Source organism: Salvelinus namaycush, chromosome 19, assembly GCF_016432855.1.
Source record: "Salvelinus namaycush isolate Seneca chromosome 19, SaNama_1.0, whole genome shotgun sequence".
Classification (NCBI taxonomy): Eukaryota; Metazoa; Chordata; class Actinopteri; order Salmoniformes; family Salmonidae; genus Salvelinus; species Salvelinus namaycush.
The window spans coordinates 1-144,179 of NC_052325.1; the positions used below are offsets into that span (position 1 = coordinate 1).

At 45.1% G+C, this 144,179-nt stretch overlaps 2 protein-coding genes across 5 annotated transcripts in view; both read right to left on the reverse strand.

Moving 5' to 3' along the window:
* Positions 1–5,931: 5,931 nt before the first annotated feature.
* On the reverse strand, positions 5,932–68,888 carry LOC120064502 (speckle-type POZ protein-like A; the record flags this gene model as incomplete). Its single annotated transcript, XM_039015119.1, has 6 exons — positions 68,604–68,888; positions 45,976–46,096; positions 28,938–29,059; positions 28,595–28,746; positions 28,324–28,451; positions 5,932–6,109 (listed from the first exon to the last, which is right to left on the reverse strand). Coding segments are annotated over exons 2-6 (658 nt in total), but the record flags the coding sequence as incomplete, so codon positions are not given.
* A 71,591-nt stretch (positions 68,889–140,479) lies between these two features.
* LOC120064048 (histamine N-methyltransferase-like) overlaps positions 140,480–144,179 on the reverse strand; it is a 14,791-nt gene continuing 11,091 nt past the window's right edge. For all 4 annotated transcript variants that reach the window (XM_039014362.1, XM_039014360.1, XM_039014361.1 and 1 more), the window contains exon 7: positions 140,480–141,070. In XM_039014362.1, coding sequence (XP_038870290.1) covers positions 140,718–141,070 — 353 coding nt within the window. In that variant the 3' untranslated portion in view covers positions 140,480–140,717. The remainder of the gene's footprint in view (positions 141,071–144,179) is intronic.

Consider the following 144,179-nt stretch of genomic DNA (forward strand, 5'->3'; position numbering starts at 1 on the left):
TTGTATTAGTAGTGGTGGTGTAGTAGTGGTGGTGTAGTAGTAGTGGTGGTGTAGTAATAGCGGTGGTGTAGTAGTAGTAGTGTAGTAGTAGTAGTGGTGTAGTAGTAATGGTGACGTAGTAGTGGTGGTGGTGTAGTAGTAGTGGCGGTGGTGTATTAGTGGTGGTGTAGCGGTGGGGTAGTAGTAGTGGTGGTGTCGTAGTAGTGGTGGTGTAGTAATACTGGTGTAGTAGTAATGGTGGTTGTAGCAGTAGTGTAGTAATAGCGGTGGGATAGTAGTAGTGGTGGTGTTGTATTAGTGGTGGTGTAGTAGTAGTGGTGGTGTAGTAGTGGTGGTGTTGTATTAGTGGTGGTGTAGCGGTGGGGTAGTAGTAATGGTGGTGTCGTAGTAGTGGTGGTGTAGTAATACTGGTGTAGTAGTAATGGTGGTTGTAGCAGTAGTGTAGTAATAGCGGTGGGATAGTAGTAGTGGTGGTGTTGTATTAGTGGTGGTGTAGCGGTGGGGTAGTAGTAGTGGTGGTGTAGTAGTAGTGGTGTTGTTGTATTAGTGGTGGTGTAGCGGTGGGGTAGTAGTAATGGTGGGGTAGTAGTAGTGGTGGTGTTGTATTAGTGGTGGTGTAGCGGTGGGGTAGTAGTAGTGGTGGTGTCGTATTAGTGGTGGGGTAGTAGTAGTAGTGGTGGTGTAGTAGTAGTGGTGTTGTATTAGTGGTGGTGTTGTATTAGTGGTGGGGTAGTAGTAGTAGTAGTGGTGTAGTAGTAGTGGTGTTGTATTAGTGGTGTTGTAGTAGTGGTGGTGTAGTAGTAGTAGTGGTGTTGTATTAGTGGTGGTGTAGTAGTAGTAGTGGTGTTGTATTAGTGGTGTAGTAGTAGTGGTGGTGTTGTATTAGTGGTGGTGTAGTAGTAGTGGTGGGGTAGTAGTAGTAGTAGTGGTGTAGTAGTAGTGGTGTTGTATTAGTGGTGTTGTAGTAGTGGTGGTGTAGTAATAGCGGTGGTGTAGTAGTAGTAGTAGTGGTGTAGTAGTAATGGTGGTGTAGTGGTGGGGTAGTAGTAGTGGTGGTGTTGTATTAGTGGTGGTGTTGTATTAGTGGTGGTGTAGTAGTAGTGGTGGTGTCGTAGTAGTAGTGGTGTAGTAGTAGTGGTGTCGTATTAGTGGTGGTGTCGTAGTAGTGGTGGTGTATTAGTGGTGGTTGTAGCAGTAGTGGTGTTGTATTAGTGGTGGTGTAGTAGTAGTGGTGGTGTAGTAACAGGGGTGGTGTCGTAGTAGTGGTGTAGTAGTAGTGGTGGTGTCGTAACAGTGGTGGTGTAGTAGTGGTGGTGTAGTAGTAGTGGTGGTGTCGTAACAGTGGTGGTGTCGTAGTAGTGGTGTAGTAGTAGTGGTGGTGTCGTAACAGTGGTGGTGTAGTAGTGGTGGTGTAGTAGTAGTGGTGGTGTCGTAACAGTGGTGTAGTAGTAGTAGTGGTGTCGTAGCAGTGGTGGTGTCGTAGTAGTGGTGGTGTAGTAGTAGTGGTGGTGTCGTAGTAGTGGTGGTGTCGTAGTAGTGGTGGTGTCGTAGTAGTGGTGGTGTCGTAACAGTGGTGGTGTCGTAGTAGTGGTGGTGGTGTATTAGTAGTGGTTGTAGCAGTAGTGGTGTTGTATTAGTGGTGGTGTAGTAGTAGTGGTGGTGGTGTAGTAGTAGTGGTGTAGTAGTAGTGGTGGTGGTGTAGTAGTAGTGGTGTAGTAGTAGTGGTGGTGTAGTAGTAATGGTGTCGTATTAGTGGTGGTGTCGTAGTAGTGGTGGTGTATTAGTGGTGGTTGTAGCAGTAGTGGTGTTGTATTAGTGGTGGTGTAGTAGTAGTGGTGGTGGTGTAGTAGTAGTGGTGTAGTAGTAGTGGTGGTGGTGGTGTAGTAGTAGTGGTGGTGGTGTAGTAGTAGTGGTGTAGTAGTAGTGGTGGTGTAGTAGTAATGGTGTCGTAATAGTGGGGGTGTAGTGGTGGTGTAGTAGTAGTAGTGGTGGTGTAGTAGTAGTGGTGTAGTAGTAGTGGTGGTGGTGTAGTAGTAGTGGTGTAGTAGTAGTGGTGGTGTAGTAGTAGTGGTGTAGTAGTAGTGGTGGTGGTGTAGTAGTAGTGGTGTAGTAGTAGTGGTGGTGTAGTAGTAGTAGTGGTGTCGTAGTAGTGGTGGTGGTGTAGTAGTGGTGTCGTAGTAGTGGTGGTGGTGTAGTGGTGGTGGTGTCGTAGTGGTGGTGTATTAGTGGTGGTAGAGTAATAGCGGTGGGATAGTAGTAATTGTGTAGTAGTAGTAGTGGTGTCGTAGTAGTGGTGGTGTATTAGTAGTGGTGGTGGTGTAGTAGTAATGGTGGTGTAGTAGTGGTGGTGGTGTAGTAGTAGTAGTAGTGGTGTCGTAGTAGTAGTGGTGTATTAGTAGTGGTGGTGGTGTAGTAGTAATGGTGGTGTAGTAGTGGTGGTGGTGTAGTAGTAATGGTGGTGTAGTAGTAGTGGTGGTGTAGTAGTAGTGGGGGAGTAGTAATGGTGCGGTAGTAGTAGTGGTGGTGTAGTAATAATGGTGGGATAGTAGTAGTGGTGGTGTAGTAGTAATGGTGGTGTAGTAGTAGTGGGGGAGTAGAAATGGTGTGGTAGTAGTAGTGGTGGGGTAGTGGTGTAGTAGATGCAGTGTATTAGTGATGTAGTAGTAGTAGTAGTTTAGTAGTAATGTAGTAGCGGTATTGTAGTAGTATTGGTGTAGTAGTAGTAGCAGTAGTTTAGCGGTATTGTAGTAGTATTGGTGTAGTAGTAGTAGTAGTAGTAGTAGTAGTAGTAGTAGTAGTAGTAGTAGTATTGTAGTAGTAGTATTGTAGTAGTAGTAGTAGTATTGTAGTAGTAGTGTAGTAGTAGTAGTGTAGTAGTAGTGTTGTTGTGGTAGTAGTAGAAGTAGTGTATTAGTGGTGTTTGTAGTAGTATAGGAAAAGTTTAGTAGTGGTGTAGTAGTAGTAGTAGTAGTAGTAGTAGTAGTAGTAGTAGGTGTAGTGTAGCAAAAGTTTAGTAGTGGTGTAGTAGTAGCAGTGTATTCGTGATGTAGAAGTGTAGCAGTAGTGTATTAGTGGTGTAGTAATAGTAGTAGTAGTAGTGTAGCAGTAGTTAAGTAGTGGTGTTGTAGTAGTAGAAGTAGTGTATTAGTGGTGTAGTAGTAGTAGGTGTAGTGTAGCAAAAGTTTAGTAGTGGTGTAGTAGTAGTAGTGTATTCGAGATGTAGAAGTGTAGTAGTAGTGTATTAGTGGTGTTGTAGTAGTATTGCAATATTAGTAGCAGTGTAGTAGTAGTAGTAGTAGTTCCGTAGTGGTAGAGTGTATTGGTGGTGTAGTAGTAGTAGTGTATTCGTGATGTAGTAGTAGAAGTGTCGCAGTAGAGTAGTACTGTAGTAGTAGTAGTAGTAGTAGTAGTAGCATTAGTAGTGTATTAGTGGTGTAATAGTAGTAGTGGTGAAGCAGCAGTTTAGTAGTGGTGTAGTAGTAGTAGTGTAGCAGTAGTATTGTAGTAGGTGTAGTGTAGTGTATTGGTGGTGTAGCAGTAGTTTAGTATTAGTGTAGTAGTAGTAGTAGTAGTGTTGTTGTAGCAGAAGTAATGTATTGGTGTAGTAGTAGTGTATTAGTGATGTAGTAGTAGTGATGTAGTAGTAGTGTAGCAGTAGTTTAGTAGCGGTGTAGAAGTAGTGGTGCAGTAGTATTAGTGGTGTAGTAGTCGTTTAGTCGTAGTGTATTAGTGGTGTAGCAGCAGTAGTAGTATATTGGTGGTGTAGTAGTAGTAGCAGTTTAGTGGTGTAGTAGTAGTGGTGTAGTAGTAGTAGTAGCGGTGGTGTAATAGTAGTAGAAGTAGTGTATTTGTGGTGTAGTAGTAGCAGCGGTGGTGTAGTAGTAGTATTGTAATAGTAGTAGAAGTAGTGTATTTGTGACGTGGTAGTAGTCGTAGTAATAGTGTAGCAGTAGTGTATTCGTGAGTGTAGCAGTAGTTTAGTAGTGGTGTATTAGTGGTGTAGTAGCAGAAGTAGTGGAGCAGTAGTTTATTAGTGGTGTAGTAGTGTTGTAGTAGCAGTGTATTAGTGGTGTAGTAGTAGTGTATAGATGGTGTAGTAGCAGAAGTAGTGGAGCAGTAGTTTATTAGTGGTGTTAGTGGTGTAGTAGTGTTGTAGTAGTAGCAGTAGAAGGAGTGTATTAGTGGTGTAGTACTAGTAGTGTAGCAAAGTTTAGTAGTAGTAGTAGTAGTGTATTCCTGATGTAGAAGTGTATCAGTAGTGTATTAGTGGTGTACTAGTAGTATTACAATAGTAGTAGTAGTGTATTAGCGGTGTAGTAGTAATATTATAGTCATAGTAGTTGTGTAGTAATAGTAAAAGTGGCGTATTAGTGGTGAAGTAGTAGTAGTAGTAGTGTAGCAGTAGTTTAGTACTAGTGTATTAGTGGTGTAGTAGTAGTAGTAGTTTAGTAGTGGTGTAGTAGTAGTAGTACTAGTGTTGCAGTTGTATTTGTGTAGTACTGGTAGCGTTGTAGTAATGGTGTAGTAGTAAAGGTGCAGTAGTAAACGTACATTATTAGTGGTGTAGTAGCAGTGTAGTAGTAGTTGCAGTAGTAGTATAATAATGGTGTTGTAGTAGTCAAAGTAGTAGAAGTCTTAGCAGTATGGTGGTATATGTAGTTGTGGTGTAGTAGTAGTGGTGTAGTCCTGTAGTAGTGTAGCAGTTGTAGTAGTGTAGATGTAGTAGGAGTAGCAATGTAGCAGTGATGGAGTAGTAGTAGTGTAGTGGTAAGGTAGGAGTAGGAGGTGTGTATTGGTAATGGTGTAGTAGCGTAGTAGTAATGGTGCAGTAGCATAGTAGTAGTGAAGTGGTAATGGAGTAGTAGTAGTAAATGAGTGGTGTAGAAGTAATGCATTAGTGATGTAGTAGCAGTAGTAGTAGAGGTGTAGTAGTAGTATTGAAGTAGTAGTAGAAGTGGTGCATTAGTGGTGGTGTAGTAGTAGTGTAGCAGTAGTATAGTGGTGGTGCAGTAGTAGTGTATTAGTGATGTAGTAATAGTAGTGTGGCTGTAGTTTAGTAGAGTGTATTAGTGGTGTAGTAGTAGTATTGTAGTAGAGGTAGTGTATTGGTGGTGTAGTAGTAGTAGTAGTAGTGGTCTAGTAGACGTAGTGTTGTAGTAGTAGAAGAAATGTATTGGTGGTGTAGTAGTAGTTGTGTAGCAGTAGTTTAGTAGTAGTAGTAGTAGAAGTAGTGTAGTAGTAGTGTAGCAGTAGTGTATTAGTGGTGTAGTAGTAGTTGTAGTAGAGGTGTAGTAGTAGTATTGAAGTAGTAGAAGAAATGTATTGGTGGTGTAGTAGTAGTTGTGTAGCAGTAGTTTAGTAGTAGTAGTAGTAGAAGTAGTGTAGTAGTAGTGTAGCAGTAGTGTATTAGTGGTGGTGTAGTAGTAGTTGTAGTAGAAGTAGTGTAGTAGTAGAAGTAGTAGTAGCAGTATTGTATTAGTAGTAGTAGTGTTGTAGTAGTGGTAGTAGTAGTAGAAGTACTGTATTAGTGGTAGTGTAGCAATGGTGTAGTATTAGTAGCGGTGTAGTAGTAGTAGTATATTAGTAGTAGTAGCAGTGTATTCGAGATGTAGTAGTAGTAGTAGTAGTAGTAGTATATTAGTAGTAGTATCAGTGTATTAGTGGTGTAGTAGTAGTAGAAGTATATTAGTAGTAGTAGTAGTGTATTAGTGGTAGTATAGTAGTAGTAGTAGTAGTGTATTAGTGGTGTAGTAGTAGTAGTATATTAGTAGTAGTAGTGTATTAGTGGTGTAGTAGTAGTAGTATATTAGTAGTAGTAGTGTATTAGAGATGTAGTAGTAGTGTATTAATGGTGGTGTAGTATTAGTAGTGCATTAGTGGTGTAGTAGTAATGGTGGTGTAGTAGTAGTGGTGGTGTAGTAGTAGTGTTACCTGCCAGGATGGATTTGTGGGCCTTGAACTCCTGCCCCCCCACATAGAGGGAACAGTCAGTGAAGCGGGAACACTGCCACAGGTTCCCCAGGTCATCTGACAGCTGGCACTCTGGAACCTTCAGCATGTTCATGTTGGACTGACCAGAAATGTTCACAGAGTCCTGAACCACACTCACCTAGAATAAAATATAACATACAATACATTATCTATACATTTACATGATCAATACATTATCTATACATTTACATGATCAATACTAAACCATGTTGGGCTGGCCAGAGATGTTCACAGAGTCCTGCACCACACTCACCTAGAATATCAAATTGTATTTGTCACATACACATGGTTAGCAGATGTTAATGCGAGTGTAGCGAAATGCTTGTGCTTCTAGTTCCGACAATGCAGTAATAACCAACAAGTAATCTAACCTAACAATTCCACAACTACTACCTTTTTACAAGTGTAAAGGGATAAAGAATATGTACATAAAGATATATGAATGAGTGATGGTACAGAACGGCATAGGCAAGATGCAGTAGATGGTACAGTATATACATATACATATGAGATGAGAAATGTAGGGTATGTAAACATTATATTAAGTGGCATTGTTTAATATATAATATAACATACAATACATGATCAATACATTATCTATACATTTACATGATCAATACTATATCATGTTGGGCTGGCCAGAGATGTTCACAGAGTCCTGCACCACACTCACCTAGAACACAATACATTAATCTATACTAAAACACTATGTGGACGGACACAATAATAGATGGTTTGGAGAGAATTTCTGAAGCCTTGTTCACACTGCAAGCCTTAATGCTCAATCAGTTTTGGAATACTGACTGTCCAAACAGCAAGTTAAAAGTGACATGGCTACGCTAGTTGTCTGAGTAATGATGTGTGTTTGCGCAGTAATGTAGGCTGATCGGTTGTGGTGCTCGTGCTTGCTATCACTCAGAAGTTATGTTGCAGCCCAAGGTGACAATGCCTGCCATGGACATTTTCCAGTTGCTTTGACAGACGACGCAACATATCCACTCCGCTGATCCTTAACACTGGGGCCCCACAAGGGTGTGTTCTCAGCCCTCTCCTGTACTCCCTGTTCACCCACGACTGCGTGGCCATGCACGCCTCCAACTCAATCATCAAGTTTGCAGACGACACTACAGTGGTAGGCTTGATTACCAACAACGACAAGACGGCCTACAGGGAGGAAGTGAGGGCCCTCGGAGTGTGGTGTCAGGAAAATAACCTCACACTCAATGTTAACAAAACAAAGGAGATGATCGAAGACTTCAGGAAACAGCAAAGGGAGCAGCACCAAATCCACATCGACGGAGATAGTAGTGGAGAAGGTGGAAAGTTAAGTTCCTCGGCGTACACATCACGGACAAACTGAAATGGTCCACCCACACAGACAGCATGGTGAAGAAGGCGCAGCAGCGCCTCTTCAACCTCAGGAGGCTGAAGAATTTCGGGCTTGTCACCAAAAACACTCACAAATGTTTACAGATGCACAATCAAGAGCATCCTGTCGGGCTGTATCACCGCCTGGTTTGGCAACTGCTCCGCCCACAACCGTAAGGCTCTCCAGAGGGTAGTGAGGTCTGCACAACACATCACCGGGGGCAAACTACCTGCCCTCCAGGACACCTACACCACCCGATGTCACAGGAAGGCCATAAAGATCATCAAGGACAACAACCGCCCAAGCCACTGCCTGTTCACCCCGCTATCATCCAGAAGGCGAGGTCAGTACAGGTGCATCAAAGCTGGGACCGAGAGACTGAAAAACAGCTTCTATCTCAAGGCCATCAGACTGTTAAACAGCCATCACTAATATTGAGTGGCTGCTGCCAACATACTGACTCAACTCCAGCCACTTTAATAATGGGAATTGATGGAAATGATGTAAAAATGTATCACTAGCCACTTTAAACAATGCCACTTAATATAATGTTTACATATTCTACATTACTCATCTCATATGTATATGTATATACTGTACTCTATATCATCTACTGCATCTTGCCATCTTTATGTAATACATGTATCACTAGCCACTTTAAACTATGCCACTTTATGTTTACATACCCTACATTACTCATCTCATATGTATAGACTGTACACTATACCATCTACTGCATCTTGCCTATGCCGTTCTGTACCATCACTCATTCATATATCTTTATGTACATATTCTTTATCCCTTTACACTTGTGTGTGTATAAGGTAGTAGTTGTGGAATTGTTAGGTTAGATTACTTGTTGGTTATTACTGCATTGTCGGAACTAGAAGCACAAGCATTTCGCTACACTCGCATTAACATCTGCTAACCATGTGTATGTGACAAATACAATTTGATTTGATTTGATTTGATAACCAGCTCTGCTAGGGCAAGTAAAATGGTCAGAGTGAGCGGTTCTCTCATTTGTGTCTGGAAGTAGCTAGCCAACGTTAGCCAGTCAACAGGTCTATCCTCTCCCCTGCCTGCCTACGACCACCAGAGCCAAGACCACACCACCAGAGCCAAGACCACACTAGCCCCCCAGCTACACCACCTCCAGACTGCTGAGAGACAGGCTGGTTCTGTTAGAGGTATGGGTTACTGAGCTGAAGGAGCAGTCCCCCAGCTACACCACCTCCAGACTGCTGAAAGACAGGCTGGCTCTGTTAGAGGTATGGGTTACTGAGCTGAAGGAGCAGTCCCCCCAGCTACACCACCTCCAGACTGCTGAAAGACAGGCTGGCTCTGTTAGAGGTATGGGTTACTGAGCTGAAGGAGCAGTCCCCCAGCTACACCACCTCCAGACTGCTGAGAGACAGGCTGGCTCTGTTAGAGGTATGGGTTACTGAGCTGAAGGAGCAGTCCCCCAGCTACACCACCTCCAGCCTGCTGAGAGACAGGCTGGTTCTGTTAGAGGTATGGGTTACTGAGCTGAAGGAGCAGTCCCCCAGCTACACCACCTCCAGACTGCTGAGAGACAGGCTGGCTCTGTTAGAGGTATGGGTTACTGAGCTGAAGGAGCAGTCCCCCCAGCTACACCACCTCCAGACTGCTGAGAGACAGGCTGGCTCTGTTAGAGGTATGGGTTACTGAGCTGAAGGAGCAGTCCCCCAGCTACACCACCTCCAGACTGCTGAGAGACAGGCTGGCTCTGTTAGAGGTATGGGTTACTGAGCTGAAGGAGCAGTCCCCCAGCTACACCACCTCCAGCCTGCTGAGAGACAGGCTGGCTCTGTTAGAGGTATGGGTTACTGAGCTGAAGGAGCAGTCCCCCAGCTACACCACCTCCAGACTGCTGAGAGACAGGCTGGCTCTGTTAGAGGTATGGGTTAATGAGCTGAAGGAGCAGTCCCCCCAGCTACACCACCTCCAGACTGCTGAGAGACAGGCTGGCTCTGTTAGAGGTATGGGTTACTGAGCTGAAGGAGCAGTCCCCCAGCTACACCACCTCCAGACTGCTGAGAGACAGGCTGGCTCTGTTAGAGGTATGGGTTACTGAGCTGAAGGAGCAGCCCCCCAGCAACACCACCTCCAGACTGCTGAGAGACAGGCTGGTTCTGTTAGAGGTATGGGTTACTGAGCTGAAGGAGCAGTCCCCCAGCTACACCACCTCCAGACAGGCTGGCTCTGTTAGAGGTATGGGTTACTGAGCTGAAGGAGCAGTCCCTCAGCTACACCACCTCCAGCCTGCTAAGAGACAGGCTGGCTCTGTTAGAGGTATGGGTTACTGAGCTGAAGGAGCAGTCCCCCCAGCTACACCACCTCCAGACTGCTGAGAGACAGGCTGGTTCTGTTAGAGGTATGGGTTACTGAGCTGAAGGAGCAGTCCCCCAGCTACACCACCTCCAGACTGCTGAGAGACAGGCTGGCTCTGTTAGAGGTATGGGTTACTGAGCTGAAGGAGCAGTCTCCCAGCTACACCACCTCCAGCCTGCTGAGAGACAGGCTGGTTCTGTTAGAGGTATGGGTTACTGAGCTGAAGGAGCAGTCCCCCCAGCTACACCACCTCCAGCCTGCTGAGAGACAGGCTGGCTCTGTTAGAGGTATGGGTTACTGAGCTGAAGGAGCAGTCCCCCAGCTACACCACCTCCAGACTGCTGAGAGACAGACTGGCTCTGTTAGAGGTATGGGTTACTGAGCTGAAGGAGCAGCCCCCCAGCTACACCACCTCCAGACTGCTGAGAGACAGGCTGGCTCTGTTAGAGGTATGGGTTACTGAGCTGAAGGAGCAGCCCCCCAGCTACACCACCTCCAGCCCAGACACAGAGCTTCTACAGGACCAGATCAACCAGTGCAGGACCCAGCTGAAGAACTCTGTCTAGGAGCTGAGAGAGACAGCTCTTGAGGAGGTAAAGGTCACCATGAGGAGAGAGTCTTACCACAGCTCATGAGGAGGTAAAGGTCACCATGAGGAGAGAGCCTTACCACAGCTCTTGAGGAGGTAAAGGTCACCATGAGGAGAGAGCCTTACCACAGCTCTGGAGGAGGTAAAGGTCACCATGAGGAGAGAGCCTTACCACAGCTCATGAGGAGGTAAAGGTCACCATGAGGAGAGAGCCTTACCACAGCTCTGGAGGAGGTAAAGGTCACCATGAGGAGAGAGCCTTACCACAGCTCTGGAGGAGGTAAAGGTCACCATGAGGAGAGAGCCTTACCACAGCTCTTGAGGAGGTAAAGGTCACCATGAGGAGAGAGCCTTACCACAGCTCATGAGGAGGTAAAGGTCACCATGAGGAGAGAGCCTGACCACAGCTCTTGAGGAGGCAAAGGTCACCATGAGGAGAGAGCCTTACCACAGCTCTGGAGGAGGTAAAGGTCACCATGAGGAGAGAGCCTTACCACAGCTCTTGAGGAGGTAAAGGTCACCATGAGGAGAGAGCCTTACCACAGCTCTTGAGGAGGTAAAGGTCACCATGAGGAGAGAGCCTTACCACAGCTCATGAGGAGGTAAAGGTCACCATGAGGAGAGAGCCTTACCACAGCTCTGGAGGAGGTAAAGGTCACCATGAGGAGAGAGTCTTACCACAGCTCATGAGGAGGTAAAGGTCACCATGAGGAGAGAGCCTTACCACAGCTCTTGAGGAGGTAAAGGTCACCATGAGGAGAGAGCCTTACCACAGCTCTGGAGGAGGTAAAGGTCACCATGAGGAGAGAGCCTTACCACAGCTCATGAGGAGGTAAAGGTCACCATGAGGAGAGAGCCTTACCACAGCTCTGGAGGAGGTAAAGGTCACCATGAGGAGAGAGCCTTACCACAGCTCTGGAGGAGGTAAAGGTCACCATGAGGAGAGAGCCTTACCACAGCTCTTGAGGAGGTAAAGGTCACCATGAGGAGAGAGCCTGACCACAGCTCTTGAGGAGGTTAAGGTCACCATGAGGAGAGAGCCTTACCACAGCTCTTGAGGAGGTAAAGGTCACCATGAGGAGAGAGTCTTACCACAGCTCTTGAGGAGGTAAAGGTCACCGTGAGGAGAGAGTCTTACCACAGCTCTTGAGGAGGTAAAGGTCACCATGAGGAGAGAGCCTTACCACAGCTCTTGAGGAGGTAAAGGTCACCATGAGGAGAGAGTCTTACCACAGCTCTTGAGGAGGTAAAGGTCACCATGAGGAGGTAAAGGACACCATGAGGAGAGAGCCTTACCACAGCTCTGGAGGAGGTAAAGGTCACCATGAGGAGAGAGCCTTACCACAGCTCTTGAGGAGGTAAAGGTCACCATGAGGAGAGAGCCTTACCACAGCTCTTGAGGAGGTAAAGGTCACCAGGAGGAGAGAGCCTTACCACAGCTCTTGATGAGGTAAAGGTCACCGTGAGGAGAGAGCCTTACCACAGCTCTGGAGGAGGTAAAGGTCACCATGAGGAGAGAGCCTTACCACAGCTCTGGAGGAGATAAAGGTCACCATGAGGAGAGAGCCTTACCACAGCTCTTGAGGAGGTAAAGGTCACCATGAGGAGAGAGCCTTACCACAGCTCATGAGGAGGTAAAGGTCACCATGAGGAGAGAGCCTGACCACAGCTCTTGAGGAGGCAAAGGTCACCATGAGGAGAGAGCCTTACCACAGCTCTGGAGGAGGTAAAGGTCACCATGAGGAGAGAGCCTTACCACAGCTCTTGAGGAGGTAAAGGTCACCATGAGGAGAGAGCCTTACCACAGCTCTTGAGGAGGTAAAGGTCACCATGAGGAGAGAGCCTTACCACAGCTCATGAGGAGGTAAAGGTCACCATGAGGAGAGAGCCTTACCACAGCTCTGGAGGAGGTAAAGGTCACCATGAGGAGAGAGCCTTACCACAGCTCTTGAGGAGGTAAAGGTCACCGTGAGGAGAGAGTCTTATCACAGCTCTTGAGGAGGTAAAGGCCACCATGAGGAGAGAGCCTTACCACAGCTCTTGAGGAGGTAAAGGTCACCATGAGGAGAGAGTCTTACCACAGCTCTTGAGGAGGTAAAGGTCACCATGAGGAGAGCACTAGAGCAGGTAAAGGAGAAGATGGTAAAGGAGTTGTCTGTCATCAAGAGGGTGCTGCAGCACAGAGAACAGACTGTAGAGACTCCTGGAGAGAAGCTGCAGAAAGTCAACGCTGACATCACCAGAGGGTGTGGCCTACTCCCGAACGTACCCAACAATCACCCCAGAGCATCTGCACGACCACTCCCACCTGAGGAAGCAGACAGTAGGGATGTTTGCCAAGTCTCTAAAGGACGTGGCACTTGGTAGACAAACACCCCATGATGTACTGGGCAGAGGACCACCCAGAGACCCCTACCAGACCACTGCACCGAGGAGCCCCAGGCCCCCTCAACGCCCCACCAGACCACCACCTCTACCAGACCAGAGAGGAAGCCCCAGGGCCCAGATCTGGCCCCCCTCCACTCCAGAGGGCCCAACAGCAGGACCAGCGCAGCTACGCAGAGGTCGTCAGAGGACAGGAGAACCCTGTAGGATTGAGTGAGATTAAACAGCTCCTCCAATACATCTGCACTAAACACACACACACACACACACACACACACACACACACACACACACACACACACACACACACACACACACACACACACACACACACACACACACACACACACACACACACACACACACACACACAGATGCACGTTAGCTGTTATCCTGTTTATCTCACTCCTAACAACTTATTAGTTAGTAGTCACTGTATTTCTGACTGCTATTCTTCCCTTTTGCAACATGGAATCACTATCAGTTAGCATGTGGAACATTCAGGGCCTAACCTCATCAACCTTTGGACTGAAGAGTTTAGCACTGGAGTTCAACTAACATCTGAAAGATGTTGACATCATCATTCTGCAGGAGACATGGTGTCACTGTCCCACAGGCTACAGAGAGGTCATCATTCTGCAGGAGACATGGTGTAAGGCTGACATTGTCACTCACTGTCCCACAGGCTACAGAGAGGTAATTGTGCCGTCACAGAAACACAGCTCTGTCAATAGAGGCAGAGACTCTGGAGGACTGATCATTTGGTACAAATCCGAACTACAAAATCGAATTGATCCCCTCAAAATTGGTAAATATCACATTTGGTTAAAACTGAAAAAATAACTTCTACTGACAGAAAAATATGTGTTCCTTTGCGCAATATATATCCCCTCTCAGAATCCCCATATTACTCAGAGGAGATCTTCCCCACCCTTGAGAAAGACGTGCCATTTCCAGGCCCAGGGAAATGTGCTCATCTGTGGGGACAAATGCTCTCACAGGAACACTACCTGATCTAACAACCACATGAGGGGACAGCTTTATTACAGGCCATACTGTTTCTAACTGCCTTAATCTCCCCCATAGAAACAACAGTGACAGCACCATCAACAAAAACGGAAGGGATCTGTTGCAGCTCTGTAGAAGCCTGGGTCTGTACTTTGTCAATGGTAGGTTACGGGGGGACTCTTTGGGGAGATTCACCTACTGCTCACCTCTTGGACACAGTACAGTAGACTATATGATTACAGACATTGACCATTTGTCTCTCAGCTCATTCACTGTCAAGCCACTAACACCTCTGACTGATCACAGCCAAATTACGTTGTTCCTCAAAAGAACAGACATGGAAACAACCACACATTCACAGCCCAGTAAGCTGTACATCTGAAATTCACACAGATGGGCCCAAAACAGCACAGAAGAATACCAGACAGCAACCTGGAACCAAAATATCCAAACACTCTTAGATAACTTTCTGGATAGCACATTCACTCACAGTAAAGAAGGCATCCATCTAGCAGTAAAAACATCAACTATATATGCAGGCAAATGGCAAAAGAAGCACAATTGAAATTGATAAAAATAAAAAGACCACAGATGACAACTGGTTTGATGCAGATTGTAAAATTATAAGGAAAAAAACTAGAACACTATCCAACCAAAATCACAGAGACCCAAATAATGGGGAATTACGCCTTCATTACTGTGAGACTTTAAAACTCTATAAACGTACACTCAGAACCAAAAAAGCAAGAAAGCACGCAGGGCAATCTACACCATTAAAAAACAAATTCAAATTGAAATACCTATTAATACCTACTAAGACAAGATTTCACCAAATGGGAAAACCCCCCCATTGAAACCCTGCATGCAGAGCTCTATAAGATTCTCCTACATGTCCAGAGGAAAACTACAAACAATGCATGCAGGGCAGAATTGACAACTGACGTTTGATGCAGATTGTGCTTTTGGTTGGATAATGTTCTACGTTTTATCCTTATAATTTTACAGAGACCCAAATAATGGTGAATTACGCCTTCATTACTGTGAGACTTTAAAACTCTATAAACGTACATTCAGAACCAAAAAAGCACAGTACAACAGCAAGCAGCTGACACTAATTGAGGAATCCATAAACACAAACAACTTCTGGCAAAATTGGAAAAAACTTAAAAAAATCGAAACAAGAGGAATTAGCGATACAAAAGGGTGACATAAGGACAACCCATTTTAAAACACTCTACAACACCGTTCAAATTGACACTAACGCAGAACAACGCCAAATTCATGAGAAGTTGAATGGATTAGAAAAAGCTAAAGGACAATCAAAATCCACTGGACTCCCCAATTACTGACCAGGAGCTCTATAAGAAACTTCAGGCCCTCAAATTTTAAAAACCATGCGGACTTGATGGCATCCTAAATGAGATGCTCAAACTCACTAGTGCAAAATGTCAATTGACTATATCAAAACTGTTTAATTTGATTATAAATGTAAGAGTTCTAAACTTCCTTAACTTCTTGTGGAAGCTCAGCAAAAGTAAGAACAATTTATGATGTTATTTCGTATTTCTGTGGAAAATGTTGAGTCCTATTATTCGCGTTTTGGCAGGCGCTGTCTCGCTATAACGTAAGCTGTTTGTTATGGTAAAGTTATTTTTAAAAATCTAACACGGCGGTTGCATTAAGAACTAGTGTATCTTTCATTTGCTGTCCAACATGTATTTTTTAGTAAAGTTTATGATGAGTTCTTTGGTCAGATTAGGTGAGTGTCCAAAATAGCTCCGGACAATTTGGTGAATCGATGCTACATATTCACAATGTATAACCACGGTTTGCAGCTCTAAATATGCAAATTTTCGAACAAAACATAAGTGTATTGTATAACCTGATGTTATAAGACTGTCATCTGATGAAGTTGGTCAAGGTTAGTGATTAATTTTATATCTTTTGCTGGTTTTTGCGATCGCTACCTTTTGCTGCTAATAAATGCATTTGTGTGTTTGGCTATTGTGGTAAGCTAATATAATGCTATATTGTGTTTTCGCTGTAAAACACTTCAAAAATCAGAAATATTGGCTGGATTCACAAGATGTTTATCTTTCATTTGCTATACACCATGTATTTTTCATAAATGTTTTATGATGAGTATTTAGGTATTTCACGTTGCTCTCTGTAATTATTCTGGCTGCTTTGGTGATATTTTTGATGGTAGCTGCAATGTAAAACTATGATTTATACCTCAAATATGCACATTTTCGAACAAAACATAAATGTATTGTATAACATGTTATAAGACTGTCATCTGATGAAGTTGTTTCTTGGTTAGTGACTAATTATATCTCTATTTGGTCGGTTTTGTGATAGCTACCTATGCGGTAGAAAAATGGTGAAAATATGCGGTTGAGTATTTTGCGATTGTGGTTAGCTAATTGAAATACATATTGTGTTTTCGCTGTAAAACATTTAAAAAATCAGAAATGATGGCTGGATTCACAAGATGTTTATCTTTCATTTGCTGTATTGGACTTGTGATTTCATGAAAATTATATTATATGATATCCCTGTCGCGTTAGGCTAGGCTATGCTAGTCAGCTTTTTTGATGAGGATGCTCCCGGATCCGGGTAGCAATGAAAGGTTAATAAGCACAATGTCTTGAGTAAAAGCCAAATTGGATTTATACCAAAACATCGCACGACTGATCATATTTACACTCTACACACCCTGATAGATAAACATGTCCACCAAAATATACGCTTGCTTTATCGACTTCCAAAAAGCATTTGATTCTATCAGAAACTTCAGGCCCTCAAATTTAAAAAAGCATGCGGACTTGATGGTATCCTAAATGAGATGCTCAAACTCACATTGTGCTTATTCTATTTGGCAGACAAGACTGTTCTACAAAGTTATTGAAAGTGGTGTAGAGGGTAAAACATATGACATAATTAAATCAATGTATACTGGCAAGAAAATAACAGAATTCTTTAACCAAGGGCGGGGCCTTCGCCAGGGTTGCAATCTGAGCCCTGCACTCTTCAATATTTACATCAACGAATTGGCCACTATTCTAGAAAAATCCTCAGCCCCTGGTGTTAGTCTCCACAATTCAGAGGTTAGATGCCTACTCTTCGCAGATGACTTATGCCTGCTGTCACCCACAGCACATGGCCTACAGCAGAGCTTGGACCTGCTAGAGCAGGACTGCCAGACCTGGGCCCTGGTAGTAAACCCCAAAAATACTAAAATAATGATTCTCAGGGAATTAGACCAAAGTTCTCAATTGGTACAAAATATATAGAGTACTGCACACACTACAATTACTTAGGTTTAAAAATAAGCTCAACTGGACACCTTAATGAGGCAGTGAATGAACTGAGACAGAAAGCACGCAGGGCATTCTACGCCATTAAAAAACTAATTCAAATTGAAATACGTATTAAAATTTGGCTAAAACTAATTGAATATGTCATTGAACCCATTGCACTTTATGGCAGCGCGGTGTGGGGTCCACTTGCAAAACAAGATTTCATCAAATGGGACAAACACCCCATTGAAACCCTGCATGCAGAGTTCTGTAAGATTCTCCTACATGTCCAGAGGAAAACTACAAACAATGCATGCAGGGCAGAATTAGGCCAACATCCACTAATAATAACATCTCAAAAAATAGTAATTAAGTTTTGGAAACATCTAAAATACAGTGACCCCCTCTCATATCATTACCAAGCCCTGCAATGCCAAGAGCTGAGCAAAGTAAATAGTCCTCTCATCCAGCTGGTCCTGGGGCTGAGTTCACAAACCTGTTCTACTAACACACTGAAGCCTCAGGACCAGAACATCCAATCAATCAGAATAAACCAAATTACAACATAGTCCCCCCCCAAAAATACATTACTTATTGAGAAAGACAAGCACCAAGCAAAATGCAGTGCTATCTGGCCCTAAATTGACAGTACACCATGGCAAACTATTTGACCATGGTTACTGAACAGAACCTTAGAAAAACCTAAACAAAGTACAGGCTCAGTGAGCACAGCCTTGCCATTGAGAAGGGTAGACACAGGAAAACATGGCTCCCTGTAGAGGAAAGGCTGTGCAACCACTGCACAACAGCAGAACCTGAGACAGAGCTGCATTTCCTAACAAAATGTAAAAAATATAAAACAATTAGAGTGTGTAATTTCCCCAAATTTGAAACCCTTATTCAAGGTTTCAAAGACCTCTCTGATGAGGATAGGCTACCCGTCCTGTTGGGGGAGGACGCAGAGAGCTGTGGGTTGGCAGCGCACTACATTGCTGCCTGCCATAAGATGAGGGACAGTGTCTGACAGACCAATCAACCTGCACATGTCCTCTACTGTATGCTGTATGTATGTTGAATGTATGGTTATTCTGACCCTTGTTTATTGTTGTTACTGTTGTCCCGTTGACAATTTTGATCCTTATTATTTTCATATTGTAAATATTCAAAGTAAGCTTTGGCAATATGTACATTGTTACGTCATGCCAATAAGGCAAATTGAAAGAGAGAGAGAAGTGTGGATACTCTGTTAACTACCCTAGAGAGAGAAGTGTGGATACTCTGTTAACTACCCTAGAGAGAGAAGTGTGGATACTCTGTTAACTACCCTAGAGAGAGAAGTGTGGATACTCTGTTAACTACCCTAGAGAGAGAAGTGTGGATACTCTGTTAACTACCCTAGAGAGAGAAGTGTGGATACTCTGTTAACTACCCTAGAGAGAGAAGTGTGGATACTCTGTTAACTACCCTAGAGAGAGAAGTGTGGATACTCTGTTAACTACCCTAGAGAGAGAAGTGTGGATACTCTGTTAACTACCCTAGAGAGAGAAGTGTGGATACTCTGTTAACTACCCTAGAGAGAGAAGTGTGGATACTCTGTTAACTACCCTAGAGAGAGAAGTGTGGATACTCTGTTAACTACCCTAGAGAGAGAAGTGTGGATACTCTGTTAACTACCCTAGAGAGAGAAGTGTGGATACTCTGTTAACTACCCTAGAGAGAGAAGTGTGGATACTCTGTTAACTACCCTAGAGAGAGAAGTGTGGATACTCTGTTAACTACCCTAGAGAGAGAAAACTGTGAAAACAATGTACTGACCAAATGTCAAATTGGCTTTTTACCAAATTATCATACGAAAGACCACGTATTCACCCTGCACACCCTAATTGACAAACAAACAAACCAAAACAATGGCAAAGTCTTCTCTTGACTCAATTTGGCGGAAAGCGGTGTTGAGGGAAAAACATACGTCATTATAAAATCCATGTACACAAACAACAAGTGTGTGGTTAAAATAGGCACATTTCTTCCCACAGGGCTGTGGGGTGAGACAGGGATGCAGGTTAAGCCCCACCCTCTTCAACATATATATCAACGAATTGGCGAGGGCACTAGAACAGTCTGCAGCACCCTACTAGAATCTGAAGTCAAATGTCTACTGTTTGCTGATGATCTGGTGCTTCTGTCCCCAACCAAGGAGGGTCTACAGCAGCACCTAGATCTTCTGCACAGATTCTGTCAGACCTGGGCCCTGACAGTACATCTCAGTAATCCAAAATAATGGTGTTCCAAAAAAGGTACAAATACAAATTCCATCGAGACACCGTTGCCCTAGAGCACACAAAAAACTATACATACCTCGGCCTAAACATCAGCGCCACAGGTAACTTCCACAAAGCTGTGAACGATCTGAGAGACAAGGAAAGAAGGGCCTTCTATGCCATCAAAAGGAACATACAATTCAACATACCAATTAGGATCTGGCTAAAAAAAACTTGAATCAGTTATAGAACCCATTGCCCTTTATGGTTGTAAGGTTTGGGGTCCGCTTGCTGACCAACCAAGATTTCACAAAATGGGATTAACACCAAATTGGGACTCTGCAAGAATTCTGCAAAAATAACTTCTGTGTACAACGTAGAACACCAAATAATGCATGCAGAGCAGAATTAGGCCGATACCACTAATTATCAAAATCCAGAAAAGAGCCATTCAATTCTACAACCCCCTAAAAGGAAGCGATTCCCAAACCTTCCATAACAAAGCCATCACCTACATAGAGATGAACCTGGAGAAGAGTCCCCTAAGCAAGCTCGTCCTGGGGCTCTGTTCACAAACAGAAACAGACCCCAGAGCCCCAGGACAGCAACACAATTAGACCCAACCAAATCATGAGAAAACAAAAAGATAATTACTTGAAACATTGGAAAGAATTAACAAAAAAACTGAGCAAACTAGAATGCTATTTGGCCCTAAACAGAGAGGACACAGTGGCAGAATACCTGACCACTGTGACTGACCCAAACTTAAGGAAAGCTTTGACTATGTACAGACTCAGTCAGCATAGCCTTGCTATTGAGAAAGGCCGCCGTAGGCAGACATGGCTCTCAAGAGAAGACAGGCTATGTGCACACTGCGCACAAAATGAGGTGGAAACTGAGCTGCACTTCCTAACCTCCTGCCAAATGTATGACTATATCAGAGACACATATTTCCCTCAGATTACACAGATCCACAAAGAATTTGAAAACAAACCCAATTTTGATAAACTCCCATATCTACTGGGTGAAATATCAGTGTGCCATCACTGCAGTAAGATCTGTGACCTGTTGCCACAAGAAAATATTTATGCTGATTTATTTTCCCCTTTGTACATCGTTACAACACTGTATATATACATGTCAATAAAGCCCCTTTGGGGGGGGGGGGGGGGAGAGAGAGAGAGACAGAGACAGAGACAGAGACAGAGAGAGAGAGAGAGAGAGAGAGACAGAGAGCTCACACACCCACAAGCCACAGATTATACTCCTTGTGGACTCAAACAGGAAATATATAGCAAAATAAACTTTTTCGCAAACACCCAGCGCACCCTAGACCTTCTGTCTAAGGACCAACTAGGGTCACCCAGCCACATAATAATACACCCAGCGCACCCTAGACCTTCTGTCTAAGGACCAACTAGGGTCACCCAGCCACATAATAATACACAGTGTCTAAACTCTGGTGTCCAAACGCGAGTATATCCTGTGACTCAAAACCTAATGTCTACCTGGCCCACCACTCCACTCTGGACTTGAACAGCCCTTACGACCAGGTCCACTTATACAAGGCAGCAGTGCCCACCTTCACCCGGACCCTAAAGGACATCGCCCTCAACCGCAGCCTCATCACCTCACACCGGAGCAAAAGATCGACACCCCACCCAGACCTGCGGTACCACCCCCTCGGACCTGCGGTACCACCCCCTCGGACCTCCACATAGAGGACACATGCCGAGAGGACCTACATCCAGACCACAGCACCACCATTCACATCCCCACCCCCCCCAAACCAACCATGCCCACACCCCATACAGGCCCACTCAGATCAGACCTATGCCCCTCCTGCCCACCCCATGCCCCCCACTCCCGCAAAGAGGGCCTCAACATGAAAGTCACACATACGCCCGGATCTCAATCCCACTGACCACGTCTGGGACCTGTTGGATTAGAGGGTGAGGGCTAGGGCAATTCCTCCAGAAATGTCCGGGAACCTGCAGGTGCCTTGGTGGAAGTGTGGGGTAACATCTCATAGCAAGAACTGGCAAATCTGGTGCCGTCCATGAGGAGATGCACTGCTGTACGTAATGCAGCTACTGATACTGACTGTTACTATTTTGACCCCCCCTTTTGTTCAAGGACACATTATTCCATTTCTGTTAGTCACATGTCTGTGGAACTTGTTCAGTTTATGTCTCAGTTGTCGAATCTTGTTATGTTCATACAAATATTTACACATGTTAAGTTTGCTGAAAATAAACGCAGTTGATAGTGGCCTGTGGGTAAGGTTAATGACCACCCCATAAATACCTCTCTCCCTTCCCTCTCTCTTGACTCTACAGAGGGACTCTTGAATAGCCTTTGTTAAACAGAGAGTCTGGGAACATCAAACAAGTGGAGGGAAAGGAACCATATTTCAGTAATAGAACCAGTTGAAAATATGCGTTGGTACTTAATAATGAATATGATGTCAGTTCGGTTGTCATCGGTCTACCACACAACGACGACGCTACAGCGTTTCCCGTTCACCAAAAATATAAATATAATAAATATTTATTGCATTTTCCTTTTCCAAATGAGCGGTAATTTAGAATGCATAAGATTCTGTATTTACGATAGAGTAGCTGCCTACGGCCCGATAGAGACATCGCTTCTCCCTTTGTTCTTCAGTCTTCCCTCTCTTTCACTCAAACCCAACCCCCTTTCCTTTGTGTAACCAGCTGTCATATCTGTACCGTCCGCTAGGGACGTTTTCCTTTATGACATCATTTGTAGTCAAGGTATGATTCATTCTGTGTATATGTAATTTTGTGTGATTAGTTAGGTATTGAGTAAATAAATAATTAAACCCAATTTTGTATTGCTGATTCAACTTGTTAGCCAGGGTTTGTGAAGATAACCAAGAATTTACAACTTTCAGATGAGACTGAAATAAGGTGACGATTAATATTGACTCCTATTGATGTAAAATATTACTAGGTCTTTAAGAGTTTATTCGGAAGATAACAGCTCTATAAATATTGTTTTGTGGTGCCCCGACTTTCTAGTTAATTACATTTACATGATTAGCTTAATCAGGTAATATTAATTACAGAGAAAGGATTTTATGGAATAGCATGTCATATCACTTAATCCGGCATTGCCAAAGACACGACAACAGAGCTGGTGACAGAGCTGGTGCAACTGAGTCAGGTTTTTCGGCCTCATTGCTCGCACAAATTTTTTCAGTTCTGCCCACACATTTTCTATGGGATTGAGGTCAAGGCTTTGTGATGGCCACTCCAATACCTTGACCTTGTTGTCCTTAGGTCATTTTGCCACAACTTTGGAAGTATGCTTGGGGTCATTGTCCATTTGGAAGACCCATTTGCGACCAAGCTTTAACTTCCTGACTGATGTCTTGAGATGTTGCTTCAATATATCCACACAATTTTACTTCCTCATGATGCCATCTATTTTGTGAAGTGCACCAGTCTCTCCTGCAGCAAAGCACCCCCCCGTGCTTCACGGTTGGGATGGTGTTCTTCGGCTTGCATAACGATGGTCATTATGGCCAAAGAGTTCTATTTTTGTTTCATCAGACCAGAGTACATTTCTCCAAAAAGTACGATTTTTGTCCCCATGTGCAGTTGCAAACCGTTGTCTGGCTTTTTTATGGCGGTTTTGGAGCGACCTTGCTGAGCGACCTTTCAGGTTATGTCGATATAGGACTTGTTTTACTGTGGATATAGATACTTTTGTACCTGTTTTCTCCAGCATCTTCACAAGGTCCTTTGATGTTGTTCTGGGATTGATTTGCAATTTTCACACCAAAGTACGTTCATCTCTAGGAGACAGAACGCGTCTCCTTCCTGAGCGGTATGACGGCTGCGTGGTCCCATGGGGTTTATACTTGCGTACTATTGTTTGTACAGATGAACGTGGTACCTTTAGGCATTTGGAAATTGCTCCCAAAGATGAACCAGACTTGTGGAGGTCTACATTTTTTTTTCTGAGTTCTTGGCTGATTTCTTTTGATTTTCCCATGATGTCAAGCAAAGAGGCACTGAGTTAGAAGGTAGGCCTTGAAATACATCCACAGGTACACCTCAAATTATGTCAATTAGCCTATCAGAAGCTTCTAAAGCCATGACATCATTTTCTGGAATTTTCCAAGCTGTTTAAAGGCACAGTCAACTTAGTGTATGTAAACTTCTGACCCACTGGAATTGTGATACAGTGAATTATAAGTGAAATAATCTGTCTGTAAACAATTGTTGGAAAAATCACTTGTGTCATGCACACAGTAGATGTCCTAACCGACTTGCCAAAACTATAGTTTGTTAACAAGAAATTTGTGGAGTGGATGAAAAATGAGTTTTAATGACTACAACCTAAGTGAATGTAAACTTCCGACTTCAACTGTACATAGTCAATGGTAGGCTTAGAGGGGACTCCTACGGTAGGTACACCTCAACCCAGTCTCTCAGAGCGTTCACAGTCAACCCACTGATATCAGATCACAGCAAAATCACAGTCTACTTTTGTGTTTGTATTTATTATGGATCCCCATCGGGGGTGGGGGCTCCCGAGTGACGCAGCGGTCTAAGGCACTGCATCTCAGTGCCAGAGGGTTCGTTTCCAGGCTGTATCACAACCGGCCGTGATTTGGAGTCACATAGGGCGGCGCACAATTGGCCCAGCATCGTCCGGGTTAGGGTTTGGCCGGTGTAGGCCATCATTGTAAATAAGAATTTGTATTTAACAAGGCAAGTTAGTTAAGAAAAGGTTAAATAAAAAATAAAATTAGCTGCTGCCAAGTAAGCAGCTACTCTTCCTGGGGTCCAGCAAAATGAAGGCAGTTCATACAATTTTAAAAACATTACAATACATTCACAGATTTCACCCCAACTCCACCACGACCACATATTTACAATACAAAACCCATGTGTACGTGTTATAGTGCGTATGTTATCGTGTGTTATCGTGTGTGTTTATGCATGTGTCTGTGCCTATGTTTGCATTGCTTCACAGACCCAGCTGTTCCATAAGGTGTTTTTTTATCTGTTTTTATCAAATTTTACTGCTTGAATCAGTTACCTGATGTGGAATAGAGTTCCATGTAGTCATGGCTCTATGTAATACTGTGCCCCTCCCATAGTCTGTTCTGGACTTGGGGACTGTGAAGACACCTCTTGTGGCATGTCTTGTGGGGTATGCATGGGTGTCTGAGCTGTGTGTTAGTAGTTTAGACAGACCTCTTGTGGCATGTCTTGTGGGGTATGCATGGGTGTCTGAGCTGTGTGTTAGTAGTTTAGACAGACCTCTGGTGGCATGTCTTGTGGGGTATGCATGGGTGTCTGAGCTGTGTGTTAGTAGTTTAGACAGACCTCTGGTGGCATGTCTTGTGGGGTATGCATGGGTGTCCGAGCTGTGCGCCAGTAGCTCAAACTGACTGCTCGTTGCATTCAACATGTCAATACCTCTCACAAATAGTACTGATGAAGTCAATCTCTCCTTCACTTTGAGCCAGGAGAGATTGGCATGCATATTATTAATGTTAGCTCTCTGTGTACATCCAAGGGCCAGCTGTGCTGCCCTGTTCTGAGCCAATTGCAATTTTCCTAAGACCCTTTTTGTGGCACCTGACCACACGACTGAACAGTAGTCCAGGTGCGACAAAACTAGGGCCTGTAGGACCTGCCTTGTTGATAGTGTTGTTAAGAAGGTAGAGCAGTGCTTTATCATGGACAGACTTCTCCCCATTTTAGCTACTGTTGCATCAATATGTTTTGACCGTGACAGTTTACAATCCAGGGTTACTCCAAGCAGTTTAGTCACCTCAACTTGCTCAATTTCCACATTATTCATTACGAGATTGGGCTAGGGTTAGGGTTAGATTGGGGTTTAGTGGATGATTTGTCTCAAATACAATGCTGTTAATTTTAGAAATATTTAGGACTAACTTATTCCTTGCTATCCACTCTGAAACTAACTGAAATTCTTTGTTAAGTGTTGCAGTAATTTTACTCGCTGTAGGAGCTGGCTTTACTCAAAGCCAGTGGCATGTCATTAGTAAAGATTGAAAAAAGTAATGGGCCTAGACAGCTGCCCTGGGGAATTCCTGATTCTACCTGGATTATGTTGGAGAGGCTTCCATTAAAGAACACCCTCTGTGCTCTGTTAGACAGGTAACTCTTTATCCACAATATAGCAGGGGGTGTAAAGCCACAACACATATGTTTTTCCAGCAGCAGACTATGATCGATAATGTCAAAAGCTGAACTGAAGTCTAACAAAACATATTTTTATCATCAATTCCTTGAACAGAGCTATGCTCAGCCATGAGGCATCAAAGCCAAAGGAACTGAATAATATTAATAAATGCTATAGATGAAAGGAAAGTAGTGTGGAAACCTACCAAAAAAACAATTAGGCAACAACAAATTCTATCCCTTTTAGACAACTTCTTGGACAAAAAATGCCACTGTAATAGTGAAGGTGTAAACTTGGCAGTAGAGAACTAAACAGTATATTTGACCTATCAGCTTCAAATCAAACTTTATGAATTATCTGTTGCACAACATTCGGCAGGTGTTGGTAACTGTTTCACCATACACCTGCGCTGAACGTTGTGCAACAGGTGATGATTTGTCATTAAATGATTTAGATAGACATGCTTCTAATATCCGTACATGACCCGTGACAATTTTGAAGTACGTTAGCTAAAACTGTCTATTAAAGTAGGCAATAGAAAAAAAGCCCGTCTATCATGTTCCTTGATTGGGTAAAGACGAACCGTCACTCCAAAACTAGTGGACCAATGGAGATTCATTGTCTACGCCTCCCTCTAAACCCCGCCTTTCACAGAAAAATAATGCCAAAACTCGCAATCAAATAGACTGGCAGTGAAAACAAAGAAACAGACATCGAAAGCAAAGATATGAGTAGCGTAACCAAAAGGTAGTGCATGCAGACAAGAGCGTAGGCAAAATGTATTCAATAGGATTGTTTGCAAGGAAAGTTTAACCAAAAACTATTTTTGAATTCGTTTGAAATACACTGCTCAAAAAAATAAAGGGAACACTTAAACAACACAATGTAACTCCAAGTCAATCACACTTCTGTGAAATCAAACTGTCCACTTAGGAAGCAACACTGATTGACAATAAATTTCACATGCTGTTGTGCAAATGGAATAGACAACAGGTGGAAATTATAGGCAATTAGCAAGACACCCCCAATAAAGGAGTGGTTCTGCAGGTGGTGACCACAGACCACTTCTCAGTTCCTATGCTTCCTGGCTGATGTTTTGGTCACTTTTGAATGCTGGCGGTGCTTTCACTCTAGTGGTAGCATGAGACGGAGTCTACAACCCACACAAGTGGCTCAGGTAGTGCAGCTCATCCAGGATGGCACATCAATGCGAGCTGTGGCAAGAAGGTTTGCTGTGTCTGTCAGCGTAGTGTCCAGAGCATGGAGGCGCTACCAGGAGACAGGCCAGTACATCAGGAGACGTGGAGGAGGCCGTAGGAGGGCAACAACCCAGCAGCAGGACCGCTACCTCCGCCTTTGTGCAAGGAGGAGCAGGAGGAGCACTGCCAGAGCCCTGCAAAATGACCTCCAGCAGGCCACAAATGTGCATGTGTCTGCTCAAACGGTCAGAAACAGACTCCATGAGGGTGGTATGAGGTCCCGACGTCCACAGGTGGGGGTTTTGCTTACAGCCCAACACCGTGCAGGACGTTTGGCATTTGCCAGAGAACACCAAGATTGGCAAATTCGCCACTGGCGCCCTGTGCTCTTCACAGATGAAAGCAGGTTCACACTGAGCACATGTGACAGACGTGACAGAGTCTGGAGACGCCATGTGCTCGCCAGAGGTAGCCTGACTGCCATTAGGTACCGAGATGAGATCCTCAGACCCCTTGTGAGACCATATGCTGGTGCGGTTGGCCCTGGGTTCCTCCTAATGCAAGACAATGCTAGACCTCATGTGGCTGGAGTGTGTCAGCAGTTCCTGCAAGAGGAAGGCATTGATGCTATGGACTGGCCCGCCCGTTCCCCAGACCTGAATCCAATTCAGCACATCTGGGACATCATGTCTCGCTCCATCCACCAACGCCACGTTGCACCACAGACTGTCCAGGAGTTGGCGGATGCTTTAGTCCAGGTCTGGGAGGAGATCCCTCAGGAGACCATCCGCCACCTCATCAGGAGCATGCCCAGGCGTTGTAGGGAGGTCATACAGGCACGTGGAGGCCACACACACTACTGAGCCTCATTTTGACTTGTTTTAAGGACATTACATCAAAGTTGGATCAGCCTGTAGTGTGGTTTTCCACTTTAATTTTGAGTGTGACTCCAAATCCAGACCTCCATGGGTTGATAAATTTGATTTACATTGATCATTTTTGTGTGATTTTGTTGTCAGCACATTCAACTATGTAAAGAAAAAAGTATTTAATAAGAATATTTCATTCATTCAGATCTAGGATGTGTTATTTTAGTGTTCCCTTTATTTTTTTGAGCAGTGTATATATTTTTTTATCATCTGTCATAGAGTTTTCCTCTCGCTTTAAAATTATTTGCTTACAAGTTTTGGGGTTTTGCATTTGATGTCTTATTTTAGTTTACAATTCTATACATTTTGCTTTCGAATGTTTGGTTTTTGATTTCAACATCCATTATTTCACCTGTCCTCGAAAATATAAGGTTTACATTCTCAACTTTATTTTTCATGTTTACGATTTATTTTATTTTGAATTCAATACATATGGCGTAAAATTGACCCCATTAGACTGTGTCAAAGAGCATCGTAAATAACTTCACCCTACATACACACAAAAAAAGAACAATGGTGGAACCAGCTTCCCCCTAAAGCTAGGACAGAAGAGTCCCTGCCCATCTTCTGAAAACATCTAAAACCCTACCTCTTCAAAGAGTATCTTTCCCCTCTTACCATCTCTGACTCCGCTTACTATGACTGTGATGTGTGGTTGTCCCACCTAGCTATCTGAAGATGAATGCACTAACCGTAAGTCACTCTGTATAAGTGTCTGCTAAATGACTCAAATGTAAATGTCTTACCTCACAAAACAGGGTGAGTTTGTCATCAGGTAACAGCCCATTGGCTTCATCAAGCAGGAAATCTCTTCTAATAAACTTTTTGAAGCCCCAGTCTTTCCCCTGGACAAACCGATAGGCTCTTTGGCTTTCTGCAGGGAGGAGGAAGAATCCAAAACACACTTAGTTTGTGTCTATAAGGCTCTAACTAGGAGAATACAGGTAAATAGTATGTTATTTGAATGGTGATTTCCTTAACGTAATATAGTTGTAGACTGTCAGGTCTGTTACTAACCCATAGCTTTAGTCTCTTCTCTTTTAGTGTTCAATAAGGAAAACTTGAACTTTGCTCTGACTTCACTTTTTGGACAACTAACAAGAAGTAAATACAACGACAGATAATCTTTGCTTTCATCATCTAGTCCTTTTGGGTTGACTCTAAGACACCTGGGCAGGAAACAGAGGAGGAACAAAACAGAATATTAGTTCAGCAGAGGCTGTATTACTCCAGTCGTTATTCACAAAGAAACAACAAGCTGTTGAGATCAGGATGATACTCTTTCTCCTGCCTAGAAGCATTTTATAAGCAAGTTAGAATTAATTGATGACAGTAGTAATACAGTAAATGTTAAGTTTACCATTTCATCTTGTCGTTGGGTCCAGAGGAGAAGGTGGAACTCTTTAAAACCTCCCCCATCTCCTCTCTACAGAAACTGAAGTTGTTGATGCTCCACATGTAGGAGAACTTGACTACTTTCACCTGAAACAAAAAGGCAACAATCACAACGCTTCCATCCACTTCAAAAGACAGCCTTTCTTTTTTAGTTTGGATCCTGCGACGCAGTTGGCATCAGTTGCTGGGACTGCTAGTCTCTGTCCATTGATCCTGCCAACCAAGGCCAGGTCTGAGGAGCTATTTGGCGTAGCAGCTAGCCTAGCTGCTAGCTAGCGGGGTTTTCTTGAGGGCTTGAACGCAGCCCGCAACACGGTTAGCCATTGTGGCTGGGACTGGGGATTAGGTTTGTGGCTGTCTAGTTCCCTGCTGTTTGTTGTTTTCCATCTTCCCTGTGACCTGCCCTGTCTGGAACTGCGAGGAGTAACAGCATTACCTACGTTGCTAGCTACCATGACAAAGACCAAAGCCAGTGGGAGTACCGTTGAGGACAGTGGTGTCTATCACACGTGAAGGATATTTTAAACAAACAAAAATAGTTCTACAAGCAGTTGTTACAACAAGAAAATATCTTCAAGTGTTTTGTCCAAATACTGGTGGATTCGACTAATAAAAGAATGGACGACCTGACCAGAGAGGTCCAGGACCTGAAGAACAGTTTGCAGTTCTCCCAGGATCAGCTCAATGAGTTGAAACAGGAGAACAGCAAGATGACAGCAATCTGTAAGTCAATGAGAGAGTTCAAGGCGGAACAACATGGTTGAGGACAAAGTGAGGGGAAATGGACCACAGGAAGATTGAGGTGGAACGCGCCCACAGGATTGGAAAACCCACCACCGGCCCAGGTGACAGGCCCAATAGTGGTGAAGTTCCTGAGGTTGAAGGACAAGGTAGCTGTTCTTTAAAGAGCCAAGAACTTGAGAGGAACATATATCTTCCTAAAAAAGGACTAGCCTGAAACTGAAGAGGAAAGAACTTATCCCAGCCATAAAAGCTGTCAGAGTGCGTGGGGACATTGCTTACATCCGCTATGACAGGCTCATTGTCCACCCTCCCACCCAGAAGCCAGGAAGGGATGAGAGAGCCAAGTCGATGGGTTCATAGCTTCAACTCCGCAGCACAACACACACACACACACAGACACACACACACACACACACACACACACACACACACACACACACACACACACACACACACACACACACACACACACACACACACACACACACACACACCAACTGATTAATGGACTGCTGAATGTATATTTTTGTCTCTTACTTTGTTTGCTCTTTTCCATATTATGTCCATCTCTGATCAGCTACCCAGGAAAGGGCTGAAAACATCCCATAATAATATATGGAGCCTTAGAAATAAGGTTCATGAAATCAATAACTTGATGACATCAGATAACATTCATATATTAACCATTTCTGAGACTCACTGTGTTACTGTATATATTCAGAGCCATATCCCTGTAATGCTTATGGGGGAGGTGTTACTGTATATATTCAGAGCCATATCCCTGTAATGCTTATGGGGGAGGTGTTGCTGTATATATTCAGAGACATATCCCTGTAATGTTTATGGGGGAGGTGTTGCTGTATATATTCAGAGCCATATCCCTGTAATGTTTATGGGGGAGGTGTTGCTGTATATATTCAGAGCCATATCCCTGTAATGCTTATGGGGGAGGTGTTACTGTATATATTCAGAGCCATATCCCTGTAATGCTTATGGGGGAGGTGTTACTGTATATATTCAGAGACATATCCCTGTAATGCTTATGGGGGAGGTGTTGCTGTATATATTCAGAGCCATATCCCTGTAATGCTTATGGGGGAGGTGTTGCTGTATATATTCAGAGGCATATCCCTGTAATGCTTATGGGGGAGGTGTTACTGTATATATTCAGAGCCATATCCCTGTAATGCTTATGGGGGAGGTGTTGCTGTATATATTCAGAGCCATATCCCTGTAATGTTTATGGGGGAGGTGTTGCTGTATGTATTCAGAGACATATCCCTGTAATGCTTATGGGGGAGGTGTTGCTGTATATATTCAGAGCCATATCCCTGTAATGCTTATGGGGGAGGTGTTACTATATGTATTCAGAGCCATATCCCTGTAATGCTTATGGGGGAGGTGTTGCTGTATATATTCAGAGCCATATCCCTGTAATGCTTATGGGGGAGGTGTGGCTGTATATATTCAGAGCCATATCCCTGTAATGCTTATGGGGGAGGTGTTGCTGTATATATTCAGAGCCATATCCCTGTAATGTTTATGGGGGAGGTGTTGCTGTATATATTCAGAGCCATATCCCTGTAATGTTTATGGGGGAGGTGTTGCTGTATATATTCAGAGCCATATCCCTGTAATGTTTATGGGGGAGGTGTTGCTGTATATATTCAGAGCCATATCCCTGTAATGCTTATGGGGGAGGTGTTACTGTATATATTCAGAGCCATATCCCTGTAATGCTTATGGGGGAGGTGTTGCTGTATATATTCAGAGCCATATCCCTGTAATGTTTATGGGGGAGGTGTTGCTGTATATATTCAGAGGCATATCCCTGTAATGCTTATGGGGGAGGTGTTGCTGTATATATTCAGAGCCATGTCCCTGTAATGCTTATGGGGGAGGTGTTACTGTATATATTCAGAGCCATATCCCTGTAATGCTTATGGGGGAGTTGTTACTGTATATATTCAGAGCCATATCCCTGTAATGCTTATGGGGGAGGTGTTGCTGTATATATTCAGAGCCATATTCCTGTAATGCTTATGGGGGAGGTGTTACTGTATATATTCAGAGCCATATCCCTGTAATGCTTATGGGGGAGGTGTTACTGTATATATTCAGAGCCATATTCCTGTAATGCTTATGGGGGAGGTGTTACTGTATATATTCAGAGCCATATCCCTGTAATGCTTATGGGGGAGGTGTTACTGTATATATTCAGAGACATATCCCTGTAATGCTTATGGGGGAGGTGTTGCTGTATATATTCAGAGACATATCCCTGTAATGCTTATGGGGGAGGTGTTACTGTATATATTCAGAGCCATATCCCTGTAATGTTTATGGGGGAGGTGTTGCTGTATGTATTCAGAGCCATATCCCTGTAATGCTTATGGGGGAGGTGTTGCTGTATATATTCAGAGCCATATCCCTGTAATGCTTATGGGGGAGGTGTTGCTGTATATATTCAGAGGCCATATCCCTGTAATGCTTATGGGGGAGGTGTTGCTGTATATATTCAGAGCCATATCCCTGTAATGCTTATGGGGGAGGTGTTGCTGTATATATTCAGAGCCATATCCCTGTAATGCTTATGGGGGAGGTGTTGCTGTATATATTCAGAGCCATATCCCTGTAATGCTTATGGGGGAGGTGTTGCTGTATATATTCAGAGCCATATCCCTGTAATGTTTATGGGGGAGGTGTTGCTGTATATATTCAGAGCCATATCCCTGTAATGTTTATGGGGGAGGTGTTGCTGTATATATTCAGAGCCATATCCCTGTAATGTTTATGGGGGAGGTGTTGCTGTATATATTCAGAGCCATATCCCTGTAATGTTTATGGGGGAAGTGTTGCTGTATATATTCAGAGCCATATCCCTGTAATGTTTATGGGGGAGGTGTTGCTGTATATATTCAGAGCCATATCCCTGTAATGCTTATGGGGGAGGTGTTACTATATGTATTCAGAGCCATATCCCTGTAATGCTTATGGGGGAGGTGTTACTGTATATATTCAGAGCCATATCCCTGTAATGCTTATGGGGGAGGTGTTGCTGTATATATTCAGAGCCATATCCCTGTAATGCTTATGGGGGAGGTGTTACTGTATATATTCAGAGCCATATCCCTGTAATGCTTATGGGGGAGGTGTTACTGTATATATTCAGAGCCATATCCCTGTAATGCTTATGGGGGAGGTGTTGCTGTATATATTCAGAGCCATATCCCTGTAATGCTTATGGGGGAGGTGTTACTATATGTATTCAGAGCCATATCCCTGTAATGCTTATGGGGGAGGTGTTACTGTATATATTCAGAGCCATATCCCTGTAATGCTTATGGGGGAGGTGTTACTGTATATATTCAGAGCCATATCCCTGTAATGCTTATGGGGGAGGTGTTGCTGTATATATTCAGAGCCATATCCCTGTAATGCTTATGGGGGAGGTGTTGCTGTATATATTCAGAGCCATATCCCTGTAATGCTTATGGGGGAGGTGTTACTGTATATATTCAGAGCCATATCCCTGTAATGCTTATGGGGGAGGTGTTGCTGTATATATTCAGAGGCCATATCCCTGTAATGCTTATGGGGGAGGTGTTGCTGTATATATTCAGAGCCATATCCCTGTAATGCTTATAGGGGAGGTGTTACTGTATATATTCAGAGCCACATCCCTGTAATGTTTATGGGGGAGGTGTTGCTGTATATATTCAGAGCCATATCCCTGTAATGCTTATGGGGGAGGTGTTGCTGTATATATTCAGAGCCATATCCCTGTAATGCTTATGGGGGAGGTGTTACTGTATATATTCAGAGCCATATCCCTGTAATGCTTATGGGGGAGGTGTTGCTGTATATATTCAGAGCCATATCCCTGTAATGCTTATGGGGGAGGTGTTACTGTATATATTCAGAGGCCATATCCCTGTAATGCTTATGGGGGAGGTGTTGCTGTATATATTCAGAGCCATATCCCTGTAATGCTTATGGGGGAGGTGTTACTGTATATATTCAGAGGCCATATCCCTGTAATGCTTATGGGGGAGGTGTTGCTGTATATATTCAGAGCCATATCCCTGTAATGCTTATGGGGGAGGTGTTACTGTATATATTCAGAGCCATATCCCTGTAATGTTTATGGGGGAGGTGTTACTGTATATATTCAGAGCCATATCCCTGTAATGCTTATGGGGGAGGTGTTACTGTATATATTCAGAGCCATATCCCTGTAATGCTTATAGGGGAGGTGTTACTGTATATATTCAGAGCCATATCCCTGTAATGCTTATGGGGGAGGTGTTGCTGTATATATTCAGAGCCATATCCCTGTAATGCTTATGGGGGAGGTGTTGCTGTAAATATTCAGAGCCATATCCCTGTAATGCTTATGAGGGAGGTGTTACTGTATATATTCAGAGCCATATCCCTGTAATGCTTATGGGGGAGGTGTTACTGTATATATTCAGAGCCATATCCCTGTAATGCTTATGGGGGAGGTGTTACTGTATATATTCAGAGCCATATCCCTGTAATGCTTATGAGGGAGGTGTTGCTGTATATATTCAGAGCCATATCCCTGTAATGCTTATGGGGGAGGTGTTGCTGTATATATTCAGAGCCATATCCCTGTAATGCTTATGGGGGAGGTGTTACTGTATATATTCAGAGCCATATCCCTGTAATGCTTATGGGGGAGGTGTTGCTGTATATATTCAGAGCCATATCCCTGTAATGTTTATGGGGGAGGTGTTGCTGTATATATTCAGAGACATATCCCTGTAATGCTTATGGGGGAGGTGTTACTGTATATATTCAGAGCCATATCCCTGTAATGCTTATGGGGAGGTGTTACTGTATATATTCAGAGCCATATCCCTGTAATGCTTATGGGGGAGGTGTTGCTGTATATATTCAGAGCCATATCCCTGTAATGCTTATGGGGGAGGTGTTGCTGTATATATTCAGAGCCATATCCCTGTAATGCTTATGGGGGAGGTGTTACTGTATATATTCAGAGCCATATCCCTGTAATGCTTATGGGGGAGGTGTTGCTGTATATATTCAGAGCCATATCCCTGTAATGCTTATGGGGGAGGTGTTGCTGTATATATTCAGAGCCATATCCCTGTAATGCTTATGGGGGAGGTGTTGCTGTATATATTCAGAGCCATATCCCTGTAATGCTTATGGGGGAGGTGTTGCTGTATATATTCAGAGCCATATCCCTGTAATGCTTATGGGGGAGGTGTTGCTGTATATATTCAGAGCCATATCCCTGTAATGCTTATGGGGGAGGTGTTACTGTATATATTCAGAGCCATATCCCTGTAATGCTTATGGGGGAGGTGTTGCTGTATATATTCAGAGTCATATCCCTGTAATGCTTATGGGGGAGGTGTTGCTGTATATATTCAGAGCCATATCCCTGTAATGCTTATGGGGGAGGTGTTACTGTATATATTCAGAGCCATATCCCTGTAATGCTTATGGGGGAGGTGTTGCTGTATATATTCAGAGCCATATCCCTGTAATGCTTATGAGGGAGGTGTTGCTGTATATATTCAGAGCCATATCCCTGTAATGCTTATGGGGGAGGTGTTGCTGTATATATTCAGAGCCATATCCCTGTAATGCTTATGGGGGAGGTGTTACTGTATATATTCAGAGCCATATCCCTGTAATGCTTATGGGGGAGGTGTTACTGTATATATTCAGAGCCATATCCCTGTAATGCTTATGGGGGAGGTGTTGCTGTATATATTCAGAGCCATATCCCTGTAATGCTTATGGGGGAGGTGTTGCTGTATATATTCAGAGCCGTGTCCCTGTAATGCTTATGGGGGAGGTGTTACTGTATATATTCAGAGCCATATCCCTGTAATGCTTATGGGGGAGGTGTTACTGTATATATTCAGAGCCATATCCCTGTAATGCTTATGGGGGAGGTGTTACTGTATATATTCAGAGCCATATCCCTGTAATGCTTATGGGGGAGGTGTTACTGTATATATTCAGAGCCATATCCCTGTAATGCTTATGGGGGAGGTGTTGCTGTATATATTCAGAGCCATATCCCTGTAATGCTTATGGGGGAGGTGTTACTGTATATATTCAGAGCCATATCCCTGTAATGCTTATGGGGGAGGTGTTGCTGTATATATTCAGAGCCATATCCCTGTAATGCTTATGGGGGAGGTGTTACTGTATATATTCAGAGCCATATCCCTGTAATGCTTATGGGGGAGGTGTTGCTGTATATATTCAGAGCCATATCCCTGTAATGCTTATGGGGGAGGTGTTGCTGTATATATTCAGAGCCATATCCCTGTAATGCTTATGGGGGAGGTGTTGCTGTATATATTCAGAGCCATATCCCTGTAATGCTTATGGGGGAGGTGTTGCTGTATATATTCAGAGCCATATCCCTGTAATGCTTATGGGGGAGGTGTTGCTGTATATATTCAGAGCCATATCCCTGTAATGCTTAGAGAAGATCTTATGTCAAGTGGTATTGAAGTGTTGTGATTGCAGGTTCACTTGGCACATCTAAAGCCTTTTCTTTTGGGGTGTTGCTATAGGCCACCAAGTGCCAACAGTCAGTATCTAAATAATATGTGTGAAATGCTTGATAGTGTATGTGATGTAAACAGAGAGGTCTACTTTCTCAGGGACCTGAATATTGACTGGTTTTCATCAAGTTGTCCGCTCAAGAGGAAGCTTCTCACTGTAACCAGTGCCTGTAATCTGGTTCAGGTTATTAATCAACCTACCAGGGTGTTTAACAAGAGGAAGCTTCTTACTGTAACCAGTGTCTGTAATCTGGTTCAGGTTATTAATCAACCTACCAGGGTGTTTAACAAGAGGAAGCTTCTCACTGTAACCAGTGCCTGTAATCTGGTTCAGGTTATTAATCAACCTACCAGGGTGTTTTACAAGAGGAAGCTTCTCACTGTAACCAGTGCCTGTAATCTGGTTCAGGTTATTAATCAACCTACCAGGGTGTTTTACAAGAGGAAGCTTCTCACTGTAACCAGTGCCTGTAATCTGGTTCAGGTTATTAATCAACCTACCAGGGTGTTTAACAAGAGGAAGCTTCTCACTGTAACCAGTGCCTGTAATCTGGTTCAGGTTAATAATCAACCTACCAGGGTGTTTTACAAGAGGAAGCTTCTCACTGTAACCAGTGCCTGTAATCTGGTTCAGGTTATTACTCAACCTACCAGGGTGTTTTACAAGAGGAAGCTTCTCACTGTAACCAGTGCCTGTAATCTGGTTCAGGTTATTAATCAACCTACCAGGGTGTTTTACAAGAGGAAGCTTCTCACTGTAACCAGTGCCTGTAATCTGGTTCAGGTTATTAATCAACCTACCAGGGTGTTTAACAAGAGGAAGCTTCTCACTGTAACCAGTGCCTGTAATCTGGTTCAGGTTAATAATCAACCTACCAGGGTGTTTAACAAGAGGAAGCTTCTCACTGTAACCAGTGCCTGTAATCTGGTTCAGGTTATTAATCAACCTACCAGGGTGTTTAACAAGAGGAAGCTTCTCACTGTAACCAGTGCCTGTAATCTGGTTCAGGTTATTAATCAACCTACCAGGGTGTTTAACAAGAGGAAGCTTCTCACTGTAACCAGTGCCTGTAATCTGGTTCAGGTTATTAATCAACCTACCATGGTGTTTTACAAGAGGAAGCTTCTCACTGTAACCAGTGCCTGTAATCTGGTTCAGGTTATTACTCAACCTACCAGGGTGTTTTACAAGAGGAAGCTTCTCACTGTAACCAGTGCCTGTAATATGGTTCAGGTTAATAATCAACCTACCAGGGTGTTTTACAAGAGGAAGCTTCTCACTGTAACCAGTGCCTGTAATCTGGTTCAGGTTATTACTCAACCTACCAGGGTGTTTTACAAGAGGAAGCTTCTCACTGTAACCAGTGCCTGTAATCTGGTTCAGGTTAATAATCAACCTACCAGGGTGTTTTACAAGAGGAAGCTTCTCACTGTAACCAGTGCCTGTAATCTGGTTCAGGTTAATAATCAACCTACCAGGGTGTTTTACAAGAGGAAGCTTCTCACTGTAACCAGTGCCTGTAATATGGTTCAGGTTAATAATCAACCTACCAGGGTGTTTAACAAGAGGAAGCTTCTCACTGTAACCAGTGCCTGTAATCTGGTTCAGGTTATTACTCAACCTACCAGGGCGTTTTCAAACACTACAGGAACAAGATCCTCCACGTGTATCGATCACATTTTTACTAATACTGTAGATCATGGTTCTAAAGCTGTATCCGTACCCATTGGATGCAGTGATCACAATATGTGGCCCGATTAAGGAAACTAGGTGTATGTCGCAAGTCACGACTTCACAGGGGAGCTGTTTGAACATAGATTTTATTTTTAATCAAAATGCATTTTTTTGGGCAGAAATGCCTTCTGGAACATGTGAACTTTCATGTCCCTCAACATCAAACTTGTATGCCATCTGTGGCTACTTGGTTTAGCCACAGAAAAGGAGAGCAACCTTCCCACTGGCCATGATTGGCTGAGATAATGAGTGGGCTGGACATGTCGAGAGACGAGTTTGGATTGGTCTACCATATAGCACGCGTCTGTCTATTGGAGCTGGTCAGTATGTTTAGGTAATCGTCTCTAACGCTGCTTTAAAAAAATATATTGTTTAGTAATACTGCATAAACATAATGTCAAGTTAAAGTACTGTTAGCTAGCTAACGTTAGCTGGCTGGGTCGCTAGCTAAAGTTATGTGTATGTTCTCCACTTTCTGGAGGACCGAGTTTTGAAATCAGTGGAATTCGAGTATGATAGCTAAGGAGATGGAGAAAACACCAGTCTGGATTACATCGTCAAACTTAGGCAACAATGCATGGCAACAGACAGGAGACCCGTCCAACCATGATGTATACTGGTAAGATTTTCAGATATTACAATTTCTAATTTTGACAGAAAGTGGTTTCATTTCAAGTGTACTGTTAGCTAGCTAACGTTATGTGTATGATCTTACTCTTCGTATCTCAGACACATTTGCTTGACTAGTTATAGCCATGGAACCTGGTTGTCAGCTACCTGCAGATTCATGCAGGGTAGTAATGTCATGAGTTGTGACTATGGTCCATTGTTTAGCTAGCTAGCTAGCTACATGTCTTAACAAAACACTCCACTCTAATTTTGACAAAGGATTTTCATTTCAAGTTAAAGTGTACTGTTAGCTAGCTAGCTAACGTTAGTTGGCTGACTCACTAATTAATGTTACGTCATGCGTTGGGATTCATTGTTTACCTAGCTAGCTATCTAGCTACATTTCTTAACAAAAGACTCTCGTCTTAGTGTGCCAGAGCACAGAATAACTGAATAATTTTTGAACGCTCAATACCCGTTGAATATGTCCGGTGTCAGTAAACGTCGGCAACAAAGCATAATTAAATAGTTGCCAGCAACACAGGTACAGTCACCAACGCTCTGGTTAACATGAAAACAGCCTAACCAGCTCTGCTAGGGGGAGTAAAATGGTCAGAGTGGGTTGTTCTCTCATTATGTGTCTGGAAGTAGATAGCCAATGTTAGCAAGTTAGCTTGGGTGCTTGACTGTAGTTGTGAGGTCAGAGCTTTCGGAACAACCCTACTCATTGGCCAGAGCGTCCAGTGTGCGCTCTGAACGCGAAACTACAGATAGAGCGATAGGGCGAGTAATGTTCAGTGAGCTGTTCTATCTCTCTTAGATGTCTGGAAGTAGCTAGCAAGTTAGTACAGAACGCTCAGATCAAACCTTAAAAGAGATGGGTGGGGCTAAGGCTTAAGAGGGTGTGAACAATGCTGAATGGGTGTAGACAAATAAGGGCTCTCCAATAGTAGTACCAAAACATTGAAAGACGGTTTCCTCAAAAGTGAGTTTCCAAGTTTATCAAATAGTGTATAATAGAGCATACAAAGATGTTGATGTGACTCATGTGGATTCTGTAAAAAATATTTGTTGGGCTGATGTGATTAATAAGGAGCATCCAGACACTGCACTTGATGAATTTATGAAATTGCTTCTTCCAATTATTGATAAACATGAACCTGTTAAGCAATTGACATGCAAAAGGAGTGGCTAATAAGTCTGGCTGCACATCTGACTGGCTGACTTATTGCAAACTGAGAAATTATGTGACTAAACTCAACAAAAAGAAGAAGAAACTATATTATGAAGCCAAGATCAATGATATAAAAAAAACTTAAGTGCTTTTAATGAAATTATGGGCAGAAAGACAAATTCAACTCCATCTTTCATTGAATCAGATAGCTTATTCATCACAAAACCATTTGATGTTGCAAATAATTTTTATGGTTCCTTCATTGGCAAAGTGGGCAAACTTAGATAGCAAATGCCAACAACGAACAGTGAGCCATCGTATTCATGCATAAAAAAACTAATAATGAAAGAAAAGCATTGCAAGTTTGAATTTTGTAAAGTTAGTGTGAGAGAGGTGGACAAATGATTGTTATCGATCAATAATGACAAACCTCCAGACATTGACAACTTAGATGGAAAGCTACTGAGGATGGAAGCTGACTCTATAGCCACTCCTATCTGTCATATCTTTAATCTGAGCCTAGAAGAAAGTCTTTGTCCTCAGTCCTGGAGGGAAGCCAAAGTAATTCCGCTACCCAAGAGTGGTAAAGCGGCCTTTACTGGTCCTAACAACAGACCTATCAGCTTGCTAACAGCTCTTAGCAAAATGTTGGAAAAAATGTTGCTTGACCAAATACAATGCTATTTCTCTGTAAACAGATTAACAACAGACTTTCAGCATGCTTATAGAGAAGGGCACTCAACATGTACTGCACCGACAAAAATGACTGATGATTGGTTGAAAGAAATTGATAATAAGAAGATAGTGGGAGCTGTACTGTTAGATTTCAGTGTAGCCTTTTATATTATTGACCATAACCTGTTGTTGAGAAAACGTAAAGTATGTGTTATGGCTTTTCAACCTCTGCCATTTAGTGGATTCAGAGCTATCTATCAGATAGAACTCAAAGGGTTTTCTTTAATGAAAGCTTCTCTAATGTCAAACATGTGAAGTGTGGTGTACCGCAGGGCAGCTCTTTAGGCCCTCTACTCTTTTCTATTTTTACCAATGACATGACACTGGCATTAAACACAGCATGTGTGTCCATGTATGCTGATGATTCAACCATATACGCATCAGCAACCACAGCTAATGAAGTCACTGAAACCCTTAAAGAGTTGCAGTCTGTTGGAATGGGTGGCCAGTAATAAACTGGTCCTGAACATCTCTAAAACTAAGAGCAGTGCATTGGTACAAATCAATCCTTAAGTTCTAGACCTCAGCTGAATCTGGTAATGAATGATGTGGCTGTTGAACAAGTTGAGACTAAATTACTTGGTGTTACCTTAGATTGATTCAATTGTTGTAACGATGGGGAGAGGTCTGTCTGTAATAAAGAGATGCTCTGCTTTTTTGACACCAGACTCCAAGTCCTGCAGACTCTAGTTTTGTCTTATCTTGATTATTGTCCAGTCGTGTGGTCGAGTGCCTAGTTAAGCTGCAGCTGGCCCAGAACAGAACAGGACGTCTTGCTCTTCATTGTAATCAGAGGGCTGATATATATACACTATGCATGCCAGTCTCTCTTGGCTGAGAGTTGAGGAGAGACTGACTGCATTACTTCTTATTTTTATAAGAAACATTATTGTGTTAAATCCCAAATTGTTTGCATAGTCAACTTACACACAGCTCTGACACACACACTTACCCCACCAGACATGCCACCAGGGGTCTTTTCATAGTCCACAAATCCAGAACAAATTCCAGAAGGCGTACAGTATTATATAGAACCATTATTGCATGGAACTCTGTTCCATCTCATAGTGCTCAAATAAACAGCAAACCTGGTTTCAATAACCAGATACCTCACGGCACAACCCCTCTCCCCTATTGGACCTATTAGATAGTTTGTGTCTATGTATTGATATGGAGGCTACGTGTGCCTTTAAAAAATAATACAAATAATTGTAGTTCTGTCCTTGAGATTTTCTTGTCTATTAATGTTCTGTATTATATCATGTTTCATGTTTTGTGTGGACCCAAGGAAGAGTAGCTGCTGCTTCTGCTACAGCTAATGAGGATCCTAATAAAATACCAAATACTAAAATCAAAACATCCAATATAGAAATTGAAAATAATATGAGGACAAACCAAAAATGTTTGGTGATCGGAGCTAGTGAACTAATCTAACAGATTTCTGTCTGAGAGCATACAGCGACTTCAGACAGTATTCACACCAGTGTTACAGCCTGAATTCAAAAAGTATTTCATATATTTTTCCCTACAATTCTACACACAATACCCCATTTATCTCAATCTCGTCATTCAAAGACTCAATCATGGACACTCGTACTGACAGTTGTGGCTGTTTCGCGAGATGTATTGTTGTCTCTACCTTCTTGCCCTTTGTGCTGTTGCCTGGGCCCAATAATGTTTGTACCATGTTGTTTTCCTACCATGCTGTGTCGTCATGTGTTGCTACCTTGCTATGTTGTTGTCTTAGGTCTCTGTTTATGTAGTGTTGTTACCATGTTGTTGTCATGTTGTTTTCCTACCATGCTGTGTCGTCATGTGTTGCTACCTTGCTATGTGGTGTTGTGTTGTCTCTTGCCGTGATGTGTGTTTTGTCCTATATATATTTTTAATCCCAACCCCTGTCCCCGCAGGAGGCCTTTTGCCTTCTAGTAGGCCGTCATTGTAAATAACAATTTGTTCTTAACTGACTTGCCTAGTTAAATAAAGGTTAAATAAAACAAATAAAAATAATAACAAAGTGTAAACATGTTTTTAGAAATTTTTGCTAATTCATTTGAAATTAAATACAGAAATTCCTTTACATAAGTATTTACACCCCTGAGTCATACATGTTAGAAGCACCTTTGGCAGTGATTACAGCTGTGAGTCTTTCTGGGTAAGTCTCTAAGAGTGATTACAGCTGTGAGTCTTTCTGGGTAAGTCTCTAAGAGTGATTACAGCTGTGAGTCTTTCTGGGTAAGTCTCTAAGAGTGATTACAGCTGTGAGTCTTTCTGGGTAAGTCTCTAAGAGTGATTACAGCTGTGAGTCTTTCTGGGTAAGTCTCTAAGAGTGATTACAGCTGTGAGTCTTTCTGGGTAAGTCTCTAAGAGTGATTACAGCTGTGAGTCTTTCTGGGTGAGTCTCTCAGAGTGATTACAGCTGTGAGTCTTTCTGGGTAAGTCTCTAAGAGTAATTATAGCTGTGAGTGTTTCTGGGTAAGTCTCTAAGAGTGATTACAGCTGTGAGTCTTTCTGGGTAAGTCTCTAAGAGCGATTACAGCTGTGAGTCTTTCTGGGTAAGTCTCTAAGAGTGATTATAGCTGTGAGTGTTTCTGGGTAAGTCTCTCAGAGCGATTACAGCTGTGAGTGTTTCTGGGTAAGTCTCTCAGAGCGATTACAGCTGTGAGTCTTTCTGGGTAAGTCTCTAAGAGCGATTACAGCTGTGAGTCTTTCTGGGTAAGTCTCTAAGAGCTTTTCACACTTGGATTGTACAACATCTGCACATTATTCTTTTTTAAATTATTCAAGCTCTGTCAAGTTGATTGTTGATCATTGCTAGACAGCCATTTGCAAGTCTTGACATAGATTTTCAAGCCAATTTATTTAAAAACTGTAACTATGCCACTCAGGAACATTCACTGTCTTCTTGGTAAGCAACTCAAGCATAGATTTGGCCTTGTGTTTTAGGTTATTATCCTGCTGAAAGGTGAATTCATTTTCCAGTGTCTGGTGGAAAGCAGACTGAACCAGGTTTTCCTCTAGGATTTTGTCTGTGCTTAGCTCCATTCCATTTAATTTCATCCTCAAAAACTCCCCAGTACTTAACGATTACAAGCATACCCATAACAGAATGCAGCCACCACTATGCTTGAAAATATGGAGAGTGGTACTCATGAATGTGTTGTATTGGATTTTCCCCAAACATAAAACTTTGTATTCAGGACAAAACTGTAATTTGCTTTGCAACATTTTTTGCAGTATTACTTTAGTGCCTTATTGCAAACAGGATGCATGTTTTGGAATATTTGCATTCTGTACAGGTTTCCTCTTTTACACGGTCAATTGGGTTAGTATTGTGGAGTAACTACAATGTTGTTGATCCACCCTCAGTTTTCTCCTATCACAGCCACTCAACTCTGTAAATGTTTTAATCCTTAAAAACCTCTCTGGGATAGGGTCTAGTTTCCTGAATTTCCGCCTGTCTGACGTGCCCAAAGTAAACTGCCTGTTACTCAGGCCCAGAAGCTAGGATATGCATATAATTGGTAGCATTGATAGAAAACACTTTGAAGTTTCTAAAACTGTTAAAACAATATCTGTGAGTATAACAGAATTGATATGGCAGGCGAAAATCCAACCTAAATATTATTATTTTTAGCTCCCAGGCTCTTTCAATGCAAAGCTATTGCTCATATATATTTCTGTCTCCCAGATTGCAGTACCTATGGCTTCCACTAGATGTCAACAGTCTTTATACAAGGTTTCAGGCTTGTTTCTTGAAAAACTAACAAATAATTTGAGTTTTTCTGAAGGTAACTCCATTAGAAAAGTAGTCTTTCAGCGCGCGTGAATGAGGGCGTGCTTTTAGTTATTTTCCTTTCCTATTGAACATGCTACTTTCGGTATGAAATATTATAGTTTATTTACATTTTAGAGTAACTGAGGATTAATTAGAAATGTTGTTTGACTTGTTTGGACGAAGTTTACCGTAGCTTTTTGGATTCCTTTGTCTGCATGTTGAACAAGTGGATTACTGAAATCAATGGCGCCAACTAAACAGACCTTTTGGGATATAAAGAAGGACTTCATCGAACAAAACAACCATTCATTGTGTAGCTGGGACACTTGGGATTGCAAACAGAGGAAGATCTTCAAAGGTAAGTGATTTATTTAATCGCTATTTGTGATTTTGTGAAGCCTGTGCTGGTGGAAAAATATGTTGTGGGGCGCCGTCCTCAGACAATCACATGGTATGCTTTCGCCGTAAAGCCCTTTTGAAATCTGACAACGCAGTTCGATTAACAAGAAGTTAAGCTTTTAAATGATATCAGACACTTGTATGTTCATGAATGTTTAATATTACAAATATTTATTTGAATTGCGCGCCCTCCAATTTCACCGGTAGCGGAACACTTATCCCTATTAAGAGTCTAGCATTACTGCTATTAGCCCATAGAAGCGCATTAATTAACTAATTCATACATGGAAAAAGTTCAATAAATAAAGTTTATTTAAATGTCTGTCCTATATCTGAGAGATACAGTGCATTTGGAAAGTATTCAGACCCCTTGACTTTCTCAACAAAGTACTGAATACCTACCTATGTAAATGTGATCAGTTTTAATTTTTTATAAATCTGTAAAAATGCCTAAAAACCTGTTTTCACTTTCTCATTATGGGGTATTGTGATGTCATTATGGGGTATTGTGATGTCATTATGGGGTATTGTGTGTAGATTGATGAGGAAAAAACTAACTTAATCCATTTTAGAATAAGGTTGTAAAGTAACAAAATGTGGAAAAAGGGAAGGGGTCTGAATACTTTCCAAATGCACTGTATAAGAAATATCAATAATTAATTATTTTATTTAACAAAAAAACAACAAAAACAACAAAAAGAAAAATCGCACTAAACTTCTTCCATATACACCTTCCTGATATTGAGTTGCACCCCATTTTGCCCTCAGAACAGCCTACCTTCAGACGAGTCTTGAGGCGTGAATTAGATTTCCACGGGGCGCGGACAATTAATTAATTAAAAAGACCCTGCTCAAAAGGATATTCAATGTCAGATTTTTTTTTACCCATCTACCAATAGGTGCCCTTCTTTGCGAGGCATTGGAAAACCTCTCTTGTCTTTGTGGTTGAAATTCACTGCTCGACTGAGGGACCTTACAGGTAAATTGTATGTGTGGGGTACAAAGATGAGGTAGTAATTTAAAAAATCATGGTAAACACTATTATTGAACATGGAATAAGTCCATGCAACTTATTATGTGACTTGTTAAGCACATTTATACTCCTGAACGTATTTAGGCTTGCCATAACAAAGGGGTTGAATACTTAATGTCTAAAAACATAATTCCACTTTATAATTCTAGTGGGTGTGAATACTTTCTTTAGACACTAGATGTTGATGATGGAGAGACAGTGGACAGACACACACCTACCTGTGTGTAACACCAGCTCTCTGCCACAGGTCCAGTAGACATGTCCCCTGGTGGAGGAGGGGTAGGAACCCGTGACATGGCCAGCTTCCCCCTCAGCAGCAGCTTTAACACTTAACCTTTCCTACAGGGGAGCAGAGGAGCGGTTAAGACTAATAAACAACCTTCTAAACCCAACATCAGACTGGGACTGGGCCATCAGCACTCCATTACCACATCAGATGACAAGTCACAACATTCTACTGAAACCAGGTTAGAGGTTAAGGAACAGGGTTTGTAGAGGGGAAGGGGAGAGAGAGATGGGGAAGGGGGGGGAAGGGGTGAGAGCGGGGAGAGAACGATAGAGAGAGAGGGGAAGGGGAGAGAGAGATGGGGATGAGGGGGGAAGGGGGGAGAACGATAGAGAGAGAGGGGAAGGGGAGAGAGAGATGGGGATGAGGGGGGAAGGGGAGAGAACGGGGAGAGAACGATAGAGAGAGAGGGGAAGGGGAGAGGGAGATGGGGATGAGGGGGGAAGGGGAGAGAACGATAGAGAGAGAGGGGAAGGGGAGAGGGAGATGGGGATGAGGGGGGAAGGGGGGAGAACGGGGAGAGAACGATAGAGAGGGGGGGAAGGGGAGAGAGAGAGAGATGGGGGAAGGGGAGAGAGAGATGGGGATGAGGGGGGAAGGGGAGAGAGCGGGGAGAGAACGATAGAGAGGGGGGGAAGGGGAGAGAGAGAGACATGGGGGAAGGGGAGAGAGAGATGGGGATGAGGGGGGAAGGGGAGAGAGAGCGAGAGAGAGAAGGGGAGAGTGCGATAGAGATGGGGGGAAGGGGAGAGAGAGAGGGGGGGGGAGGGGAGAGAGAGAGGCCAGAAGGGAAGAGGGGGGGAAGGGGAGAGAGAGAGATGGGGGAAGGGGATCGAGAGAGATGGGGAAGGGGAGAGTGTGAGAGTGAAGGGGAGAGAGACCAAGAGAGAGGGGGGAAGGGGAGAGGGGAAGGGGAGAGAGATCGAGAGAGGGGGTGAAGGGGAGAGTGAGAGGGAAGGGGAGAGAGATCGAGACAGAGGGGGGGAAGGGGAGAGAGGGGGGGGAGTGGGTGAGAGAGAGGGGGAAGGGGAGAGTGTGAGATATAGATAGAGAGGTGGAAGGGGAGAGAAAGAGAGAGGGGGAGGGGAGAGAGAGAAAGAGGGAAGGGGAGCAAAATCCCAATCTACTTGAACGGAGCTATAATCAACCATGAGGCATCGAAGCCAAACAAACTGTTAAGAAATTATATAGATGGAAGGTGTAGAAACCAGAAAAATATTGGCCAAGAACAAATAGAATCCCTCCTAGACAACTTCCTGGACAAAATGTTTTCCTGCAATAGTGAAGGTGTAAACTTAGCAGTAGGAAGCCTTAAAAAAGATTTGACCTATCAGCTAACATATTAAATTTTAATTCCGGCAGAAAACCTGAGACTTTTATTTAATTAAACCTTTATTTAACAAGTCAGTTAAGAACCAATTCTTATTTACAATGACGGCCCACCAAAAGGCCTCCTGCGGGGACGGGGGCTGGGGTTAATATAATATGTATATATATGACAAAACACACATCCCGAAGAGAGAGACCGAAAGAGTGTAGTGTTGTAGACACGGAGCCCCACCGATCCATCACAGCTGGACTGCCGACGCGATCGCCCGATGTGGTCCACCGATCCATCACAACTGGACTGCCGACGCGATCGCCCGATGTGGTCCACCGATCCATCACAACTGGACTGCCGACGCGATCGCCCGATGTGGTCCACCGATCCATCACAGCTGGACTGCCGACGCGATCGCCCGATGTGGTCCACCGATCCATCACAGCTGGACTGCCGACGCGATCGACCGATGTGGTCCACCGATCCATCACAGCTGGACTGCCGACGCGATCACCCGATGTGGTCCACCGATCCATCACAGCTAGACTGCCGACGCGATCGCCCGATGTGGTCCACCGATCCATCACAGCTGGACTGCCGACGCGATCACCCGATGTGGTCCACCGATCCATCACAGCTGGACTGCCGACGCGATCGCCCGATGTGGTCCACCGATCCATCACAACTGGACTGCCGACGCGATCGCCCGATGTGGTCCACTGATCCATCACAACTGGACTGCCGACGTGATCGCCCGATGTGTTCTCAACAGGCTATTCTGTTACGATGTCGCCGAAGAACCATCTACTAGCCCCGGCCCGCTAGCTTTTCTGAACGCTGTGTCCCCTGCTCGCCTAGCGTAGTAGTGACTACAGAACGGCACCCTGACTCACCTATTGCTGCTCTTTTGACCCTATGATCACTCGGCTACACAGCTGATGTCCCCTGGACTGTTTCAACAACACTGTACGTCATTTAGTTTACCTGTCGGCCCCAGCCTCGAACTCAGGTCCTGTATGTACCTAACTGACCCACTCTGCCCATTCATCGCCATTTACCCGTTGTCTTAGCTCTCCTGATCAACACCTGTGATTTCTTTATGCCTTGTCTACTGCTGTCTTGGCTTGTCCTTATTGTTTTATTTCACTGTAGAGCCCTCAGTCCCGCTCAACATGCCTTAGATAGCTCTTTTGTCCCACCCCACACACATGCAGACCTCACCTGGCTTAACTGTTGCCTCCAGAGACGAAACCTCTCTCATCATCACTCAACGCCTAGGTTTACTTCCACTGTACTCACATCCTATCATACCTTTGTCTGTACATTATGCCCTGAATCTATTCTGCCACACCCAGAAATCTGCTCCTTTTATTCTGTTTCCAACACACTAGATGACCAGTTCTTATAGGCTTTAGCCGTACCCTTATCCTACTCCTCCTCTGTTCCTCTGGTGATGTAGAGGTTAACCAAGGCCCTGTAGCCCCCAATTCCACTCCTATTCCCCAGGCGCTATCATTTGTTGACTTCTATAACCGTAAAAGCCTTGGTTTCATGCATGTTAACATCAGAAGCCTCCTCCCTAACTTTGTTTTATTCACAGCTTTAGCACACTCCGCTAACCCTGATGTCCTAGCCGTGTCTGAATCCTGGCTTAGGAAGGCCACCAAAAATCCTGACATTTCCATCCCCAACAACATCATCTTCTGACAAGATAGAACTGCCAAAAGTGGTGGAGTTGCAATCTACGGCAGATATGGCCTGCAGAGTTCTATCATACTATCCAGGTCTGTGCCCAAATAATTTTAGCTTCTACTTTTAAAAACCCACCTTTCCAGACACAAGTCTCTCACCGTTGTCGCTTGTTAAAGACCACCTTCTGCCCCCAGCTGCGTCCTGGACACCATATGTGAATTGATTGCCCTCCATCTATCTTCTGAGTTTGTAATGTTAGGTGACATAAACTGGGATATGCTTAACACCCCGGCAGTCCTACAATCTAAGCTAGATCCCCTCAATCTCACACAAATTATCAAGGAACCTACCAGGTACAACCCTAAATCAGTAAACACGGGAACCCTCATAGATATCATCCTGACCAACCTGCCCTCTAAATACACCTCTGCTGTCTTCAACCAGGATCTCAGCGATCACTGCCTCATTGCCTGCGTGCGTAATGAGTCCATGGTTAAACGACCACCCCTCATCACTGTCAAACGCTCCCTAAAACACTTCAGCGAGCAAGCCTTTCTAATCGACCTGGCCCCGGGTATCCTGGAAGTATATTGACCTCATTCCGTCAGTAGAGGATGCCTGGTTATTCTTTAAAAGTGCTTTCCTCACCATCTTAAATAAGCATGCCCCACTCAAAAAAATAAAAATCTTGATTTAGAAATTGAAGACAAATTGAACATCCTTGAATCAGTCATTAAAAACCTAAATCCGTTATATTACCCAATAACCCAACAGGAACTAAATGAAAAGCTCAAATCTATAAAACCAAAGAAGGCTTGTGGTCTAGATAACATCAGAAATGAAATGCTGAAAAACAGCACACCTGAGTTGCAAAATGCTGTGCTTAAATTGTTCAACATGGTACTAACTTCTGGCTGCTTTCCTGATGTCTGGAACCAGGGGCTCATCTCCCCTATCCACAAAAGTGGAGACAAATCAGACCCCAACAATTACAGGGGAATTTGCGTAAACAGCCACTTGGGAAAGGTTTTCTGAAGCATTTTGAATTCAAGACTTCAAACCTTTCTTCAAGAAAGAAATGTAATAAGTAAATGTCAATTTGGCTTTCTCCCCAACCGTCGCACTACTGACCATATATACACCTTACACACACTAATTAATAAACACGTCCACTAAATTAAAAAAGAGGACAAAATCTTTGCTTGCTTTATTGACTTTAAAAAACGATTCGATTCTATTTGACGCGAAGAGCTATTCTTCAAAATTCTCTTGGTTTGGTGGTTAGCTGTAGGACTTAATCAAATGTATGTACACAGAAAACAAGTGTGCAATAAAAATCAAAAACCAAAGAACAGAATTATTGTCACAACGTCAAGGTGTGGGACAAGGCTGCAGTTTGAGTTCAAACCTTTTTAACATTTATATCAATGAATTAGCAGACATGTTGGACCAATTTCCAGCCCCAGGACTCAACTATTTGAGGTAGAGATGTAAAATACCTGCTATATGCTGAAGATTTGGTTCTTATATCACCAACCAAAGGTCTTCAACAGAACCTTAACATTCAGCAATATTCCCATAACTGGGCCCTGGCAGAAAATTATTTTCCAGAAAACGTCAGAAACACAAATATAAATTCACCCTGAACAACACCATTATCGAACACACAAAAAATGACTCATTCCTTAGTCTGACCATATGTGCATGGGGAAAATTTAATATGACAGTGATTTTTTTATTTAACCTTTATTTAACCAGGCAAGTCAGTTAAGAACAAATTCTTATTTACAATGACGGCCTACACCGGTAAACCCGGACGACGCTGGGCCAATTGTGCACCACCCTATGGGACTCAGGGTGTCTGTAGTGACGCCTCTAGCACTGAGATGCAGTGCCTTAGACCATTGCGCCACTCTGGAGCCCAGTGAATGCACTGAAAGAAAAAGCCCGCAGAGCATTGTATGAAATTATTCAAAATCAACAAACCATTTAGAATTTGGATCAAAATATTTGAGAGTGTAATCCTACCTCACTACCTCAAAGGAAGTGAGGTTTGGGGGCCACTCAATAAACTGGACTTTAAAATGTGGTAGACACATCCAATTGAAGCCCTACATGCAGAATTCTGTTGGAAAATTCTAAAGAAGTCCAAAGAAATACACCAACTAATGCATGTAGGGCAGAATTGGGCCGCTTTCCAGTGGTAATGAAAATGCAGAAAAATATTGGAAAGACGAAACAAAATCCCAAAGCAGACTAAATTGCTATTTGGCCCTAAACAGAGAATATGAATTGGCTGATTATCTCTACTCTGTCAGAGATACAAAGCAGAGACAGATCCTTACCAAGTACAGGCTGAGTGACCACCAATTGGCAATAGAAACCAGCAGACATAAAAAGACATGGCTCCCCAAAGAGGAGCGGGTATGTGGTCACTGCCGAACAGCGGAGGTAGAAACAGAGATACACTTTCTCCTTTACTCTGAGAAATATTCCTCACCAAGAGATTCATTATTCACAGAAATTAATACATTTATTCAAAATTTCAACTTATTAAACCCAGAGGAAAAACTAAAAATACTCATGGGCGAAGGAGCAATGGCTCCTCTTGCAGCCAAATATGTATTTGCCTGCCACAGCCTGAGGGACACTGAATAATAACTGGACACTGAATAAATAATAATAATGTGCATAGTAAACAGTAACTTAGTTATTATTAGTATTATTGTTGTTGTGAAGAAACCAGGTGGCTGTACCGACTCTGATAACGTATCCCGAGTGAGCCATGTTTCCGTGGAACAGAGAATGTGACAATCTCTGATGTCTCTCTGGAAGGCAACCCTTGCTCGGATTTCGTCTACCTTGCTGTCAAGAGACTGGACATTGGCGAGTAGTATACATGGGAGCGGTGGGCAATGTGCCCGTCTACGGAGCCTGACCAGAAGACCTCTCCGTCTGCACCGCCGTTGTTTTGAGTCGCCTGCTGGGATCGTGGGTGGTGGGCCAAACAGAGGATCCGCTTCGGGAAAGTCGTATTCCTGGTCATAAAGTTGGGGTAACAGTGTAAGAAATAATACATAAAAAACAAAATACTGCATAGTTTCCTAAGAACGCGAAGCGAGGCGGCCATCTCTGTCGGCGCCGGAAGTCTGGTACAGCCACCTGGTTTCTTCACGCATCGCGCCGACAGAAGCAAACATCTCTCTGGTAAGAAGAAGGGCGGGGGTGTATGCCTTATGATTAACGAGTAGTGGTGTGATCATAACAACATACAGGAACTCAAGTCCTTTTGTTCACCTGACCTAGAATTCCTTACAATCAAATGCCGACCGTATTATCTACCAAGAGAATTCTCTTCGATTATAATCACAGTCGTGTATATCCCCCCCAAGCAGACACCTCGACGGCCCTGAACGAACTTCATTGGACTCTATGTAAACTGGAAACCACATATCCTGAGGATGCATTTATTGTAGCTGGGGATTTTAACAAGGCTAATCTGAAAACAAGGCTCACTAAATTTTAATCAGCATATCGAAAGTGCGACCCGGGCTGGCAAAATTCTGGATCATTGTTACTCTAACTTCCGCGACGCATACAAAGCCCTCCCTCGCCCTCCTTTCGGCAAATCTAACCACGACTCCATTTTGTTGCTCCCAGCATAAAGACAGAAACTAAAACAGGAAACGCCCATTCTCAGGTCTGTTCAACGCTGGTCCGACCAATCTGATTCCACGCTTCAAGATTGCTTCGATCACGTGGACTGGGATATGTTCCGGATAGCCTCGGACGACAACAATGATGTAAACGCTGATTCGGTGAGCGAGTTAATTAGCAAGTGTATCGGTGATGTTGTACCCACGGCGACTATTAAAACCTTCCCCAACCAGAAACCGTGGATTGATGGCAGCATTCGCGCAAAACTGAAAGCGCGAACCACTGCTTTTAATCAGGGCAAGGCGACCGGAAACATGACCGAATAAAAACAGTGTAGCTATTTCCTCCACAAGTCAACCAAACAAGCTAAGCATCAGTATAGAGACAAAGTAGTCGCAATTCAACGGCTCAGACACGAGAGGTATGTGGCAGGGTCTACAGTCAATCACGGACTACAATAAAGAAAACCAGCCCCGTCGCGGACCCCGATGTCTTGCTCCCAGACAAACTAAAAAACTTCTTTGCTCGCTTTGAGGACAATACAGTGCCACCGACACGACCCGCTACCAAAACCTGCGGGCTCTCCTTCACCGCAGCCAACGTGAGTAAAACATTTAAACGTGTTAACCCTCGCAAGGCTGCCGGCCCAGACGGCATCCCTAGCCGCGTCCTCAAAGCATGCGCAGACCAGCTGGCTGGTGTGTTAACGGACATATTCAATCAATCCCTATCACAGTCTGCTGTTCCCACAAGCTTCAAGAGGGCCACCATTGTTCCTGTTCCCAAGAAAGCTAAGGTAACTGAGCTAAAAATTACTATTGCCCCGTAGCACTCACTTCCATCATCATGAAGTGCTTTGAGAGACTAGTCAAGGACCTACCTGACACCCTAGACCCACTCCAATTTGCTTACCGCCCCAAATAGGTCCACAGACAACGCAATCGCAATCACACTGTCCTAACCCACCTGGACAAGAGGAATACCTATGTTAGAATGCTGTTCATCGACTACAGCTTAGCATTTAACACCATAGTACCCTCCAAACTCATCATTAAGACCCTGGGCCTTGACCCCGCCCTGTGCAACTGGGTCCTGGATTTTGACGGGCCGCCCCCCAGGTGGTAAGGCTAGGAAACAACATCTCCACCCCGCTGATCCTCAACACTGGGGCCCCACAAGGGTGCGTTCTCAGCCCTCTCCTGTACTCCCTGTTCACCCATGACTGCGTGGCCATGCACGCCTCCAACTCAATCATCAAGTTTGCAGATGACACTACAGGTGGTAGGCTTGATTACCAACAACGACGATATGGCCTACAGGGAGGAGGTGAGGGCCCTCGGAGTGTGGTGTCAGAAAATAACCTCACACTCAACGTCAACAAAACAAAGGAGATGATCGAGGACTTCAGGAAACAGCAGAGGGAGCAGCCCCCAGTACACATCAACGGGACAGTAGTGGAGAAGGTGGAAAGTTTTAAGTTCCTCGGCGTACACATCACAGATTGTGCATCTGTAAAAGTTAGTGAGTGTTTTTGGTGACAAGCCAAATTTCTTCAGCCTCTTGAGGTTGAAGAGGCCTTCTTCTCCATCCTGTCGGGCTGTATCACCGCCTGGTACGGCAACTGCTCCACCAACAACCGTAAGGCTCTCCAGAGGGTAGTGAGGTCTGCAAAACGCATCACCGGGGGCGCATACCTGCCCTCCAGGACACCTACACCACCCGATGTCACAGGAAGGCCAAAAAGATCATCAAGGACAACAACCACCAGAGCTACTGCGTCTTCACCCCGCTATCATCCAGAAGGCGAGGTCAGTACAGGTGCATCAAAGCTGGGACCGAGAGACTGAAAAACAGCTTCTATCTCAAGGCCATCAGACTGTTAAACAGCCATCACTAACATTGAGTGGCTGCTGCCAACATACTGAATCAAATCTCTAGCCACTTTAATAATTAAAAATTGGATGTAATAAATGTATCACTAGCCACTTTAAAACCTCTTTGGGCTAGGGGGCAGTATTTTGATGTCTGGATGAAAAGTGTGCCCAAAGTAAACTGCCTGTTACTAAGGCCCAGAAGCTAGGTTATGCAAAAATTTGATAGAATTTGTAGTTTTTCTAAGTGGCTCCCATTTTGGCTGTAGTGTTTTAATGAGCGTGAATGAGAGTGCGTTCTTTTTTGTTTATCTCCGGTAAAGACAATAACGATTCTCCGTCTTAAATTTGATCGTTTATTTACGTATTAGAGTACCTGAGGTTTGATTATAAACAATGTTTGAGTTGTTTGGAGAAGTTTATTGGTAACGTTTGGGATTCATTTTGTATGCATTTTGAAGAAGGGAAACCGGTGGATTATTGAATGAAGCGCGCCAGCTAAACAGAGTTTTTATGGATATAAAGAAGGACTTTATCGAATAAAAGATCTTCAAAGATAAGGCATTTATTTTATCACTATTTCTGACTTTCGTGGCGCACCTGACTGGTTGAAAAATCTTTTTCATGCTTTTGTATGCGGGGCGCTGTCCTCAGATAATCGCATGGTGTGCTTTCGCCGTAAAGCCTTTTTAAAATCTGACACAGCGGCTGGATTAACTTCTTATGGCTGGGAGGCAGTATTGAGTAGGTTGGATGATTAAGGTGCCCAGAGTAAACTGACTGCTACTCAGGCCCAGAAGCTAAGATATGCATATTATTAGTAGATTTGGATAGAAAACACTCTGAAGTTTCTAAAAATGTTTGAATGATGTCTATGAGTATAACAGAACTCATATGGCAGGCAAAAACCTGAGAAAAAATCCAACCAGGAAGTGGGAAATCTGAGGTTTGTAGGTTTTCAAGTCTTTGCCTATCCAATATACAGTGTAAAATTTGGTCCGATTGCACTTCCTAAGGCTTCCACTAGATGTCAACAGTCTTTAGAACCTTGTTTCAGGCTTCTACTGTGAAGGGGAAAGAATAAGAGCTGATTGACTAAGAGGTCTGGCAGAATGCCATGAGCTCAGTCTCGCGCGCACCAGTGAGAGTTAGCTGCGTTCCATTGCATTTCTGAAGACAAAGGAATTCTCCGGTTGAAACATTATTGAAGATTTATGTTAAAAACATCCTGAAGATTGATTCTATACATCGTTTCACATGTTTCTACGAACTGTAATAGAACTTTTTGACTTTTTGTCTGGACCTAGTGCTCGCGCCTCATGAATTTGGATTTTGGAACTAAACGCACGAACAAAAAGGAGGTATTTGGACATAAATTATGGACTTTATCGAACAAAACACTTTTTTTTGTGGAACTGGGATTCCTGGGAGTGCATTCTGATGAAGATCATCAAAGGTAAGTGAAAATTTATAATGCTATTTCTGACATCTGTTGACTCCACAACATGGCGGATATCTGTATGGCTTGTTTTGGTCTCTGAGCGCTGTACTCAGATTATTGCATGGTGTGCTTTTTCCGTAAAGCTTTTTTGAAATCTGACACAGCGGTTGCATTAAGGAGAGGTTTATCTATAATTCCATGTATAACACTTGTATGCTTTATCAATGTTTATTATGAGTATTTCTGTAAATTGATGTGGCTCTCTGCAAAATCACAGATGTTTTGGAAGCAAAACATTACAGAACATAACACGCCAATGTAAACTGAGATTTTTGGATATAAATATGAACTTTATCGAACAAAACATACATGTATTGTGTAACATGAAGTCCTATGAGTGTCATCTGATGAAGATCACCAAAGGTTAGTGATTAATTTTATCTCTATTTCTGCTTTTTGTGACTCCTCTCTTTGGCTGGAAAAATGGCTGTGTTTTTCTGTGACTAGGTGCTGACCTAACATAATCGTTTGGTGTGCTATCGTTGTAAAGCCTTTTTGAAATCGGACACTGTGGTGGGTTTAACAACTAGTTTATCTTTAAAATGGTGTATAATACTTGTATGTTTGAGGAATTTTAATTATGAGATTTCTGTTGTTTGAATTTGGCGCCCTGCACTTTCACTGGCTGTTGTCATATCGATCCCGTTAACGGGATTTCAGCAGTAAAAAGTTAAGCTTTATTTTGATGTATGACACTTGTATTTTCATGAATGTTAAATATTTAGATTTCTCTAATTTGAATTTCGCGCTCTGCAATTTCACCGGATGTTGTCAAGGTGGGTCGCTAGCGGAACGCCTGCACCAGAAAGGTTAAACAATGCCACTTTATATAATGTTTACATACCCTACATTACTCATCTCATATGTATATACTGTACTCTATACCATCTACTGCATCTTGCCTATGCCATTCGGCCATCGCTCATCCATATATTTATATGTACATATTCTTATTCATTCCTTTACACTTGTGTGTATAAGGTAGTTGTTGTGAAATTGTTAGATTACTTGTTAGATATTACTGCATGGTCGGAACTAGAAGAACAAGCATTTCGCTACACTCACATTAACATCTGCTAACCACGTGTATGTGACCAATAGAATTTGATTTGATTTGTGATTATTATTCCAAATAGTAGTGGTACGGGTAGTAGGGGTGAAGGTAATGATAGCAGTTTCGTGATGGTGGTGGTAGTAGTAGTAATGATGATGGTAATGATAGCAGTTTACTGATGGTGGTGGTAGTAGTAGTAATGATGATGGTAATGATAGCAGTTTACTGATGGTGGTGGTAGTAGTAGTAATGATGATGGTAATGATAGCAGTTTACTGATGGTGGTGGTAGTAGTAGTAATGATGATGGTAATGATAGCAGTTTACTGATGGTGGTGGTAGTAGTAGTAATGATGATGGTAGTTTTAGTACTTATGTAATGGTGAGGATGACAGTTATAGTTTCATTTTCCATGTTTAGCTTTTTATATTTATTATACTATTGAATAATTATACTATTTATTCTACTTTTGACTGTTACCATTTTTTATTATTATTATTATTATTATTAACTACCATTTTATATTATTATTTGTTATACTTTATTATTTTATTACAATGTATATTGTTTACATTGTTGTTATGGTAATATTGATGCAATGTTTTTCATGCCAATAAAGCAGCTTGAATTTGACAGAGAGTGAGAGACAGAGAGCCAGAGACAGACAGAGAGAGCAAGAGAGACAGACAGAGAGAGACAGAGAGAGCCAGACAGAGAGAGCCAGGATACAGACAGAGAGAGCCAGACAGAGAGAGCCAGGAGACAGACAGAGAGAGCCAGTAGACAGACAGAGAGAGCCAGGAGACAGACAGAGAGTGAGAGAGAGCACCCGGCCTTACCCCACTAGAATCTGAAGTCAAATGTCTACTGTTTGCTGATGATCTGGTGCTTCTGTCACCAAACCAAGGAGGGCCTACAACAGCACCTAGATATTCTGCACAGATTCTGCCAGACCTGGGCCCTGACAGTAAATTCAAGTAAGACCTAAATAATGGTGTTCCAAAAAAGGTCCAGTCGCCAGGAACACAAACACAAGAGGCAAGGCAAGAAGAACATTCTATGCGATCAAAAGGAAGATAAAATTCAACATACCAATTAGGATCTGGCTAAAAATACTTGAATGAGTTATAGAACCCATTGCCCTTTATGGTTGTGAGGTCTGGAGTCCGCTCACCAACCAAGAATTCACGAAATGGGACAAACACCAAATTGAGACTCTGCATGCAGAATTCTGCAAAAATATCCTCCGTGTACAACGTAGAACACTAAATAATGCAGAGCAGAATTAGGCCGATACCCGCTAATGATCCAAATCCAGAAAAGAGCCATTAAATTCTACAACCACCTAAAAGGAGGCGATTCCCAAACCTTCCATAACAAAGCCATCACCTACAGAGAGATGAACCTGGAGAAGAGTCCCCTATAAGCAAGCTGGTCCTGGGGCTTGTTCACAAACACAAAAAGACCCCACAGAGCCCCAGGACCGCAACACAATAAGACCCAACCAAATCATAAGACAACAAAAAGATAATTACTTGACACATTGGAAAGAATTAACAAAAAAACAGAGCAGGCTATAATGCTATTTGGCCCTAAACAGAGAGTACACAGTGGCAGAAAACCTGACCACTGTGACTGACCCAAAATGAAGGAAAGCTTTGAATATGCACAGACTCAGTGAGCATAGCCTTGCTATTGAGAAAGGCCGCCATAGCCTGTCTTCTCTTGAGAGCCAGGTCTGCCTATGTGCACACTGCCAACAAAATGAGGTGCACTTCCTAACCTCCTGCCAAATGTATGACCATATTATAGACACATATTTCCCTCAGATTACACAGACCCACAAAGAATTTGAAAACAAACCCGATTTTGATAAACTCCCATATCTACCACTAGTGTGCCATCACTGCAACAAGATTTGTGACCTGTTGCCACAAGAAAAGGGCAACCAGTGAAGAACAAACACCATTGCAAATACAACCCATATTTATGCTTATTTATTTTCCCTTTGTACTTTAACCATTCGTACATCGTTACAACACTGTATTTATACATAATATGACATTTGTAATGTCTTTATTCTTTTGAAACTTCTGTGAGTGTAATGTTAACTGTTAATTTTTATTTCACTTTTGTATATTATCTACCTCACTTGCTTTGGCAATGTTAACATATGTTTCCCATGTCAATAAAGCCCCTTGAATTGAATTGAGAGAGACAGACAGAGAAAAGTCATGCAGAAGAACAGCTCCTTACATGTTATAACTTTCTGGTTAACAAGATTAAATTCGCAAAAAATATATATTTAATCAAATTGTACAACCGAAGAGCAACCCAGGAGAAAAATACTGGTCTTTTAACTCACTCTCTGTCAATCTTCATCGTGCTAGCTAGCCAAATTCAAATCTGTCAACTAGCTTAGCGTCCAGCTCCAACTGTTTACTGCTGGTAACCATAGCAACATGGCCGCTGAGGCAGCTGTCAGCAGCAGCAGAAACTGACTTTCCCCACCTTTTTGGGGGGAATTTCCAGCAGAAATCAAATCAGAGAAGAATCCATTTTAAACACAGAATTCAGAGGGAGAACACAGAAACTTTGTTTGCCGACTGCACACAAAACAGGACTGTTACAAACCTGTTATTTTACACAGACAACACTACTGCCTGGCATACAGCTGTAACCAGGCATTTCAGCTGTATAACAAAGAAAGGCCTCTGCAAGGGAAGGCAAATCCACATGTTTCAGGACAGCGATAGGGACCAGGAAAACAGGTTTCTGACGGGAAACATGTACCAGAACGGCACTGTCATGGTCCAGGGCAGTGGGGCTGCACTCAGTTCTTTTGTGCAGGACTTCCCCACCCTGGGATAGATGGAGGAAACCAAAAAGGACAAGGACAGCACCCCGACCTCTCCCCTCACCTCAGGCACCCCAACAGCAGGTGCCCAGGCACAGACCCAGACAACAGGTCTATCCTCACCCCTGCCTGCCTACGACCACCAGAGCCTAGACCACACTACCATCAGCCTGCTGAGAGACAGGCTGGCTCTGTTAGAGGTATGGGTTACTGAGCTAAAGGAGCAGTCCCCCAGCTACACCACCTCCAGACTGCTGAGAGACAGGCTGGCTCTGTTAGAGGTATGGGTTACTGAGCTGAAGGAGCAGTCCCCCAGCTACACCACCTCCAGACTGCTGAGAGACAGGCTGGCTCTGTTAGAGGTATGGGTTACTGAGCTGAAGGAGCAGTCCCCCAGCTACACCACCTCCAGACTGCTGAGAGACAGGCTGGCTCTGTTAGAGGTATGGGTTACTGAGCTGAAGGAGCAGTCCCCCAGCTACACCACCTCCAGACTGCTGAGAGACAGGCTGGCTCTGTTAGAGGTATGGGTTACTGAGCTGAAGGAGCAGTCCCCCAGCTACACCACCTCCAGACTGCTGAGAGACAGGCTGGCTCTGTTAGAGGTATGGGTTACTGAGCTGAAGGAGCAGTCCCCCAGCTACACCACCTCCAGACTGCTGAGAGACAGGCTGGCTCTGTTAGAGGTATGGGTTACTGAGCTGAAGGAGCAGTCCCCCAGCTACACCACCTCCAGACTGCTGAGAGACAGGCTGGCTCTGTTAGAGGTATGGGTTACTGAGCTGAAGGAGCAGTCCCTCAGCTACACCACCTCCAGACTGCTGAGAGACAGGCTGGCTCTGTTAGAGGTATGGGTTACTGAGCTGAAGGAGCAGTCCCCCAGCTACACCACCTCCAGACTGCTCACCTATTGCTCACCTCTTGGCCACAGTACAGTAGACTATATGATTACAGACATTGACCCTTTCTCTCTCAGCTCATTCACCATGAAGACACTAACACCTCTGACTGATCACAGCCAAATTACGTTGTTCCTCAAAAGAACAGACATGGAAACAACCACACATTCACAGCCCAGTAAGCTGTACATCTGAAATTCACACAGATGGGCCCAAAACAGCACAGAAGAATACGACAGCAACCTGGAACCAAAATATCCAAACACTCTTAGATAACTTTCTGGATAGCACATTCACTCACAGTAAAGAAGGCATCCATCTAGCAGTAAAAACATCAACTATATATGCAGGCAAATGGCAAAAGAAGCACAATTGAAATTGATAAAAATAAAAAGACCACAGATGACAACTGGTTTGATGCAGATTGTAAAATGATAAGGAAAAAAACTAGAACACTATCCAACCAAAAGCACAGAGACCCAAATAATGGGGAATTACGCCTTCATTACTGTGAGACTTTAAAACTCTATAAACGTACACTCAGAACCAAAAAAGCAAGAAAGCACGCAGGGCAATCTACACCATTAAAAAACAAATTCAAATTGAAATACCTATTAATACCTACTAAGACAAGATTTCACCAAATGGGAAAACCCCCCCATTGAAACCCTGCATGCAGAGCTCTATAAGATTCTCCTACATGTCCAGAGGAAAACTACAAACAATGCATGCAGGGCAGAATTAGGCCAATATCCACTAATAATAAAAACTCAAAAAAGAGCCATTTAGTTTTGGAAACATCTAAAATACAGTGACCCCCTCTCATATCATTACCAAGCCCTGCAATGCCAAGAGCTGAGCAAAGAAAAGAGTCCCCTCATCCAGCTGGTCCTGGGGCTGAGTTCACAAACCTGTTCTACTAACACACTGAAGCCTCAGGACCAGAACATGAACAATAAACCAAATTACAACATAGTCCCCCCCCAAAAATACATTACTTATTGGGAAACACAAGCACCAAGCAAAATGCAGTGCTATCTGGCCCTAAATTGACAGTACACCGTGGCTAACTATTTGACCATGGTTACTGAACAGAACCTTAGAAAAACAAAGTACAGGCTCAGTGAGCACAGTCTTGCCATTGAGAAGGGTAGACACAGGAAAACATGGCTCCCTGTAGAGGAAAGGCTGTGCAACCACAGCAGAACCTGAGACAGAGCTGCATTTCCTGACAAAATGTAAAACGATTAGAGAGTGTAATTTCCCCAAATTTGAAACCCTTATTCAAGGTTTCAAAGACCTCTCTGATGAGGATAGGCTACCCGTCCTGTTGGGGGAGGACGCAGAGAGCTGTGGGTTGGCAGCGCACTACATTGCTGCCTGCCATAAGATGAGGGACATGTCCTCTATGCTTATTGTTATTGTTCAATGTATGGTTATTTTGAAATGACTAGTGGCGCAGCGGTCTAAGGCACTGCATCTCAGTGCTAGAGGTGTCACTACAGACACCCTGGTTTGAATCCAGGCTGTATCACAACCGGCCATGATTGAGAGTCCCATAGGGCCCAGCATCGTCCGGGTTTGGCCGGGGTAGGCCGTCATTGTAAATAAGAATTTGTTCTTATTTACAATGTTTCATGGCCTGTCTCAACTGTCTCCTCAGCATCTAGCTAGTTGTTTCATGGCCTGTCTCCTTAGCATCTAGCTAGTTGTTTCATGGCCTGTCTCAACTGTCTCCTCAGCATCTAGCTAGTTGTTTCATGGCCTGTCTCAACTGTCTCCTCAGCATCTAGCTAGTTGTTTCATGGCCTGTCTCCTCAGCATCTAGCTAGTTGTTTCATGGCCTGTCTCCTCAGCATCTAGCTAGTTGTTTCATGGCCTGTCTCCTCAGCATCTAGCTAGTTGTTTCATGGCCTGTCTCCTTAGCATCTAGCTAGTTGTTTCATGGCCTGTCTCCTTAGCATCTAGCTAGTTGTTTCATGGCCTGTCTCCTTAGCATCTAGCTAGTTGTTTCATGGCCTGTCTCCTCAGCATCTAGCTAGTTGTTTCATGGCCTGTATCCTCAGCATCTAGCTAGTTGTTTCATGGCCTGTCTCCTTAGCATCTAGCTAGTTGTTTCATGGCCTGTCTCAACTGTCTCCTCAGCATCTAGCTAGTTGTTTCATGGCCTGTCTCCTTAGCATCTAGCTAGTTGTTTCATGGCCTGTCTCCTCAGCATCTAGCTAGTTGTTTCATGGCCTGTCTCAACTGTCTCCTCAGCATCTAGCTAGTTGTTTCATAGCCTGTCTCCTCAGCATCTAGCTAGTTGTTTCATGGCCTGTCTCCTTAGCATCTAGCTAGTTGTTTCATGGCCTGTCTCCTCAGCATCTAGCTAGTTGTTTCATGGCCTGTCTCCTCAGCATCTAGCTAGTTGTTTCATGGCCTGTCTCAACTGTCTCCTCAGCATCTAGCTAGTTGTTTCATGGCCTGTCACAACTGTCTCCTCAGCATCTAGCTAGTTGTTTCATGGCCTGTGTCAACTGTCTCCTTAGCATCTAGCTAGTTGTTTCATGGCCTGTCTCCTCAGCATCTAGCTAGTTGTTTCATGGCCTGTCTCCTCAGCATCTAGCTAGTTGTTTCATGGCCTGTCTCCTTAGCATCTAGCTAGTTGTTTCATGGCCTGTCTCCTTAGCATCTAGCTAGTTGTTTCATGGCCTGTCTCCTTAGCATCTAGCTAGTTGTTTCATGGCCTGTCTCCTTAGCATCTAGCTAGTTGTTTCATGGCCTGTCTCCTCAGCATCTAGCTAGTTGTTTCATGGCCTGTCTCCTTAGCATCTAGCTAGTTGTTTCATGGCCTGTCTCAACTGTCTCCTCAGCATCTAGCTAGTTGTTTCATGGCCTGTCTCCTCAGCATCTAGCTAGTTGTTTCATGGCCTGTCTCCTTAGCATCTAGCTAGTTGTTTCATGGCCTGTCTCCTTAGCATCTAGCTAGTTGTTTCATGGCCTGTCTCCTCAGCATCTAGCCAGTTGTTTCATGGCCTGTCTCAACTGTCTCCTCAGCATCTAGCTAGTTGTTTCATGGCCTGTCTCAACTGTCTCCTTAGCATCTACCTAGTTGTTTCATAGCCTGTCTCCTTAGCATCTAGCTAGTTGTTTCATGACCTGTCTCCTTAGCATCTAGCTAGTTGTTTCATGGCCTGTCTCCTCAGCATCTAGCTAGTTGTTTCATGGCCTGTCTCCTCAGCATCTAGCTAGTTGTTTCATGGCCTGTCTCCTCAGCATCTAGCTAGTTGTTTCATGGCCTGTCTCCTCAGCATCTAGCTAGTTGTTTCATGGCCTGTCTCCTTAGCATCTAGCTAGTTGTTTCATGGCCTGTCTCCTTAGCATCTAGCTAGTTGTTTCATGGCCTGTCTCCTCAGCATCTAGCTAGTTGTTTCATGGCCTGTCTCCTCAGCATCTAGCTAGTTGTTTCATGGCCTGTCTCCTTAGCATCTAGCTAGTTGTTTCATGGCCTGTCTCCTCAGCATCTAGCTAGTTGTTTCATGGCCTGTCTCCTCAGCATCTAGCTAGTTGTTTCATGGCCTGTCTCAAATGTCTCCTTAGCATCTAGCTAGTTGTCTCATGGCCTGTCTCCTCGGCATCTAGCTAGTTGTTTCATGGCCTGTCTCCTTAGCATCTAGCTAGTTGTTTCATGACCTGTCTCCTTAGCATCTAGCTAGTTGTTTCATGGCCTGTCTCCTCAGCATCTAGCTAGTTGTTTCATGGCCTGTCTCCTCAGCATCTAGCTAGTTGTTTCATGGCCTGTCTCCTCAGCATCTAGCTAGTTGTTTCATGGCCTGTCTCCTCAGCATCTAGCTAGTTGTTTCATGGCCTGTCTCCTTAGCATCTAGCTAGTTGTTTCATGGCCTGTCTCCTTAGCATCTAGCTAGTTGTTTCATGGCCTGTCTCCTCAGCATCTAGCTAGTTGTTTCATGGCCTGTCTCCTCAGCATCTAGCTAGTTGTTTCATGGCCTGTCTCCTTAGCATCTAGCTAGTTGTTTCATGGCCTGTCTCCTCAGCATCTAGCTAGTTGTTTCATGGCCTGTCTCAAATGTCTCCTTAGCATCTAGCTAGTTGTCTCATGGCCTGTCTCCTCGGCATCTAGCTAGTTGTTTCATGGCCTGTCTCCTTAGCATCTAGCTAGTTGTTTCATGGCCTGTCTCCTCAGCATCTAGCTAGTTGTTTCATGGCCTGTCTCCTCAGCATCTAGCTAGTTGCTTCATGGCCTGTCTCCTTAGCATCTAGCTAGTTGTTTCATGGCATGTCTCAACTGTCTCCTCAGCATCTAGCTAGTTGTTTCATGGCCTGTCTCAACTGTCTCCTTAGCATCTAGCTAGTTGTTTCATGGCCTGTCTCAACTGTCTCCTTAGCATCTAGCTAGTTGTTTCATGGCCTGTCTCAACTGTCTCCTTAGCATCTAGCTAGTTGTTTCATGGCCTGTCTCCTCAGCATCTAGCTAGTTGTTTCATGGCCTGTCTCCTCAGCATCTGGCTAGTTGTTTCTTGGCCTGTCTCAACTGTCTCCTTAGCATCTAGCTAGTTGTTTCATGGCCTGCCTCCTCAGCATCTAGCTAGTTGTTTCATGGCCTGTCTCCTCAGCATCTAGCTAGTTGTTTCATGGCCTGTCTCCTCAGCATCATCTCTTTTTTCAATCTTTACTAACGAGTAAAGCCAGTATGTCTATGTATGCGGATGACTCAACTATACACGTAGCTACTACAGCAACTGAAATGACTGTAACACTTAAAGAGCTGCAGTTAGTTTCGGAATGGGTAGCAAGGAATAAGTTAGTTCTACATATTTCCAAAACTAAAAGCATTGTATTTGGGATAAATCATTCACTAAACCCTAAACCTCAACTATATCTCGTAATGAATAATGTGGAAATTGAGCAGGTTGAGGTGACTAAACTGCTTGGAGTAACCCTGTATTGTAAACTATTATGGTCAAAACATATTGATAAAACAGTAGCTAAAATGGGGAGAAGTCTGTCCATAATAAAGCGCTGCTCTACTTTCTTAACACTATCAACAAGGCAGGTCCTACAGGCCCTAGTTGTCGCACCTAGACTACTGTTCAGCAGCCACAAAGAGGGACTTGGGAAAATTGCAGTTGTCTCAGAACAGGGCAGCATGGCTGGCCCTTAAAAGTAAACAGAAAGCTAACAATGACATGCATGTCAATCTCTCATGGCTCAAAGTGGAAGAGAGATTGACTTCATCATTACTTGTTTTTGTAAGAGGCGTTGACAAGCTGAATGTACCAAGCTGTCTGTTTAAAATACTTGCACACAGCTCAGACATCCATGCATACCCCTCAAGACATGCCACCAGAGGTCTCTTCACAGTCCCCAAGTCCAGAACAGACTACGGGATGTGCACAGTACTACATAGAGCCATGACTACATGGAACTCTATTCAACGTCAAGTAACTGATGGAAGCAGTAGAATCAGATAAAATAAAAACATAAAAATACACCTTATGGAACAACGGGGAGTGTGAAGAGACACACAAAAGTACATGCATATGCACACATTGTTGCATGGTGGTATCAAACATATTGTATTGTAGATATGTAGTAGTGCAGTAATTTTATATGATGTACTGTTTTATCTTTTGTTTTATATGTAATGTAAGTGCTTTAAAAATGTTTGGACCCCAGGAAGAGTAGCAGCTAATGGGGATCCATAATAAACCCCAGGAAGAGTATCTGCTGCCTTGGCAACAGCTAATGGGAATTCATAATAAACCCCAAGAAGAGTAGCTGCTGCCTTGGCAGGAACTAATGGGGATCCCTAATAAACCCCAGGAAGATTAGCTGCTGCCTTGACAGGAACTAATGGGGATCCATAATAAACCCCAGGAAGAGTAGCCGCTGCCTTGACAGGAACTAATGGGGATCCATAATAAACCCCAGGAAGAGTAGCTGCTGCCTTGTCAGGAACTAATGGGGATCCATAATAAACCCCAGGAAGAGTGGCTGCTGCCTTGACAGGAACTAATGGGGATCCATAATAAACCCCAGGAAGAGTAGCTGCTGCCTTGGCAGGAACTAATGGAGATCCATAATAAATACAAATATTTATTAGGGATCCCCATGTCATGCTATTGATGGTATCCCATGTGTGCACCTCTCAGACAGGGTGATCTAATTAATAGGAATGATTCAGTGTTCCCTAGGACCTAGTTCATCACTGACTGCTTCATGGTCCAGTATGGAGGCCCCACTCTGGGGACAGAACAGTCAGACATTTGTTGGAACCAATCAACAATTAGTTTGATATAAAACTAATGGGCTCCCAAGCGGCACAGCGGTCTAAGGCACTGGTTCGATTCCAGGCTGTGTCACAACCGGTGTGATTGGGAGTCCCATAGGGCTGCGCACAATTGTCCCAGCGTCATCCGGGTTTGGCCAGTGTAGGCCGTTATTGTAAATAATAATTTGTTCTTAACTGACTTGCCTAGTTAAATAAAGGTTACAAAACGTCCCTGAACTGAAGTGTCTTTCAAATAGCAGCATTGACCTGATATGGCCACAGATCAAGCAATGCCCAGATAATAGCCAACAGAAATGGTCAGAATAAGTTAATTCTATTCCATGTATGTTAGCATTTTTTTATGATGATGTAGCTATGACTTACTGTCAAATGACACAGGTAGTCTGATATTCTTGAGCTAGCTAGCTAACTAGCGGAAGTTAGTTCTCAAAATGATCAACGTTTACCTTGATCATCAGGCATCCCACATGTAACTACTTTTTAGGGCTTTATTAATGTAATTTGATGTGCCCCATTTTACTATATAATGCCACATATTTCAGGCAAAACTAGCGAATGTTAGCTAGCTAGTCGAGGAGCATTGCTAGCCAGACAACGACCGGTCTTTTAAAAAAATCAGTACTGAAATATCAAATGTGAAGACTGAGGTATTGTCTGTCCGCCTACGATTAATTTGACAATATGAGCCAGAAGATGTCATCCTTGATTTGGCCCAGATTCGGTTCTTATGTTTTTGTTGGCTAGCAACGTTAGCTGGTTTTTGAAGTTAACCAGCGAGATTCAAAATAGCTAACTAGCCCGTGTCCTCAATACCAAGTCAAAGGCAGGCGCTGTTGATACGGGCTGTTAGCTAGCGACATTTATAGCTAGCTGGTGAAGCTGTATTCTGCCTTGCTAGCATTGCTTCATGCTAGCTAGAAAGCTAGTTAATTAGATAGTTAGCTAACGTCTGCGCGATAGCTATCAAAATTACAACTTAACAACTGGTTAACTAGTAACAATACCATGATGGTATAACTCATGGATAACTAAATGGAAAGTGTAGCTAGATAACAAAGTCGGTCTGCTTGACCAGGCCTGGCTAACCAAGTTAGCTAGCGGTAGCTAAAATCGAGGTTGCTAATTGGTCAATATCAAGCACCGCTTAGAAACAAAGGCCCCTCACCGTAATATTTGTTGAATAACACTGGTGCTGCCAACTATCATCGTACAAGTTTGTTAGAGATGCTAAAATAAGTGATGACTGAAATGAGCTACAAGGCATGTTTGCGCATATTGTTTAAGAAATACATCGGCGTCCAACGACATACTTATTCTTTGAGGGGAAACATATTAGCTAGCTAACGTTAGATTGTTTGGTACAGTACTGGTAGTTAGCTAGCTACGGGAAATGGAAAAATGTTTAACTACGAACCTTTCATTTCCATGCTTCCACTAAATGCAACGAATCTTATCTCAGCCGTTCATTTCCACCATCAGTTATTTAGCTAGCTAAACAATGGAAAACTGCGTTTTAACCATTCTCGGGCTCAGTGCTATGTAAAACGTATATGTTTTTCAGAGTCTAACATCATAGGCTACTTTACTAGGTAGGTGGAGGCAGATTAGTAAACAGCTTCCCAGATAACAAAAAATGTCGTCCCGCTTGCTATTTGCCGCCTTCCTTACGCCCAGGTCAACATCAAGTCTCGGACCACCTGTCTCAAAGCCAGTCTCTACCCCAAGCCACAAGACTGCCCCAACAGCTGAACCCTGGGCTGACTCCTGCACCCTACCACACTTAACATTTATTCATATTCTTTACACACTGAAGTCAGTTTTGTCTACCGGACCAATGCAATAGTTCTGTCACCTTACTGCACTACTAATGTATATACTTTCATATATTATCATTATATGCTGCAACTGCATTGTACTGAGGGGCACAACTTTCATTGGGGATGGGGGACATGACCACCCCAACCATATTCTGAAATTTCATTTTTGTCCCCTCCAGTTTTATCATGCAGTGATATAAAATGCGGCATCGGTGTGCTTTAGGTAGTGGTGAGGAGTCGACTCCAAAATAATCGATTCCTCAACTCCTTGGCGGTCGACTTGCATTTCTGGGCGTCAAGCTTGACTCCTAAGATTCAGTATTTTTGCAATGGAGGAAACTATTTGCCGTAGTCTACTTCGGGCTCCCGTGTGGCGCATCGGTCTAATGCACTACATCTCAGTGTTAGAGGGGTCACTACAGAACCTGGTTTGATTCCAGGCTGTATCACAACCAGCTGTGATTGGGAGTCGAATAGGGTGGCGCACAACTGGCTCAGTGTTGTTAGGGTTTGGCCGGGGTAGGCTGTCATTATCAATACGAATTTGTTCTTAACTGACTTGCCTAGTTAAATAAATAAAAAAACACAAACTATCTCATCTTTCACAGCAAAGAGTGAGATGGGAGGGACATAGGTAGGTGTGTCAACCACCGTGCATTGTTAGTCAAAAGATGTAGGCTATAGACTATTGCAATTTGTTATTTCTTGGCTTGCAATGTGTTGTGCAAGTTCACTAAAGTAGGGGCTATCAATGAGGAGGCTGAGCTATACTACCCGCAACAGACCGAAGACCAAACACACATTAAAACCCTGGCTGGCTGTTGATGTCCAAAGTCAGGGCTCTCCAACCCTGTTCCTGAAAAGCTACCTTCCTGTAGGTTTTTGCTTCACCCCCAGTTGTAACTAACCTGATTCAGTTTTTCAACCATCATTATTTAATCAGATGGAATAGATTAGGGTTGGAGTAGCTGGGTCATTTGGACCTCAAAACCTTTGGGGGGAAAAAGGTTGTTTTGTATTCTATCAGAAAAAGGACATGTTTGACTTTGAGAAAAACATATTGGTCAAGCTCAGGCACAGATTTTTGGGTGCATTTTCCAATTTGTGCATAATTCTAACAGGGTGGATGGAATCTAACAGGGTGGAAATGTTGAGCCTAAATGAGTCATTGCTCTGTGAGTAAGCGAGATTGAGCATAATGGTGAAAACTTCTCTATCAAACATATTTTAACGTTTCGATTTTTTTTCTATATAATTTGGCCTAACAGGGTGGAAATGTATGAGTGGGACGTACAAACTAACAACATGAAACATGGACAAATACAATGCCTTCAGAAAGTATTCAGACCCCTTGACCTTTTCCACATTCTTTTATGTTACAGCCTTATTCTAAAATTGATTAAATAAATAAAAACACATCAGCAATCTACACACAATACCCCATAATGACAAAGCGAAAACAGGTTTCTAGAAATGTCTGCAAATGTATTAAATATCAAAAACAGAAATACCTTATTTACATAAGCATTCAGACCCTTTGCTATGAGACTCAAAATCGAGCTCAGGTGCATCCTGTTTCCATTGATCATCCTTGAGATGTTTCTACAACTTGATTGGAGTCCACCTGTGGTAAATTCAATTGATTGGACATGATTTGGAAAGGCACACACCTGTCTATATAAGGTCCCACAGTTGACAGTGCATGTCAGCGCAAACACCAAGCTATGAGGTCGAAGGAATTGTCCGTAGAGCTCAGAGACAGGATTGTGTCGAGGCACAGATCTGGGGAAGGGTACCAAAACATTTTTGCAGCATTGAAGGTCCCCAAGAACACAGTGGCCTCCATCATTCTTAAATGGAAGAAGTTTGGAACCACCAAGACTCTTCCTAGAGCTGGCTGCCCGGCCAAACTGAGCAATCTGGGGAGAAGGGCCTTGTTCAGGGAGATGACCAAAAACCCGATGGTCACTCTGACATAGCTCTAGAGTTCTTCTGTGGAGATGGGAGAACCTTCCAGAAGGACAACCATCTCTGCAGCACTCCACCAATCAGGCCTTTATGGTAGAGTGGCCAGATGAAAGCCACTCCTCAGTAAAAGGCACATGACAGTAGACTTGGAGTTTGCCAGAAGATACCTAAAGACTCTGACCATGAGAAACAAGATTCTCTGGTCTGGTGAAACCAAGATTGAACTCGTTGGCCTGAATGCCAAGCGTCACGCCTGAAAGAAACCTGGCACCATCCCTACAGTGAAGCATGGCTGTGGCAGAATTATGCTGTGGGGATGTTTTTCAGCGGCAGGGACTGGTAGACTAGTCAGGATCGAGGCAAAGTACAGATGAAAACCTGCTCCAGAGCTCTCAGGACCTCAAACTGGGGCGAAGGTTCACCTTCCAACAGGACAATGACCCTAAGCACACAGCCAAGACAACACAGGAGTGGCTTTGGGACAAGTCTCTGAATGTCCTTCAGTGGCCCAGCGAGAGCTTGTACTTGAACCCGATCGAACAACTCTGGAGAGACCTGAAAATAGCTGTGCAGCGACGCTTCCCATCCAACCTGACAGAGCTTGAGAGGATCTGCAGAGAAGAATGGGAGAAACTCCCCAAATACAGGTGTGCCAAGCTTGTAGTGTCATACCCAAGAAGACTTGAGTCTAATCACTGCCAAAGGTGCATCAACAAAGTACTGAGTAAAGGGTCTGAATACTAATGTAAATGTGATTTCTTTTTTTATAAATGAGCAAACATTTCTAAAAACCTGTTTTTGCTTTGTCATAAGACATTGTGCGTAGATTGAGGAGGAAAAAAACACGATGTAATACATGTTAGAATCAGGCTGTAACGTAACAAAATGTGGAAAAAGTCAAGGGGTCTGAATACTTTCCGAAGGCACTGTAGATATTTATGTAGCTTTGCACCACAGGTTTCCAACCAAAGTAATCAGGACAGCTGAATGTAGTGTTATTGTAGGAAGGGGTTTTCTTAAATGGAGAATTACCACAAACTAACCTGGTAGAAAGTGATATCATGGACACACAGAAAATCTTAAATAAAATAAATACAATAATCATAAAAACAATTGAAAGAGACTAACTAGGACTATAAAATAATGGAGAGATTTTATCCATTTTATTATTTTAGGCTTATATTTCTTGTTGAAGTAGTTGATAAATAGCACCTGGGGACATGGCAAAAACACCTACATCCACTGACAAAAAGTGTTTAAAATGCATAAAAGTCCCTTTCAGGATACATATTTTTGTGTTTTTAAGGTAAACGACACCAGACCTTATATTTTATGTCTTTTGAAATCCACATTTTACACTAAATAAGAACTGCTATTTCCTGGTGTGTTAAACCGTGGGGTGTTGGGTTGCCCGTGCAGAGATTAACACAGGCACTCCTTCTCGACATTCGAGTACTTCTTCTCCCTCGGGAGGAGCTTCCTGCTGACATACATGATTGGGTGCTCCTCGCCTTCCTGCTCTTGGGACAAAACGGCCCCTACTTCTGTGTCAGATGCGTCTGTCTGAACCAGGAGGTTTTTTGAGAAGTCCGGGGTGACGAGTACCGGGTGCGAACATAGCGCATCCTTCAGGGCCTGGAACGCCTCCTCCGTCAATAGCACCGTCTGGGGTAGTCATGCCTTCGTTAAGTCTGTGAGGGGAGAAGCTATTGCGGTAAAGTTAGGTACAAACCGACTGTAGTATCCTGCTAACCCCAGGAATGACTTCACCTGCCTCTTGGTTCGGGGGACCGGCCATCCCCTAATGGCAGCGATTTTTTTTTCTTGGGGCTTCACATTTCCTCTCCCGATCTGATAGCCCAGGTACTCCACCTCGGCGTAGCCCAGCTTGCACTTGTGGGGGTTCGCGGTCAGACCTGCATCCCTTAGTGCATCAACCACTGCCTGTAACCTACAAAGATGTGACTCCCAACTGTCACTGTGCACAATTATGTCTTCCAGATATGCAGCTGCGTACTCACTGTGCGGCCGCAAGACGCGGTCCTTGAGTCGCTGAATGGTCGCTGATGCCCCGTGGAGCCCGAAAGGCAGAACCCGGTAGTGGTATAGCCTCCCTGGATTGGAGAAGGCAGTCTTCTCCTGAGAGGCCGCTGCCAGTGGCACCTGCCAGTACCCCTTCGTCAGGTCCAAGGTGCTGAGGTATCTCGCCATCCCCAAGCGGTCAATCAGTTCGTCCACCCAGGGCATGGGGTAGGCATCGAACTTACTGACCTCGTTCAGGCCCCGGAAGTCATTGCAGAAGCGGACGGTTCCGTCCGGTTTTGGAACCAGCACTATAGGGCTAGACTACTCACTGTGGGACTCCTCCAGTACCTTCTGGTATCCGGTATGACCGTTTATGCACTTTTTCTCCCGGACGTGTGTGGATATGATGTTCCACGAGATCCGTGCGCCCCGGCACCTCGGAGAACACGGTTATATTCTGCTGGATCAACTCTCTGAGCTCTTTTCGTTGGGTCGGGCTGAGGTCTTCCCCCATTGCAACTTCAACAGAGGGCGGGCCCTACTGTGGCCAGGTCTACGTTACGCACAGCGCCTCGCATGGGTGCCATTTCTTCAGTAAGTTCACATGGTACAGCTGGAGGGGTTTTCTCCGCCCCGGTTGGCGGACCTTATAGTTAATCGCCTACCCGCTCAACGATGTCGTAGGGCCCATGCCACATAGCCAGGAATTTACTCTCCGTTGTAGGGATCAGCACCAAGACCTTCTCACCTGGTTGGAACTCTCGTGGTTGAGCCCCCCGGTTGTAGACACGCTCCTGGGCACATTGCACCTGGGCCATTTGCTCTCTCACCATTGGCCAAATCGCCGTCATCCTCGCCCTCATCTCCTCCACATGTTCTACTATGCTGCAAAGGGGGGTTGGCTGCTCTTCCCAGACCTCCTTGGCTAGGTCCAGCAGCCCGCGGGGCCGACGGTCATACAGAAGCTCAAAGGGGGAGAACCCTGTGGATGCTTGGGGTACCTCACGCACTGAAAACATCAGGTGGGGCAGCAGCTGGTCCCAGTTCCTCCCGTCTCTCTCGATGACCTTCTTCAGCATCTGTTTTAGGGTCTTGTTGAAGCCTTCAACTAGCCCGTCCGTTTGTGGATGGTACACACTGGTCCTCACCCGTTTTATTCGTAATAGATTGCAGACATCTTTCATCACACGAGACATGAACGCAGTGCCCTGGTCTGTCAGGATTTCCCGCAGAATACCCACCCGGCTAAATAAATGGAAGAGCACTCGTGCGATACCTTTTGCTGCCGCCGTGCGTAGCGGGATTGCCTCAGGATACCGGGTGGCGTAATCCACGATTACCAGGATGTATTGGTGTCCCCTCGCGGTCTTCACCAATGGACCCACCAGATCCATTGCCACCAGCTCGAATGACACTCCTATAATGGGCAAGGGAACCAAAGGGTTTCTATAATGTACCCTCTGAGCTGTGATCTGGCACTCCGGGAAACTACGGCAGTAGTCCTCCATGGTGCGCTTGACTCCGGGCCAGTGGAACCGGGTCCTGCTCCGCTTCCTGGTTTTCTCCATCGACAGGTGTTTCCCAAGTAGGTGGGTGTGGGCAAGCTGCAACACAGTCCTAACACACTGGCTGGGTATGAGTAACAAGTATTTTGTCTTCCCATTATGCTTTACCACCTGATACAATAAATTATACTTGATTGCGAAGTGGGGGTAGCGCCAATCACTTACCCCAGGTAACATTACACCATCCACCGCAATCACCTGGCCCCTAGCATTCTGGAGATTGGGGTCTTCTAACTGAGCCGTCCCGAACTGACCCGTGAGGATTCCCGTGCCGGGAGGTCCATCTAGGGCCTCCACCTCCATAAAGGGGAGCCTGAGGTCTTCCTCACATCGGTGGCTCGCTTGCCGGAGCGGGGTTGTCTCCCTCCTCCGGGTCCGACTCGGGCCTAGTGGACACCTCTCGTGGCGGGGGGTGGGTTGCACAGGCCACCGTCCTTTTTCCTTTTCTTCCTACCTCACGTGCACGCCTCCCCAGGTCCCTCCTCCACAGTGCCTGGAAGAGAGGGCAGTCTCGACCGAGTAGAATGGACACGGGTAGGTTAGGAACAGCCCCCACACGCATCTGGCACTCCCCCCTTGGGGTGGTTATCCTCACCGTTGGGTACCTCTTCGTGTCCCCGTGTACACAGGACACGGTCACCTCCTCGTCCCCCGGTTCCTCCTTCCCCTCTCGGGTGAGCCACTGCGGGTGGGCCAGGGTCACCATGCTGCTGGAGTCCAGCAGAGTGCTGGTATCGATGCTATCGATTCGTAACGGAACCATTGAATGGGTCGTCTCGGTGTGCGCCCAACAGGAGGTGACTTAACTCGCCATCCGGATTACCCCAAAGCTGGGGGATGCGTAGGGCATGGCCTCCTCCCGGCCGGGACAGCTCCACGCGAGGTGCACCAGCTCACCGCACTCATACCAGCATCTCTGATCTAGGTCCAGCAGCCACCGACATCGTCGGTTTGGGTCACCCTCCTGCTTCACAGCCTCGGCTGGTTCCATCCGGGACCCCTTCAGCCCCTCACCTCTCTTTGTGTTGTTCGTCCCCCTTGCTGCATCCCCTCTCTCCGCTCGGGCCCCTCTCAGCAAGTCCTGGGTGTTCTGGTGAATTTCCACAGCAGTCAGCAATTCCTCCAGGCTCTGTGGGTTCTGCATGCTCACTGTCTTCTTCATCTCGTATGGCAGGGCCCGAAGGTACTGATCCAGGACGAGCTTGTCAATCATCCGGAGGGACGGTACTTCAGTCTGTAGCCAGCCCTTGGTCAGGCGCACGGGTGTCGCTCATCCGAGCACAGAGGGAAAAGGTGGGATCAAAGGCCCAGTCGTGGACCAGTTGTGCACGCCATGCGAGGCTGAATCCATAACGGCTCAGGATCTCCCGTTTGAGTCCCTCATAATTCACGGCCTGGTCAGCATTCAAATCAAAGTAGGCCTTCTGGGCCTTCCCAGAGAGGTAGGGTGCCAACAGGCTGGCCCACTTGGGCTTGGGCCGTCCTTCCCTCTGTGCCGTCCTCTCGAAGGTGCACAAATATGACTCCACGTCATCTTCCTCCCTTAAAACTTCTTGCGACTACAGGGGGTGCTGTTCCGAATTAGCATTTTGTCGTCTCCAAATTAAACTGCCTAGTACTCAATTCTTGCTCGTACAATATGCATATTATTAATTCTATTGGATAGAAAACACTTTCTAGTTTCATACAACGTTGGAATTATGTCTGTGGGTGACCCAGAACTCTTTCTACAGCGAAATCCATGACAGACAGTGAAAGGTCTGAGAGCGAAGCTCTGGTTTCAGATCAGTTTTTAAGGTCTCTGTGTATCCTATGGAACGACACGAACTGCACCCGCCTTCCCCTGGATGTCAGTAACCAATGAGAAGTGGAATGGGCCTTCTAGGTAGCTCTCAGAGGTTATAAAAGACCAAGGAGTGAGAGTAGCCCCCCTTTCGACGCTCGCCCTTACGCAGGAAGGGACCTCCGGATGCCATTTTCAGAGGCTCGGTTATCAACGTGAAATGTATCCGTCTGTAATTTAATTCGATATAGGAGTTAGAAACATCATAAGGTAGTTAATTTAAACCGTTTTATAGCAATTTATATCCGTTTAGTGCGATTTTGATGCATTTCTATGTGAAGCACCGGGCACGTTTCGGGGTCCCGGTCGAACGTTAGCGGGCATTTCGACGGACAAAGGACATCTTTCGACCAAAAGAAGATTAGAACCAAGAAAGAATACATTGCCCAAGAATCTGATGGAAAATCACCTCATAGTAAGTAATATTTAATATGATAAATCGTTGTTCTGTCGAAATATTTTAAACGCATATTTCGCCATCTTGTTTTCTATCCCTTCGCTTGGCGAACCCTGTATTGCACAGTAAGGATAATTTTAGAAATGTAAATCAGCGATTGCATTAAGAACTAATTTGTCTTTCGATTCCTGTCAACCCTGTATTTTTTAGTCAAGTATATGATTAGCTATTGATTAAACTAGATCACTCTGAAAGATGGCGACCGACTTTTCCATGCTGGTTTTGCTACCATCTTCATTGTATAACCACGTTTTTTTATGGCTAAATATGCACATTTTCGAACAAACAATATATGTATGTTGTAATATGATGTTACAGGAGTGTCAACGGAAGAATTCTGAGAAGGTTAGTGAAAAAATTAATATCTTTTGGCGATGATTACGTTATCGCTCTCTGGCTTGAATTGATGCTCTGGTATTGTTTGCAAATGTGGTATGCTAACTTATCGATTTATTGTGTTTTCGCTGTAAAACGCTTAGAAAATCTGAAATATTGTCTGAAATCACAAGATCTGTGTCTTTCCATTGCTATGCTTTGTCTATTTTTATGAAATGTTTTATGATGAGTAAATTGGTCATACACGTTGCTCTCTCTAGTAATTCTAGTCCAGTTGTGACTGTGGGTGCAATTGTAAACTGTGATTTCTACCTGAAATATGCACTTTTTTCTAACAAAACCTATCCTATACCATAAATATGTTATCAGACTGTCATCTGAGGAGGTTTTTTCTTGGTTAGTGGCTATCAATATCTTAGTTTAGCCGAATTGGTGATAGCTACTGGTGGAGAGAGAAAATGGTGGACAAAGGAAAAATGGTGTATTTTGCTAACGTGGTTAGCTAATAGATTTACATATTGTGTCTTCCCTGTAAAACATTTTAAAAAACAGAAATGATGGGGTTATTCACAAGATCTGTATCTTTCATCTGGTGTCTTGGACTTGTGATTTAATGATATTTAGATGCTACTATTTAATTGTGACGCTATGCTAGCTATGCTAATCAGTGTGGGGGGGGTGGGGGGTGATCCCGGATCCGGGATTGAGGTTCGGTAAAGGTTAACTGAACCAAGAACTGATTCGGGCCAGACTCCTGAACCCTCCCAACCTTCAACTGGGTTACCTCCGCTACCAGTCTGCGGTTTTGTTGGTGCTGCTCCTCCAGTCTGAGGTTTTGTTGGTGCTGCTCCTCCAGTCTGAGGTTTTGTTGGTGCTGCTCCTCCAGTGCTTGCTCCTGGAGAGCCTGTTGTTTCTGCTGGCTGAGGATGAACTGAGCCACCAGCTCCTCCATGGTAATCTCCGTACGCTCGACCCCACGGCACCCAAAGCTACTGAGATGCCCAGATTCTCCACAATATGTGGTAAACTGTGGTGTGTTGGGTTGAGTGTGCAGAGATTAACGCAGAGACAGGGAGGTTTTAGTCCGCAAAACAACTTTACCAGGACATAAAATAAACATAACAAAGAAAATCACGTAGGTTTGGATCGGTCCTTCTTCTCCGCTTTTGCTCTGTGTCGGTCTCTCCCCGTTGTCTCCCGCGGTGTGCCACAGTGGTCATTTTATTTGGCCTCCACGGCTGGTTGGCACTTTCCCCTAATTACCTCCACTTGGAGCTATCCGTGACGGGGTGCCCAGCTCACCAACGTCGCATCACATACCTCCCCTCTATTACCATCCCCGGGGTAGACCTCCTGGGATACCACACTGGGGACAGAAAAAACACTGCATGGTAGGAAAACAGGGATGGAGGGGCCTGTCCTAGGCAAGAGATCGCAAAGCAACATCCCCGCTAAACTTTTTGGAAATGGCAAGTTCACTTTCTCATCTATAAACACAGTTAAGTGAAAATACGGTTCAGCAGCTCAAATCAGCAGGATGGCTGGCATTGTTATTAGGAGGGGTGTCTTCCATGGATCACTAAAATAATGACTATGATCACACTTCATCAACTTAGAGACCTATACATTTGGCAGCCAAGCAGGAGATATCAGTGTAGCCGATTAACGTCAAGACATTAAGTTGAAATAGCTTCACGCCTACGGGGCAGTTTGGAGAAACTAATCCTGTGTGAATTGTCCTCTGGATTAACGCACGTGCTTGGATAATAATGACAAAACCATCGTCTCTAGAAATATCCGTCCAAATAGGTAGCAATATCTAACAGCTGTTGTGTGTACGGAAATGTTTTGTAGCCTTTGTTTTGTCCCGTTTCAACAGAAGTAAATTAACTTGGCTCATTTTTGCCAGTTGATGTACCAAATGTTGGCTAACGTTAGATATAATTTTTGGCTCAATCACAGTAAGTATTAAAAAAAATATTTATTTAACATTTATTTAGCTAGGCAAGTCAGTTAAGAACAAATTCTTATTTACAATGACAGCCTACCCCGGCCAAACGCGGACGACGCTGGACCAATTATGTGCCGCCCTATAGTATAGCAATGTAACGTTATTGGTCTGTCAGTTTCCCTAGCTAATTCTCTAATTTTCACACTGACACGGTAAAAACAGCTCTACAGATTTCACTGTCATGGTGCACAGTCAGTCCACAACACTAGGATCATCATGTCTCTATAGGATCAGATGGTGACAGGTGTCCCAGCAGGGTCAGATGGTGACAGGTGTCCCAGCAGGGTCAGATGGTGACGGGTGTCCCAGCAGGGTCAGATGGTGACAGGTGTCCCAGCAGGATGGTGACAGGTGTCCCAGCAGGGTCAGATGGTGACAGGTGTCCCAGCAGGATGGTGACGGGTGTCCCAGCAGGATCAGATGGTGACCGGTGTCCCAGCAGGATCAGATGGTGACAGGTGTCCCAGCAGGGTCAGATGGTGACAGGTGTCCCAGCAGGATCAGATGGTGACAGGTGTCCCAGCAGGGTCAGATGGTGACAGGTGTCCCAGCAGGGTCAGATGGTGACAGGTGTCCCAGCAGGGTCAGATGGTGACGGGTGTCCCAGCAGGGTCAGATGGTGACGGGTGTCCCAGCAGGATCAGATGGTGACAGGTGTCCCAGCAGGATCAGATGGTGACAGGTGTCCCAGCAGGATGGTGACAGGTGTCCCAGCAGGGTCAGATGGTGACAGGTGTCCCAGCAGGATGGTGACGGGTGTCCCAGCAGGATCAGATGGTGACGGGTGTCCCAGCAGGGTCAGATGGTGACAGGTGTCCCAGCAGGGTCAGATGGTGACAGGTGTCCCAGCAGGGTCAGATGGTGACGGGTGTCCCAGCAGGGTCAGATGGTGACGGGTGTCCCAGCAGGGTCAGATGGTGACGGGTGTCCCAGCAGGATCAGATGGTGACGAGTGTCCCAGCAGGATCAGATGGTGACGGGTGTCCCAGCAGGGTCAGATGGTGACGGGTGTCCCAGCAGGATCAGATGGTGACGGGTGTCCCAGCAGGATCAGATGGTGACGGGTGTCCCAGCAGGGTCAGATGGTGACAGGTGTCCCAGCAGGGTCAGATGGTGACGAGTGTCCCAGCAGGATCAGATGGTGACGGGTGTCCCAGCAGGGTCAGATGGTGACAGGTGTCCCAGCAGGATCAGATGGTGACGGGTGTCCCAGCAGGATCAGATGGTGACGGGTGTCCCAGCAGGGTCAGATGGTGACAGGTGTCCCAGCAGGGTCAGATGGTGACGGGTGTCCCAGCAGGGTCAGATGGTGACGGGTGTCCCAGCAGGGTCAGATGGTGACGGGTGTCCCAGCAGGGTCAGATGGTGACGGGTGTCCCAGCAGGGTCAGATGGTGACAGGTGTCCCAGCAGGATCAGATGGTGACGGGTGTCCCAGCAGGGTCAGATGGTGACGGGTGTCTCAGCAGGATCAGATGGTGACGGGTGTCCCAGCAGGGTCACATGGTGACGGGTGTCCCAGCAGGGTCAGATGGTGACGGGTGTCTCAGCAGGATCAGATGGTGACGGGTGTCCCAGCAGGATCAGATGGTGACGGGTGTCCCAGCAGGGTCAGATGGTGACAGGTGTCCCAGCAGGATCAGATGGTGACGGGTGTCCCAGCAGGATCAGAGGGTGACGGGTGTCCCAGCAGGGTCAGATGGTGACGGGTGTCCCAGCAGGGTCAGATGGTGACGGGTGTCCCAGCAGGGTGGTGACAGGTGTCCCAGCAGGATCAGATGGTGACGGGTGTCCCAGCAGGGTCAGATGGTGACAGGTGTCCCAGCAGGATCAGATGGTGACGGGTGTCCCAGCAGGGTCAGATGGTGATGGGTGTCCCAGCAGGGTCAGATGGTGACAGGTGTCCCAGCAGGGTGGTGACGGGTGTCCCAGCAGGGTGGTGACAGGTGTCCCAGCAGGGTCAGATGGTGACAGGTGTCCCAGCAGGATCAGATGGTGACGGGTGTCCCAGCGGGGTCAGATGGTGACGGGTGTCCCAGCAGGGTCAGAGGGTGACAGGTGTCCCAGCAGGATCAGATGGTGACAGGTGTCCCAGCAGGGTCAGATGGTGACGGGTGTCCCAGCAGGGTCAGATGGTGACGGGTGTCCCAGCAGGGTGGTGACAGGTGTCCCAGCAGGATCAGATGGTGACAGGTGTCCCAGCAGGATCAGATGGTGACAGGTGTCCCAGCAGGATCAGATGGTGACGGGTGTCCCAGCAGGGTGGTGACAGGTGTCCCAGCAGGGTGGTGACAGGTGTCCCAGCAGGATCAGATGGTGACAGGTGTCCCAGCAGGGTCAGATGGTGACAGGTGTCCCAGCAGGATCAGATGGTGACGGGTGTCCCAGCAGGATCAGATGGTGACGGGTGTCCCAGCAGGATCAGATGGTGACGGGTGTCCCAGCAGGGTGGTGACAGGTGTCCCAGCAGGATCAGATGGTGACAGGTGTCCCAGCAGGATCAGATGGTGACAGGTGTCCCAGCAGGGTCAGGTGGTGACAGGTGTCCCACAGGGTGGTGACAGGTGTCCCAGCAGGGTGGTGACAGGTGTCCCAGCAGGATCAGATGGTGACGGGTGTCCCAGCAGGGTCAGATGGTGACGGGTGTCTCAGCAGGATCAGATGGTGACGGGTGTCCCAGCAGGATCAGATGGTGACGGGTGTCCCAGCAGGATCAGATGGTGACGGGTGTCCCAGCAGGATCAGATGGTGACGGGTGTCCCAGCAGGATCAGATGGTGACGGGTGTCCCAGCAGGATCAGATGGTGACGGGTGTCCCAGCAGGATCAGATGGTGACGGGTGTCCCAGCAGGGTCAGATGGTGACGGGTGTCCCAGCAGGATCAGATGGTGACGGGTGTCCCAGCAGGATCAGATGGTGACGGGTGTCCCAGCAGGATCAGATGGTGACGGGTGTCCCAGCAGGGTCAGATGGTGACAGGTGTCCCAGCAGGGTCAGATGGTGACGGGTGTCCCAGCAGGGTCAGATGGTGACAGGTGTCCCAGCAGGATCAGATGGTGACGGGTGTCCCAGCAGGGTCAGATGGTGACGGGTGTCTCAGCAGGATCAGATGGTGACGGGTGTCCCAGCAGGGTCACATGGTGACGGGTGTCCCAGCAGGGTCAGATGGTGACGGGTGTCCCAGCAGGGTCAGATGGTGACGGGTGTCCCAGCAGGGTGGTGACAGGTGTCCCAGCAGGATCAGATGGTGACGGGTGTCCCAGCAGGGTCAGATGGTGACAGGTGTCCCAGCAGGATCAGATGGTGACGGGTGTCCCAGCAGGGTCAGATGGTGACGGGTGTCCCAGCAGGGTCAGATGGTGACAGGTGTCCCAGCAGGGTGGTGACGGGTGTCCCAGCAGGGTGGTGACAGGTGTCCCAGCAGGGTCAGATGGTGACAGGTGTCCCAGCAGGATCAGATGGTGACGGGTGTCCCAGCGGGGTCAGATGGTGACGGGTGTCCCAGCAGGGTCAGAGGGTGACAGGTGTCCCAGCAGGATCAGATGGTGACAGGTGTCCCAGCAGGGTCAGATGGTGACGGGTGTCCCAGCAGGGTCAGATGGTGACGGGTGTCCCAGCAGGGTGGTGACAGGTGTCCCAGCAGGATCAGATGGTGACAGGTGTCCCAGCAGGATCAGATGGTGACAGGTGTCCCAGCAGGATCAGATGGTGACGGGTGTCCCAGCAGGGTGGTGACAGGTGTCCCAGCAGGGTGGTGACAGGTGTCCCAGCAGGATCAGATGGTGACAGGTGTCCCAGCAGGGTCAGATGGTGACAGGTGTCCCAGCAGGATCAGATGGTGACGGGTGTCCCAGCAGGATCAGATGGTGACGGGTGTCCCAGCAGGATCAGATGGTGACGGGTGTCCCAGCAGGGTGGTGACAGGTGTCCCAGCAGGATCAGATGGTGACAGGTGTCCCAGCAGGATCAGATGGTGACAGGTGTCCCAGCAGGGTCAGGTGGTGACAGGTGTCCCACAGGGTGGTGACAGGTGTCCCAGCAGGGTGTTGACAGGTGTCCCAGCAGGATCAGATGGTGACGGGTGTCCCAGCAGGGTCAGATGGTGACGGGTGTCTCAGCAGGATCAGATGGTGACGGGTGTCCCAGCAGGATCAGATGGTGACGGGTGTCCCAGCAGGGTCAGATGGTGACGGGTGTCCCAGCAGGATCAGATGGTGACGGGTGTCCCAGCAGGATCAGATGGTGACGGGTGTCCCAGCAGGATCAGATGGTGACGGGTGTCCCAGCAGGGTCAGATGGTGACGGGTGTCCCAGCAGGGTCAGATGGTGACGGGTGTCCCAGCAGGGTCAGATGGCGACAGGTGTCCCAGCAGGGTGGTGACAGGTGTCCCAGCAGGATCAGATGGTGACAGGTGTCCCAGCAGGATCAGATGGTGACGGGTGTCCCAGCAGGGTCAGATGGTGACGGGCGTCCCAGCAGGGTCAGATGGTGACGGGTGTCCCAGCAGGATCAGATGGTGACGGGTGTCCCAGCAGGATCAGATGGTGACAGGTGTCCCAGCAGGATCAGATGGTGACAGGTGTCCCAGCAGGATCAGATGGTGACAGGTGTCCAGGCAGGATCAGATGGTGACAGGTGTCCCAGCAGGGTGGTGACGGGTGTCCCAGCAGGATCAGATGGTGACAGGTATCCCAGCAGGATCAGATGGTGACAGGTGTCCCAGCAGGATCAGATGCTGACAGGTGTCCAGGCAGGATCAGATGGTGACAGGTGTCCCAGCAGGGTGGTGACAGGTGTCCCAGCAGGATCAGATGGTGACAGGTGTCCCAGCAGGATCAGGTGGTGACAGGTGTCCCAGCAGGATCAGATGGTGACAGGTGTCCCAGCAGGATCAGATGGTGACGGGTGTCCCAGCAGGGTCAGATGGTGACGGGTGTCCCAGCAGGATCAGATGGTGACGGGTGTCCCAGCAGGGTCAGATGGTGACGGGTGTCCCAGCAGGATCAGATGGTGACGGGTGTCCCAGCAGGATCAGATGGTGACGGGTGTCCCAGCAGGGTCAGATGGTGACAGGTGTCCCAGCAGGATCAGATGGTGACGGGTGTCCCAGCAGGATCAGATGGTGACGGGTGTCCCAGCAGGGTCAGATGGTGACGGGTGTCCCAGCAGGGTGGTGACGGGTGTCCCAGCAGGATCAGATGGTGACAGGTGTCCCAGCAGGATCAGATGGTGACGGGTGTCCCAGCAGGATCAGATGGTGACGGGTGTCCCAGCAGGATCAGATGGTGACGGGTGTCCAGCAGGGTGGTGACGGGTGTCTCAGCAGGGTCAGATGGTGACAGGTTTCCCAGCAGGATCAGGTGGTGACAGGTGTCCCAGCAGGGTCAGGTGGTGACAGGTGTCCCAGCAGGATCAGATGGTGACAGGTGTCCCAGCAGGATCAGATGGTGACAGGTGTCCCAGCAGGATCAGATGGTGACGGGTGTCCCAGCAGGATCAGATGGTGACAGGTGTCCCAGCAGGATCAGATGGTGACGGGTGTCCCAGCAGGGTCAGATGGTGACAGGTGTCCCAGCAGGATCAGATGATGACGGGTGTCCCAGCAGGATCAGATGGTGACGGGTGTCCCAGCAGGATCAGATGGTGACGGGTGTCCCAGCAGGGTCAGATGGTGATGGGTGTCCCAGCAGGATCAGATGGTGACGGGTGTCCCAGCAGGATCAGATGGTGACAGGTGTCCCAGCAGGGTCAGATGGTGACGGGTGTCCCAGCAGGATCAGAGGGTGACGGGTGTCCCAGCAGGGTCAGATGGTGACGGGTGTCCCAGCAGGATCAGATGGTGACAGGTGTTCCAGCAGGATCAGATGGTGACAGGTGTCCCAGCAGGATCAGATGGTGACAGGTGTCCCAGCAGGGTGGTGACAGGTGTCCCAGCAGGGTCAGATGGTGACGGGTGTCCCAGCAGGGTGGTGACGGGTGTCTCAGCAGGATCAGATGGTGACGGGTGTCCCAGCAGGATCAGATGGTGACGGGTGTCCCAGCAGGATCAGATGGTGACAGGGGTCTCAGCAGGGTCAGGCAACCAGAGAAGACCAGTCGAAAAGAAAAGCTCTGACTATCATTTCTCTGATCATTCATCAAGTTTCCCCTATCAGCATCTAGCCCAATATCATTGTGAATTGGCTTAGAAGTTATTTCAAAGAGATCGCCCGCTGAAATACGATGGAAAGTGATGGATTTTTTCCCCGAAATGAGGCTAGTGTCTGAATTAATTTGTTGTGCAGATAAGAGAAAGTAGAACCCTTCAGGGATTTGAGAGTTTTCCTGAATTTAGCCGGGGTCCCATTACAATCCGAAAGAGCAGTTACATAATAATCAGATTTAGCCTTTCTGATTTGTTTTACACAATGACTCCTCAGTTGTTTAAAAGCTTGCCAGTCCGGGCCTAAGCCTGTGTTCCTGGCCTTGACCCAAGCATCATCTATTTTATTAATAAAAAATAAAAAAATCTTTCACCTTTATTTAACCAGGTAGGTGAGTTGAGAACAAGTTCTCATTTACAACTGCGACCTGGCCAAGATAAAGCACAGCAGTTCGACACATACAACAACACAGAGTTACACATGGAGTAAACAAACATACAGGTATTTGTAGTTGTCCACATATTCTAAGTCAGAACCATCCGGAGTAGTGATGCTGGACGGGCGGGCAGGTGCGGGCAGTGATCGGTTGGAGAGCATACATTTAGTTTTACTTGCATTAAAGAGCAGTTGGAGGCCACGGAAGGAGAGTTGTCTGGCATTGAAGCTCGTCTGGAGGTTTGTTAACACAGTGTCCAAAGAAGGGCCAGAAGAATACAGAATGGTGTCGTCAGCGTAGAGGTGGATCAGAGTATCACCAGCAGCAAGAGCAACATCATTGATGTATACAGAGAAGAGAGTCGGCCCGAGAATTGAACCCTGTGGCACCCCCATAGAGACTGCCAGAGGTCCGGGTGGGTGGGTGGGTGGGTGGGTGGGTAGGTAGGTAGGTAGGTAGGTAGGTAGGTAGGTAGGTAGGTAGGTAGGTAGGTAGGTAAAGAAAAAATACAACATTAAAAAGACATTTTAAAAAAGAGTAGCAAGGCTACATACAGACACCGGTTAGTCAGGCTTATTGAGGTAGTATGTACATGTGGGTATGGTTAAAGTGACTATGCCTATATGATGAACAGAGAGTAGCAGTAGCGTAAAAAGAGGGGTTGGCGGGTGGTGGGACACAATGCAGATAGCCCGGTTAGCCAATGTGCGGGAGCACTGGTTTGTCGGGCCAATTGAGGTAGTATGTACATGCATGTATAGTTAAAGTGACTATGCATATAAGATAAACAGAGAGTAGCAGCAGCGTAAAAGAGGCGTTGGGGGAGGCACACAATAGTCCGTGTAACCATTTGGCTTGGGGGTAAAACTGTTGAGAAGCCTTTTTGTCCTAGACTTGGTACTCCGGTACCGCTTCCCATGCGGTAGTAGAGAGAACAGTCTATGACTGAGGCGGCTGGTGTCTTTGACAATTTTTAGGGCCTTCCTCTGACACCGCCTGGTGTAGAGGTCCTGGATGGCAGGCAGCTTTGCCCCAGTGATGTACTGGGCCGTACGCACTACCCTCTGTAGTGCCTTGCGGTCGGAGGCCGAGCAGTTGCCGTACCAGGCAGTGGTGCAACCGGTCAGGATGCTCTCGATGTTGCAGCTGTAGAACCTTTTGAGGATCTCAGGACCCATGCCAAATCTTTTTAGTTTCCTGAGGGGGAATAGGCTTTGTCGTGCTCTCTTCACGACTGTCTTGGTGTGTTTGGACCATTCTAGTTTGTTGTTGATGTGGACACCAAGGAATTTGAAGCTCTCAACCTGCTCCACTACAGCCCCGTCGATGAGAATGGGGACATGCTCGGTGCTCCTTTTCCTGTAGTCCACAAACTAGATTGCATAGCGGAGAAGGTACAGTGGGATTCAAAATGGTCGGTAATCTGTTTGTTAACTTGGCTTTCGAAGACCTTAGAAAGGCAGGGTAGGATAGATATAGGTCTGTAGCAGTTTGGGTCTAGAGTGTCTCCCCTTTGAAGATGGGGATGACTGCGGCAGCTTTCCAATCTTTGGGAATCTCAGACGATACGAAAGAGAGGTTGAACAGGCTAGTAATAGGGGTTGCAAAAATTTCGGCAGATCATTTTAAAAAGAGAGGGTCCAGTGTCACGAGGGTCCAGTGTTTTGTCTTCATCATACACACCTGATTTCTATTCCATTAATTATGTTCCTTATTTAACCCTCTGGCTTCCCTCTCTGTTTTGTGCGTTATTGTTTGTCATGTGGGTTCGTGTTCTTGTGCTTTGGATTATTTTGTGTTTTCCTTGTTAGAACATCATCTTTATTTTTGAGTAAACATTCGGACTATACTCATATCTGTGTCCTGCGCCTGACTCTGCATTTTTTTCATTCACCAACACCCTCACATCCAGATTGTCTAGCCCGGCTGATTTGTAGGTGTCCAGATTTTGCAGCTCTTTAAGAACATCAGCTATCTGGATTTGGGTGAAGGAGAAATGGGGGAGGCTTGGGCGATTTGCTGTGGGGACTGCAGGGCTGTTGACCGGGGTAGGGGTAGCCAGGTGGAAAGCATGGCCAGCCCTAGAAAAAGGCTTATTGAAATTCTCAATTATAGTGGATTTATCGGTGGTGACATTGTTTCCTAGCCTCAGTGCAGTGGGCAGCTGGGAGGAGGTGCTCTTTTTCTCCATGGACTTTATAGTGTCCCAGAACTTTTTTGAGTTTGTGCTACAGGATGCAAAATTTCTGCTTGAAAAAGCTAGCCTTAGCTTTCCTAACTGCCTGTGTATATTTGGTCCTAACTTCCCTGAAAAGTTGCATATCACGAGGGCTATTCGATGCTAATGCCGGACGTCACAGGATTTTTTGGTGCGGGGGAAGTCAAGGGCAGTCAGGTCTGGAGAGAACCAAGGGCTATATCTGTTCCTGGTTCTAAATTTTTTGAAAGGACATACTTATTTAAGATGGTGATGAAGACACTTTTAAAGAATGACCAGGCATCTTCTACTGACGGGATGAGGTCAATATCCTTCCAGGATACCCGGGCCAGGTCGATTAGAAAGGCCTGCTTGCTGAAGTGTTTTAGGGAGCTTTTGATAGTGATGAGGGGTGGTCGTTTGACCGCAGACCCGTTACGGACGCAGGCAATGAGGCAGTGATTGCTGAGATCTTGGTTGAAAACAGCAGAGGTATATTTGGAGGGCAAGTTGGTTAGGATGATATCTATGAGGGTGCCCGTGTTTACGGATTTGGGGTTGTACCTGGTGTGTTCATTGATGATTTGTGAGAGATTGAGGGCATCAAGCTTAGATTGTAGGATGGCCGGGGTGTTAAGCATGTCCCAGTTTAGGTCACCTAGCAGCACGAGCTCTGAAGATAGATGGGGGGCAATCAGTTCACATATGGTGTCCAGGGCACATCTGGGGGCAGAGGGTGGTCTATAGCAAGCGGCAATGGTGAGAGACTTGTTTCTGGAAAGGTGGATTTTTAAAAGTAGAAGCTCGAGTTGTTGGGGTACAGACCTGGATAGTAAGACAGAACTCTGCAAGCTATCTCTGCAGTAGATTGCAACACCGCCCCCTTGGGCAGTTCTATCTTGTTGGAAAATGTTATAGTTAGGGATGGACATTTCTGGGTTTTTGGTGGTCTTCCTGAGCCAGGATTCAGACACGGCTAGGACATCCGGGTTGGCAGAGTGTGCTAGGGCAGTGAATAAAACAAACTTAGGAACTTAATGACTTAATAATTCAGGAATGAACCAGAGTGGCAGTAGTCTATAAAGGTATGCCAACAGAGTGGCAGTAGTCTATAAAGTTATGCCAACAGAGTGGCAGTAGTCTATAAAGTTATGCCAACAGAGTGGCAGTAGTCTTTAAAGTTATGCCAACAGAGTGGCAGTATTCTATAAAGTTATGCCAACAGAGTGATAGTAGTCTTTAAAGTTATGCCAACAGAGTGGCAGTAGTCTATAAAGTTATGCCAACAGAGTGGCAGGAGTCTATAAAGTTATGCCAACAGAGTGGCAGTAGTCTATAAAGTTATGCCAACAGAGTGGCAGTATTCTATAAAGTTATGCCAACAGAGTGGCAGTAGTCTATAAAGTTATGCCAACAGAGTGGCAGGAGTCTATAAAGTTATGCCAACAGAGTGGCAGTAGTCTATAAAGTTATGCCAACAGAGTGGCAGTAGTCTATACAGTTATGCCAACAGAGTGGCAGTAGTCTATAAAGTTATGCCAACAGAGTGGCAGTAGTCTATACAGTTATGCCAACAGAGTGGCAGTAGTCTATACAGTTATGCCAACAGAGTGGCAGTATTCTATAAAGTTATGCCAACAGAGTGGCAATAGTCTATAAAGTTATGCCAACAGAGTGGCAGTAGTCTATAAAGTTATGCCAACAGAGTGGCAGTATTCTATAAAGTTATGCCAACAGAGTGGCAGTAGTCTATACAGTTATGCCAACAGAGTGGCAGTAGTCTATACAGTTATGCCAACAGAGTGGCAGTAGTCTATAAAGTTATGCCAACAGAGTGGCAGTAGTCTATACAGTTATGCCAACAGAGTGGCAGTAGTCTATACAGTTATGCCAACAGAGTGGCAGTAGTCTATAAAGTTATGCCAACAGAGTGGCAGTAGTCTATAAAGTTATGCCAACAGAGTGGCAGTAGTCTATAAAGTTATGCCAACAGAGTGGCAGTAGTCTATAAAGTTATGCCAACAGAGTGGCAGTAGTCTATAAAGTTATGCCAACAGAGTGGCAGTAGTCTATAAAGTTATGCCAACAGAGTGGCAGTAGTCTTTAAGCCAGATATGAAGTGCTAAGAGCCTGCTAAAACTTTCGCAGCCGCTATGGCACGTGATCAGAGATAAGAACAACTCTCTCAGTACAGTGATGATTCATTTAATAAGAACAACTCTCCCAGGTCAGTGATGATTCATTTAATAAGAACAACTCTCTCAGTACAGTGATGATTCATTTAATAAGAACAACTCTCCCAGGTCAGTGATGATTCATTTAATAAGAACAACTCTCTCAGGACAGTGATGATTCATTTAATAAGAACAACTCTCTCAGGACAGTGATGATTCATTTAATAAGAACAACTCTCTCAGGACAGTGATGATTCATTTAATAAGAACAACTCTCTCAGGACAGTGATGATTCATTTAATAAGAACAACTCTCCCAGGTCAGTGATGATTCATTTAATAAGAACAACTCTCTCAGGACAGTGATGATTCATTTAATAAGAACAACTCTCAGGACAGTGATGATTCATTTAATAAGAACAACTCTCGGGACAGTGATGATTCATTTAATAAGAACAACTCTCGGGACAGTGATGATTCATTTGCTATGAACAGCTCTCTCAGGACAGTGATGATTCATTTAATAAGAACAACTCTCAGTACAGTGATGATTCATTTGCTATGAACAACTCTCTCAGGACAGTGATGATTCATTTAATAAGAACAACTCTCCCAGGACAGTGATGATTCATTTAATAAGAACAACTCTCCCAGGACAGTGATGATTCATTTAATAAGAACAACTCTCTCAGGACAGTGATGATTCATTTAATAAGAACAACTCTCAGGACAGTGATGATTCATTTAATAAGAACAACTCTGTCAGGACAGTGATGATTCATTTAATAAGAACAACTCTCCCAGGACAGTGATGATTCATTTAATAAGAACAACTCTCCCAGGACAGTGATGATTCATTTAATAAGAACAACTCTCTCAGGACAGTGATGATTCATTTAATAAGAACAACTCTCAGGACAGTGATGATTCATTTAATAAGAACAACTCTCCCAGGACAGTGATGATTCATTTAATAAGAACAACTCTCTCAGGACCGTGATGATTCATTTAATAAGAACAACTCTCAGGACAGTGATGATTCATTTAATAAGAACAACTCTCCCAGGACAGTGATGATTCATTTGGTATGAACAACTCTCTCAGGACAGTGATGATTCATTTAATAAGAACAACTCTCAGGACAGTGATGATTCATTTGCTATGAACAGCTCTCTCAGGACCGTGATGATTCATTTGATAAAAACAACTCTCTCAGGACAGTGATGATTCATTTGATAAAAACGGACAGTGATGATTCATTTGATAAAAACAACTCTCTCAGGAGTTAGACATACCTACGTAGGACACAGGAAAACAGACATGCTGGGTTAATACTACATATGAATAGTGTCTGTAAAACATGTTTTTATCTGTAGCATTCTTTATGTTTGGAGCATTTAAATATTTGTAATGTTCAAACTGTCACTACATTTCAAAACGTTGCCACTCATGTCAGATAACCTTGAGTTTAATGGTCTGTTGAAACAAATCTACATCGCTAGCATTCTTTATGTTTGGAGTATTTCAATGTTCCCTTTTATGGTGCCTGCACTGTTGTTTACGCCTTAGGACCACCGTACCATTCTACAGTATGTCTACCATTTGGAGATATTTAATCCTATCTCTAATCTCATTTGTTGACTTTAACAGGAGATTTGAAAAGTGTTTACCAGTATATTTGTCCATCACATTACGGGGCAGACAGGTGCATCCCTCCACACATTACAGCCAGCATCATTTATTGTTGATTAATGCAGATGCCTTCCATTTGGCTCTCACAGGCTACCTGGAGTCTATTTGGTGTGCATTACTGATGCCATTTCACTGGGTCAGCGTGGCCCTGTCCAATAAGCTAGAGTCTGGGAGCGGTCTGGCTCAGAGTGGCCCTGTCCAATAAGCTAGTGTCTGGGAGCGGTCTGGGATCAGGCTGGGGCCCCAAACCACTCATCTGATGGCAGGAACCACTAAAGCTTTTAATTGCCTTCTGTGCAAATGGTTCTTCTGCACTTGATCAAGAGTCTGGGAAGTTGGGCACGCCTACCGTCTGTGTGTGAGAGAGAGGGAGAGAGAGGGAGAGAGAGGGAGAGGGAGGGAGGGAGAGAGAGGGAGAGGGAGAGAGAGGGAGAGAGAGATACAGAGAGAGAGGGAGAGAGAGGGAGAGAGAGGGAGAGAGAGGGAGAGGGAGAGAGGGATGCAGAGAGAGAGGGAGAGAGGGAGAGAGAGAGGGAGAGAGAGATGCAGAGAGAGAGGGAGAGAGAGGGAGAGAGAGGGAGAGGGAGAGAGGGATGCAGAGAGAGAGGGAGAGAGGGAGAGAGAGAGGGAGAGAGAGATGCAGAGAGAGAGGGAGAGAGAGGGAGAGAGAGGGAGAGGGAGAGAGGGATGCAGAGAGAGAGGGAGAGAGGGAGAGAGAGAGGGAGAGAGAGATGCAGAGAGAGAGAGAATGAGAGATTACAGTCAGGTCTAAATCGTGTTCTACTAAATTCCTGATTGCATTACATTAAAGGGAAACTTCACCTCTAGATAAGGGTCGCGTTGCATCAACACATGGTTGCGTTCCACATCATCGACTGTGTCATCGACTGACAGATTGAACCCTAACCCTAACCCTAACCCTAACATACTGATACATAAAATACCTATCCAGGCGGTGTAAGACCTGGCAGGGCGTCAGTAACGCCTGTGCATACGAATGCACCCACTATTAGGGGTGGTTTTCCAGTCTCGCTACATAATTATGAGTGATGAGAGGCTGTTTCAGACATAATTATGAGTGATGAGAGGCAGTTTCAGACATAATTATGAGTGATGAGAGGCTGTTTCAGACATAATTATGAGTGATGAGAGGTGTTTCAGACATAATTATGAGTGATGAGAGGGTGTTTCAGACATAATTATGAGTGATGAGAGGCTGTTTCAGACATAATTATGAGTGATGAGAGGTGTTTCAGACATAATTATGAGTGATGAGAGGGTGTTTCAGACATAATTATGAGTGATGAGAGGGTGTTTCAGACATAATTATGAGTGATGAGAGGGTGTTTCAGACATAATTATGAGTGATGAGAGGTGTTTCAGACATAATTATGAGTGATGAGAGGCTGTTTCAGACATAATTATGAGTGATGAGAGGCTGTTTCAGACATAATTATGAGTGATGAGAGGGTGTTTCAGACATAATTATGAGTGATGAGAGGGTGCTTCAGACATAATTATGCGTGATGAGAGGGTGTTTCAGACATAATTATGAGTGATGAGAGGTGTTTCAGACATAATTATGAGTGATGAGAGGTGTTTCAGACATAATTATGAGTGATGAGAGGCTGTTTCAGACATAATTATGAGTGATGAGAGGCTGTTTCAGACATAATTATGAGTGATGAGAGGCTGTTTCAGACATAATTATGAGTGATGAGAGGCTGTTTCAGACATAATTATGAGTGATGAGAGGCTGTTTCAGACATAATTATGAGTGATGAGAGGTGTTTCAGACATAATTATGAGTGATGAGAGGTGTTTCAGACATAATTATGAGTGATGAGAGGGTGTTTCAGACATAATTATGAGTGATGAGAGGCTGTTTCAGACATAATTATGAGTGATGAGAGGGTGTTTCAGACATAATTATGAGTGATGAGAGGGTGTTTCAGACATAATTATGAGTGATGAGAGGTGTTTCAGACATAATTATGAGTGATGAGAGGCTGTTTCAGACATAATTATGAGTGATGAGAGGCTGTTTCAGACATAATTATGAGTGATGAGAGGGTGTTTCAGACATAATTATGAGTGATGAGAGGGTGTTTCAGACATAATTATGAGTGATGAGAGGCTGTTTCAGACATAATTATGAGTGATGAGAGGTGTTTCAGACATAATTATGAGTGATGAGAGGTGTTTCAGACATAATTATGAGTGATGAGAGGTGTTTCAGACATAATTATGAGCAATGAGAGGGTGTTTCAGACATAATTATGAGTGATGAGAGGGTGTTTCAGACATAATTATGAGCAATGAGAGGGTGTTTCAGACATAATTATGAGTGATGAGAGGTGTTTCAGACATTATTATGAGTGATGAGAGGTGTTTCAGACATAATTATGAGCAATGAGAGGGTGTTTCAGACATAATTATGAGTGATGAGAGGGTGTTTCAGACATAATTATGAGTGATGAGAGGTGTTTCAGACATAATTATGAGTGATGAGAGGTGTTTCAGACATAATTATGCGTGATGAGAGGGTGTTTCAGACATAATTATGAGCAATGAGAGGGTGTTTCAGACATAATTATGAGTGATGAGAGGGTGTTTCAGACATAATTATGCGTGATGAGAGGGTGTTTCAGACATAATTATGAGTGATGAGAGGTGTTTCAGACATAATTATGAGTGATGAGAGGCTGTTTCAGACATAATTATGCGTGATGAGAGGGTGTTTCAGACATAATTATGAGCAATGAGAGGGTGTTTCAGACATAATTATGAGTGATGAGAGGGTGTTTCAGACATAATTATGCGTGATGAGAGGGTGTTTCAGACATAATTATGAGTGATGAGAGGTGTTTCAGACATAATTATGAGTGATGAGAGGTGTTTCAGACATAATTATGAGTGATGAGAGGGTGTTTCAGACATAATTATGAGTGATGAGAGGGTGTTTCAGACATAATTATGAGTGATGAGAGGTGTTTCAGACATAATTATGAGTGATGAGAGGTGTTTCAGACATAATTATGCGTGATGAGAGGGTGTTTCAGACATAATTATGAGTGATGAGAGGTGTTTCAGACATAATTATGCGTGATGAGAGGGTGTTTCAGACATAATTATGCGTGATGAGAGGGTGTTTCAGACATAATTATGAGTGATGAGAGGTGTTTCAGACATAATTATGAGTGATGAGAGGCTGTTTCAGACATAATTATGCGTGATGAGAGGTGTTTCAGACATAATTATGAGTGATGAGAGGCTGTTTCAGACATAATTATGAGTGATGAGAGGCTGTTTCAGACATAATTATGAGTGATGAGAGGGTGTTTCAGACATAATTATGAGTGATGAGAGGTGTTTCAGACATAATTATGAGTGATGAGAGGTGTTTCAGACATAATTATGAGTGATGAGAGGGTGTTTCAGACATAATTATGAGTGATGAGAGGCTGTTTCAGACATAATTATGAGTGATGAGAGGGTGTTTCAGACATAATTATGAGTGATGAGAGGGTGTTTCAGACATAATTATGAGTGATGAGAGGTGTTTCAGACATAATTATGAGTGATGAGAGGCTGTTTCAGACATAATTATGAGTGATGAGAGGCTGTTTCAGACATAATTATGAGTGATGAGAGGGTGTTTCAGACATAATTATGAGTGATGAGAGGGTGTTTCAGACATAATTATGAGTGATGAGAGGCTGTTTCAGACATAATTATGAGTGATGAGAGGTGTTTCAGACATAATTATGAGTGATGAGAGGTGTTTCAGACATAATTATGAGTGATGAGAGGTGTTTCAGACATAATTATGAGCAATGAGAGGGTGTTTCAGACATAATTATGAGTGATGAGAGGGTGTTTCAGACATAATTATGAGCAATGAGAGGGTGTTTCAGACATAATTATGAGTGATGAGAGGTGTTTCAGACATTATTATGAGTGATGAGAGGTGTTTCAGACATAATTATGAGCAATGAGAGGGTGTTTCAGACATAATTATGAGTGATGAGAGGGTGTTTCAGACATAATTATGAGTGATGAGAGGTGTTTCAGACATAATTATGAGTGATGAGAGGTGTTTCAGACATAATTATGCGTGATGAGAGGGTGTTTCAGACATAATTATGAGCAATGAGAGGGTGTTTCAGACATAATTATGAGTGATGAGAGGGTGTTTCAGACATAATTATGCGTGATGAGAGGGTGTTTCAGACATAATTATGAGTGATGAGAGGTGTTTCAGACATAATTATGAGTGATGAGAGGCTGTTTCAGACATAATTATGCGTGATGAGAGGGTGTTTCAGACATAATTATGAGCAATGAGAGGGTGTTTCAGACATAATTATGAGTGATGAGAGGGTGTTTCAGACATAATTATGCGTGATGAGAGGGTGTTTCAGACATAATTATGAGTGATGAGAGGTGTTTCAGACATAATTATGAGTGATGAGAGGTGTTTCAGACATAATTATGAGTGATGAGAGGGTGTTTCAGACATAATTATGAGTGATGAGAGGGTGTTTCAGACATAATTATGAGTGATGAGAGGTGTTTCAGACATAATTATGAGTGATGAGAGGTGTTTCAGACATAATTATGCGTGATGAGAGGGTGTTTCAGACATAATTATGAGTGATGAGAGGTGTTTCAGACATAATTATGCGTGATGAGAGGGTGTTTCAGACATAATTATGCGTGATGAGAGGGTGTTTCAGACATAATTATGAGTGATGAGAGGTGTTTCAGACATAATTATGAGTGATGAGAGGCTGTTTCAGACATAATTATGCGTGATGAGAGGTGTTTCAGACATAATTATACACTATAGCTCTATTTTTGTGGCCTTTGTGTTTGGCAGATTGCATGGTCACGCTAGCAGCGAGTAGATATGGTTGTCCTTGTTCAATAGAGACATTGGACTTATCCTATCCTATGTCATCGATGCACTTATTGAGGAAGCCAATGACTGATGTGGTGTAGTCCTCAATGCCATTGGAGGAATGTTCCTATCTGCCAGGATATTGCAGGTTGACTCATTTTCCCTGGCTTTGTAAAGAAGGGAGCCCTACTTCCTTGTCCAATTGTGTTCCCACCCTCGAAGGCGGGGTTTTCAAAACGGGGACGGTCTATTTTCCACAGTTTCATGGAAGCTATGTTATTGTGCGTTGTCTATCCGAGACTGGTAAACAATTACAGTGGCTGCTTCTAATGATTCCTCTGTCCAAGAAGGGCTGGACAACTAAACATCCGAGACTGGTAAACAATTACAGTGGCTGCTTCTAATGATTCCTCTGTCCAAGAAGGGCTGGACAACTAAACATCCGAGACTGGTAAACAATTACAGTGGCTGCTTCTAATGATTCCTCTTTCCAAGAAGGGCTGGACAACTAAACATTTCTTTATGTTCTTTTATACTGAACACAAATATAAACGCAACATGTAAAGTGTTTGTCCCATGTTTCATGAGCTGAAATAAAAGATCCCAGAAATGTTCCATACGCACAAAAAGCTTATTTCTCTTAAATTTTGTGCACAAATTTGTTTACATCCCTGTTAGTGAGCATTTTTCCTTTGCTAAGATAATCCATCCACCTGACAGGTGTTGCATATCAAGAAGCTGATTAAACAGCATGATCATTACACAGGTGCACCTTGTGCTGGGGTCAATTAAAGGTCACTCTAAAATGTGGAGTTTTGTCACACAACACAATGCCACAGATGTCTCAAGTTTTGAGGTAGCGTGTAATTGGCGTACTGACTACAGGAATGTCGAACAGAGCTGTTGCCAAATAATTTTATGATAATTTCTCTACCATAAACTTCCTCCAACATCGTTTTAGAGAATTTGTTAGTACGTCCAACCAGCCTAACAACTGCAGACCACGAGTAACCACGCCCTCCAAGGACCTCCACATCTGGCTTCTTCACCTGGGGGATAGTCTGAGACCAGCCACCTGGACAGCTGATAAAACTGAGGAGTATTTCTGTCTGTAATTAACCTGTTTGGGCTGCAGGGGCAGTATTGAGTAGCCGGATAAAAGGTGCCCATTTCAAACGGCCTCGTACTCAATTCTTGCTCGTACAATATGCATATTATTATTACTATTGGATAGAAAACACTCTCTAGTTTCTAAAACCGTTTGAATTATATCTGTGAGTAAAACAGAACTCATTTTGCAGCAAACTTCCTGACAGGAAGTGGAAAATCTGAAATCGATGCTCTGTTCTAGGGCCTGCCTATAAATGTCCTTGATATACATGCACTTCATACGTCTTCCACTAGATGTCGACAGGCAGTGAGAGAAGAAATGGAGTGTATAACTTGATCTGGGGTCGAATAAATGCTCTTTGTATGACGTGTCACCAGTTTCCTGTTTTCTGGAGAGCGCGTGAAGGGACCTGGTTTTGCCTTCTGTACAGCTGTCGTTATAGACGACTAATATCTCCGGCTTTGATTTTATTTCATACATGTGACAATATCATCGTAAAGTATGTTTTTTCAATATAGTTTTATTAGATTATTGAAATTTATTCGGGACGTTAGGCGTGTTGCGTTGTGTGCCTTTGTTCAGGAAGGAGAGCTTCGCGCCACTTTGTTAGCTTTCCGTGCTAATTGACTGGAGAAGAGGACATTCTAAATCCAAACAACGATTGTTCTGGACAAAGGACCCCTTGTACAACATTCTGATGGAAGATCGTCAAAAGTAGGACCCATTTTATGATGTTATTTCATATATCTGTCGAACATGTTGTACTAGTAGTTTGCGGCCAGGTTTTGGGCACGCTCTCGCCATAACGTAAACTGCATATCGTAATGAAGTTATTTTTAGAATTCTAACACGGCGATTGCATTAAGAACTAGTGTATCTATCATTTCCTATACAACATGTATTTTCTAGTAACGTTTATGAATAGTTATTTGGTCAGAATAGTTGAGTGTCAGAAAAATATCCGGACGTTGTGGGAAAAAGATGCTACGTTAGCACAATGTATAACCACTGATTTCAGCTCTAAATATGCACATTTTCGAACAAAACATAAGTGTATGTATAACCTGATGTTATAGGACTGTAATCTGATGAAGCTTATCAAGGTTAGTCAAAAATTATATATCTTTTGCTGGTTTGTTACGATCGCTAACTTTTGCTGCTGGGGAATGGCTTGTGTTTCTGGCTATTGTGGTAAGCTAATATAATGCTATATTGTGTTTTCGCTGTAAAACACTTAAGAAATCGGAAATATTGGCTGGAATCACACGATGCCTGTCTTTCATTTGCTGTACACCATGTATTTTTCAGAAATGTTTTATGATGAGTATTTAGGTATTTGACGTTGGTGTCTGTAATTACTCTGGCTGCTTCGGTGCCATTTCTGACGGTAGCTGTGATGGTAGCTGCAATGTAAAACTGATTTATAGCTCAAATATGCACATTTTTCGAACAAAACATAGATTTATTGAATAACATGTTATAAGACTGTCATCTGATGAAGTTGTTTCTTGGTTAGTTTGGTTGGTTCTTGGTTAGTTAGGTTGGTTTTGTGCATGCTACCTGTGCTGTGAAAAATGTCTGTCCTTTTTTGTATTTGGTGGTGAGCTAACATAAATATACGTGGTGTTTTCGCTGTAAAACATTTTAAAAATCGGACATGTTGGCTGGATTCACAAGATGTTTATCTTTCAAATGCTGTATTGGACTTGTTAATGTGTGAAAGTTAAATATTTCAAAAAAATATATTTTGAATTTCGCGCCCTGCACTTGAAGTGGCTGTTGTCATATTGTGCCCGGCTTCGGTACAGCGTATAACCAGCCAGAAGAAGTTAAGCCCTTTTGTGGAAAAAAACATATTCTGATTGGCTTGACCTTCTCCCCAGTGGATGGGCCTGGCTCCTGAGTGGGTGGGCCTATGCCCTCCCAGGCCCACCTATGGCTGCGCCCATGCTCAGTTATGTGAAATCCCTAGATTAGGGCTTAATGAATTTTTTTCAATTGACTGATTTCCTTATATGAACTGTAACTCAGTAAAATTGTTGAAATTGTTGCATGTTGCGTTTATGTTTTTTGTTTAGAATACATAGGGACATGTTTTTGTTCAGTGTGCATGGGGACATACAGTCCCATTTATGAAGATTAAACTACCAATGCGACATTAAACACTGTAGTATCTTATGCTTCACGGAGTCGTGGCTGAACGACGACAGTATCAACATACAGTTGGCTGGTTATACGCTGTACCGGCAGGATATAAATGCGGCATCTGGTAAGACAAGGAGTGGCGGACTATGTATTTTTGTAAATAACAGCTGGTGCACGATATCTAAGGAAGTCTCGAGCTATTGCTCGCCTGAGGTTCCGGGATTCCTCCAATGGCATTGAGGAGTACACCACATCAGTCATTGGCTTCCTCAATAAGTGCATTGATGACATCGTCCCCACAGTGACCGTACGTACATGACTACCAACCATGACTACCGACCCATAGCACTCACGTATGTAGGTTCGTTGCACCAGAGCCTTTCCGTTCACCTTCACACTCCTGGGCCAGACTACACTCAATCATAGGAACTACTGAAGAAATTAGTCTTCAATAAAGACTTAATGAGAAGTGGATCTAAAATTCCATGTATAACACTTGATCTTTGATCAACGTTTATGATGAGTATTTTTGGAACTACTGACCATAACGCGCCAATGTATACTGAGATTTTTTTATATAAATATGAACTTTACCGAACAAAACATACATGTATTGTGTAACATGAAGTCCTATGAGTGTCATCTGATGAAGATCATCAAAGGTTAGTGATTAATTTTATCTCTAATTCTGCTTTTTGTGACTCCTGTCTTTGGCTGGAAAATGTCTGTCTTTGGCGGTGACCTAACATAATCGTTTGTGGTGCTTTCGCTGCAAAGCCTTTTTGAAATCGGACACTGTGGTGGGATTAACAAGAAATATTACCTTTAAAATGGTATAAGATAGTTGTATGTTTGAGGAATTTCAATTATGAGATTTCTGTTGTTTGAATTTGGCGCCCTGCACTTTCACTGGCTGTTGTCATATCGATCCTGTTAACAGGATTGCAGCCATAAGAAGTTTTAAAGGTTGAGACCGAGTCTGTATCTCTCACATGTGTAGGCAGACCATTCCATAAAAATGGAGCTCTATAGGAGAAAGCCCTGCCTCCAGCTGTTTGCTTAGAAATTCTAGGGACAATTAGGAGGCCTGCGTCTTGTGACCGTAGCGTACGTATTGGTATGTACGGCAGGACCAAATCGGAAAGATAGGTAGGAGCAAGCCCATGTAATGCTTTGTAGGTTAGCAGTAAAATCCTGAAATCAACCCTTGCCTTAACAGGAAGCCAGTGTAGGGAGGCTAGCACTGGAGTAATATAATCAATTTTTTTGGTTCTAGTCAGGATTCTAGCAGCCGCATTTAGCACTAACTGAAGTTTATTTAGTGCTTTATCCGGGTAGCCGGAAAGTAGAGCATTGCAGTAGCCTAACCTAGAAGTAACAAAAGCATGGATGAATTTTTCTGCATCATCTTTGGACAGAAAGTTTCTGATTTTTGCAATGTTACGTAGATGGAAAAAAGCTGTCCTTGAAACAGTCTTGATATGTTCGTCAAAAGAGAGATCAGGGTCCAGAGTAACGCCGAGGTCCTTCACAGTTTTATTTGAGACGACTGTACAATCATCAAGATTAATTGTCAGATTCAACAGAAGATCTCGTTGTTTCTTGGGACCTAGAACAAGCATCTCTGTTTTGTCCGAGTTTAAAAGTAGAAAGTTTGCAGCCATCCACTTCCTTATGTATGAAACACAGGCTTCTAGTGAGGGCATTTTTGGGGCTTCATCATGTTTCATTGAAATGTACAGCTGTGTGTCATCCGCATAGCAGTGAAAGTTAACATTATGTTTTCAAATGACATCCCCAAGAGATAAAATATATAGTGAAAAAAATAGTGGTCCTAAAACGGAACCTTGAGGAACACCGAAATTTACAGTTGATTTGTCAGAGGACAAACCATCCACAGAGACAAACTGATATCTTTCTGACAGATAAGATCTAAACCAGGCCAGAACTTGTCCGTCGGATTCCTGCCGTAAACCCTGGACCATTACTCCTGATCATCACAACTAGCTAGCTGCCACCGAGTGACCCAGCCCCGAAGCTAGCCCTGAGCCAGGCCCACTCTGTGATCACCCGGCTACCCAGCCGATGCCTCCCGGACACGGCTAGAATCCAATACTCCACCGTATACTTGCCGTAAGCTCTGGACCTTTGAAGCGGATCATCTAGGTAGCTGTTACCGAGTGGCTATAGTGGCTAATGCCCCTGCCCCAAAGCTAGCACCAGTTAGCCACGAGCCAGGCGCATCTCTCGGCTAGCAAACAAAATTACTACAACTACAATACCTCTTTCGCCATCTGGCCCGGACCCTTTGTCGACACGGTGCCCCGCCGTACCACCACGACTGGTCCGCAGACGTAATTCCACCCGCTGTGCTCTCAACCGGCCGTTGCCGGACGTCGGAGCAGACGCTTCTACTTACCCGGCCTGCTAACTTTAAACGCCATGTGTCCCGCGTGCTAGCGTAGTAACAACTACCCCGCAGCTTCCCTGTTCCATCTATTGCTGTTCACTGGACCCTATTATCACTTGGCTACATAGCTGATGCCTGCTGGACTGTTCATTTGTCACAGTACTCCATTATTTTTTATTTTTTTGTTTATCTGTCGGCCCTCGCCCCAAACTCAGGCCCTGTGTGTAGTTAACCGACCCTCTCTGCCCATTCATTGCCATTTGACCTGTTGTTGTTGTCTTAGCTGATTAGCTGTTGTTGTCTTACCTGTTGTTGTCTTAGCTAGCTCTCCCAATCAACACCTGTGATAGCTTTATGCCTCGCATTTTGTCTCTCTCAAATGTCAATATGCCGTGGATACTGTTGTTTAGGATAGTTATCATTGTTTTAGTTTACAGTGGAGCCCCTAGTGCCACTCTACATGCCTCAGATTCCTCCTTTGTCCCACCCCCCACACATGCTGTGACCTCACCCAGTAAAACCAGCACGTCCAGAGATGCAACCTCTCTTATCATCACTCAGTGCCTGGGCTTACCTCCACTGTACCCGCACCCCACCATACCCCTGTCTGCACATTCTGCCCTGAATCTATTCTACTAAGATATAGTAGAATACACTTCTAAATCTACTACTTCTAAATCTGTTCCTTTTATTCTCTGTCCCCAACGCACTAGACGACCAGTTTTGATAGCCTGTAGCCATACCCTCATCCTACTCCTCCTCTGTTCCTCAGGTGATGTGGAGGTTAACCCAGGCCCTGCGTGTCTCCAGGCACTCTCATTTGTTGACTTCTGTAATCGAAAAAGCCTTGGTTTCATGCATGTCAACATCAGAAGCCTCCTCCCTAAGTTTGTTTTACTCACTGCTTTAGCACACTCCGCCAACCCTGAAGTCCTTGCCGTGTCTGAATCCTGGCTTAAGAAGGTCAGATTTCCATACCCAACTACAACATTTTCCGTCAAGATAGAACTGCCAAAGGGGGAGGAGTTGCAATCTACTGCAGAGATAACTTGCAAAGTTCTGTCATACTTTCCAGGTATATGCCCAAATAGTTCGAGCTTCTAATTCTAAAAATTAATATCTCCAGAAATAAGTCTCTCACTGTTGCCGCCTGTAATAGACCCCCCTCAGCTCCCAGCTGTGCCCTGGACCCCATATGTGAATTGAATGCTCCTCATCTATCTTCAGAGCTCGTTCTGTTAGGTGACCTAAACTGGGATATGCTTAACACCCCGTCCGTCCTACAATCTAAGCTAGATGCCCTCAATCTCACACAAATCATCAAGGAACCCACCAGGTACAACCCTAAATCCGTAAACATGGGTAGATATTATCATTGCCAACTTGCCCTCCAAATACACCTCTGCTGTTTTCAACCAGGATCTCAGCGATCACTGCCTCATTGCCTGCATCCGCTATGGGTCCGCGGTCAAACGACCACCCCTCATCACTGTCAAACGCTCCCTAAAACACTTCTGCGAGCAGGCCTTTCTAATCGACCTGGCCCGGGTATCCTGGAAGAATATTGACCTCATCCCGTCAGTCAAAGATGCCTGGTCATTCTTTAAAAGTAATTTCCTCACCATCTTAAATAAGCATGCCCCTTTCAAAAAATTTAGAACTAAGAACAGATATAGCCCTTGGTTCACTCCAGACCTGACTGCCCTTGACCAGCACAAAAACATAATGTGCATTAGCATCGCATTAGCATTAGCATCGAATAGCCCCCGTGACATGCAACTGTTCAGGGAAGTCAGGAACCAATACACGCAGTCAGTCAGGAAAGCAAAGGCTAGCTTTTTCAAACAGAAACTTGCATCCTGTAGCTCTAACTCCAAAAAGTTTTGGGACACTATAAAGTCCATGGAGAACAAGAGCATCTCCTCCCAGCTGCCCACTGCACTGGGGCTAGGTAACACGGTCACCACCGATAAATCCATGATAATTGAACATTTCAATAAGCATTTCTCTACGGCTGGCAATGCTTTCCTCCTAGCTACCCCAACCCCGGCCAACTGCTCCGCCCCCCCGCAGCTACTTGCCCAAGCGTCCCCAGCTTCTCCATCACCCAAATCCAGATAGCAGATGTTCTGAAAGAGCTGCAAAACCTGGACCCGTACAAATCAGCTGGGCTAGACAACCTGGGTCCTCTATTTCTAAAATTATCCCCTGCAATTGTTGCAACCCCTATTACCAGTCTGTTCAACCTCTCTTTCGTATCGTCCGAGATCCCTAAAGATTGGAAAGCTGGCCCGGTCATCCCCCTCTTCAAAGGGGGTGACACTCTAGACCCAAACTGTTATAGACCTATATCCATCCTGCCCTGCCTCTCTAAAGTCTTTGAAAGCGAAGTTAATAAACAGATCACTGACCATTTCGAATCCCACCGTACCTTCTCCGCTGTGCAATCCGGTTTCCGAGCTGGTCACAGGTGCAACTCAGCCACACTCAAGGTACTAAACGATATCATAACCGCCATCGATAGGAGACAGTACTGTGCAGCCGTCTTCATCGACCTGGCCAAGGCTTTTAACTCTGTCAATCACCGTATTCTTATCGGCAGACTCAATAGCCTTGGTTTCTAAAATGAAGGCCTCGCCTGGTTCACCAACTACTTTGCAGACAGTCCAGTGTGTCAAATAAGAGGGCCTGTTGTCCAGACCTCTGGCAGTCTCTATGGGGGTACCACAGGGTTCAATTCTCGGGCCGACTCTTTTCTCTGTATATATCAATGATGTCGCTCTTGCTGCGGGTGATTCCCTGATCCACCTCTACGCAGATGACACAATTCTGTATACATCTGGACCTTCTTTGGACACTTCGATGCCATACAACACTCCTTCTGTGGGCTCCAACTGCTCTTAAACGCTAGTAAAACCAAATGCATGTTTTTCAACCGTTCGCTGCCCCCACCCGCCCGCCCGACTAGCATCACTACCCTGGACGGTTCTGACTTGGAACATGTGGACAACTACAAATACCTAGGTGTCTGGCTATACTGTAATCTATCCTTCCAGACTCATATTAAACATCTCCAATCCAAAATCAAATCTCGAATCGCCGTTCTATTTCGCAACAAAGCCTCCTTCACGCACGCCTCCAAACTTACCCTAGTAAAACTGAATATCCTACCGATCCTCGACTTTGGCGATGTCATCTACAAAATAGCTTCCAATACTCGACTCAGCAAACTGGATGCAGTCTATCACAGTGCCATCCGTTTTGTTACCAAACCACCTTATACCACCCACCACTGCGACCTGTATGCTCTAGTCGGCTTGCCCTCGCTACATATTTGTCACCAGACCCACTGGCTCCAGGTCATCTATAAGTCTATGCTAGGTAAAGCTCCGCCTTATCTCAGCTCACTGGTCACGATAACAACACCCACCCGTAGCACGCGCTCCAGCAGGTATATCTGACTGGTCATCCCCAAAGCCAACACCTCCTTTGGCCGCCTTTCCTTCCAGTTCTCTGCTGCCAGTGACTGGAACGAATTGCAAAAATCGCTGAAGCTGGAGACTTATATTTCCTACACTAACTTTAAACATCAGCTATCTGAGCAGCTTACCGATCCCTGCAGCTGTACATAGTCCATCTGTAAATAGCCCACCCAATCGACCTACCTCATCCCCATATTGATTTTATTTACTTTTCTGCTCTTTTGCACACCAGTATCACTACTTACACATCATCATCTGCTCATTTATCACTCCAGTGTTAATCTGCTAAATTGTAATTACTTCGCTACTATGGCCTATTTATTGCCTTACCTCCTCATGCCATTTGCACACACTGTATATAGACTTTCTTTTTTCAATTGTGTTATTGACTGTACGCTTGTTTATCCCATGTGTAACTCTGTGTTGTTGTTTTTGTCGCACTGCTCAGATTTGTCATGGGTCCTCAGATCCTTAAAAGGTTCTACAGCTGCACCATTGAGAGCATCCTGACTGGTTGCATCACTGCCTGGTATGACAACTGCTCGGCTTCCGACCGCAAGGCACTACAGAGGGTTGTGCGTACGGCCCAGTACATCACTGGGGCCAAGCTTCCTGCCATCCAGGACTTCTATACCAGGCGGTGTCAAAGGAAGGCCCTAAAATTGTCAAAGACTACAGCCACCCTAGTCATAGACTGTTCTCTCTGCTACCGCACGGCAAGCGGTACCGAGGGCCAAGTCTAGGTCCAAGAGGCTTCTAAACAGCTTCTACCCCCAAGCCATAAGACTCCTGAACATCTAATCAAATGGCTACCCAGACTCTCCCCCTCTTTTACATGGCTGCTACTCTCTGTTGTTATCATCTATGCATTTTCACTTTAATAACTCTACCTACATGTACATAATACCTCATCTAACCGGTGCCCCTGCAAATTGACTCTGTACCGGTACCCCCCTGTATATAGTCTCCACATTAACTCTGTATCAGTACCCCCTGTATATAGTCTCGCTGTTGTTATTTTACTCCTGCTCTTTATTTACTTGTTACTTTTATTTCTTATTCTTATCCGTATTTTTTTTAACTGCATTGATGGTTAGGGGCTCGTATGTAAGCATTCGGCTTATGTGACTAATACAATTTGATTTGAACTGACAACATTATTACACATATTAATTGTTAATGATGGAAATTAAGATACGCAAGATTTTTGATATATCTCTTTTTTTTACTAGCTATATATAAAGCAAACTGAGGTAAGAGCCTTGGAAATACTTTTAGCGGTTGATCTGCTTCTGTTCAGTGGGTGGCACTATGTGCTTTTTTTGAAGGATGGGTCCTGGCCTGTCGGGGGACTAGGGATCCGTAGGGACGGGGGTGGTCTGCCGGTCACTGGGATGACAACCCAACTAGGGGTGGAGCTTTAGTGGGAGGAATAGTGGAGAACAATTGGAGGGTTACTTAGTAGCAATGCAAATATCATGGTACAGCTATATGGACACTCAATCACTGTTAATTTTTAATGCAGAGTTTACAAACATATTATGGTAAATAGATTTGAAACGTGTATATCATTATTGTAAATGGTGAAATAAGTATAGCCAGTTATAATTGTAATGGCTTAGCAGATAATAAGAAAAGACAATCAGTATTTACCTGGCTAAAAGAGAAGGAATATAATATCTATTGTTTACAGGAAACTCATTCAACAATTTTAGATGAAGTTGTGTGGGAAAAGGACTGGAGGGGTGAAATATAATTCTCCCATGGGCAAAGAAACTCAAAAGGGGTGATGATATTAATTAACAGTAATATTGATCTGAATGTGCAAATTGTCCAAACAGATGCGCAAGGTAGATGGTTGATTTTAAATATGTTATTGGACCATAAACAGATATGGCTCATTAACCTTTACGGACCAAATAATGATGATTCACGCTTCTTTGAAAATATATATAATACATGATCAACCCTGCAAGCAATACAAGACTCTATTATTATGGTGGGAGATTATAATACTGTTTTTAATACCTCAATGGGACCGTAAAGGAAATCACAATACATGTCATGGATATATTGGAACAGTAAGGATGTGAACCCTTTAGAATTACCTGGATTTCTGCATAAATTGGTCATAAAATGGTATCTGATCGTCATCTAAGTCACAACAATAGACAAACACAGTCTGCTTAAACTAATAACACACAAACGATTATAATTTTTCACATCTTTATTGAACACACCGTGTAAACATTCACAGTGCAGGTGGGAAAAAGTATGTGAACACTTGGATGTAATAACTGGTTGACCCTCCTTTGGCAGCAATAACCTCAACCAAACGTTCTCTGTAGTTGTGGATCAGACCTGCACAACGGTCAGGAGGAATTTTGGACCATTCCTCTTTACAAAACTGTTTCAGTTCCACAATATTCTTGGGATGTCTGGTGTGAACAGCTCTCTTGAGGTCATGCCACAGCATCTCAATCGGGTTGAGGTCAGGACTGACTGGGCCACTCCAGAAGACGTATTTCTTCTGTTCAAGCCATTCTGGTGTTGATTAACTTCTGCGTTTTGGGTTGTTGCCCCGTTGCATCACCTAACTTCTGTTGAGCTTCAATTGGCGGACAGATAGCCTAACATTCTCCTACAAAATGTCTTGATAAACTTGGGAATACATTTTTCCGTGGATGATAGCAAGCTGTCCAGGCCCTGAGGCAGCAAAGCAGCCCCAAACCATGATGCTCTCTCCACCCTAGTTTACAGTTGGGATGAGGTTTTGATGTTGGTGTGCTGTGCCTTTTTTTCTCCACACATAGTGTTGCGTGTTCCTTCCAAACACAACTTTTGTTTCATCTGTCCACATAATATTTTGCCAGTAGCGCTGTGGCACATCCAGGTGCTCTTTTGTGAACATCAGACGTGCAGCAATGCTTTTTTTGGACAGCAGTGGCTTCTTCCGTGGTGTCCTCCAATGAACACCATTCTTGTTTAGTGTTTTACGTATTGTAGACTCGTCAACAGATATGTTAGCCGTGGACTGACTTTTAGAGATACTTTTGTGAGCCTTTCCAGCTTTATGCAAGGCAACACTTCTTAATCTTAGGTTTTCTGAGATCTCTTTTGTTTGAGGCATGTTTCACATCAGACAATGCTTCTTGTGAATAGCAAACTTCCATTTTGTGAGTGTTTTTATGGGGCAGGACAGCTCAAATCAAAATCTCAAATCTCGTCTCTTTGATTCGACTCCAGGTTAGTTGACAACTGACTCCAATTAGCTTTTGGAGAAGTCATTAGCCTAGGGGATGACATACTTTTTCCAACATACAAATCAAATCAAATCAAAGTTTATTTGTCACGTGCGCCGAATACAACAGGTGTAGACCTTACAGTGAAATGCTTACTTACAGGCTCTAACCAATAGTGCAAAAAAGGTATTAGGTGAACAATAGGTAAGTAAAGAAATAAAAAAACAACAGTAAAAAGACAGGCTATATACAGAAACCGGTTAGTCAGGCTGATTGAGGTAGTATGTACATGTAGATATGGTTAAAGTGACTATGCCTATATGATGAACAGAGAGTAGCAGTAGCGTAAAGAGGGGTTGGCGGGTGGTGGGTGGGACACAATGCAGATAGCCCGGTTAGCCAATGTACGGGAGCACTGGTTGGTCAGCCAAATTGAGGTAGTATGTACATGAATGTATAGTTAAAGTGACTATGCATATATGATAAACAGAGAAAACACTGTGAATGTTTAAATTATGTATTCAATATAGACAAGAAAAATACAATAATTTGTGTGTTATTAGATAAGCACACTGTGTTTATCTATTGTTTTGACTTAGATGAAGATCAGATTAAATTTATGTCAAATTTATTCAGAAATCCTGGTAATTCCAAAGGGTTCACATAATTTTTCTTGCCACTGTATGAAGGCTTAAATAACCTGACCTCGTGAGATATACATGTTGGCGGCACAATCAAGCTAGTCATCTTGACTACTTGTAACGGCTGTTGGAAGGAGAGGACCAAGGTGCAGCGTGGTACGTGTCCATATTTATTAAATGAACACTGAAATAACAAAAAATAACAAAGAATAACGACAGAAACAGTTCTGGCTGGTGCAGACACACAACAGGAAACAACTACCCACAAACACAGGTGGGAACATGCTACCTAAGTATGGTTCTCAATCAGAGACAACGATTGACAGCTGCCTCTGATTGGGAACCACACCCGGCCAAACACATAGAAAAGGACAACATAGAACAAAACATAGAATGCCCACCCCAACTCACGCCCTGACCAAACCCAAATAGAGACATAACAAAGGAACTAAGGTCAGGGCGTGACACTACTTTCTTATGTCATTCTCGTTGGTACCAAAAGTGAAAGAAGTGTTGATAGGGGACAGAATGCGGTCGGACCACCAATATACAGTTGAATTCGGAAGTTTACATACACCTTAGCCAAATACATTTAAACTCAGTTTTTCACAATTCCTGACATTTAATCCAACTATAAATTCCCTGTCTTAGGTCAGGTAGGATCACCACTTTATTTTAAGAATGTGAAATGTCAGAATAATAGTAGAGAGAATTATTTATTTCAGCTTTTATTTCTTTCATCACATTCCCAGTGGGTCAGAAGTTTACATACACTCAATTAGTATTTGGTAGCAATGCCTTTAAATTGTTTAACTTGGGTCAAACGTTTTGGGTAGCCTTCCACAAGCTTCCCACAATAAGTTGGGTGAATTATGGCCCATTCCTCCTGACAGAGCTGGTGTAACTGAGTCAGGTTTGTAGGCCTCCTTGCTCACACATGCTTTTTCAGTTCTGCCCACAAATTTTCTATAGGATTGAGGTCAGGGCTTTGTGATGGCCACTCCAATACCTTGACTTTGTTGTCCTTAAGCCATTTTGCCACAACTTTGGAAGTATGCTTGGGGTCATTGTCCATTTGTAAGACCTATTTGCGACCAAGCTTTAACTTCCTGACTGATGTCTTGAGATGTTGCTTCAATATATCCACATAATTTTCCTACCTCATGATGCCACCAGTCCCTCCTGCAGCAAAGAACCCTCACAACACGAGGCTGCCACCCCTGGGCTTCACGGTTGGGATGGTGTTCTTTGGCTTGCAAGCATCCCCTTTTTCCTCCAAACATAACGATGGTCATTATGGCAAAACATTTATATTTTTGTTTCATCAGACTAGAGGACATTTCTCCAAAAAGTACGATCTTTGTCCCCATGTGCAGTTGCAAACCGTAGTCTGGATTTTTCATGGTGGTTTTGGAGCAGTGGCTTCTTACTTGCTGAGCGGCCTTTCAGGTTATGTCAATATAGGACTCGTTTTACTGTGGATATAGATACTTTTGGAACCATTTCCTCCAGCATCTTCACAAGGTCCTTTGCTATTGTTCTGGGATTGATTTGCACTTTTCGCACCAAATTATGTTTATCTCTAGGAGACATAACATGTCTCCTTCCTGAGCGGTATGACTGCTGCATGGTCCCATGGTGTTTATACTTGCGTACTATTGTTTGTACAGATTAACATGGTACCTTCAGGCGTTTGGAAATTGCTCCCAAGGATGAACCATACTTGTGGAGAGCTACAATTTTTTTCTGAGGTCTTGGCTGATTTCTTTTGATTTTCCTATGATGTCAAGCAAAGAGGGACTGAGTTTGAAGGTAGGCCTTGAAATACATCCACAGGTGCATCTCCAATTGCCTCAAATGATGTCAATTAGCCTATCAGAAGCTCCTAAAGCCATGACATAATTTTCTGGAATTTTCCAAGCTGTTTAATGGCACAGTCAACTTAGTGTATGCAAACTTCTGACCCACTGGAATTGTGATACAGTGAATTATAAGTGAAATAATCTGTCTGTAAACAATTGTTGGAAACATTACTTGTGTCATGCACAAAGTAGATGTCCTAACCGATTTACAAAACTATAGTTTGTTAACAAGAAATTTGTGGAGTGGTTGAAAAACGAGTTTTAATGACTCCAACCTAAGTGTATGTAAACTTCCGACTTCAACTGTACATTACTCTTACTGAATTTCCACGTGGGCGAGGATATTGGAAATGTAATCAAAGCCTACCGGATGATAACTTGTTTAGGACAGAAGAACTTATAACAGAATTTTTCAGAAATAACATAGGTACAGCAAATCCCCTTACTATATGGGACACTTTTAAATGTGCCTTTACAGGCCATGCAATTCAGTACTCATCTCTAAAACAAAAGTAATTTCGGTCAGAAGAGTCCATACTAACAAAGGAAATAGAAGGTATAACAGAACAGATAGATAGCAATAAAAACTATACCATAGAGGCTCAGAATAAGTTAGAGGGGAAAAAAATGGAGGAACTTATTCAAGAAAGATCAGGTGTAATATATTGTGAAAAGAAAGCGAACTGGATGGAATATGGGGAAAAAATGCACCAAATTCTTTTTTAATCTTCAACATTGAAATGCTACCAAAAATTAATTTACTGAAACTTGTTACAAATGACAGTCACGCATGATTTACCAAATTATATTTTGAAAGAGGAAGCTGTAAGGTTCTGGGTGTAGCTGGTGCAGAGGAGTCAGGCGCAGGACAGCAGAGATGAGTAACACAATGAACTTTCCTCAACATTTACAAATACATGAAGTAATACCAAGCCCACAAACAACGGACCGAACTTACAATAAAACAATCACTCACAAAAATCACGGGGAAAACAGAGGGTAAATAATGAACATGTAATTGGGGAATTGAAACCAGGTGTGTAAAACATAGACAAAACAAATGGAAAATGAAAAGTGTATCGGCGATGGCTAGAAGGCCAGTGACGTCGACCGCCGAACGCCGCCCGAACAAGAAGAGCAACCGACTTCGGAGGAAGTCGTGACAGTACCACCCCTTGACGCGCAGCTCCAGCAGCGCGTCGACACCGACCTCGGGGACGACCCGGAGGACAAGGCGCAGGGCGATCCGGATGGAGACGGTAGAACTCCCGCAGCAATGAAGGGTCCAAAACATCCTCCACTGGCACCCAGCATCTCTACTCCGTACTGTACCCCTCCCAATCCACAAGGTACTGAAGGCCCCTCCCCCGACGCCTCAAGTCCAGTATGGCTCGAACAGCATACGCCGGGGCCACCTCGATTTCCAGAGGGGGAGGAGGAACCTCCCGCACCACAAACTCCTGGAGTGGACCAGCCACCACCGGCCTGAGGAGAGACACATGGAACGAGGGGTTAATACGGTAATCTGGGGGAAGCTGTAACCTGTAGCAAACCTCGTTCAGTCTCCTCAGGACTTTGAATGGCCCCACAAACTGCGTGCCCAGCTTCCGGCAGGGCAGGCGTAGGGGCAGGTTTCGGGTCGAGAGCCAGACCCTGTCCCCCGGTGCGAACACCGGGGCCTCACTACGGTGGCGATCGGCGCTCGCCTTCTGACGCCTCACGGCCCGTTGCAGGTGCACATGAGCTTAAACCATTCGTCCACCGCAGGAGCCTCGATCTAGCTCTGATGCCAAGGTGCCAGAACCGGCTGATACCCCAGTACGCACTGGAAGGGTATCTGGTGTGACACTGTGTTGTAGTAGTAGGTGTATCTGGGGTGACACTGTTGTAGTAGTTGGTGTATCTGGGGTGACACTGGGTTTTAATAGTAGATGTATCTGGTGTGACACTGTGTTGTAGTAGTAGGTGTATCTGGTGTGACACTGTGTTGTAGTAGTAGGTGTATCTGGTGTGACACTGTGTTGTAGTAGTAGGTGTGGTAATAGGAGACTGACTGATTTGTGTAGCTCCACATTAGCAGAGATTATCCACTGATTCCTGTTAAGATTCCAATCACTCCAATTATGTTCCTCCAAAGTCACAGGCTTTTGTCCTGGGAATTTTGCTGCCATCAATTAGGGAGCTGTCGGTTCCAATCTGGCTGGTGTTTCTCTGGTCTCCTCCGAATACAGTCCCCTCTCCTCTCTCCCTCATCTCTTCCTCCTCTCATCCTCTCTTTCGACTCCACTCCTCTCATCCTCTCCCCTCTCCTCTCCTTTCCTATCCTCTCCCTCTCTCTGCCCCCCCCCCCCCCCCATCCTCTCCTCCCCTCCTTCCCTGGCCCCCAACCCCATGCAGTGATACTGATCTACCATCTACCACACTATAGAGGAGACACAGAGGGGACGATCATTAGAGGTGGCATTTACTCCCAGTCACACACGTAGGCACACTTAGGACTCACACACTCCCAGTCAGCCTCTCTCTCGGAGATCTGAATCTGCAATTACCTCCCAGTGAATAGTGTTGTCCGAGCAGGCCAGTGTTAATAATGGCCCATCTTACCTCCCAGTGAATAGTGTTGTCCGAGCCAGTGTTAATAATGGCTCATCCCAGAGTGGATACAGAACCAATCATTTCCACTGATGCCGTTCTTTGATTGTTTATCGCTCCCCACTACCCAGGGTTATCGGGCACTACTGTAACAAATACAGGAAGAAATGCATTTGAGACATATCCTGCATCACAACTTTGACATCAAACACTTCAAAGGGACATTTCCCCACTGCTCTATATGTCCATTAATGTGTTACTAACATATCATGTGTCATACAAATCTAGAATTTCCTCACTATTCGCAAATACGAGCATTTCTGCATCTCACCAGTAGAAACGGGCCATCTACATTTCCTGGTTGTAAGCAAACTACAATATCCAGGTGGATCCAGTTTATGTGAATACTCCCATGGAGAAATATCAAAACGTCTGTGTTTGTAGCCAGCACTTTCAGCTGGAGAATTTCGAAATGGACCTGAAGTCTCAACTAATGGGGGTGACAGGTCGTCGAACTTTGAAAAGTTATGTTATTCCAGCGATTTTCCCCTTCAAAGAGGACGGCATCCGATCAGACAACATCAGGTCAGCAGAAAATAAGTCGAGCTGGGGTAACGTAGCTAACTACATTTATTTATCTAAACCAACATCTAGCAGCTAGCTTTCATAATACGCTGGCTAGACATTCCAAATCAGTGTAATTAGCCAGCTTCTATCTGCGATGTGATTTGTAACTTTTCAAGCTAAAGTTAGCTATGTCAGGTTACGTTAGCTACAGCCAACCGGACCATATCCAACCGTTAACTAGCTAGCAACTATAACTATCTACCAAACAAAAGAGGCTAACGTGACTATGTGTTCTACTTACAAGGTCCGATCCCATCAACATCTGCAGCTGTATCATCATCAATAGTCCCCGCGATATGCAACTGTTCAGGGAAGTCAGGAACCAATACACGCAGTCAGTCAGGAAAGCAAAGGCCAGGTTTTTCAAGCAGAAATTCGCATCCTGTAGCTCTAACTCCAAAAAGTTTTGGGACACAGTAAAGTCCATGGAGAACAAGAGCACCTCCTCAAGGCTGGCAACTGCACTGAGGCTAGGTAACACGGTCACCACTGATAAATCCATGATAATCGAAAATTTCAATAAGCATTTCTCAACAGCTGGCCATGCCTTCCTCCTGGCTACTAGAATATGTGGACAACTATAACTGGAGCAGCAGCACGACCAGGTGGACTGGGGACAGCAAGGAGTCATCAGGCCAGGTAGTCCTGAGGCATGGTCCTAGAGCTCAGGTCCTCCGAGTGAAGAGAGAGAGAAAGAGAGTAAATTAGAGGGAGCATATTTAAATTCACACAGGACACCGGATAAGACAGGAGAAATACTCCAGATATAACAGCCCTCCGACACATAAACTATAGCAGCATAATTACTGGAGACTGAGACAGGAGGGGTCTGGAGACACTGTAGTCCCGTCCGACGATACCCCCGGACAGGGCCAACCAGGCAGGATATAACCCCACTCACTTTGCCAAAGCACAGCCCCCACACCACCAAGGCCGAGTATAGCCCACAATGATCTCCCCCACGGCACAAACCCAAGGGGGGCGCCAACCCAGACAGGAAGACCCACTCAACCCACTCAAGTGACACACCGCTCCTAAGGATGGCATGGAAGAGCACCAGTAAGCCAGTGACTCCCAGTGGAGAGAGGGGCCTTTCCGTTCACCTTCACACCCCTGGGCCAGACAACATTTTTTATTAAATGTAACCTTTATTGGACTAGGCAAGTCAGTTAAGAACAAATTCTTATTTTCAATGACGGCCTAGGAACAGTGGGTTAAGTGCCTTGTTCAGGGGCAGAACGACAGATTTTTACCTTGTCAGCTCAGGGATTCAACCTTGCAACCTTTCGGTTACTAGTCCAACGCTCTAACCACTAGGCTACCTGCCGACTCATATGTTGGGGGAGTGTGGTTGTTATAGAACAGTATATGGGTATGTGAGGGTGTATTGGAAGATGAGTGGGTGTTTTTGTGGAAAAAGTGTGGTGAGCCCATGTGTGTCTGGGAGGAGGAGTTGTGACAGAGAGAGTTTTCAGGGGATATTCATTTTTAAATAAATGATAAATATAGTTGATTTATTTACTGTCTTGTCATGATGGAACGGTCCCCAACCTTATACCCTAGGCACCCACCTGAGCGACCCATACACTAAGGAGAAGTCCTTATCTTTTCTATGGGCATACTGTAAGTAGCCTATACGCAGCCAAAACAGGAAGATAAATGTGGTCAGAGACCTAGAGCAGCACTGCCCCCTCTAGATTCTGAGCCTGCTTGGCAGGGTTGGTCCTGCAAAGCCTCCTGATGGGGGAGTACACTAGCTGCAGTAACCCGTGGGGAGGGGTTCACTCGGACAATCAGCGAGGGGGCATATTACTGTGGACCTGGTGGCACAAAGGTCTGACTGCACAGAGATGCTTTGGGAAAATGGTCACAACAACACAACAACAAACGTCCTCTCACTGTCAACTGCATTTATTTTCAGCAAACTTAACATGTGTAAATATTTGCATGAACATAACAAGATTCAACAACTGAGACATAAACTGAACAAGTTCCACAGACATGTGACTAACAGAAATGGAATAATGTGTTCCTGAACAAATGGGGGGTAAAAATCAAAAGTAACAGTCAGTATCTGGTGTGGCCATCAGCAGCATTAAGTACTGCAGTGCATCTCCTCCTCATGCACTGCACCAGATTTGCCAGTTCTTGCTGTGTGATGTTACCCCACTTTCCACCAAGGCACCTGCAAGATCCCGGACATTTCTGGGGGTAATGGCCCTAGCCCTCACCCTCCGATCCAACAGATCCCAGACGTGCTCAATGGGATTGAGATCCGGGGTCTTTGCTGTCCATGGCAGAACACTGACATTCCTGTCCTGCAGGAAATCACGCACAGAAGAGCAGTATGGCTGGTGGCATTGTCATGCTGGGGGGTCATGTCATGATGAGCCTGCAGGAAGGGTACCACATGAGGGAGGAGGATGTCGTCCCTGTAACGCACAGCGTTGAGATTGCCTGCAATGACAACAAGCTTAGTCCGATGATGCTGTGACACACCGTACCAGACCATGACGGACCCTCCAACTCCATGACGGACCATGACGGACCCTCCACCTCCATGACGGACCCTCCACATCCATGGCGGACCATGACGGACCCTCCACCTCCCTGACGGACCATGACGGACCCTCCACCTCCATGACGGACCATGACGGACCCTCCACCTCCATGACGGACCATGACGGACCCTCCACCTCCATGACGGACCCTCCACCTCCATGACGGACCCTCCACCTCCATGGCGGACCATGACGGACCCTCCACCTCCATGACGGACCCTCCACCTCCATGGCGGACCATGACGGACCCTCCACCTCCATGACGGACCCTCCACCTCCATGGCGGACCATGACGGACCCTCCACCTCCATGGCGGACCATGACGGACCCTCCACCTCCATGACGGACCATCCACATCCATGGCGGACCATGACGGACCCTCCACATCCATGACGGACCCTCCACCTCCATGACGGACTATGACGGACCCTCCACCTCCATGACGGACCATGACGGACCCTCCACCTCCATGACGGACCATGACGGACCCTCCACCTCCATGACGGACCCTCCACCTCCATGACGGACCCTCCACCTTCATGACGGACCCTCCACCTCCAAATCGATCCCGCTCCAGAGTACAGGCCTTGGTGTAACGCTCATTCCCTCGACGATAAACGCGAATCCAATCATCACCCCTGGTGAGACAAAACCGCGACTCGTCAGTGAAGAGCACTTTTTGCCAGTCCTGTCTGGTCCAGCGACGGTGGGTTTGTGCCCGTAGGCGACGTTGTTGCCGGTGATGTCAGGTGAGGACCTGCCTTACAACAGGCCTACAAGCCCTCAGTCCAGCCTCTCTCAGCCTACTGCTGTAACGGTCGTCTTGTGGTGAATGAGCGGACCAAGGCGCAGCGGGTGATGAAGACATAATGAATATTTATTAATAGAACGACGAAACACGAAAACTCTTAAACAAACTACAAAACAAATAAACGACGTAGACTGACCTAAAACATGAGAACTTACAAATACACGAAGAACGCACGAACAGGTACAGACTACAAACAAACGCTACAGTCCCGTGTGGTACGAACATACATACAGACACGGAAGACAATCACCCACAAACAAACAGTGAGAACAGCCTACCTTAATATGGTTCTCAATCAGAGGAAACGTCAAACACCTGCCTCTAATTGAGAACCATATCAGGCAACACATTAAACCCAACATAGAAACACAATACATAGAATGCCCACCCCAACTCACGCCCTGACCAACTAAACACATACAAAAACAAGAGAAAACAGGTCAGGAACGTGACAATTGCGGACAGTCTGAGCACTGATGGAGGGATTGTGCGTTCCTGGTGTAACTTGGGCAGTTGTTGTTGCCATCCTGTACCTGTCCCACAGATATTATGTGTGGATGTACCGATCCTGTGCAGGTGTTGTTACACGTGGTCTGTGCGCTGTTAGTGTCGTTCCACAGGTGCATGTTCATGAATTGTTTATGTTTTTTGTGTGCTTTGTTTTCACCTTTATTTAACCAGGTATTTATATATATACACTGCTCAAAAAATAAAGGGAACACTAAAATAACACATCCTAGATCTGAATGAATGAAATATTCTTATTAAATACTTTTTTCTTTACATAGTTGAATGTGCTGACTACAAAATCACACAAAAATTATCAATGGAAATCAAATTTATCAACCCATGGAGGTCTGGATTTGGAGTCACACTCAAAATTAAAGTGGAAAACCACACTACAGGCTGATCCAACTTTGATGTAATGTCCTTAAAACAAGTCAAAATGAGGCTCAGTAGTGTGTGTGGCCTCCACGTGCCTGTATGACCTCCCTACAACGCCTGGGCATGCTCCTGATGAGGTGGCGGATGGTCTCCTGAGGGATCCAAGAGAGGTTGAATTGCAGCTCTTTTAGAACATCAGCTGTCAGGATTTGGGTGAAGAAGAAGCGGGGGCGGGCCATGGGCAAATTGCTGCAGGGGGTGCAGAGCTGTTGGCCTGGGTAGGGGTAGCCAGGTGGAAAGCATGGCCAGCCGTAGAAAAATGCTTATTGAAATTCTCGATTATCGGTAGATTTTTTCGGTGGTGACAGTGTTTCTTAGTCTCAGTGGGCAACTGGGAGGAGGTGCTCTCATTCTCCATGGACTTGACAGTGTCCAAAAACTTTTTGGAATTAGTGCTACAGGATGCACATTTCTGTTTGAAAAAGCTAGCCTTAGCTTTCCTAACTGACTGTATATTGGTTCCTGACTTCCCTGAAAAGTTGAATATCGCGGGGGCTATTCGATGCTAATGTAGAACGCCACAGGATGTTTTTGTGCTGGTCAAGGGCAGTCAAGATGGTGAGGAAAGCACTTTTAAAGAGCAACCAGGCATCCTCTAAGGACGGGATTAGGTCAATACCCTTCCAGGATACCAGGGCCAGGTCGATTAGAAAGGCCTGCTCGCTGAAGTGTTTTAGGGAGTGTTTGACAGTGATGAGGGGTGGTCGTTTGACCGTGGACCCATAACGGACGCAGGCAATGAGGCACTGATCATTGAGATCCTGGTTGAAGAAAGCAGAGGTGTATTTAGAGTGCAAGTTGGTCAGAATGATATCTAAGAGTGTGTCCATGGTTACGGATTTGGGGTTGTACCTGGTAGGTTCCTTGATAATTTGTGTGATATTGAGGGCATCTAGCTTAGATTGTAGGACGGCCAGGGTATTAAGCATTTCCCAGTTTAGGTCACCTAACAGTACATAATCTGAAGATAGATTGGTGGCAATCAATTCACATATGATGTCCAGGGCAGAGCTGGGGACTGAGGGGCAACGGGGAGAGACTTGTTTCTGGAAAGGTGCATTTTTAAAAGTAGAAGCTCGAATTGTTTGAGCACAGATCTGGATAGTAAAGACAAAACTCTGCAGGCTATCTCTGCAGTAGATTGCAACTCCGCCCCCTTTGGCAGTTCTATCTTGTCGGAAAATGTTAGGGAAATTTCAGGATTTTTGGTGGCCTTCCTAAGCCAGGATTCAGACACGGCTAGGACATCAAGGTTGGCGGAGTGTGCTAAAGCAGTGAATAAAACAAACTAAGGGCTTCTGATGTTAACATGCATGGTTCATTGAGCAAGCATGGGAAACAGTGTTTAAACCCTTTACATTGAATATCTGTGAAGTTATTTGGATTTTTACGAATTATCTTTGAAAGATAGGGTCCTGAAAAAGGGACGTTTAGTAACCTAAAAAGTGTTAAACAAATCAAAATATATTTTATATTTAAAATCAAATCAAATGCTTATTTGTCACATGCGCTGAATACAGCAGGTGTAGATCTTACAGTGAAATTCTTACTTACAAGCCCTTAACCAACAATGCTTTATTTAAAAAATAAAAATAAATGTTAAGTAAAAATTAGAAAAGTAACAAATTGAAAATAGAAATAAAAGTAACAAATAATTAAACAGCAGCAGTAAAATAACAAGCGATTCTGTATACAGGAGGTACCGGTACAGAGTCAATGTGTGGGGGCACCAGTTAGTCGAGGTAATTGAGGTAATATGTACATGTATGTAGAGTTAAACAGAGAGTATCAGCAGCGAAAAAGAGGGGTCTGGGTAGCCCTTTTATTAGCTGTTCAGGAGTCTTATGGCTTGGGGGTAGAAGCTGATAAGAATCCCTTTGGACCTAGACTTGGCGCTCCGGTACCGCTTAACGTGCGGTAGCAGAGAGAACAGTCTATGACTAGGGTGGCTGGAGTCTTTGACAATTTTTAGGGCCTTCCTCTGACACCGCCTTGCATAGAGGTCCTGGATGGCAGGAAGCTCGACACCAATGATGTACTGGGCCGTACGCACTACCCTCTGTAGTGCCTTGCGGTCGGCGGCCGAGCAGTTGCCATACCAGGCAGTGATGCAACCAGTCAGGATGCTCTCGATGGTGCAGCTGTAGAAACTTTTGAGGATCTCTAACCCTAACCCTAACCCTAACCCATGCCAAATCTTTTTAGTTTCCTGAGGGGGATGAGGCTTTGTCGTGCCCTCTTCACGACTGTCTTGGTGTGTTTGGATCATTCTAGTTTGTTGGTGATGTGGACACCAAGGAAGCTCTCAACCTGCTCCACTACAGCCCTGTCGATGAGAATGGGGGCGTGCTCGGTCCTCCTTTTCCTGTAGTCCACAATCATCTCCTTAGTCTTGGTTACGTTGAGAGAGAGGTTGTTATTCTGGCACCACCCGGCCAGGTCTCTGACCTCCTCCCTATAGGTTGTCTCGTCGCTGTTGGTGATCAGGCCTACCACTGTTGTGTCGTCTGCAAACTTAATGATGGTGTTGGAGTTGTGCTTTGCCATGCAGTCGTGGGTGAACAGGGAGTACAGGAGGGGACTGAGCACGCACCCCTGGGGAGCTCCAGTGTTGAGGATCAGCGTGGCAGATGTGTTGCTACCTATCCTCACCACCTGGGGGCGGCCCATCAGGAAGTCCAGGATCCAGTTGCAGAGGGAGGTGTTTAGTCCCAGGATCCTTAGCTTAGTAATGAGCTTTGAGGGTACTGTGGTGTTGAACGCTGAGCTGTAGTCAATGAATAGCATTCTCACATAAGTGTTCCTTTTGTCCAGGTAGGAAAGGGTAGTGTGGAGTCCAATAGAGATTGCATCATCTGTGGATCTGTTTGGGCTGTATGCAAATTGGAGTGGGTCCAGGGTTTCTGGGATAATGGTGTTGATGTGAGCCCTTAGCAACCTTTCAAAGCACTTCATGGCTACGGACGTGAGTGATACGGGTCTGTAGTCCAGTTTACAGAAGAGTGCAGAGATGTGTCCTATAAGGAGCATTGGTGGCAAATCTGATGGCCGAATGGTAAAGAACATCTAGCTGCTCGAGAGAACCCTTACGTGCCGATCTATAAATTACGTCTCCGTAATTTATAGGAGCGATTACGATAGAGGAAACCTAGTCTAGATTTAACTTAGCCTTTGATATGTGCTGAGAGAAGGACAGTGTAGCGTCTAGCCATACTCCCAAGTACTTGTATGAGGTGACGACCTCAAGCTCTAAACCCTCAGAGGTAGTAATCACACCAGTGGGGAGACAGGCATTCTTCTTACCAAACCACATGACCTTTGTTTTGGAGGTGTTCAGAACAAGGTTAAGGGCAGAGAAAGCTTGTTGGACACCAAGAAATCTTTGTTGTAGAGCATTTAACACAATATCAAGGGAGGGGCCAGCTGAGTATAAGACTGTATCATCTGCATATAAATGGATGAGAGTGCTTCCTACTGCCAGAGCTATGTTGCTGATGTAGATTGATAAGAGTGTGGGGCCTAGGATCAAGACTTGGGGTACTCCCTTGGTGACAGGCAGTGGCTGAGACAGCAGATGTTCTGACTTTATACACTGCACTCTTTGAGAGAGGTAGCTAGCAAACCAGGGCAAAGCCCTACAGAAACCCTGTTTCTGGTGGTGGTAGTACCAGCCCTGTTTCTGTTGGTGGTAGAACAAACCCTGTTTCTGGTGGTGGTAGTACCAGCCCTGTTTCTGTTGGTGGTAGAACAAACCCTGTTTCTGTTGGTGGTAGGACAAACTCTGTTTCTGTTGGTGATAGAACCCAGTCTGTTTATGGTGGTGGTGACAGAACCAATTATTTCTCTGGTGGTGATAGAACACAGTTTTACCCAGTTTGTTCCTTTTAGTGAAAGAAGCCAGTCTTTTTCTGGCAGTGATTTAACCCAGTCTGTTTCTTGTGGTGGTATTACAAGGTCTGTTTCTGTTGGGGATAGAACAAAACAGACAGGAATCTATCACTACCAGAAACAGACTGGGTTCTATCACTACCAGTAGCAGACTGGGTTCTATCACTACCAGTAACAGACTGGGTTCTATCACCACCAGAGAAACATACTGGGTTCTATCCCTACAAGAAACAGACAGGGTTCTACCACTATCAGTAACAGACTGGGTTCTATCACCACCAGAGAAACATACTGGGTTCTATCCCTACAAGAAACAGACAGGGTTCTACCACTATCAGAAAAAGAATGGGTTCTATCTATACCAGTAACAGACTGGATAGAACAGGGTTCTATTACTTCCAGAAACAGACGAGACAGAACCCATTCTGTTTCTGGTGGTGATAGAACCCAGTCTGTTTCTGTTGGTGACAGAACCCAGTCTGCTTCTGGTAGTTATGGAACCCAGTCTGTTTCTGCTATTGATTGAACCCTGTTCTACCCAGTCCGCTTCTGGTAGTGATAGAACCTAGTCTGTTTCTGGTAGTGATAGAACCTAGTCTGTTTCTGGTAGTGATAGAACCCAGTCTGTTTCTGGTAGGGATAGAACCCAGTCTTTTTCTGGTGGTGATAGAACCCAGTCTTTTTTTGGTGGTGATACAAACCAGTCTGTTTCTGCTGGTGATAGAATCAATTTCTACCCAGTCTGTTACTGGTATTGATAGAACCCAGTCTGTTACTGGTAGGGATAGAACCCAGTCTGTTTCTGCTGGTGATAGAACCCAGTCCTACCCAGTCTGTTTCTTTTAGTGATAGAACCCAGTCTGTTACTGGTAGGGATAGAACAAAGTTTGTTTCTGGTAGTGATAGAACCCAGTTTGTTACTGGTAGTGATAGTTCCCAGTCTGTTTCTGGTGGTGATAGAACCTAGTCTGTTTCTGGTGGTGATAGAACCCAGACTGTTTCTGGTGGGGATAGAACCCAGTCTGTTTCTGGTGGTGATAGAACCCAGTCTGTTTCTGGTGGTGATAGAACCCAGTCTGTTTCTGGTGTTGGTGGTGATGGAACCCAGTCTGTTTCTGGTGGTCGTGGTGATAGAACCCAGACTGTTTCTGGTGGTGATAGAACCTAGTCTGTTTCTGGTGGTGATAGAACCCAGTCTGTTTCTGGTGGTGATAGAACCCAGTCTGTTTCTGGTGGGCATAGAACCCAGTCTGTTTCTGGTGGTGATAGAACCCAGACTGTTTCTGGTAGGGATAGAACCCAGTCTGTTTCTGTTGGTGATAGGACCTAGACTGTTTCTGGTAGGGATAGAACCCAGTCTGTTTCTGGTGGTGATAGAACCCAGACTGTTTCTGGTGGTGATAGAACCCAGACTGTTTCTGGTAGGGATAGAACCCAGTCTGTTTCTGTTGGTGATAGGACCTAGACTGTTTCTGGTAGGGATAGAACCCAGTCTGTTTCTGGTGGTGATAGAACCCAGTCTGTTTCTGGTGGTGATAGAACCCAGTCTGTTTCTGGTGGTGATAGAACCCAGTCTGTTTTTGGTGTTGGTGGTGATGGAACCCAGTCTGTTTCTGGTGGTCGTGGTGATAGAACCCAGTCTGTTTCTGGTGGTGATAGAACCCAGTCTGTTTCATGTGGTGATAGAACCCAGTCTGTTTCTGGTGTTGGTGGTGATAGAACCCAGTCTGTTTCTGGTGGTCGTGGTGATAGAACCCAGACTGTTTCTGGTGGTGATAGAACCCAGACTGTTTCTGGTGGTGATAGAACCCAGACTGTTTCTGGTGGTGATAGAACCCAGACTGTTTCTGGTGGTGATAGAACCCAGTCTGTTTCTGGTGGTGATAGAACCCAGTGTTTCCCTACGTGGAGAACACCATTATACCATGGAACGTGATGAACAAGACAATGATGAAGAGGACAATGATGAAGAGGCTGATGATGATGTGTCCAATGCCCCTCAGTGCTCACACTCAGCTGTCTATAGTGATGCAATGAGCATCTGATACTAACTTGAAATACATGTCTTCCTCAAGACGTTTATCATTGCTTTCAGACACATGGAATATTTTTTAATGTGTAATTTTTTCCTATATCTTGTTTTATGTTATGAATTAGATTCTCAGAAGTCACGGAACTATGATTTATTTTGAATTATAAAAAGATATTCAATCCCATACGATGGTGGATCAAGATATGAACTGCATCATAGGTGGCGCAAATTGATTTGAACTTAACAAAATGATATACTGTAATTAGACTACTACTGTCTATACAAAACTAAATAAAATCCTTCAAAACACTACACATGATTTAGCCACAGAGTATCATCTTCCTTTAAATTTGGGGCAGCGCACGCAGCATTTCAAATATCTGATTGTTGATCTGTGGCTGTCAGTGAAAAGCATCTCAAATTTAACAACACAATAGCTGGAAAAACACAAGAGGAGACAAAGAAAACCTCTGTCCTTAGGTTGGCTATCAATCGGCTTTTGAAAGAACAGTAGTCTATCTTATCGGCACTAGGCCTTTAGAGTAAGACATCGGCCATATCCCAGGTGAGTGAGCATATTCACTGTCTTTATCAGTGGGTGAGTTCGTACTCCTGTGAAAGTAATTTTTTTACAATAATTTTCTCCTCCAGGCTAGATGGATGTCATAGCCTATAATATATCTCCCCTTTTCATAGGCCTCCGTTAGATGGTTGCATTCAGTTAGTCAGTGTCAGCATGGTCTTACAGAACGCTAGCTGGGTGTGAGCTACGCTAGCTGGGGGTGAGCTACGCTAGCTGGGGGTGAGCTACTGTAGCTGGGGGTGAGCTACGCTAGCTGGGGGTGAGCTACTGTAGCTGGGGGTGAGCTACTGTAGCTGGGGGTGAGCTACTGTAGCTGGGGGTGAGCTACGCTAGCTGGGGGTGAGCTACGCTAGCTGGGGGTGAGCTAAGCTAGCTGGGGGTGAGCTACTGTAGCTGGGGGTGAGCTACGCTAGCTGGGGGTGAGCTACGCTAGCTGGGGGTGAGCTACGCTAGCTGGGGGTGAGCTACTGTAGCTGGGGGTGAGCTACTGTAGCTGGGGGTGACCTACTATAGCTGGGGGTGAGCTACTGTAGCTGGGGGTGAGCTACTGTAGCTGGGGGTGAGCTACTGTAGCTGGGGGTGAGCTACTGTAGCTGGGGTTGAGCTACTATAGCTGGGGGTGAGCAACTATAGCTGGGGGTGAGCTACGCTAGCTGGGTGTGAGCTACGCTAGCTGGGGGTGAGCTACTGTAGCTGGGGGTGAGCTACTGTAGCTGGGGGTGAGCTACGCTAGCTGGGGGTGAGCTACTATAGCTGGGGGTGAGCTACTATAGCTGGGGGTGAGCTACTGTAGCTGGGGGTGAGCTACGCTAGCTGGGGGTGAGCTACTGTAGCTGGGGGTGAGCTACTGTAGCTGGGGGTGAGCTACTGTAGCTGGGGGTGAGCTACTGTAGCTGGGGGTGAGCTACTGTAGCTGAGGGTGAGCTACTATAGCTGGGGGTGAGCTACGCTAGCTGGGGGTGAGCTACTGTAGCTGGGGGTGAGCTACTGTAGCTGGGGGTGAGCTACTGTAGCTGGGGGTGAGCTACTGTAGCTGGGGGTGAGCTACTATAGCTGGGGGTGAGCTACTGTAGCTGGGGGTGAGCTACTGTAGCTGGGGGTGAGCTACTGTAGCTGGGGGTGAGCTACTGTAGCTGGGGGTGAGCTACGCTAGCTGGGGGTGAGCTACGCTAGCTGGGGGTGAGCTACTGTAGCTGGGGGTGAGCTACTGTAGCTGGGGGTGAGCTACTGTAGCTGGGGGTGAGCTACTGTAGCTGGGGGTGAGCTACGCTAGCTGGGGGTGAGCTACACTAGCTGGGGGTGAGCTACGCTAGCTGGGGGTGAGTTACTGTAGCTGGGGGTGTGCTACTGTAGCTGGGGGTGAGCTACACTAGCTGGGGGTGAGCTACGCTAGCTGGGGGTGAGCTACGCTAGCTGGGGTGAGCTACTGTAGCTGGGGGTGAGCTACTATAGCTGGGGGTGAGCAACTATAGCTGGGGGTGAGCTACGCTAGCTGGGTGTGAGCTACGCTAGCTGGGGGTGAGCTACTGTAGCTGGGGGTGAGCTACTGTAGCTGGGGGTGAGCTACGCTAGCTGGGTGTGAGCTACGCTAGCTGGGGGTGAGCTACTGTAGCTGGGGGTGAGCTACTGTAGCTGGGGGTGAGCTACGCTAGCTGGGGGTGAGCTACTATAGCTGGGGGTGAGCTACTGTAGCTGGGGGTGAGCTACTGTAGCTGGGGGTGAGCTACGCTAGCTGGGGGTGAGCTACTGTAGCTGGGGGTGAGCTACTGTAGCTGGGGGTGAGCTACGCTAGCTGGGGGTGAGCTACGCTAGCTGGAGGTGAGCTACTGTAGCTGGGGGTGAGCTACTGTAGCTGGGGGTGAGCTACTGTAGCTGGGGGTGAGCTACTATAGCTGGGGGTGAGCTACTGTAGCTGGGGGTGAGCTACTGTAGCTGGGGGTGAGCTACTGTAGCTGAGGGTGAGCTACTATAGCTGGGGGTGAGCTACGCTAGCTGGGGGTGAGCTACTATAGCTGGGGGTGAGCTACGCTAGCTGGGGGTGAGCTACGCTAGCTGGGGGTGAGCTACTATAGCTGGGGGTGAGCTACGCTAGCTGGGGGTGAGCTACTGTAGCTGGGGGTGAGCTACTGTAGCTGGGGGTGAGCTACTGTAGCTGGGGGTGAGCTACTGTAGCTGGGGGTGAGCTACGCTAGCTGGGGGTGAGCTACACTAGCTGGGGGTGAGCTACGCTAGCTGGGGGTGAGTTACTGTAGCTGGGGGTGAGCTACTGTAGCTGGGGGTGAGCTACACTAGCTGGGGGTGAGCTACTATAGCTGGGGGTGAGCTACTGTAGCTGGGGGTGAGCTACTGTAGCTGGGGGTGAGCTACTGTAGCTGGGGGTGAGCTACGCTAGCTGGGGGTGAGCTACTATAGCTGGGGGTGAGCTACTGTAGCTGGGGGTGAGCTACTGTAGCTGGGGGTGAGCTACGCTAGCTGGGGGTGAGCTACTGTAGCTGGGGGTGAGCTACTGTAGCTGGGGGTGAGCTACGCTAGCTGGGGGTGAGCTACGCTAGCTGGAGGTGAGCTACTGTAGCTGGGGGTGAGCTACTGTAGCTGGGGGTGAGCTACTGTAGCTGGGGGTGAGCTACTATAGCTGGGGGTGAGCTACTGTAGCTGGGGGTGAGCTACTGTAGCTGGGGGTGAGCTACTGTAGCTGAGGGTGAGCTACTATAGCTGGGGGTGAGCTACGCTAGCTGGGGGTGAGCTACTATAGCTGGGGGTGAGCTACGCTAGCTGGGGGTGAGCTACGCTAGCTGGGGGTGAGCTACTATAGCTGGGGGTGAGCTACGCTAGCTGGGGGTGAGCTACTGTAGCTGGGGGTGAGCTACTGTAGCTGGGGGTGAGCTACTGTAGCTGGGGGTGAGCTACTGTAGCTGGGGGTGAGCTACGCTAGCTGGGGGTGAGCTACGCTAGCTGGGGGTGAGCTACGCTAGCTGGGGGTGAGCTACTGTAGCTGGGGGTGAACAACTGTAGCTGGGGGTGAGCTACACTAGCTGGGGGTGAGCTACGCTAGCTGGGGGTGAGCTACACTAGCTGGGGGTAAGCTACGCTAGCTGGGGGTGAGCTACGCTAGCTGGGGGTGAGCTACTCTATCCGGGGGTTGAGCTACTGTAGCTGGGGGTGAGCTACGCTAGCTGGGGGTGAGCTACTGTAGCTGGGGGGTGAGCTACGCTAGCTGGGGGTGTGGTAGCAGCAGCCCTTAGCCGTGGTATATTGGACATATACGCTAGCTGGGTATATTGGCCATATACCACAACCCCCCCCCCCCGAGGTGCCTTATTGCTATTATAAACTTGTTACCAAAGTAATTATAAGAGTTAAAATAAATGTTTTGTCATACCTGTGGTATACGGTCTGATATACCACAGATGTCAGCCAATCAGCATTCAGGGTTCGAACCACCCTGGTTATAAAGAACATTGTATTCTGTATGAGTTGTGTCTAAAGAACATTCTTTTCTGTATGAGGTGTGTGTAAGTAACATTGTATTGAGTAAGAGGTGTGTCTAGCTTTGTCTGACGAGCATTTGAACATTACCATGCCTCCTTGAGGTTTATTATCTGGTTGACAAATGCTCTGTCACATCCTGATGGTTTTCCCCCAACGAGGACCCTGGGTAATGGAATCCTAGCAAGGAATCTGGGTAATGGACATGAGCAGGTGCTGCTAGCCCGATGACATCACAGGGGAAGACGCCAAGACAATAATTATAATGAATTTCAATTAATGGAATATTAAAGCTAATGAGGAAAACGATCAGCCAGAAGACATGTACTAGAGACTGAAAGACAGAGAGACCAGACAAGGGCCTTACTGCAGAGTTGGGATGCAGACAATACGTGTGGGTACAACAGTTGGAGTAATGCTGTAGTACTCAGCAGATGTAGTACACATAGCAGCTGTAGTACACATAGCAGTTGGAGATATACTGTAGTACATATAACATCTGTAGTACACATAGCAGTTGGAGTTATACTGTAGTACATATAACATCTGTAGTACATATAACATCTATAGTACATATAACATCTGTAGTACATATAACAGTTGGAGTTATACTGTAGTACATATAACAGTTGGAGTTATACTGTAGTATATATAACATCTGTAGTACATATAACAGTTGGAGTTATACTGTAGTATATATAACATCTGTAGTACATATAACAGTTGGAGTTATATTGTAGTACATATAACAGTTGGAGTTATACTGTAGTACATATAACATCTGTAGTACATATAACATCTGTAGTACATATAACATCTGTAGTACATATAACAGTTGGAGTTATACTGTAGTACAGTGTATAACAGTGCTATTTGTTCGAAAATGTGCATATTTATAGGTATAAATCGTAGTTTTACATTGCAGCCACCGTCACAAATAGCACCAAAACAGCCAGAATAATTACAGAGAGCAACGTGAAATACATAAATACTCATCATAAAACATTTATGAAAAATACATGTTGTACAGCAAATGAAAGATAAACATCTTGTGAATCCAGCCAATATTGTCACGATCGTCTTGCTGTGAGAGATTGGACCAAGGCGCAGCGTGTGCAAAATACATCTTCTTTTATTTAGAAGAGAGAGGGAAAAAACACGAAACGAATACTATACACAAACTAACAAAATAACAAACTGACGACCGTGAAGCTAATATGACAAATAGTGCTGACACAAACACTACACCTAGACAATTACCCACAAACACCTAAAGCCTATGGCTGCCTTAAATATGGCTCCCAATCAGAGACAACAATAAACAGCTGTCTCTGAGAACCAAATCAGGCAACCATAGACTTTCCTAAACACCTACACTGAACACTACCCCATACATACTAAAAATCCCTTAAACAATACACACACCCTAAACTAGACAAAACACACAAAGACAACCCACCCCAACTCACGCCCTGACCAACTAAATAAATAAAATAAAAAGGAACAATAGGTCAGGAACGTGACATAACCCCCCCCCTTAAGGTGCGAACTCCGGGCGCACCAGCATAAAGTCTAGGGGAGGGTCTGGGTGGGCGTCTGTCCACGGTGGCGGCTCTGGCACTGGTCGTGGTCCCCACCCCACCATAGTCACTACCCGCTTTCGTAGCCTCCTCCAAATGGCCACCCTCCACATTAACCCCACTGGATTAAGGGGCAGCACCGGACTGAGGGGCAGCACCGGACTGAGGGGCAGCACCGGACTGAGGGGCAGCACCGGACTGAGGGGCAGCACCGGACTGAGGGACAGCACCGGACTGGATGGCGGATCCTGGCTGGCTGGCTCTGGCGGATCCTGGCTGGCTGGCTCTGGCGGATCCTGGCTGGACGGCTCTGGCGGATCCTGGCTGGACGGCTCTGGCGGATCCTGGCTGGACGGCTCTGGCGGATCCTGGCTGGATGGCTCATGGCTGGCTGACGGATCCTGGCTGCTCATGGCTGGCTGACGGATCTGGCTGCTCATGGCTGGCTGACGGATCTGGCTGCTCATGGCTGGCTGACGGATCTGGCTGCTCATGGCTGGCTGATGGATCTGGCTGCTCATGGCTGGCTGACGGATCTGGCTGCTCATGGCTGGCTGACGGATCTGGCTGCTCATGGCTGGCTGACGGATCTGGCTGCTCATGGCTGGCTGACGGATCTGGCTGCTCATGGCTGGCGGAAGGCTCTGGCTGATCCTGTCTGGCGGAAGGCTCTGGCTGATCCTGTCTGGCGGAAGGCTCTGGCTGATCCTGTCTGGCGGAAGGCTCTGGCTGATCCTGTCTGGCGGAAGGCTCTGGCTGATCCTGTCTGGCGGAAGGCTCTGGCTGATCCTGTCTGGCGGAAGGCTTTGGCTGCTCCTGTCTGGCGGAAGGCTCTAGCGGCTCCTGTCTGGCGGAAGGCTCTAGCGGCTCCTGTCTGGCGGACGGCTCTGAAGGCTCATGGCAGACGGGCGGCTTTGCAGGCTCAGTACAGACGGGCGGCTTTGAATACTCAGTACAGACAGGCAGTTCATGCGGCGCTTGGCAGACGGACAGTTCAGACGGCGTTGGGCAGGCGGGCAGTTCAGGCGCCGTTGGGCAGACGGGCAGTTCAGGCGCCGTTGGGCAGACGGGCAGTTCAGGCGCCGTTTGGCAGACGGGCAGTTCAGGCGCCGTTTGGCAGACGGGCAGTTCAGGCGCCGTTGGGCAGACGGGCAGTTCAGGCGCCGTTGGGCAGACGGCAGACTCTGGCCGGCTGAGACGCACTGTAGGCCTGGTGCGTGGTGCCGGAACTGGAGGTACCGGGCTGAGGACACGCATCTCAGGGCTAGTGCGGGGAGAAGGAACAGGGCATGCTGGACCCTGGGAACGCACATTAGGCCTAGTGCGTGGTGCCGGAACTGGTGGTACCGGGCTGAGGACACGCATCTCAGGGCTAGTGCGGGGAGCAGCAACAGGACGCACAGGACTCTGGGGACACACAGGAGGCTTGGTGCGTGGTGTAGGCACTGGTGGTAAAGGGCTGGAGACACGCATCATAGAGCTAGTGCGTGGAGGAGGCACAGGGCTCTGAAGACGCACAGGAAGCCTGGTGCGTGGTGTAGGCACTGGTGGTACTGGGCTGGAGCGGGGAGGTGGCGCCGGAAATACCGGACCGTGCAGGCGTACTGGCTCCCTTGAGCACTGAGCCTGCCCAACCTTACCTGGTTGTATGCTCCCCGTCGCCTGACCAGTGCGGGGAGGTGGAATAACCCGCACCGGGCTATGTAGGCGAACCGGGGACACCATGCGTAAGGCTGGTGCCATGTAAGCCGGCCCGAGGAGACGCACTGGTGACCAGATGCGTTGGGCCGGCTTCATGACATCCGGCTCAACGCTCAATCTAGCCCGGCCGATACGTGGAGCTGGAATGTACCGAACCGGGCTATGCACGCGTACAGGAGACACCATGCGCTCTACTGCGTAACACGGTGTCTGCCCGTACTCTCGCTCTCCACGGTAAGTACAGGGAGTAGGCGCAGGTCTCCTACCTGACTTCGCCACACTCCCTTTAAGGCCCCCCCAAGAAATTTTTGGGTTGTACTCACGGGCTTCCAGCCTTGCTTCCGTGCTGCCTCCTCATATCGCCTCCTCTCGGCTTTAGCTGCCTCCAGCTCTTCACGAGGGAGGCGATATTCTCCCGGTTGTGCCCAAGGTCCCTTTCCATCCAGTATCTCCTCCCATGTCCATGAATCCTGTGTAGGTGGGTCCTGTTGCCGCTTGACACGCCGCTTGGTCCTAGATTGGTGGGTAATTCTGTCACGATCGTCTTGCTGTGAGAGATTGGACCAAGGCGCAGCGTGTGCAAAATACATCTTCTTTTATTTAGAAGAGAGAGGGAAAAAACACGAAACGAATACTATACACAAACTAACAAAATAACAAACTGACGACCGTGAAGCTAATATGACAAATAGTGCTGACACAAACACTACACCTAGACAATTACCCACAAACACCTAAAGCCTATGGCTGCCTTAAATATGGCTCCCAATCAGAGACAACAATAAACAGCTGTCTCTGATTGAGAACCAAATCAGGCAACCATAGACTTTCCTAAACACCTACACTGAACACTACCCCATACATACTAAAAACCCCTTAAACAATACACACACCCTAAACTAGACAAAACACACAAAGACAACCCACCCCAACTCACGCCCTGACCAACTAAATAAATAAAATAAAAAGGAACAATAGGTCAGGAACGTGACAAATATTTCCGATTTTTTAAGTGTTTTACAGCGAAAACACAATATATATTTATGTTAGCTCACCACAATAGCCAAACACACAACGCCATTTATTCACCGCAAACATAGCTTTCACAAAACCCACAAATAGAGATAAAATTAATCACTAACCTTTGAACAACTTCATCAGATGACAGTCTTATAACATCATGTTATACAATACATTTATGTTTTGTTCGAAAATGTGCATATTTATAGCTACAAATCCTGGTTTTACATTGTGAATACGGCGCCATAATGCACCAAATTGTCCGGAGATATTTTGGACAGTCACGTAATCTAACCAAAAAACTCATCATAAACTTTGCTAAAAAATACATGTTGTACAGCAAATGAAAGATACACTAGTTCTTAATGCAACCGCTGTTAGATTTAAAAAAAAAAAACTTTAGTACAAAGTACAGCATGCAATATTCTGAGACAGCGCCCAGCTATTCTCCACCATGTTGGAGCCAACATATTCCACAAAAATACGAAATAACATCATAAATATTCTCTTACCTTTGATGATCTTCCATCAGAATGTAGTGCAAGGAGTCCTAGTTCCACAATAAATCGTTGTTTTGTTTTAGAATGTCAATTTCTTCTGTCGAATTAGCAACCTTGGCTAGCATAATGGTGCTCATGTGTCCATGAAAGCTTGGCGCATGGAACGAAAAATTCCAAAAGTCACAATAAACGTAGAATAAACTGGTCAAACTCAGTTGAAAATCCATCTTTATGATGTTTTTCTCACATGTATCCAATAACGTCGAAGACGGAGCATTTCGTCATGTATACCTAACGGATCACAGAAAACAATGTCGTGTTCCCTGGTGCGCAGCTGAATACTGCCAATAGGGCGGACCTGTCACTCCAAAAGCTCTCATTCGGTCTCACATCAAGCTAGACACCCCATTCAACATTCTACTGCCTGTTGACATCTAGTGGAAGGCGTATGAAGTGCATACAGATCCATAAATAAAAGGCAATTGAATAGGCAAGGCATTACACAGAGCCCCATTTTCAGAATTTTCACTTCCTGTTTGGAAGTTTGCTGCCAAATGAGTTCTGTTTTACTCACAGATATAATTCAAACAGTTTTAGAAACTTCAGAGTGTTTTCTATCCAATAGTAATAATAATATGCATATCGTATGATCTAGAACAGAGTACGAGGCCGTTTAATTTGGGCACGATTTTTTCCCAAAGTGAAAACAGCGCCCCCTATTCACTAAGAGGTTAAATAAAGCTCCCTTTATTATAGTTCCAAACCGGGAGCACAACAAAACAAACGCACTCAAAAAACGGAACAATAAAGTAAAGCGCTTAACGAACATCACTTGACATGAAGACAATTACACACAAAACATGATGGGAAACAGAGGGTTAAATACAAGTAGATTGATTGGGGAAATGAAAACCAGGTGTGTATGAAAACAAGACAAGACAAACGGATATATGAAAAATGGAGCGGCGATGGTTAGAAAGTCGTGACAGTACCCCCCCTTGACGCGCGGCTCCAGCGGTGTGCCGACACCGGCCTCGAGGACGACCCGGAGGACAAGGCGCAGGGCGATCCGGCCGGCGACGGGGAAACTCCCGCAGTAGTTCAGGATCCAAAATATCTGCAACCGGAACCCAGCACCTCTCCTCCGGTCCGTACCCCTCCCACTCCACGAGGTACTGAAGGCCCCCCACCCAACGCCTCGGATCCAGGATGGAACGAACGATGTACGCCGGGGCCCCCTCAATGTCCAAAGGGGGCGGAGGGACCTCCCGCACCTCAGATTCCTGGAGCGGACCAGCCACCAGGAGAGACACATGGAACGAGGGGTTAATACGATAATAAGAGGGAAGTTGTAATCTGTAACATACCTCGTTCACCCTCCTCAGGACTTTAAATGGCCCCACAAACCGCGGACCCAGCTTCCGGCAGGGCAGGCGGGGGGCAGGTTACGGGTCGAGAGCCAGACCCGGTCCCCGGGTGCGAACACAGGGGTCTCACTGCGGTGACGGCCCGCGCTGGTTTTCTGACAACTTGCGGCTCACTGGAGATGGACACGAGCGGCCTCCCATGTCTCCTCCGCGTGCCTAAACCAGTCGTTCACCGCAGGAGCCTCGGTCTGACCCTGATGCCATGGTTCCAGAACCAGCTGGTACCCCAAAGGGGGAGAGGTTAGTGGAGGAATGGCGAAGCGAGTTCTGTGCCTACTCGGCCCAGGGCACGAACGCTGCCCACTCCCCCGGCCGGTCCTGGCAATATGACCGCAGAAACCTGCCCATATCCTGGTTGACTATCTACCTGCCCGTTAGTTTCGGGGTGAAAACCTGAGGTAAGGCTGATCGAGACCCCCAGACGTTCCATGAACGCCCTGCAAACTGTCGACGTGAACTGGGGACCCCGATCCTACACTATATCCTCAGGCACCCCATAGTGCCGGAAGACATGTGTAAACAGGGCCTCCGCAGTCTATAGGGCCGTAGGGAGACCAGGCAGAGGGAGGAGACGACAGGACATAGAAAAACGATCCACAACAACCAGGATCGTGGTATTTCCCTGTGAGAGAAATCCACTGACAGATGTGACCAAGGTCGTTGTGGAACGGGTAAGGGATTTAACTGACCTCTGGGCATGTGTCTCGGAGCCTTACACTGGGCACACACCGAGCAGGAGGAAACATAAACCCTCACGTCCTTTGCCAAAGTGGGCCACCAGTACTTCCCAGTCAGACAGCGCACCATCCGACCAATCCCCAGATGACCAGAGGAGGGAGACGTGTGGGCCCAAGAGATCAACTGGTCACGGACAGCAGACAGAACGTACTTACGCCAAACGGGACACTGGAGGGGAGCGGGCTCCGTATGCAGCACCTGCTCAATGTCCGCATCCAGATCCCACACGACCGGCGCTACCAGGTAGGAGGCCGGGAGTATGGGAGTCTGATCCATGGGCCGCTCCTCTGTGTCATACAGTCTGGACAGCGCGTCTGCCTTTTTATTCTGGGAACCTAGTCTGTAGGATAAGGTAAACACAAAACAAATAAAAACATGGCCCACCTTGACTGACGAGGATTCAGTCTCCTCGCTGCCCGGATGTACTCCAGGTTGCGGTGGTCAGTCCAGATGAGGAAAGGGTGTTTAGCCCCCTCAAGCCAATGTCTCCACGCTTTCAACGCTTTAACCACAGCCAACAACTCCCGGTCCCCCACATCATAGTTACGCTCCGATGGACTGAGCTTCTTCAAGAAGAAAGCACAGGGGCAGAGTTTCGGTGGCGTGCCTGAGCGCTGTGAGAGCACAGCTCCTATCCCAGCCTCAGACGTGTCCACCTCCACTATGAATGCCAAAGAGGGATCCGGATGGGCCAGCACTGGAGCCGAAGTAAACAGAGCTCTTAGCTGCCCAAAGGCCCTGTCCGCCTCAGCCGACCACTGCAACCTTACAGGACCCCTCTTCAGCAATGAGGTAATGGGCACAGCAACCTGGCCAAAACCCCAGATAAATCTCTGGTAGTAATTGGCAAACCCTAAAAATCGCTGCACCTCCTTTACCGTGGTGGGAGTCAGCAAATTACGCACGGCTGAAATGCGTTCACTCTCTCCAATCTCTCCATGCGTATAGCCTGCATCAATTGTACCGGTTCGATGACACACCTCGCACGGCAAGTGCGAAGAGCTGGCACAGGACTTACTGGGCTGTGAAGGCACACTGGAGACCTGGTGCGTATAACCGGCTTCAATTGTACCGGAACTTTAACACACTTCGCATGGCAAGTGCGATGAGCTGGCACAGGACGTACTGGGCTGTGAAAGCGCACTGGAGACCTGGTGTGTACAGCCAGCATCAATTGTACCGGAACTTTAACACACTTCGCACGGTGAGTACGAGGAGTTGGCACAGGCCGTACTGGGCTGTGAAGGCGTACTGGAGACTTGGTGCGTAGAGCCGGCACAGATGGTGCCGGGCTAAGAAGGCGCTTTTCAACGCACTTTCAATACTCCTTTCCACAACCTCTCTCCGGTATCTCTCATTTCCTTCTTCTATCGACTCCCACACAGGCTCTGGCTCACTCCCAGGTTCCGACGACCACCCCATGTGCCTCCCCCCAAAAACTGGGCTGTCTTTTGGGCTTCCTTCTGGCCGCGAACCCTGGCGTATTAGCTGGACTAATGGCTCCATCTACTGACCTGCTATCTGGACTAATGGCTCCATCTACTGACCTGCTATCTGGACTAATGGCTCCATCTACTGGCCTGCTATCTGGACTAATGACTCCATCTACTGACCTGCTATTTGGACTAATGGCTCCATCTACTGTCCTGCTATCTGGACTAATGGCTCCATCTACTGGCCTGCTATCTGGACTAATGGCTCCATTTACTGTCCTGCTATCTGGACTAATGACTCCATCTACTGGCCTGCTATCTGGAGTAATGGCTCCATCTACTGACCTGCTTTCTGATCTACTGACCTGTATATGAAACAAATGGCTCCATCTGCTGACCTGTATGTGAAACAAATGGCTCCATCTACTGACCTGCTATCTGGACTAATGGCTCCATCTACTGACCTGCTATCTGGACTAATGGCTCCATCTACTGACCTGCTATCTGGACTAATGGCTCCATCTACTGGCCTGCTATCTGGACTAATGACTCCATCTACTGTCCTGCTATCTGGACTAATGGCTCCATCTACTGGCCTGCTATCTGGACTAATGGCTCCATCTACTGACCTGCTATCTGGACTAATGGCTCCATCTACTGGCCTGCTATCTGGACTAATGGCTCCATTTACTGTCCTGCTATCTGGACTAATGACTCCATCTACTGGCCTGCTATCTGGAGTAATGGCTCCATCTACTGACCTGCTTTCTGATCTACTGACCTGTATATGAAACAAATGGCTCCATCTGCTGACCTGTATATGAAACAAATGGCTCCATCTACTGACCTGCTATCTGGACTAATGGCTCCATCTACTGACCTGCTATCTGGACTAATGGCTCCATCTACTGACCTGCTATCTGGACTAATGGCTCCATCTACTGGCCTGCTATCTGGACTAATGACTCCATCTACTGTCCTGCTATCTGGACTAATGGCTCCATCTACTGGCCTGCTATCTGGACTAATGGCTCCATCTACTGACCTGCTATCTGGACTAATGGCTCCATCTACTGACCTGCTATCTGGACTAATGGCTCCATCTACTGACCTGCTATCTGGACTAATGGCTCCATCTACTGGCCTGCTATCTGGACTAATGGCTCCATCTACTGGCCTGCTATCTGGACTAATGGCTCCATCTACTGACCTGCTATCTGGACTAATGGCTCCATCTACTGACCTGCTATCTGGACTAATGGCTCCATCTACTGACCTGCTATCTGGACTAATGGCTCCATCTACTGGCCTGCTATCTGGACTAATGGCTCCATCTACTGACCTGCTATCTGGACTAATGGCTCCATCTACTGACCTGCTATCTGGACTAATGGCTCCATCTACTGACCTGCTATCTGGACTAATGGCTCCATCTACTGACCTGCTATCTGGACTAATGGCTCCATCTACTGGCCTGCTATCTGGACTAATGGCTCCATCTACTGACCTGCTATCTGGACTAATGGCTCCATCTACTGACCTGCTATCTGGACTAATGGCTCCATCTACTGACCTGCTATCTGGACTAATGGCTCCATCTACTGGCCTGCTATCTGGACTAATGGCTCCATCTACTGACCTGCTATCTGGACTAATGGCTCCATCTACTGACCTGCTATCTGGACTAATGGCTCCATCTACTGACCTGCTATCTGGACTAATTACTCCATCTACTGACCTGCTATCTGGACTAATGGCTCCATCTACTGGCCTGTTATCTGTACTAATGGCTCCATCTACTGACCTGCTATCTGGACTAATGACTCCATCTACTGACCTGCTTTCTGATCTACTGACCTGTATATGAAACAAATGGCTCCATCTGCTGACCTGTATATGAAACAAATGGCTCCATCTACTGACCTGCTATCTGGACTAATGGCTCCATCTACTGGCCTGCTATCTGGACTAATGGCTCCATCTACTGGCCTGCTATCTGGACTAATGGCTCCATCTACTGACCTGCTATCTGGACTAATGGCTCCATCTACTGACCTGCTATCTGGACTAATGGCTCCATCTACTGGCCTGCTATCTGGACTAATGGCTCCATCTACTGACCTGCTATCTGGACTAATGGCTCCATCTACTGACCTGCTATCTGGACTAATGGCTCCATCTACTGACCTGCTATCTGGACTAATGGCTCCATCTACTGGCCTGCTATCTGGACTAATGGCTCCATCTACTGACCTGCTATCTGGACTAATGGCTCCATCTACTGACCTGCTATCTGGACTAATGGCTCCATCTACTGACCTGCTATCTGGACTAATGGCTCCATCTACTGGCCTGCTATCTGGACTAATGGCTCCATCTACTGACCTGCTATCTGGACTAATGGCTCCATCTACTGACCTGCTATCTGTACTAATGGCTCCATCTACTGACCTGCTATCTGGACTAATGACTCCATCTACTGACCTGCTATCTGGACTAATGACTCCATCTACTGACCTGCTTTCTGATCTACTGACCTGTATATGAAACAAATGGCTCCATCTGCTGACCTGCTATCTAGACTAATGACTCCATCTACTGACCTGCTATCTGGACTAATGAATCCATCTACTGACCTGCTATCTCGACTAATGGCTCCATTTACTGATCTGCTATGTGGACTAATGGCTCCATCTACTGACCTGCTGTTCCCCGGCTGCCGAAGACAAGGATGTCGATTAAGGCAGCCCCTCGCACTTCTCTGATTCAGATTGGTTAAGTTTAATGTTGAAGGCATTCAGTTGTACAACTGACTAGGTATCTTCCTTTACCTTGCTATGTGGACTAATGGCTCCATCTACTGGCCTTGGCATGTATCTGATATTTGTAACAAAATAGAGCATGATATTTGAAAGAATGAGAGGACATGTTTTATTGAAAACACTGAAAAACAATTTGGTTTGAAGATAGAAAGGCAACATGTTGTATTGCAGAAGATATATAGGTATAGGCTTTGCTACATAGTGCACTATAGCCACTTAGCCAGGTGACAATAAATGAACATAGACAAACTCAGAGCCATATACTGTGTACAGTAGATCTCTTCGTATGACTCTGGGCACTCTCATTAAACACCACACATGGTTCAGGAGTAAACCAGGAGACAACTCAAGCTGCAGTCGAACAGTATCCTGCCCTCTTTCTCTGTGCTGCATCGGTTCCGGAGAAGGTCCAGGATGCTTGCTCTAAGGTCAGGGGTCAGAGACTGGTGGAAGTGGTCCTGGTCTGTCATGAAGTCCAGCAGCAGCTCTCCCATCTCATCCCCATTAGTGAAGCAGTCTGTGATGTCCAGGGTGTTCGGGATGAGGTGCTCGTCATACTTAAGCCCCAGCCACTCCAGATGAACCTTGATGTCTCCAGCAGACAGGTAGTCAGAGATGGACTTGGTGCAGAGCTCTTTCCTGTGGGTCTTCCACAGGGTTTCCCAGCCACTGCCAGCTGGAAATAGTATGATAGAGAACAGTGAAATAATGGAGGATATATTTGAATATTTATAACCATCTGTACAAACCCCAGGACATTGGTATACATCTGCAACCAATACTATAGGTGACTACCCTGCTAAAGAGTCTGTAGCCCATGTTACTGTATTGTATATTATACATTGTTACTGTACTGTATATTATACATTATATGTTACTGTACTGTATATAATACATTATATTACTGTACTGTATATACATTATACGTTACTGTACTGTATATTATACATTATATGTTACTGTACTGTATATAATACATTATATTACTGTACTGTATATACATTATACGTTACTGTACTGCCTGTTATACATTAGATGTTACTGTATAATGAATTATATGTTACTGTACATTATACATTATATAATAATGCACTGTACATTATATATCACATGTTACTGTACATTATATATCACATGTTACTGTACATTATATATCACATGTTACTGTACATTATATATCACATGTTACTGTACATTATATATCACATGTTACTGTACATTATATATCACATGTTACTGTACATTATATATCACATGTTACCGTACATTATATATCACATGTTACCGTACATTATATATCACATGTTACCGTACATTATATATCACATGTTACCGTACATTATATATCACATGTTACCGTACATTATATATCACATGTTACCGTACATTATATATCACATGTTACCGTACATTATATATCACATGTTACCGTACATTATATATCACATGTTACCGTACATTATATATCACATGTTACCGTACATTATATATCACATCACATGTTACCGTACATTATATATCACATGTTACCGTACATTATATATCACATGTTACCGTACATTATATATCACATGTTACCGTACATTATATATCACATGTTACCGTACATTATATATCACATGTTACCGTACATTATATATCACATGTTACCGTACATTATATATCACATGTTACCGTACATTATATATCACATGTTACCGTACATTATATATCACATGTTACTGTACATTATATAATAATGCACTGTACATTATATATCACATGTTACTGTACATTATATATCACATGTTACTGTACATTATATATCACATGTTACTGTACATTATATATCACATGTTACTGTACATTATATATCACATGTTACTGTACATTATATATCACATGTTACTGTACATTATATATCACATGTTACTGTACATTATATATCACATGTTACTGTACATTATATAATAATGCACTGTACATTATATATCACATGTTACTGTACATTATATATCACATGTTACTGTACATTATATAATAATGCACTGTACATTATATATCACATGTTACTGTACATTATATATCACATGTTACTGTACATTATATATCACATGTTACTGTACATTATATATCACATGTTACTGTACATTATATATCACATGTTACTGTACATTATATAATAATGCACTGTACATTATATATCACATGTTACTGTACATTATATATCACATGTTACTGTACATTATATATCACATGTTACTGTACATTATATATCACATGTTACTGTACATTATATATCACATGTTACTGTACATTATATAATAATGCACTGTACATTATATATCACATGTTACTGTACATTATATATCACATGTTACTGTACATTATATATCACATGTTACTGTACATTATATATCACATGTTACTGTACATTATATATCACATGTTACTGTACATTATATATCACATGTTACTGTACATTATATATCACATGTTACTGTACATTATACGCTTTATGTTAATGTGCTGTATATTATACATATGTTACAGTATATTATACATTATGTTACTGTATTGTATAGGGTACATTAAATGTTACTGTATATTATACATTATATGTTACTGTACTGTATATTATACATATGTTACATTATGTCATTGTACTGTATAGTGTGTATTATATGTTACTGTACATTAAACATATGTTACTTTACTGTGTATTATATATTGTTACTGTACTGTGTATTATACATTATGTTACTGTACTGTATATTATACATTATGTTACTTTACTGTGTATTATATATTGTTACTGTACTGTGTATTATACATTATGTTACTGTACTGTATATTATACATTGTTACTTTACTGTGTATTATACATTGTTACTGAATATTATACAATATACAGTGCATCCGCAAAGTATAGACCCCTTGACTTTTTCCACATTTTGTTAAGTTAAGTTATTAGAAAATCGTTTTTTTCCCTTTTTCCTTACACATCTTTGCAAATCTATTAAAAAAAAAAACTGAAATATCACATTTCCTTAAGTGTTCAGACCCTTTAGTCAGTACTTTGTTGAAGTACCTTTGGCAGCAATTACATCCTCGAGTCTTCTTGAGTCGTATTCATTATTTGTATTTTTATTTTACCTTTATTTAACTAGGCAAGTCAGTTAAGAACAAATTCTTATATTCAATGACAGCCTAGGAACAGTTAACTGCCATGTTCAGGGGCAGAACGACAGATTTGTACCTTGTCAGCTCGGGGATTCAATCTTGCAACCTTTCGGTTACTAGTCCAACACTCTAACCACTAGGCTAGCTGCCGCCCCATATATATGTTATAATAATATATATGTTACTCATTATACATGATATGTTGCTGTACTGTATAGAATATGTTACTGTACTGTAAATTTTTGAATTATATGTTATTGTACTGTATATTATATTTGATATGTTGCTGTACTGTATATTATATTTGATATGTTACTGTACTGTAACTGTACTGTACTGTACAGATATGTTACTGTACTGTACTGATAATTGAAATGCATTCCAGGTGATTACCTCATGAAGCTGGTTGAGAGAATGCCAAGAGTGCCATCAAGGCAAAGGGTGGCTACTTCGAAGAATCTCAAATATAAAATATATTTTGATTTGTTTAACACTTTTCTGGTTACTACATGATTCCATATGTGTTATTTCATAGTTTTGATGGCTTCTCTATTATTTTACAATGTAGAAAATAGTAAAAATTAAGAAAAACCCTGGAATGAGTAGGTGTGTTCAAACTTTTG